Source organism: Anguilla rostrata, chromosome 1, assembly GCF_018555375.3.
Source record: "Anguilla rostrata isolate EN2019 chromosome 1, ASM1855537v3, whole genome shotgun sequence".
Classification (NCBI taxonomy): Eukaryota; Metazoa; Chordata; class Actinopteri; order Anguilliformes; family Anguillidae; genus Anguilla; species Anguilla rostrata.
Window position 1 is genome coordinate 6,610,801 of NC_057933.1, and position 140,213 is coordinate 6,751,013.

The following is a 140,213-nucleotide window of genomic DNA, read 5'->3' on the forward strand; positions in this document are numbered from 1 at the left end:
TTTTTTTTAACTCTGTTTTAATGATTTCCAAAAGAAAATAATAAAATAAACATAAAACAAAATAACAGCGAAAACTCCGATCTCTCGGCCTGGTCATTGTCACAAACCCCGTATTGATGAATATTGGTCCTCTATATCTATTCTCTCTTTTTTTCTCTCTCTCTCTCTCTCTCCTGTGGTTGATTCTAAACAAACAATACTTTTGAAAGATATTCATTTGCCTTCGGGGCAATTTCATAATCCCATTTCCTTCTATTCTAGCACCTAATCTTTCTCTCTAATGTGAGTCATCTGCTTTTATTGCTACAAGTCCCCGTGGTCTCCCTGCCCCACTCTCTGCAGGGCTCAATTATAATGTCCCTTGCAATTGATTTTCCCCTCTGGTAGTTAGTTACTTTGGTTTCTGTTGCGCACTCTCGTTTATTTCTTCATAAATTTTAAAAGATTAATTTTTATCTGTGCCTACACAGCCTAAAACATGCAGAAATGGCATCCATGTCCGTGACTTTACTGCAGTAAATGTCATTTGTTTGGTTTATTGAAGGTCAGTATGATGTAAAAAAAATTCCCAGTCTGTCATCACTTCTGCTTTGTCTGTCTGATTGTTTCACCATTATTTATTTATTTTGCTGTCATTTTGCTGCTGGAAAATATCCAAATGCCAATCCTCACATTCAGAATGGCATAAGATATGAGTTCCATCTGTGGGACTGACCAATCAGGTCGCTCGATGCAGGGGTCAGCACCTCTTTCCACCATGATGGATTTATAACGGACGCTACCATGTGACGGGCATGGATGTTTCCTATGTTTTTGAATTTACAGTTTTGATAGTAAATAATTGTGAACATCCAAAATGTTTTATCCAGGACACTGGTATGGACATGTATAGACACGCTTCCAACAGCTGCTCAGAAGCCGATTGAAATGTATTTGTGTCGCACGTATAATGTGCAAATACACGGTGACAAAACCCAATGGGCTCTTTTTTTTTTCCAGAATCAGTGGTGCTTGGCGCATGGGTGTGGTCTTCATGGGCACACTGGTTGTAGCTCCTGAATTTTGTCATTTTTCCGGCCAGAGGCGAGGAGCGCACAGCCCAGACGTGCTCGGCACACGTGGAAAATGGGCTGGATTGCGTCTGGTTTCCTTTAAATGCAAATGCACTCGATGTTCGCTCAAGTCAAGTCTGCTCGCCATACATCTAACATTAATGATGTCAGACATAATGTCATGTGCATGGTGGATTAACGACTCTCTACAATTACAAACAAACCATAACCCTTAGCATATAAAATGTAAATGGGAACTATAACTGTCTCTTCATTTTGTTCTATCGGCAATGAACAAGTCTCCCTTGCAAGGTAGGCACCTTTAATCATTTTAATTAGAAGCAAGCCATTTTTATGACAAGCTTCACATAAAAGTCAATTTGTCTGGCTGACTAATTATGCTTCATGCCTACCACCAAAATATTCTATTTATCACTTTTTACATCATTCTGTGAGTTATTGTTTTCTTGTTTCTTTCTCTAAAATAAGATTTTTTTTAAGATTTGTTTTTTTTTAGAAAACGTATGTTGATGTTTCAGTGCATTTTAATTCGCTTTGAAGTTCAAGTGTGAATTTCACAACTGTGATCAGAAGAGCAGGGTTTTTCCACAACAGGATGTTAACTGTGACCTATTTTTCTCCTTCTGAGAGCCCATACTATGGAGGATACCCATGTTTCCCTGTTTTTGTTTTTCCTAGAGCCCCTTGTCCACAGTAAATGTGATCATCTGTTATCAGTGCAAGGGCTCGTGCAGATGACGTTCCCTTGTTGGCTATAATAGCAAAACAAGCCAGATTTTTTATATCATTATCAATGTTCTTTGAAGGGTCACAGAGGGAGAAGGATGTGCATTCCCAACCTTCAGTGCATTCTCTGGGCAGGTTTTGGTATGTTTGTTTTTCTTGGATATGTGGGTTTCAGTGGCACTGACGTGAGGACAGAGGTTGAGTTTCCTTCCTCTGCTGTTTCCCATAACGCCTAGTTTTGCGATTTATAATGCATGCGAGAAGTCAGATGTAAACTTCTGTTTCACCTGTCTTCTGTCTCTTAACTTCTTAACTGACATCTGAATGTGGAGCTTGAGCCTTCGAGAAGGATCAGTTACCACCGTGCGACACAGCGGGATCAATGCAGAAGATCTTGTCGCATTACAGCGCAACCTGCCAGGCAATTTAACAAAACGTTCCCACTCCACCAAAGTGCATTCAGAACTGCTGGATTTTTTTTTCAGGCTGAAATTGTGCAACAAAAAAAAAATTGAAACAAATAAGAAGTGAGCACGCAGGAAAACGTATAGATGGGGGGTGGGGGGGGGGGGCGGGAAGCATCGCGTATAATCCTCTGCTGCATTTACCGGATTGGACTGGGCTCACTATTTGGCAGACCAGCAGGGCAAGGGCTTTCCTGCCTTCGGTTCTGTGGCATATTCAGCCAGGGAAAAAGCCCCTGCAGAAAAGGGACCTCCTGGAGTGGCACATCAAAATGGAATAAGGTCACTGGAATGTATGTTATGAAAATGACTTCTTCGAACACATTTACACTCGCCGTTTGTTCCCCGTTCCCTATTATCCTGAGGACAGAGATCCCATTCAGTCGTTCTCCATTAAAATTCACCAAGAGCCAAGCAGGGCATCGGCTGCAACATTTTCATCATTCATTCGGCTAAATTCTCAGCAAATAACGGATTTACATCTGATAAATAAAAGAAATAATGGATTGTATATTAAAGGATGACGTCAGTAATTTTCTTTTCTTTTTTTCAGCATTTTCAACATATCCTATGAAAATACCAAACACCGAAAATGTCCCAACTCTCATAGTTTTTGACATTTTCCTATGCCATTTACCATTCAACCAGAAAAGCCATTCATTTCAGTGGGGCACATAAGTCATTACATACAGCTCAGAAAGACATATTTTCATTTTCAGAAAATGCAACCTATTATCACGAAAAACATGGCCAGTGTTGTTTTTACCAGATTTACTTCAAAACAAAGCAAATTGTAAATTTCAATGGGGACTACTTTCGGTATTTCAGCGCCAAGCCAAACTATTTCCACATATCAAAAAAAGCAATAGCTGTCACTTTATAAAGTTGTTTCTTTAAAAGGTACAAAGGCAAGGCCCTTCAAAATGGTGAATTATCCTGACCAAAGCAACAGCATGTCACTTTAACATTTTAATACTTCTTTTTGGACAGCAATGGGGTTATATGACTTCCAGTATATCAGCATTGGCTAGATTGACAAATAATTGTTGGTAGAATAAATTCATTGAGAGTTGGATGGAAACATCATTGATTTTGGTCTTTGCATAGAATATGTTGATAATACCAAAGAAATGAAAATTACCGGTGCTAGTCTTTAACTGAGCTGATGACAGCAGTCATAATTACACAGGGTCAGTAGCAGGGGTCAGCAAAAGTATCCGTATGGGGATACCAGCGTACGTTGGTAAACTTCTGATGTCTATGGTTATTTTTTCCCAAACAGAAAAACTGTCAAAACTGTCAACTCAAAAAAATAAATGTTAGTGTCTGTCACTAGAGTCCCGCCTATTTTTTTAAAAGCACCGTCGGTCATGGAGGAATGATGGTCCTGACCCCTGGGCAGTTGGAAATGTTTATTTTTAAAGAATGCCAGGCCCTCCACAGTGCTGGCATGTGCAGATTTACAGTGCTCCGGCGGGGAAAGATGTGATCGTGTACACAGGCATAAGAACAACAGCCCGCAGAGAGATTTAAACCGTCTATGGTGTCTGCTTTGTGTTTACTTAAAAGAAATAAACACCGTTGTTTTATTTGAACTGTAACGCATTTTCAATCACAGGATTTAATCCAAAACAACCTTCTGTTGCCATGTAAAGCACACCGAAATCATACCAAAATCATAACCAAATAGCACACCGGAAATTAGTGGGACCGCTGTCAGGTACATACCTGACATAACACAAGCCAGGCAAAGGATCTTTACAACATAGGCCATGTCTGTTAAATCACAATCCAAACCGCTACCGAGCCTGCATTTTAAAATGGCCGACCCGAAGCGTCCCATCTGCATACAGAATGGAGTAATTGAAGTGTAAGAGCATCACTCATGCCCACCTCAGGAACATCAGTCTCACACAGGCGGGAAAAGCAAGCCTACAGATAAAGCCATGGATTTAGTGAAGGTCGTAAGAAAAAAAATTACCTTTGAGTAATTGTTGTTTTTTTTTTATTAGTCAATACATTTTTTTTTCCGGTAACAAAAATATTTATGTTCCAACACTCCTAAAGAATAGATCGGAGGACGTACAGTCGTGGTGTCAGAGTGTGGGCTCGCAGTAAAGCCAGCGAGAAAGTTACACTTTCTTTTGAAATCCATTATAGTTCTTAAATTATTTCTGTCAGGCGGCTCTTGTGCCAAAACACGAGTAATTAAAAACGTGTCAGTAAATTACGTTGAAGGGCAAAAGAGTGAATGATTCACTATTTGCCGTTTAAATTACAGGGTTTTATTTGGGTAATGAAATTACAGAGTCACGGAGTATAATGAATGTATCTAAATCAAAGCAGTGCAGTGACATCTGCATCCAGGCATCCTCTACATTATGACCGTAGGTGCAAGGATTATCCACATAGCCAGCAGTGTCCTACATACCTATAGCAGTTTGTCATGTCGGGGGGGTGGGGGGGGGGAATACTGCTTCAGCTTTACTTATGTACCCCCAATTCATGTAGTTTTCATTTCCTCTGGGAAAACCACTGTAAAAATACCCTGACAAAATCTGATTGGGGAGCGCTATGTCATACACAGGTCGACTGATTGATTGATTGATCGACTGGTTGGTTGGAAAACCAATTAGAGTGCTTGGATTGCCCTTATGAAATAGGCCTTTTTCCCCAAAGTTCTTCACTGAAAAATAGGTGCTACAAGATAGTGTAAGCACTGGATTGACAATTGACAGTCCTCAAAACAAATACATTATGCCATTGGGTCATAGTCAGGACTTTGTATTCTTATTGAATGTAATGTAAGGTTATACAATGCTTTGAGTACTTGGCCATTTATGCAATCGCAAACACAATCCATTAGATTAATCAGGCGCAGTACAAGAATTAATTCATTATTTCCTTTTCATTTCGAATACTTCTGGATGATGCAAGCAATTTCAGAGACTGGCCATAATCCAGCTTTGTATGCTAACAGGTAACCATGGAAACTCATAGCCTCGTTGGCAATACGTTCTGTGCTGCCGACTATGTTTCTGAGGGGAACAGAAGTCAACAGAAATCAATAAAAATCTGCAGTATTCAGCACAGACTGAACCGAAGACATCAGTGAGCGTGCCAGCATTAGGCTAAACCTCCGCGGTTCAATGCATAATGAATCCCTAAGACTGGTCCCACGACTATCCGTGTTACACATTTGGTATTCAAGTCGACCAAATTCAAAATGCCTTTGGAAGCAGCGTTCACTGAATGAACAAGAACATTTCGGCACAGTCCTGAACATCGTTACAAGCAAGTTATTACCGAGAGGGTATGTAATTTGCAAAAAACCAATCTTTACAAAAACCAATCTTTAGAGGCGACCTACCCACTGGCTCCAGCATGAACTTCGATTGAACAACACACAGTGACCTTTAAGCTTTGAAGAAGGTAAAGTAGTTTTTACCATGTGAAGATTGAAATGTTGATAATACATTCATATGTCCTAAGATATTCAATTGTCTTTACCTACTTGTACTTGTCTTCAAATATCTCTTCTTGAGGGTACATTTGACTGTGGTATTTTTTTTTCTGTTATGTGCCTGGTACTTCAACTGTCACATCTGGCTGTGCAACAGTCACAATGGTAATGTTTTTTTTTTTCTAAAATGGAAGCCAATGGACTGGAAAGGCAATTCAAAACATGACCTCACGCTCACACCAGCTACTGATGTGGAAAGAAATTAGCCCACTTCTTGACACCACGTGATCTTAAAGGTAATGCTGAACATATTTTTTTTTAATTATCCAAAAGTATACTTAAGTTTCCCCTTTTCTGGAAGTGTCAAGTGTAAATCGGGAGTCACTGTACTGTGACCCACATGCCTATATGCAAGGAGGCCCTGCACCTGAATAACTGAATACTTGTACATATAAATGGTAAATGGACTGCATTTATATAGCGCTTTTATCCAAAGCGCTTTACAATTGATGCCTCTCATTCACCCAATCACGCACCAACGGTGAAAGGCTGCCATGCAAGGTACCAATCAGCTCGTTGGGAGCAATTAGGGGTTAGGTGTCTTGCTCAGGGACACTTCAACACGCCCATGGGCAGGGGATCGAACCGGCAACCCTACGACTGCCAGACAACCGCTCTTACCTCCTGAGCTATGCCACGTCCATTCAGCTGAAGAGTTTGATCCATTCTTCACATGAAGCCAGTATGGCAATTTTTTCAAAACTAAGGTCTACCGGAACTACAGGAGCCCAAGTGGCTCAAATGTGAGGGGTGTCTCCCGCTCACTGACCAGAGCCGATAACCCGCGTATGTGTCCATCACGCAGTGAGAAGGACCGAATCCAGGGATGCTTTAATGTGGCCCTCGGGGCCAGTAGCACCGCTGGGATTTCTCTTCTGCCCGAGAGTTACACCGTAATAAATTACAATAAATAAATGTAAATTTTATGGTAAAATACTGACAACTGGGTAGCCGGAACTCTACTGTATGAATAACAGTAACAATATGTTAAGCAAACGGCAGCAGGCTATATATCTAACAGATGTTAAGTGTATTACAGTGTTTTACTGTGATTAATGGAGTTATTTACATTTTATCTGTTTACTATTTCATACCTTCGCTATTTTACAGGCTTTCAACTTAAAATTAACAGACATTTTTTACATTGTAATCGATCAATTAGTGCCACTGATTAGCCAGAGATGTAACTCACCTGGGAAATATTTCGCAAAGCAGGATTTCTTAGTTAGCTTAATGAGTAAAACCCAGAATGGCTCTCTTTAATTCAGTCCATGTTCCAGATTTAGGAGGGTTCAGTCCTGTTTTGTGAAACATGGCCCCGGTGTCCCGGGTTTAAGTCAGTCCTGATTTATCGGGGAAGAATGAAAACCAGCAGTACTGCTGGTCTCGAGGGCCCGCTTTGAGTATCCTTGGGCCAACGTATCCATAACCTGCGAAGTCCTGGCTGACTAAACTTTTCTTATATTTGACAGACGCTCTTATCCAGAGTGACTTACACCAATCACATTTTTTACTTGCGATCCATTTATACAGCCGTATATAACCCTCAGAAGCAATTCAGGCTAAGTGTCCCGCTTAAGGGTACAATGGCAGCACCCCAACCGGAAATCAAACTGACAACCTTTTGAGTTACAGGCTCGATTCCCTGAGCATTATAATATTCTGCCACCCTCCACCCGCCCCACCCCCTACACCACCCCCCCCTAAGCATTATAATATTCTGCCACCCCTCCACCCCCCTCCACCCCCCTTCACCCCCTCCCCAAGAAAAAAAGAGAAAAAAATCCACTCCATCCAACCTTCACCATCAATCCAAGAGAGCGCAGGCTCTTATCCTAGCGCCGTTCACGCTAGCACAAATAATGAGCTGAGGGAAGACGCTTCTTGTGTTTTAACGCGCAGTCTTGGGGCGCACCCCACTGACAAGCTGGGGTTACTGGTGTGCGCTGAGGCCCTGTCCTAGCAGACTGAAACCCTCACACCCCTGGGCCACAAACCATGGGCACTGCACAAAAACTATCTGTCTTAATGTGCGTTTTAGTCTAGTAATAAGAATTAAAATCTTTTATTTTTTTCTCTCAGATAGAAAATAGTAGCTTGTTTTACTGCCTGCTTGACAACTGAAAATAATTTAGAAGTGAGAATTTTAAGCTTAAATATAAGTTGAGTTGAGATTGCTTTTTTTATTTGTATTTTTGCAGTGGGGCCCATCCATGCAGTGGAACATCACCTTAACAGACACCAAATGGTGGGGCCCATTGATGCAGTAGAACAGTGCCTTAACAGACACCAGACCGGGGGGGGGGGGGGCGCATTGATGCAGTAGTATATGCAGTGGAAAAGTGCCTTAAAAAGGATGAGCCACCCAGCAGCCCCCGTTCTGGAGTCTTTAATGAAAGCGCCACTAATGCGATCTCATCCTACAAAGTGAAACTTTCGCAGAGTACTGTACGTTTAGCCGCGCGCGCGTTAGCATTCTGAACACATAACGCCGTTACACGTGTTATGGGTAGTCCCCAGCCCCGGTGAAATGTAATATAAAAGCAATTCTCGTAGTGAAGTTCGGAGCCAGTGATAAACTATACTACCCATAAGGGACCTCTGCGTTTGAAGGATTTTTTTATTCGCACACACCCTCCGCTCTCCTGCGCAACAGGCTGCAGGTTTTTAATTACACTTCTCCGCTCGGGGCTCCCGCCTCCATTTCGACGATCGATCTGGCTCCCGCACCTTTTTCCCGCCGCCGCCGCCTCCACGTCGTACCGCGAAGCGCACCGCCGCCGCGGCGAACATGAAATATTCATCGCGGCCGCGCGCGACTCCTCCAGCCCGGCCCGGTCCTTCTGCGTCCGTGAAAGAGCAAGGCGGAGGTGGATGTGGGGCCGGGCGGAGGTGGATGTGGTGCTGGGGGAGGGGGGGGGGGACGAGGGGGGCGAGAGAAGCGGTAAAACAAGGCAATAAAGAGACAGAGTGCGACTGCAATTTTGGTGCCTAATTTGCTCTTTAATCCCGCTGCCCGACAACGGATAGCCCCCTACCGCCCCCCTCCCCCACCCCACCCCCAAATCCACTCCTCTCCACCCCACCCTGGGTTAGATTCTTAACACAAAGGGTAAGAGTGTTGGCCACTTCCACTGGAATAACAGCGAATGACTGGACCGAAATGGAACAGGCAATGTGAAAGAGGCCAGCGCAGTAAACCGTACCGTAGAGAAGGAAGCCTTAATTTCTCCTAGGTAACCGTCCTGTGAGAGAGAGAGCCATCGGCCGCGGTGATATAGTAGCTGCTGTAGCGTCAGCCTGGGCTGTATTAATAGCGCCGGCTGCAGGGGAATCGCTAATAGGTCACTTGCACCATTCATATTGCCCCATATTAACCTTCATCCTATGACAGAGCCTTAAAGCCTTATGGATGGTTTATGCGTCGTTCACGCCCGTGGTGCCCTGAGTAGCAGGATCTATAAATAGCCTCAGAAACGCGTTCCGCGGTCGTTATCCGCGAAGATCTGTCTTAATGCGGAGCGAGAATCCGGGGTTCGGATGCCGCGCCGCCAGCCTCCTCCTCCTCCTCCTCCTCCTCCTCCTCCAGTGTTTGGCTTTGCAGGCTGGCGTCAGTGACGAAGGTTCGAGACCCGGCTCCCCGGCTCTGACGAGAACTCAAGAAGCGCTGATGTAATGGAGGGTGTGTGGGCGGGGGTGGGTGTCGGGGGGGTGGTGGGGGTTGGGGCGGGGGGGAGAGGCTGTAATTTACGGAGAGAAGAGGTCACCGCGGCTCAGCAGCGCCTCTCGAAATTGGATGCTGATGATTTGAGGTCCGTTTTTCTTTTTTTTCTTTTTTTATGTATCAGGCAGACAAACTGTTTCCTCCTCTTCTTTCTTCTTCTGTGTTTTTTTTTCTTCTTTTCTTCAGTTTTACTGTGCAAAGCGAAATACGGACAGACACAACCAAAACGACTCTGAGGCAAACTGAAGGTGGCAGCATCGTCGCAGTCTGTCTGTCACGATCTGAGACCCTCACCCCCCTCTCTCTCTCCCCACCTCTCTCTTCCTTCCATTCCTCTTTTCACACTTGTCCTCACTCCATCAGCCGCGGCTGAATGCTAATGTCCTCTCTCCTTTTTCTTCATCCCGTGTCCTACAGGTGGCCTTGACATCCCCTTCCCCGCCCCTGTCTCCTCCCCTGGCCTGTCTGGAAAGCTGACGCATTGCTCCGCGCCGTACCGCTGAAACACGCGATCTGCGATTCATCAGCACCGAGAAGGCTGAGGCGCTCTCCCGCTTCCTGTTTATTTTTGTACGCGCCGTCCTGGGAGAATTCTCCCGCCTTTCTGACTGATAAAAGGGAAGAGGTAGTCAAGAGACAGTGGCAAAGTTAATTAATCAACAACGTCAACCTACGCCACATTATACGTGTGAATGTGCTGTATATGCACTTTATGACCAAAAGTATCCGGACACCCCCTTGGTCTGGGGCTTTTCATGGTGTGGCCTGGGCCCCTGAGTTGCATTTCCATCCCTGGTCTTTGCATTTTAACTTTCTTTTGAATCAGCTCATCTGGTATGTGACCATGACATACAATATGACCAAAAGTATCTGGACACCCTTTGTTTTTTTGGCTGGTTTGGGCTAGGCCCCTTAGTTCCAGTGAAGAGAAATCTTAATGCTATGGCATATAATCACATTCTAGATGATTCTGTGCTTCCCATATAGTTTGGGGAAGGCTCTTGTCTGTTTCAGCATGACAGTGCCCCTGGGCACACATCGACGTCCGTAAACAAATGGTTTTGTCAAGAACAATGAGGAGGCACTTGACTGGCTTGCACCAATCGAACACCTTTGGGATCGATTTGAAAGCTGCCGACGAGCCAGGCCTCATCTCCCAACCAGCGCCTGACCTCACTAACGGTCGTCTGGCTCAATGGAAGCAAATCCCTGCAGCAATGCTCCAACATCTGGCATAAAGCCTTCCCAGAAGAGTGGAGGTTGTTATAGCAGCAAAGGGTGGACCAACTTCATATTATGCCCAATATTTTTTGAACGAGATGTTGAATGTTAGGTGTCCACATACTTTTGGCCATGTAGTGTATACACATATACGTACAGCGCACAAACAAATCAGCTTCTTGCAGCAGGCAGATGGGAAGATTTGCTGAGAACAAACAGAAATAAATGAAAGATCTGAGCAGGAAGCCAGCAGGGACGAGGAGTGGCTCGTCCCACAGCACTCGCAGTGACGTGGGGGATTGGTGCAGAGAGATCACCCTGAAGGAGCCTCGGCCAATCGGATTTTCGGCCTGACGGCACGGACGTGGCAGCTCACCTGGAGAGCCGCTCGGTGTGTGGTCCCTTTCAGATTCATGCGAAAGCGGAGTTTATACCCGCCTGGGTGCACCTCCACCGCTCTGTGATGCGTCAAGAGTAACTGCCACCCTCCCACCGCGGGATCATTTAACGGGGTACGGACTGCATATATTTGGCCCCGTTTATCCAGTCCCAAACAACAGAGAGAGAGAGAGGGAGAGAGGGGGGCAGAGAGAGAGAGAGAGAGAGTGAGACAGGGGCAGAGAGAGAGAGAGAGAGAGAGAGTGAGAGGCAGAGAGAGAAAGAGAGAGAGTGAGAGAGGGGCAGAGAGAGAAAGAGAGAGAGAGAGAGGGGCAGAGAGACAGAGTGAGAGGCGGAGAGAGAGAGGGAGAGGGATGGAGGGCGAGAGAGAGGGGGAGAGAGGGGCAGAAAGAGAGTGAGAGAGGGGCAGAGAGAGAGCGAGAGAGGGGCAGAGAGAGAGACAGAGCAAGAGAGGGGCAGAGAGAGAGAGTGAGAAAGGGGCAGAGAGAGAGAGAGAGAGAGAGAGATGAGAGGGTGAGATGCGGAAGCATGTGACAGCATTATTCAGAGTTCACTCCCGACAGAACGAACAAACCGGCTCTCTCCCCGGGCCTCAAACTGTTGCCGAACTGCTCACCTCTCACCCTTGCCCCCGCAGAGAGGACCGCTCCCAGGGGAAGCCCCAGGGGTAAATGACAAGAAGCACTCAGTTCCTGTGAAATACTGTATATATATAATATATGTGAAATATGCTTTACATCGCCGATGTTCTGAAGTGGGATGCTGCAAATGGAATTTATTGATATCAATGTCATTTAAATAAAATGCCATTTTACTGGCAGAAACCAATTTTGTACAGATGGTATCAAAGTAATTTTTTTTTTTTTTAAACACGTTAAGTCAACGCGTCGCAATGCGGGTGTGTGGAAATCAGATCAGGATTAAAACGAGATTTGAGGTTTTAATCAAGAAACCAGCAATTTCACATATCTTTCAACCTATGAGCACATGGTTGAGCTGGCTAGTCTCAGGACGAATAAAAAATTCATTGATATATTCTGTAACCAAATTAAAAGAAGGCCTGTCGTGAGACTTTCCATTTTACATTGCAGATTTATATCGAATCGCCCGCATATTGATGCTTCTAACATTGGCGGATTAATAGATGAAGTGCAATGATAAAATGTTTATCAATATGAACTTTGGAGCTCGCCATAGCCGTACCAAATACTCTATACTGTCCTCCCCATTGAAATCAATGATGCTTTTGCCATAAGTAAAGGCACTAAAATAGCAGAGACGACTTTAAACACCGTACAGACTGGCTATCCCCAAAACACAATCAAACGAACTTCGCCGGTTTAAGAGGATGTGCAATGCAATCAAACCATACAAGTTTTTTTCAATTCGACTAACCCAACCGTATGCCAGCAACGATTCACCTTATTCTTATAAGAAGTGGAAAACCAGCAAACAGGAATAGACGTGAGCTTTAAGGAGCGTCATTAGCATGGGGGCAGGGGTCACGACCTCTCTTAAAAGGACCATGCACATATAATCAATTTCAGAATGATGCCCTGCGATAGATTGGTGGCCTGTCCAGGGTGTATTCTTGCCTCACGCCCAATGCATGCTGGGATAGGCTCCAGCACTCCCCCCTGCCCAGGTTAAGCGGGTATAGATAATGGATGGACGCTCTCATAAAACAGTAAGACAAATGTCATTGAAGTTATGGACCTGTGACGGATTGGGGGCCTCCACAGTGACAGCTGCTGGTGGGGCAGAGGAACAGCATCCCTGAGTTGAGCCAGACCCTGAAAGCACACATTGAATTCTGCTAGGAATGTCAGATTGGTTTATGCAACAATAAATCAATACACATGCTATAATATAAGCCTCGTGTTGCATATCATATCGTGGTCATGTACCAATATGCCTAGGAGGTAAAATGCGAGTCTAATCATGATGAAATTAATTAGAAGGCGACCAACAGATATCTGGAAACTGCCCGCAGAGTAGAATTTCACACAGGCCCAACTGTAGCGGCTGCTTCCCCACTGTGACTCAATGCCTCATGCCATTGTAGTTCAGGCTTTAATTTGTACTCACAAGACATGGGGGAGGTCGGGGCAAATCGCAGAAATGCGATAACGTCATCTTTGCATAACATTTCGCAGTCCGCATGTTAACTCAAAGATAGCAATTTCACAGTTGTTTTCTTTTTTCTTTTTTTTTCTTTTTTTTTTTTTTACCAGACAGCGGTTTCCGCTGTACATTTACAGAGTAAAGGGTTCCAAAAGCCTCATCAGTGTCCCCACAGAAGAACCCTACATACTTCAAGGGTTCTTTGCCAGGCAAAATGGTTCAGTCTGAGAGCTTTTTTTTCCACACTTCTCAGACCAACCATAGAAGGTTCCATAAAGAACTAAAAAGGGTTCCCCTATAGAGACGAACCAAAGAACGAACACTTTTTTTCTAAAAACAAACCCCAATCGAGGACATCCAGCCCAGTCAAGGCGTCTCTCGTCATGGAGACTATTTGCAGGTTCTGTCGGGTGCTGTTCCATAAACACAAGGGTTCAGTTCCAGATGCACTCATTTTACCTCCACAGTTTGCACAACTGATCAATAAGGGCAGGGCCCCCTGAAGATAAACCTCAAATCCTCCGCATCTCCATCACACAGGCACTGTACGAAGTCCTTGGCAATATTTCAAACACAATGTAAAAATATTATATATACTTTTAAAAACCTCTTAAACGTGCACGTACGTATCCCACACACACACACACACACTGAAATAAGAAATAAGGTTCAGCCACGGGGGAAGGTATATTAGAAAGATGCTTATTTTTGTGGTCATCATCCTTTAAAATGTAAGTCTGCCCTTTTCTATCCCAGCCAAGCTTGCAAACACTCTGTACGCTAAACATTATGAAGTGCATTAACAAGCCACTTAATGAGGCCTAATGCAGAAAACTGATGGCTGCAGACTATAAAATTATTGCTTTCAAAGGCCGCAACCTATGACTGCAGGAACAAGCGCGAGGGAAAGAAACGGCTATTAAATACACATAAAGCAAGTTTATTTGCTGCATTTGTGAATGGCTAAATGTGGCTGGATGTGCCACGTGTGATTAGCCTGAATTTAAAATTTCAAAGATTTTCAAAAGCGTAAACTATGACTTGAAGAGTAAATTTATTCGTGTGTTCACATAGCAGTTCAAGCCTAATGAGATATAACTCCTTTTTCTATTCTGAAAGCCTGTGATTATTTTCTCTCTTTTTTTTCGTAGAATGTAGATCAGCGCTCATTAGGGTGGTTTTGTTCCTGCTTGTCAAACTCGGTTTCATGTTCAGTAGAGTAGTTGAAGTTGTCAATCAGGTTTACACTTCACGCACTTGCTACGTATCTTTCTTCAGGTTTATGCTTTCGCTGTGAGGAGGGAGAATTACTGGGGCTTCCATCCCTGGCCTTTGCATTTTAACTTTCTTATGATCAGGTCATCTGGTACATGCACTGTATGACCGAAAGTATCTGGACACCCCCTTGGTCTGGGGCTGTTTTTTTTTTGGCTGATTTGGGCCAGGCCCCTTAGTTCCAGTGAAGGCAAATTTTAATGCAACAGCACGCAATCTATTTCTAGACAATTCTGAGCTTCTCAAACAGTTTGGGGAAGGCCCTTTCCTGTTTCAGCATGCCAATGTCCCTGGGTACACAGCGAGATCCACAAAAAAAAATGTTTTTTTCAAGAATGGTGTAGAAGAACTTGACTGGCCTGCACAGAGCCCTGACCTCAACCTCATCCAGCACCTTTGGGATCAATTGTAAAGCCAACTGCAAGCCAGGCCTAATTGCCCAATCCATGCCCAACCTCACTAATGCTCTTCAGGCTGAATGAAAGCAAATCTCACGTAGTGTTCCAGAAAATTTAAATTTTAAAGTCAAAATAGAAACTCTATAAAAAATTTGAATAATTTCCTAGTTTCCATATTACAAAAAAAAAAGACTTGAATATTTATTTGCGTATGACTTCTTCTTGCCTAATCACTCTTTTTGCCGTAGTGCATCTTCAGGAAAATATTTTATTATGGAAATTATGGACTGAGTGGCCATCAAATTTTGTACATCTAGCTCCACCAAGTGCTTCCCCTGATCTTCACATAAAATCAAATAGATTGGTCTTTCCTCCTTTTCGGTTATTGTATGTGGAGTTTAAAAACTCTTGAACGTAACTCTTGACAGTAGTTGTTGTGACATGGAAATGACATTGTCATTACCATAGCATAGTACCTGTAGCAAAGTGCCATGTCCATTCATTACTGTGACATAGCTCTGTTATGACACAATCTGCTATTTGCGTTGACACAACTGACACAACAACCTGCATTGTGTTACTGTGTTTCTGGACTTACTGCGTTCATGGCTATGAATAACTGTTACATAATGAGTATTGTACCTTATCGGACCTGTGTTTTATAGTTCTTCCAGTGACCTTCGATATGCACTTATTGTACGTCGCTTTGGATAAAAGCGTCTGCCAAACAGATGTAAAGCAATGCATTGAAGGAACGCTATGGTGTGTCATAACACTGATTCACCGTGCACCGTGACTTGCCAAATAGTGATCCTTCATGCAAAAACATCTTGTTATATTTGAATTTATATTCTTTTATATGTAGAATGGGTTGAGTTCAGTGTGACAGGTAGATTATGCACCAGAGGTAATTTCCTGTGAAACATAAAAGGTGAAAATCTGAAGCAAGGACCTTGGAGAAGAACTTACCATTACCTGTCCTACCCAGACAAAGCACTCAGAAAATAAATGCACATGTAGCCCTGGCAAACAATCAGGCTACATTACTAATGTGTTCAACTAGGCTGGAGTTTCAGCAAGTAAAGACAATATACAGCCCAAAGCAATGAACTTTCCACACAAGATATATGGATATATTTAAGTATATTTCTCAAAGATACAATGGTATTTCCCAACCTAGAAACTGAACCTGCAGCCCATTTCCATAACATTACACCACACTGAAACCCTACTCTCCCATATACCCTCCATCCATCCAGTGTCTATACCCGCTTATTCCTGGTCAGGGTCACGGCAGGTGCTAGAGCCCATCCCAGCATGCATTGGGCAAGAGGTAGGAATGCACTTTGGACATATACTGTATATAGTAGAGGACAAGTGTTCAAGCGTTCACAACCTGTTTACAAGACCCACTGTCCCGGTGATGGTCATAAGGCACGTGTGTCTGGGTTGTCCCAGGTGTCTTTCCAAACGTTCCTCGTTTATTTCCGTGACGCAGGGCGTAGTGCACAGGCGTGTCCCTTCCGTGTTCTCGGCCCACACGCGGACGCGGTCTCGCTCCTTTTCGGGGTTCTCGTCTTGTAAATTCGTCCCAGCGGTTTTAACGAACAAACAAACAAGAATTTTAAAAAAAAGGCTTCGTTGTCCCGCGTGACTTCCGTGCCCCGCGATCACTGCTGTGAATCCCGCAGACCGGTGCTTTTATTTACTGCGGCAGTGTGCCGAAGCCCCAGAGTATTACTCAGGCACACAGCCTGCCACCATTAATATGCTTTCGCTTCTTTGCTTACGTGACATTTTTTTGCCCTTCTCTCTCTTTCATCATTATTTTTCTTTTTCGCGCTGGCTGCGGTCGCCGTGATCCCCGTTGTCGCTCGCTGTCACGGGCCGTCACCAGCCCGGCTCCTAGCTGAGATCCAGGAATATTCAACATAATGCTATTGACCCAGGTAGGGTTGGTAGATTTTAGAATTTGTAAAAAAAAAAAAGATCAGACACTTGGAGATTTTTACAGTTTAGTGGTAGGAATAAACAAGCAGTGTTGGGCTGAATGGCCTGTTCTCGTCTTACGTTATGTTATGTTATGTTATGCTATGTTATGTTATGTTATGTTATGTTATGTTATGTTATGCTATGTTATGTTATGTTATGTTATGTTATGTTATGTTATGTTATGCTATGTTATGTTATGTTATGTTATGTTATGTTATGTTATGCTATGATATGTTATGTTATGTTCGTGAAGCTGGGGTGGGGGTCTATCAGAACCAATCACTGCCTTTGGGGCGGGGGCGGGGGGGTGGGGGTAGTATCTTTCAGAACACATAGAACATCTGGGGGGGGGGGGGGGGTGAGGAGAATCCATTCTGGACCACAAACTGAACCTATACAAATAATGTGTTAAAAAAAAAGTCCAAAACCGGGAACCTGGCAACCCGTGCGTGCAGCGATTGCTCATGTTCCCTCGGCGTTCGGACGCAGTGTATAATTGCGCTCGGGCGAGCTCTTCAGAGCCCGGCGCACGCAGACCCGAGGCAGAGTAATGACCTGAGACAGACGCAGCAGGGTCACCGTGCGCCACAGAGACGGTCTCTATCGACGGTGCGTCCGTCCGTCCTTCCTCCGCCCCGCTTCTCTATGCAATCAACAAAGAAACGGAATAAATTCATTACGGTTGGCGAGGTCACCGCAACCTAATTCAGAGCAGGTTTCTCAGTCAATGCAGGACCCAAGGCTCCTCTCCGCAGGAGATGGTTCAGCGGCGCGCGTTTGCAGAGACCCAGAGCATTACGCAAAGCGGCACTAAACCACCTCCCCCGCTGGCAGCGTCGGAGAGATACTCCGAGGATTTACACAACGGCGCTCTGCGCTGCTGAACGGGGCAGAGCGGCCAGCAAGGTGGTCTGAAGGATCTTTCTCCCGGTGTCTAAACAATTCAAGATTATCTCCGGCCAAGATATTCACTCTCGCGGGGGCTGTGGAAAAGCCCATCCGCGGCGCCAGGCTGAGGGGGTTGGGCAGGGCGGAGGGGCCCTGGACCAGCCAGGCCTGTCAGGAAATCGATAGAGATTTGAGGAGCGGAGAATGAATGGAGGGCAGAGCCGCTCGAAGATGGCCGGTGTCACTCTCTCTGCGTGTCCGGCACCGACCTGCTCTTCAGTCTCCTCGAGTACGCACCTCGTCCCACGTGCTACGGGATTAGTTTTCACAAAGTCAGGAGCAAAGTCAGCGGGAAAAGGTCAGCTGACAAAACACTCCCCGGGAAGAGCCAGCCTGCTTCATGAGGGGGGGAGATCGTTTTAGGTAAGTATTCACACCAACTGCCACACAGTAATTCCACTTGGATTTTTTTTGGAAAAAAACAGTAATAGTACAGCAGTCAGACAAATTAATGATTCAAAAATGCTCTCTCAACAGATGTTTGACTATAATTGCACTGCTCTCAAGCAAAAGTGTCTATCAGCTATGCATTAAAGTGTTTAATGTGTGCCAAGAACTGCTGGTGACAAATTGTCCAAAATATTTTAGAGAGCACTGATTCAAAAATCACATTAAGTTCTGGAGATGACAGAGTCAGTACACCCATAAATATTGAGAATATGACACAAGCTGCTCATTTATGTAATGTAGCCTAATGAAGGCTCGACTGTTTATAAAAATGGGTTTCCCCAATTTTCCCAAATGCTCATAAGGGTTTATAAAATAGACATCAGCATTCATCGCCTGACCCAGAAACCCTGTCCTGAACAGGGGTGAGCATGAAGGGGACATCTGTTTCCGGATTGCACGCCAACTTCTGCTTAATTATTAAAACAGTCAATTCGTTTACATGACCCGACATTTCAGCTGGATTTCTTGATGAGTTCACAGATTTCAGCGGGTCCGGTGTCTGTTCCTGTGCCAGATGCCAGAACGTGAAATGGTTTTTCTGCGATCTAATCTTTGAGTGAACCCGCAATGGCATAATTGGCAGACAATTGGCAGAGACATAAACTTGCATACCAACTGGCCCTATAGGAATGGAATTACACCCCCCGCCTCCACCCTGCAACCCCCCTACCCCCCGTTTTATCCTCATTACATTACAATCACTGAGCAGACCCTCTTATCCACATCGACTTACAAAAGCGGAGAACATCAGTGCTAGTCCCAGGAACACAAAAACGCAATGTCAGCAAGAAGGCGGAGGTTCCAGTTATAATCAATAAGTGTAAAACCTCGCAAAACAACAATTAGTATCAAAAGCAAAAGTAAATACCACCACACGGTTAACCAGTCTTCACACAGTTTTACCGATAATATTATTATTCCAAATGAATAACATAACATTATAAATTCCAGAAAAAGAACGAAAGAAAGAAAGAATAATTACAGAAGGTCAAGGGAGTCTTTCTACACTCTGGAGAAACGGGTCTGCAGTCTGTGTCAGAAGATGGGCAGGGTTTCATGGTGGGTGGGGGGAGTTGGGGTGGCGGAGGGGGTGGGGGCAGGTGCAGTGAGAGGTTAGTGAAACAGAGAGATCTGACTTGCGTGCAGGGTCAACAATCACTTTTGAAGATCTAACGGAGCCCTCGCTGAAATGCTTAATAGGCGAGCGCCAAGGTTTTCGAGATGGATGTGAATGGACGTGGGCGGCCAGCGGAGGGAGGTGAGCAGGGGAAGGACACGACGGAACCTTGGGGGTCAGAGGTGTGATGGTGGAGCCAGGGTGACCAATCAGGAGGGAGTTATACAGTTCTCAAACAGCACTTGACCAACGTCTGCTGTTTTAAAGGGGTTACCATGGCAATGGAGGCCTGCTGCAAAAAAAAAAAACATGAAGTAAAAAAAAAATGAAAATAAAAATCAGTGAACATCCACCCCAGTCAGTGATTAAAACAATCCCCTCATCATGTTTACAGATAACGTCTTTGCTAAATGACCGAACTACACTACATTAATACACAAAAGGCGAAGCACTGACAGAAAAATGCATTTTGCTCATCTTTCTGAAAGGGCTGTAATCACTTAGCCTGAGTCATTTAGTTACTGGCGACTTTGGTGATTGAGGGTTGGCCATTAATGGAAGTGAGAACTCCTAAATGAGGTAAAGTGGAGAAAATGGGAATGAAAGAGAATCATATATAAACGCTGCCTCCCTAATGGGAAGACAATGTCCATATAAGGCAAAAATGGGGATTTACGCTTCAAATTACATCGCTCAACTCACAGCTGTATTTTGGCAACTGGTACATTTGCCATGTAATGCAGTGTAGAGAATACTGGAACAGCAGATGTGTGTGTGTGTGTGTGTGTGTCTGTGTGGTGTGTGTGTCTGTGAGTTGTGTTTGTGTATGTAGGTGTGTTGTTTGTGTGTGTCTGTGTGTTGTTAGTGTGTGTCTGTGTGTATATGTGTGTGTGTGTGTGTGTATGTAGGTGTGTTGTTTGTGTGTGTCTGTGTGTTGTTAGTGTGTGTCTGTATGTATATGTGTGTGTGTGTGTATGTGTGTCTGTGTGTGTGTATGTATGCGCTGTGTGTATTTGTGCAATATCGTGTTGTTGTTGTTGGCGTTGTGTATCTGACATTATCCTATAGATTTTCCGTTTTTTTTTGCGCGGGAGATAATCTTACCCAGCATTTTTTCCTAGAAAATCCTTTCTTTTTGCCTGACAGCCTGAATAATCTCACCCCCTGCAGTGTGAATCAATAACAATGCTACCACTGATAGCCCGGAAATATGCTCATGACTCAGAACACGGCAACAGATTTCATCCACGAGCCGGGACAATGTTATGTCATGAACTCAGACGCTGTAACGGGAGGGAGCTTAAACGACCGTATTCTTATTAAAATTGCATTAACGCAGCGCACCCTGTTTTAACAGTCAGGATTTGCAAGCTGCGGAAATGTATAATTAGAGGAAATTATTTTAAGCTAATAAAAAAAAAAAAGAGGAAAAAAAACCAAATTGCGTCGCGCAACTCCACCGGTCCAATTGATTTGTAGGCACGGCGCTCGTCGAGCAGCGCATCCGTTCCTCAAATGGCATTCGTCATGAATTATTTCAAAAACATGCCTCTTAATAGATCCGGAGAACAATGTCGAGCTCCATTTTCTTTCTGCTTTTTCCACTTCCCCCCGTCTTTTGCAAGGCTCGTTTGAATGTTAATCTCCAGGCTAATTGAAAATGAACTCTAACGTTGCATCTATTAGCCCCCATTTATTTATTTTGCTGAATTATCATCTGGTACTTGAGACAATGCTGTAATGATACAAATTCTAGGTGTATTTTAACAAGTCTGGAAAAGATAAATATTCAGACCTTCGCACCTAATCCCAGTAAAGCTCCCAATAAAGAAAAGTGGTGTTCTTTCCATATTTTTAGAAATGTTTAATATCTTTAATATCAGGTCACCTTTCCCCTCTGTATCTCGAGCTGAAAAATCAATCCAACCATCCATGAGAGTGCCGTGATTCAAGCACGCCCAGGGTTTCCAGACATTACAGGCCTCTTGACCGCTACTAACGATACAACAGGAAAAAAACACCATGGTACCAGAAATATAAATCCGCCCCTACTTTTTTTTTTTTACAAGGCACTCCAAACGAAAAAAAAAAAGGGTGCGGAAATCATGAGTACTAAGCGTGTGAGAAGGTGGGTAATTCCAAGACCTCGCGCTTCCTCCTTCAGAGATTTCGCATCACTTCATCGACTTCAACGGCTGTTGACCCCACGCCTCTCTCACACGAAAGTGCGCCACGCAGGAAAACGATGCTGACAATTCACGGTGAAGTGGCCCAACGTGCTGGCGGTTTCTGCAGCAGTGCCTCCATGCTGAGAACCACGCAGGGCTGGCCCCTTGTAGACAACGAACGAGACGAAAGTGTGGGTGTGTCCCCCTCAGCCAACCTGGTGAACCCACAGCTTGAACGTAAAGAGGTTTGGGGGGGGGGGGGGGGAGGGGGAGGGGGGACAAGCAAACGTAAAGCTGAAAAACCAAAAAAAAAAAAGAGGATGACTTATGAGGCAGTGCGGTTAATAGAAGGATAAGAGTTACATAATTTGAATGAAGGGCCAGAGGAGAGGGGGCGGAGACAGCGGAGATGAAACGGTCTGTTTATTAAAGGGAACAGGCATTAATCACTTGGAGCCGGGTGCCCAGAGGCCAATAGAGAGAGAAGGAAGCTAAGCGCAGAGGTGCTTGAGCTCTGATTACGGGGGGGGGCGGTGGGGGCGGCGGAGGGGGTGGAGGGGGTTCTGGGGGGGACGGGAGCATTTTATTAACAGGAAATGAGTTGCACGCCGGAAACTTATCAGCCAATTTAGAGAAACAACGCACACTGAGTGACTCGTTCTTTCCCCTCAGAGGCAAGATCAGGCCGGCTAACAAAGGATCGGATCTGGCACTGCGGATGCGTTGAGGCAGGAAATGGGGGCCGGGGTGGGGGGGCGGGCAGGATGGGGGGGCGGGGTGTCAATCACGCTTCCGGTGTACAGACCTGAAAGTAAGGTGGGTTCGGTTTCAGTCATTCATTTAGCTGTTTTTCTTTTGTTTGTTTTTTTTTTTTTTCCACCAGCTTGGGATTTGGCAATTATAACCACAAAATTGTGAATCACAGTATCTCATGCTGGAAATTGCACTTGCACTTCAGAAAACAGGAAGGCGAAGTTGGCAGGGCCTTAACGCACCCGCACAGAGGTCCGTTTTTTTTTTTTAAAAACCTTTGACGGTGGTCCAACAGCGTTTCAGCAAAATGCAACGTGATTTATCAGCGCCGTGTTATAAACACTTTGAGATGTCACTGGAGAAAACAGGTGTACGGCCAGCGGAACATATCTCTGCCCAAGATCAAAAGAGACAATCTACCCAGCTTCCTGGAACTCAAAGTCAGCAGTTTGTAACAATCGCAAAACACCTTAGATCGCATTAATCGATACGAGGGAAACTGTTGTAGGGGAGAGACCGTTAGCCAGGACAAGAGAACAAATGCAAGATGTCCACCAACAGGACATTCAGGGTGGGAGGGATGGTTCTGTGTACTTAGGTGAACTGAGACATTGCTGCCCCTTCGGCAAGCATTCAGAACGAGCCTCTCCCCCACATTAAATTTGTGCGCTCATAAGGGTTTTATTTTATTTTCCGCCTTTGTTTTAAATTCCAAACACGTCACGCGGTGTTCGGTGAAAGAGGGTGCTTGGCTGGCTGCAGACGGAGGATCTCCAGAGGGCAGCCGAAGTTAAAAATCATAAAATGGATGACTGAAAGCTGGGGCGCGCTGTGCGGGCAGCACAAAATGAAATGTTTCCCTGGGGGCATGTTGGGATATGAAGTCCAGAGCAAGCGATTTTGTTTTTGTATGTTTTAAAAAAAAAAAAAAACTCTTTTCCCATCAGGTCTTCTTCCCTCAGATGAAGATTTCTGACCATTGAGTTCATGTCCATGTGGAAAAGGATCCTCAGATTCACCAGTAGATGTGGCCAGCATATCCTGCTCAAACACCACCTCTCATTGAACTGATGGGTCCCACAATCTGAGATCAAATCCCAACAGTGGCGGAACCATCTGTGGCCGGTAGTTCCATAGGGCGCCCAGGGCCTGGTGAGGTCGGATAGGGGTCCCCATTTCAGCGTTATCTGGTGACCCCCTACTGGTCGATGGGGCCCCCATGGCCTGCATGTCAAAGCTGCAAATGAAAGATCTTCCTATGACTCCACTCTATGTAAACCTAGCTGTAGTCTGCAGTGTGATGAGTAGTTGACGACACCACGTGATTCAGTGGAGAACCATGGATGTCTACACTCTCCCAAATGTGCAGTGGGGTTTGCACAAGAACGTGGCTGCAGTTACATTTTTTTTTTTTTTGTCGTTGTTAAAATATTCATGTCATCTTGCTCGGATTGGTTTTGAAAATACTGGCAAGACAAGATATGCCGTTTCATTTTAGCATTGGAGCTGACCCAGAGCCACTCCAAACATCTCTTCGACACTTCCCCTGAGGGGGGAACACAGACTGAGCTAAACATAAACAGTGATTCTGAATCAATGAGTCATTGTAACGTTCTCCGATATTCACCCCAATCCCGGCAATTACCACCGGTGGGCAGAACCGTCCCGAGACTCCCGCGGGGAGAGACTTTAATCAAAAGCAGTTAATCCCGTCAGAGGCGTTCAGGATGAGCACATTACAATTCATTAGGACTCCGCCAAAGAGAGGCGCCGCCTGTTCCCCGTTTCGCCCCCCTTTCCGTCGGCGTTCTCCCGCCGACGATTCGCGGAGCAGAGGTGCCGAGGCGCCGCCGCGCATCCGGCGACAGGGGCTAACGAGGAAAAATGTTTTCGGAGTATCGATCAAATTACCTGCGCGAAGACGCCGCGGTCATATCGCGGTGTTTTGGCATTATTCACGGAGCCAGGGGTGGGACGCGTGCTTTATTGCCGGCATCCATCATGCGCCCGGCCCCCTCCCTCTGAAGGTTGATTGGAGATGTGCACTTCGAGACGCGTTTCAAAGCAGAGCCGCATTCTCGGGTTTGAAGGAAGATTTGTTTTTTTGTTTTTTTTAAAGTTCAGGTCCATGTGCGGTTCTATATTTAAGTAACGCTCCGTTTTGAAAGGGGACTCGTCGAGACTCCTGCACACATATTCGCGTTGGTGGAGCTCTGTGATTCATTTGAACCGATCTCAATGCAAAATTCAGCGTGAAGATGAAAAATCAGTGTTAAGCTTAAGCTTGGTTGGAGCACTGTGTGTAGTTTGGTTCTATGTTTGGTTGGAGGTCTTATTTTTAGTTCCAGACAGCTCTATGTTGGGCGGCATGGTGGTGCAGTGGGTAGCACTGTCGCCTCACAGCAAGAAGGTTGTGGGTTCAAATCTCGGCTCGGGGCCTTTCTGTGTGGGGTTTGGTATGTTCTCCCCGTGTCCGCGTGGGTTTCCTCCGGGTACTCCGGTTTCCTCCCGCACTCCAAAGACATGCAGGTAGGCCGATTGGAGACCCTAAATTGCCCATAGGTGTGAGTTCAGGGTGGATTACTGCCTCTCGCCCAATGCAATGTCTCTCGCCCCCACGACCCTGCTCAAGATAAGCGGGTATAGATAATGGATGGATGGACAGCTCTGTGTTAGGTTTGATGGAGCTATGTGCTTAGATTGAGTTCTGTGCTGAATCTGAGCAGCGTATACTTATCGCAGCCACATCTGTCTCATCGTTACAGCCACATCTGCTAATTTCAAAGTGACAAGACCGCAAAAAAAAAAAACTCCCTCAGAGACTCAAGCTACATTATCAGCTCAAAATCTCTTACCCTTCCTTTAAGTTTTTTATTCATAATCAGAAGACAGATATAACTAAATCTGAGCGTAATTAAATGAACATGTTGCGAATACAGTTTCAGACAAATTAACTGTACAACACTTTGAATAAGCCCATGTTTAACAGAATTACTTTTCTTCAAATACACAAACAGGAAAAAGGAGAGCAATTGTAGCTGCCAGCTGCCTCTCTATGAAGAAAAGAAGCAGGTGGATGTCAGAACATATTTCAGAAGAAGCATGTGCTAATGTACAGTACTTCTCAAATGACAGTTGTGACTGGTCTTTCAAAACTGCAATTTAAGCTGTAGAGCAGATAGCTTACAAATATTTGAGTATTTGACTAATATCATAAAGGAATATATAAAGAAAACCGTTCAAGAATACATTCTACACTGAGAAGTACAGGCTTTCAGAAGTCCTTATTTATAATTAATAATGAATCATGCACTGAGAGACATTTCTTTAAAGGACTGTGGAAACAAATTTTACACAAGAAAGAGAGAATAGATAAGTTTTTCATTTCTTAAGCTAGGAGGAAAGAAGGAAAAAAAGAAAAAAGGAAAAAAAAAATCTTCACAATTGCAGGCTACATCTGAACGCTCGAACCCATTATTAAATCAAAGGTGCTGACATACAAAGTGGGTACATGGTAGACTTCCATGTCTGAAGTGCTCTTCAACAGAATGTGACGATATGGAAATGGGCATTGCCGGGGCACTTATTTCACTACGGCAAATCATATTCCACTCAGGGAGAAAATCTACACACTGATCAGCAAGAGTACACAGTCATGGAGCTCAATGAAGCATGCATGTGCGCACACACACACACACACACACAAACACACGTTAAGACAGAGCTGAATGAAGCACACACACACACACACAAACACACGTTAAGACAGAGCTGAATGAAGCACACACACACACACACAAACACACGTTAAGACAGAGCTGAATGAAGCACACACACACACACACAAACACAAATTAAGACAGAGCTGAATGAAGCACACACACACACACGTTAAGACAGAGCTGAATGAAGCACACACACACACACACACACACACACACACACACACCCTGACTGTAGAGTGCCGTGTGGGGACCTGTTGGAGTGGGAACTGGATTCACGACTGCAGGGGAATGGGGGGGGGGGGCGACTTATCGCACACACATTTGCTCCAAGCCAGTTTAATATGATAAGCGGTGCCAAGTGGCCGTGGGTGATGTCATGCACAAAGTAATATGGTGTGTGGGAGGACAGAATGGTTACATTTATGTGCAGTTAAGGAACCATCAATACGGCAAATGGTATGTTCTAAAACACATCACATATAGGTTGCATTGGAATGTATATTGCGAATTATGAATGTGTTCGTGCCATCTTTCCCTCCGCGCCTAAATGCAATACCCCATAACGAGATGAAGAGCTCATATTGTGTTGCATTGTAATGTATTGCACTGTCTCATAATGGTTATTGTTTAATATTCAAGTGCACCCGTACCGGTTGTTAACATATTCAGTGAGCAGTGAGGAGAAACTTATGCGTCTATACAGCACAAGGGGTTCAATGATGCTATAGTATAGCAAGGAGGAGGAAACGGAGCTGGACATTGAAGGAGCACAGTTTGTGGATGATAAATAGCCTCTGTTGGCAGTGTTTGTGTACACAGTTAAATGTTCAGTGTTAAATAAACTCTTACAGAGTTTATATGAGTCCACTATGGCCAGTGTTGACTCATATAAACTGTTTTAAGAGTTCTTAGTACTAACACTGGACATCTTACTGTGTATGTTGGAGGCCAAAGTGGACCACCTGTTCATCAGCATCCCCACTGAGGGATTTGGGGGAACAGGCTGAGACTTTGGCCATCGATGGGGCCGATGGTGAGTTCCTTTTGTTTTAGTGGCACTGAGAACACGGTCCGTGCGTCACTCAGAGAAATGAGTAACCCTGTTTTGGTAGGCGGAGAGTGAGTCAGGGACATTAAAGTGAGCTAAAATGGTGGTGTCATCAGAGTCCGTGAAAGTAGATGCTGACGCTAGGTGGGGTTTCGCTGTCAGTTGCGTATACTGTGTATAGGAGGGGGGTGGGGGCACGTCCCTGTGGAGCACCTGTATTTGTGACGCTCGGTGGTGACAGGGCGACCATAACCCTGACAGACCGAGATCTGTCACTGAGGCAGCTGTGGATCCAGTGCGTGAGAAGACGCTGCACACCAAGGTCTCTGACATTAGTGATCACGACACGCTGTTGCATTGTGTTAAAAGCGGAGCTGAAGTCTATGAAGAGTATGCTGGCATAGTTTCCTGCTGAGTCCTCAAGTGCTCAAGGAGCTTTGTGGAGTAGACAGTCCACAGCATCCTCTGTTCCCCCTGCTGGCCATGTACGGGAACTGCAGGGGGGTCCAGTTTTGGGTCCCACTGCTGGCCAGATTCTACACTGCACAACCCTCTCCAGACTATTCATGGCTGTGAATGGGGAGGGGGGGGAGGGGAGGGGGGGCAGTTGGGCACAGGCACAATGGTGGAGGTTTTCCAGAGTACAGGGACAGTGGAGGAGCAGATGGATTTTTTTGAAAGTTGGGTAGAAAGCCAGGGAGAGCTCAGCTGCGCAGATCTTTAGTGCTCGCTGCGAGATGCCATCTGGGCCAGGGTGGCATCCACTGGACAGCAGAGGAACATCGTCACGGCTCCCCCTCAGAACAGATGGATTTGCATGACGCATCGCGGCGGCCATTTTACCCCGACTTCTCACTGAACACAATACTGTGGCAGTTTGCCTTTGGCCAGCTTCTGCTGGAATGCGCCTGAGCCAGGCATTCTGGGATATGGGGCCCCATAAAAAGATCTCATATTGGGACCCACCCCATCCCTGCACAATTCTTTGAGGGCCTCTGGAATCATCGTAACACCACCCCCCCCCAACCCCCCAACACCACCCCCCCACACACACACACACACACGCACAGTGAAAATGCATGCATGACTCATTAATATATACTGTTTCGCTTTCATCCGCCATCCAATAGGTGCATAAATGACTGGTGCATTTATGCTGGGCTCTCATCCTGAATCTGACATGTAAATGGTCATTTATGCTCAGTGTACATACCAGAAGTCATACACAAATTTCTGGAAAAATCTCTTGGAAAGTGCATTCAGCTTCATACTACAAAAACCTGTCCATGGAGGCAATTAATCCAAATGCCACTATGTGGCAGGGCTTGAGCATTCAACGCAGAAGCTAATGCTAATAAAGACTAAATTAGTTACTTAACTGATAGTATGCATGCATGTGCATAAAAGCAAAGCTTGTGGTATTCCTTTTTTTCTAGTATACCCATTTCAATTGCTTCCTAAAATATGGTTGTTGATTGACCTGGACATTGTTATCAAGCTTTCATTCCATCTAAACATATCACCACAGAAGCCAGGAGGTACTGTCAACCGCTGAATGTGTCTGGCCGCACAGCCATTGATAAACACGCGCTCTGTTTTCCATTGGTTTCTTGCTTTTATATTTTAGCGGCTGCAGCGTTTTAGTTAAATCATTCCAGGCTTTTATTTCTCCACAAATACACATTGCTCAATCACACCAACACTTTTGTGGCTCTGAGGATTGACTCAGTGTGCGCAGGGTGTTATTAATGTGCAAGAGACCAAGGCCAGCTTTTCAAAATTTGTTTGTGAGTCTGGTTGGATTGTGTGGTTGGATTCAGTATTTTAACATTGTTACATCCTTCCTCAAAATAGATGGTAGGTTGGACGATTAAACATACACAAGACTGTTGTAGAAATTTTGGAAGCACGTTTACCATATTTTGGCAATGGTCTCAACCCCCTAATTGTAAACTAGGAATGTGATTCACTGGTGAAGATTCTGGCCTTTATTCTACAATGTTTCAGTTTTGATTCTCAGGTGAGCTGCTGCCGTTGCAGGTTATGTAAGCTGGAATGGAAAATGGCATCTGCTCAGAAAATTTAATGTGTAAATTTTAATTTTAGCATTGGGCAGGATGCCAAGCAGGTGACATTGGATACTGGGAAAGGGCCAAGAGTTTTTATTGAAAGTGGATAAACCAAAAACGTTAGGACCTTGCCCTGCACATTTGCATAACTACAGATCCATAAAGCACATTGTACGCGCTTTGCCCTACACTGACAAGTCATCTACTGATCCATTCTCTAACAACATTGTATTGGAGAGAGAATAAACGCGCCACAGAGGTTGGAGCACGACCGCCGGTGTTACGCGCGATTAGACACCGCTGCGTCGTCCCAATCTGGACTGAGAAATGTGCAATTATTTTTTAAGCAACGCCCGCAATTACATTGTGTCAGTCAGCCTTACGAGATAGTAGTTACTCACAAGTGATTTTGGTCGAACTAATGAGCGGAGAGAGGGGCTTCACAGTTCTGTTAAGGCGGCTTTGATGAATGACTCCTGTCTCGTGGCTCACGCTGTCATTAGCCTGGCAACAGATAGCAGCGAAGTCTTAAGAAAATGGAAAATTGATCTCCCTCAATTTTCTGCTGCGCCAAAAAAAAGTTTGTTACTGATGATTCAAAAGGTCTAGTTTTTTTTTTTTTTTAAAGAATATCTTATCTGTTTGAATATGCCATTTCTCTAAACAGGCCATGCAAACGAAACACGCTTAGATTTCTGCAGATTGTTGTCCACTCCTTATCTCAATTCTGAAATGAAGGTTGAAGGTTGTAAATTTTACGTGTGGTGAACGTTTTTTTTTTTGCGAAATGAGTAGGCGATGACCTGTGAAAACTCTTAATGACATAAAATAATAAACATGAGATTTAAAAAAATAAAAATAAAAAACATTTTCTCCCTTTATCGGTGTAGGTGGCACTTGGATAGTTTTAACTGTGCCTCTAGTGGTGTTTGCTGACCACGTGAAATTCACTTTTGCAAGTCGATTTGACTAAAAGCGTCTGGCAAATAGCTAAATTGTAAATTTTAGTTGTAAATTGTAAATCCTACTTTATGGCTTGTGTTAGGATTAAAGAGAATGCTGCGTTTGCCATAGGCAGCTTACGACAGCTGTCCGAAAGCGGATGTAATAGGTGCGTCTCAGGACGAGGGCCCTTCAGGTCTAGAAGAATGTTTCGGCTACTTTACTTTTGAAAGGATGCGCATGGGTGATCTCATCACATCATCAAATCATGTAAATCATAGCATAGCATCGTACCTTTGGGTGTGCATTGCGCACAAAGTCTGGAATAGACTGGAGGCACAGCATTTTAAATCAGAGCCAAAGTAGGGAGGGTACTAAATTGGACAACGGTGACACCTATAGCTCTGATTTGAAACAGTTTTCTTTGAGACTCACAAATGAGCAGCTGGATTCCTCTCTACTGCCCTCTGTGGATGTGTTTCTGTAATATAAAGTCGGCAACGTCACAGGAAAAACATAATACCTAAGCGGTGCGGCCAAGAAAATTGATCACGTTAAAATAGAAAAGAAAATGTACAATGGAAGCTCTATTTCTCCAGACTCTTTGTTCATATAATTAGTTGCCTTCAGTGAAAATACATTCCACTCTCTGGCTTCTTTTCAGGCTACGACACATTCTTTGCAAGAATTTGCCATAGAAGAAATTCATAGTTATCAAAATTCGGTTTAATTGCTGTGATTCATGACCATACCTTTTTTGTTTGGTATATTTGCTGTTGATGCAGTTATTTTATCAGATGCACCGTGGTCAATGTATTTGGAAGTCAATGTGTTCATAAAATTAATGATAGCAATAATAACGCTTGCTTAAACAAGTTCAGTTATTCAGGCTGCACTTATTCCTGTCAGGGGCCATGTCATTAATAATGTCAGTGCGTAAAAAAAAAGAAGAAGAAAAAAGAACCGCTGCATATAACAGCTCTCAGGTAAGAGCTAGCAGGGAAATTAATCTTCCAAGATTAAGGCTATTAGTTTTCCCACACTGAGCATCACAGGGTTTGTTTGTAATTAAAAGAGAGGCACATCCTCCGTCATTAATAATTCCCAAGTCCTGAACGTAAAAACCTGGGGAGGGAACAGGAAGACTTGGAGAGGTATTAAATCACGGGGCAATGAGGCATCCCCAGCAAACTTTTCCTGAGAGAGAGACTGCACATAAGGCTGGTACACCATGACTGAATCCCTTTCATACCACTTAGGGGGTACACTAAGGGTGCTCTGTAAATCATATACCTACTCTATAAATCACGATAGAGTACTACGCAGCCATTCAGAAATACTCTCTAAATTCAAGTCTCTGTATAATATGTGCATAATAATGTTTTATGATGAGATCAAGCCATTTAGCCCATACAGGCACACCCTAATGCCGGGAGTATATCCTGCACTATACAAGCATCACCGCAAACATCTCATGACTCCTGACATCACCTGCAAGTGCTTCTGTGCCCTAATTAAACTGTAATGTCCATGACTGGACAGTTTTTCTAAATGTTGCCTAATTCTGGAAACAATTTAGGTGCTCTTGATTTTTCTCCAAATGGTTTGCCAGGCAATTTTGTGTCAATGGCAAGTTTAACTACTGTGTTGCTAACGACTGTCAAGGTCATTTATGTCCCAACATTGTTTCCTGGGGGAGCCCTAATCTCAGAGATTCTGGTTCAAACATGTTTTTCACATTCCACCATGAAGCCAATTTGGAACACCCTTTGAAAGAACTCCTTTAATCTGCACTGGCTTCAGTCTACGATGAGCCACTTGTTTGGTAGCTTGTTAAAATGGTTTTTTTTTGGTATTTTAAAAATGCAAATATGCAAGTCTGGTTTTAGTCTGACATTTTCAGAACAACCTCAGGCTGTCTGAAAGATTTATCAAACACTGGCTACCAGTATCGCCAATATGGTGATTTTTAGGAATAATTCCATTAAATAATACTTTAAAACCACAGAAATTTCTTATTTAAACCCCTTTAAGAATTTGTCCTTATATTTAGGACTTTGACAGGGTGAAATAGCATGAAATGGATATATGTGTCCTATCCCACCTATTGGGCATATACAAAAATTAATGGCTCACAAAAAAGTAACAATTCATTCTCTATACAATGCATATATTTAAAATACAAATTGCAGGAAAGTATCAAATATTACTAGTCTAGGCCATATATTGTACTTAAGAAAACAATTTTCCCTTAAATTAGCTAATTTCCAAATTATTAACCTGAGATTCAATATTTAATTAATGAAATGTTGCCCTAGGATGTTGCCCTTAATGATATACAGATGCACAACGAGACAACAATTTTGGGATACAATACTCACTGTTGAGGTAATATATGGTGTCATGAGCCAGTAAAAACAGCGTAAATTGCAAATAATTCCTTTACAAGGCAATTCAGCGGGTGCGCTAAATTGCTCAACGCCGTGTATGCCAGCATGGACAGCGCGGAGTCATTGCTATTTTTTGCCTGCAGTCTTTTCCAAAATGAACATGCAAAATTCATGGTTCAATTTCATGTATCCACTAGAGGGAACTAATGGTCCATACCAAAGTCTTCATAGGATTCAACAGTTATTGATGCGTAACCAAGACCTTTGGGTAAACAATTTATATTTCCTGTTTTTCTCTGTGGCCGAACAGGAATACCTTTAGGCAATAGAAACTCTCCTCTGCTGTTCACAGACCAATACATTTCCAGCATTTCACTGTATGTACATGCATATGCACGTGACAAATAAAGCCTTTGAACCTTGAAATAAATAAACAGAAGCAAGCATAAACATTTTGTAGCGTCCATCAGTTTGTACTATTGGTGTAATAATAATAATAATAATTATTATTATTATTATTATTATTATCGTCATCATCATCATCATCATCATTATTATTATTATTAGTAGTAGTAATGGTAATAGTTATTGTAGTAGTAGTAATAGTTGTTGTCGTAGTAGTAGTAGTAGTTTTCAACCTTTAGTAAAAAATCTAGTTTTCAAGAGAGCCCCGGTCTGAAAAAGTAACAACAAAATGTAAGACACAAAAGTAGCAAGTTAAAACAAACACACAGCGGCATAATAATACAGAGAAAATGCCAACACTAACTAAATTATTCAAGCCTACAGAACATAATATTCTACAACGCAAAACTGTTTTGCTCTTTTGTCACAGTATTATGAACAAGGGATTTTAATCTGCCCTGGGATATTAGTGCCTCCTGCCAATGCGTTTTTAAGCTATCCTCATTTTCCCATTGAGTTTTTGCTATAGAGTGAGACTGTACAAAGGTCTGTTGATGATAAAAGTTTGTTAGAATACAATATTAATTGGTGAATATGGATGAATGTTTTTCCCGTCTCATCATCTGCATTTTTCTTTGGGATCGTTCAGTTTTTGCATGAATTATCTACTTTGTCTATTTGCATGCAATAATTGTTTTTTGCAATGCCAGTTTTTTTATTTTTTTTTAGATTAGATTTCACATTAGCTCAATGGGAGCTGGCAACTGTAATTGGCAACCCGATGTCATATGCTTTGATGGTGTGTTGTGTTCTGTGAAGCTGCACAAAGCCTTTGAAGTTTGTTTGTCAAAGTTGGCATAGCCTTAGGCCTACCTACTAGCTGCATGCCTACGCCATGGGTGTGGGGATGGCTGGACGAGTACAGCGCTGATATGGGACACGTTCTGCCTGAATAAAAAATGAATGCATTTGCGTTATGTTTCGGTGCATTATGTACGAATCAATACAAAGAGCTTTAGTTTCACATAAAGCGAGTACCGACAAATAGGTATAGTCACCATGGATACCGTGCATCCAGCAGTATTCCGAGGTGTTTAACGATCCTCAAAAAATGTGCGGGCCATCTCCTGTTCTCTGTCGAAAGTAAGATTAGCACATTGGCGTCTCAAAAAATCTGGTCCTAGGTATGATGCCCCACTGATTTTAACGCCCCAGAATCAATTAATGCCAGTATTAGAATGGTATCATATTACCGAGGGAGTAGCCTGTATTTATGCGGACAATTGGCCTCATTGAACAACCCTCAATCCCGTATGGGTATGAATATGACGGAAGTAAAGAGGAGCAGCAGGCGCTATTATTGTGAGTAGTATATGGTAGTAACAGATTTGTTTGATCTAGTGATGAGATTTTTTTCACAAAAAATATACTCAAATGCATATTTAATAAACAAAAAATGTTACGCTTGCAGGATTGTATGGGCATATGCCTTCTTTTGGTTCAATGCTATAACAATCACTTAAAGAAAGCATAAATTATAACTTTTATTGTGAAATTTCCGGCTGTGGTTCTTACCGGAAGTCACATTCTTATTGTGGTCTATTATTGTTGCCTGGGCTAGCTTCACACTCCAGTGTTGAGTCTCGTTCCACTGGCATTATATTTACAGTCGGATCTCATTTTCAAGTGAAAACAACTCATGTTATCAACCCAGCTTCCTTTCTTCTGCAAGGTAACTGTTGTTACACTTTCAACTATTTCGCTTGTGGTATTCAGGCTAAATTGCTACTTTAGCTTGAAAACTTATTGCTACTATAGCTGCTAACGGTGGCTCCCCGGTTCGCTGTTAACGCTTAGGGCTAAACATTTGAAACATTAGCTAGCTAAACATACAGAAACCTTGCAATGTGCATATGGTTTCATGTGCAAATAGTTAACTTGGCTAGTGGTAGCTAACTGCTAACGTGAGTATGACTAGCTTGTTAGCCTATGTAAATAGAGAGAGCTGTCCATTTCTGTCTACATTCTTGAGTCGTGCGCACAGAAGCAATTGAATCCCAGTATTTAAAAGCGCTCTCTAGTTGGGCATACGAGTAATATACTGTGTAACGGGTTATGATGGTTGATGTTTCGATGGGCTAACTATTAACTGAACTTCGTAGTAACAGTAACTGTGTCTTAACTAGCGACTTAGCTGCTGCTCATGTTGTTACAAATACTATTTGAAATAGTGGCACAGTCATTTTCAATTCATTGAAAACGACTGTGCCACTGAGTAAATTTACTATCCAGCTGGTTGTCGGACTATCCGACAAACTAATATAGCGCTGTTCAATTTGATAGCGATCCATCGAGACTGTTCTTTATGTTATTAATTTGGCTACTGTCATTTTTGTCTTCTGCTTTTAATCAAATGAAGAAAACGTATTATTTTATGTATGCATCATTCTAGGCCGTTGGAAACCCTTCGCTGCACAGAACAGTTGTCTAGGACCATTTAAAATGCACTAAAACAATACAAAAAAAAAACTTCTTTTAAGGGGTAGATCTAATCTGTGGACATCAAGAACTGTCCAACAGTTAGCCTTTTTAAAATTCATGGGTTGGATTAGCGAAATCTGTAAAAAGGCTATTTGTATCTTCAATTTCAACAACCGTGGAAACAAATTTTTTATTTGGAACAATAAACACCAAGGGCATTCTGCAATTTGAGTGGAATTAAAAAAATATATCCTCTGTTGCTGTCAGTGTTTTATTTTTAAAATTTTTAATAGCAGCATGTTTATGAATTTCTGAGTCTAGAGCATAAGTATAGGACCCACCCTGTAAGGGTGCAAGAAACTGATCTTTGAGTAGCAAAATATGACCATTCACTTGTGTGGTCAGGGGTTTGAGTCTCGGCCTGTGGTGCACTGTATTGTGATCCTCAAATTCGAACCCCCTCTGCTTTCCCTCCCTAAAGTAACTCAACTTTGCACTGACTATTTAAGAGGAAGAAAAAGTCCATCACAAGTAATGGTTGACATAGCAAAATTTTAATTGGCCATCTCTGGCCATTGGCTGCGAACCTCACTTTATACAATTTCATATGCAAGTCAGCAACGCGACCGTTTAATTTCTTTTGTTAAAGTGGTTACCTGTGAATTACAAAAGCAGTTTCAGGAGTGGGGTTGGGGAGAGAATAATATCAACAGCTGCATAAAACTACTTATTCCAACCGGTTGTCGTTAATAACATTCATAAAGTTTCCTAAAAGCAACACAGCCGATTTCAGGCTGAACTCAAGAATATCCCGTTAAACTCCAATATTGTCAGTCTGCACTTCTGACAATGGCTCTGAACCCGGTTTGACAAATGCAGTGAACTTAAGGGACACTTTTGCATGGCCATTTCAGCACGCAAATGGGAGGATTTTACACTTTGCATGTGGAACAAAATGCATTTAAATTCCACCCCTGGCGACGGTTGACATGGTGGCTGCCGTGGATGTTTGAAGGCTTAACGGAACACTACCGTCGGGAGAAACACGCGATGCACGAACACTTATCTGAACCTCCATTTTGTGTCAAGACGCATGAAACTTAAATTTTTAAATGATCGTTTATTTGCTTAGGAGACCAAGAGTTCACATTGCATTTCCTCATCCTTTTGAAAGAATTATTAGGAAGGAAAAGGCTGTTCCACAAAAAAAAACGTGGCACACAGAGGAGGAATGAGGAAGCGGGGTGAGGGAATTGGGGGGGGGGGGGGGGGCAAAACAAGGAGGCTGCTTACAGAGTTTGACTGATCCCAGGTCTTCTGGGTAGGCTGAACCCACACAAACACTGCACTGTACAGATTTACACTGTGTGAAGAGAATTCACCACCAGATCCTGCGAAGGGGGGGGCAACATCGTCAAACCCCCCGTCCGTATTAAAGAGCAGGGCCACACAGCGACCCGTGGGGGGGGGTCGAAGAGGGCAGGCGGTCCATTTCCCTCCCTCTCCCACCTTTACAGTTCAGACACCATTTCCCAGTGTCATCGCTCTGCCTAGGTTTGAGTTCAGCATCGCCGCCCTGGTGGCGGACCCAGTTAGCAGCACCTTTTGGGCAGTGCTTGCCCTGTCATGATGCTGCAAACTTTTTTACTTTTTTTTTTTACATTTCTGTATAAAATTGTTCTGTTAAAATAAAATCAAAAACTTGGAAATAAAACGAAAACATATATATAAATCTTTTCCTTTTTTTTGGGTCCATTGTTTTGATTCATTTGTCTTGCTCACTCTTCTTCGCTCTCATTCTCAGGTTCCAGATCCGAATCCCCGTTTACTTTAGTCTCCTCGTTCATCTCTTCATCCTCCTCCTCCTCCACCTTCTCTTTGTTTTCTCTGCTCAGTGTCTCATCTTCCATGCCTTCCTCCTCCCAGTTCTGTTTTTTAAAAAAAAGAGAAAAAGCATAGCCGTTTACTGCTAAGTCTTGCATTTTTTCCACCCAAACTTTAAACTAGCAGTATTTTGCAGGATATTTTTGGCTGTTAGTTTTAGTTAGTGCTGTTACTTGGTGTTCAGAATAATAAACCATAGGAGGAAGCTGTGCTCAGCTTTGCTTGGACATATGAGAGTACAATGTATGTTTTTTGGAATGTTTTTTCAAAATTCAATTTCTTTAGATTAGCAGTAGTGCTACATAAGCATTAGAATGTTCACTTAAGAACATTCCAATCCCATACGTGTGAGCTTACAGCTGAAGGGCCTGGTTTTACGTGACTATATTAACTTTAAGATCAAGTATCCTGGCTGATTCTACAGGAGGGCATTTATGCAGGATATAATAAGGGGAAGAAGAAGAAAAAAAGTTTTGAAGTGCTTGTATTGCATGTGCAATTTGTGCCCAAATGTATAGGTCAGAGCCAGTGTTCCCAGGGTCTATATTGCGTAGGAGGAACAAGAGCAATTTGCCATTTTCTAGGAGTGCACAAATTAGCATCAGCTCAGGAGCTGTGGGCTAAGAGCCTGTGAAATTAGGATAAATGGGTCTGACTGTGCTACTGGCTAATTAACACCGCACTTTAACAGCCAAGAGCATAATTGAGGTTTTGGAATATAAACACCTGTGGTGGCGTGTGAATTGTGTAGCTTATGCCAGTGCGATATCCTTGGGCCATCAAACGCTGAACTGCAGGGCTTTTTGCTAGCCATACTACGCCTAAAACCATAGCCCGTAACCCAGCTGCAGTTCCTGGTAATACCGCATTCTCTTTTGCAACAACCATGACATCAAAGTTTGTTATATTATATCTGGGGATATCATATATGGCCACCTACTGTTAGCTGTGACCCTGATGACTTGCTATCAAAGGCGCTGCATTGTAAACCTGTGTGCCTGTACTCATTTGGTCACTTTGCATTAAGAGCGACTGACATGGCTGGATGTAAATGTCTGTCTGCAAGTTCAGCAAATCAGCCAAACAGAGCAATGAGGGGGACAGTCTATTCAGCTCGCTCCAAGTGAGAATATATTGATGCATCGTGGGAAGACACCTCCAAAACAGTGATACCCTCAATATTTTAACAGCTATTCCGATTCTAGCCTCATCATGTGATGTAAAAATTAACATTTGTAACCAGAGAAATTAATTAGATTCTGCATCGGTATTTATCGGCTACCCTCAAGATACACAACGTAATTTCCCTGCAGAACCGTAGTTCTTGAAATTCAAATGATCAGGTAGGAACGAAGCACTTCCTCGGAAATCATTGGGTTGGAAAAAGGCGTTTGGTGCAATGCTTCTGAGCGTTCTCAGCTCGATGCCACCGTGCTCAGCAACCACTCCAGGTAATCAATGCAAAGACTTGCAAATTGAGAGTTCTAGTTCATTAGCGTGCATAGATTTTAACCTTTCAGATGGCATTAAAAAAAAGAAAATCGCTGCTTATTAGAAAATGCTACAACAACTGATGACATCCTCCGTTAAAACACAAACCCTCGTAGCCGAATTACGCAGAAAAGCACTCTGCAAGCTGCGTCATTTTGGAAGCATTTACGGGAGATTCTGCGTCGGCAATCAGTGGCCTGACAACTGTCCCGGGTCAGAACGAGCTTATTACAGAACGAGTTTGCACGTCGGCCTCCCTGCGAGAAGGCGGGACTGAAATGCCTCCAACCGGCCCTGAAATTAGCATGCTGTGCGCTAACAGTGGGCATCTAGCAAGCCGTTCTGTGAAAAAGCGCTAACAACCTGTAGCAGCAGCGCCCAGTGGAAGGCAATCTGTGCCTCGGTGGTTTGGTAGTCAGTGATTGAACAGATGTGTGAGATATGCAAGTTTGTTTTTCTTTACGATCGGGGCCATTAAATGTCTAACCCGTCTGACCTGTATTTCAATATTTGTCTTGAAACCGTCACTGCAGACAGTCAATAACAGCACACAGGGTACACAAAGGAAGGTTTGCCAGTTATACAATTAGACCGATTAAAGAGAGCTTGACCAGGATTGCAAGAGGCCGAATTTTCTGATGTCTTGCCGTTTCAGGGGAAAAGTCAGCATAAACACGAAAGCTCTGACTACACAGAGCCTGCCTTCAGCAAGGCAGAGCCGCGGCCACCAGGTATGCAGACTAGCAGCACCTGCTGCTCACGATAACGCCACAAAGGCGGCAGCGGGCTGCAATTTGAAATCGCAAAAACACCAGAAGCGAAAAGCCTGAATTTGACAGGAATGCGTGGGCACCCTCCGTCAAAACACAAAGAGAGACGACGGTTTGGACGGGCGGTTCTTTTTTGGGCTTGACAGGGACTCTTGTCAGCGCCGATTCACCCATTCAGGAGAACAGACAACCGAAAAATTTGTGCCAGAGAAACTGTGGGGAGGCAATTCCAGCTGCTTTTCAACTCCTACATGCTGCATATTTCAGATGTGCACAAAAAAAAAAACAATTTTAAGCATCTCCAAAAAAAAAAAAAAAAAACAACTTGTTATATGCGAGTCTACAAATGCCAACAATAAGGATCAACAACAGATAAATGGAGTTACAGCACACAGCCAGTTATTCCAGAGAGGCCACTGGAAGTCTGAATGCATGTGAAGTGGATCTGAACAATGTCGCTGTCTGTCAGATAGCGTGAGTCACATGGTCAAGACCTGCAAAAGTACTCTGCAGATGTTCTTGCCAACTTGGTTCATTTGACTTTCTATGTCTAGATCACATGACCAGACAGTTTTAGAAAAAAGGCGAAAGCATTGTTTCGCCTTTGTAAAACACCGCCCTTGTAAAACATTGTTTCTCCTGAATATTTTTTCCATTGAGTTCAACAGAAAAATTAATCAGGAGAAACAATGCTTGTAGTATCTACTGCATATCTGGCAGCAGCACGGTGGTTTGAGGCTCATTTGATACATTGGACCCTTGATGACTTAAAGCCATTTAGCCAACAAATGTGTTCCATACTGTATCAGCATAATTTACAGCTGAATCTAGTCCCAACCCCCAATTCCCATAGATATCCATTCAAATACAAAGAGTTTTTGTATCGCTTGCAGGACAACCTGAAAATAAGATATCCACTCTGATGTTGATAGGTCACAGACATCAGGAAGTCATGGCATGCAAATTATATGCAACCAAATACAAAACATGACTCTTATTTGACATTATGTTAATTTGTCTACTGTTCACTGCAGCAAAAGTAAACAAGCAAATGGTGGCACAGGAGGTCTCAGGAGTGCATTTGTTTAATTCTTGCTAATTTTCTGATCAATGATTTGTTGTTATGACCATTAGAAGCTTAGTTTCTTGCCATTTTGGGCTTGGCCAATTTTTTTTGCCCAGGAGTTGTACTGGAAAACAGAACAATGGGCCAGGCATTTGGGTGTGCCAGTGAACTTCGCTCAGCATATACACACACCACAGCCTCGAGTCTGACTGGTTGCAGTAACCCCATGTGACTGCAGAATAACTGGGAACTCGATGTGGAGGGGGGAGGGGGGTATGGCTGGTGTGTATTAAGTTTTAGCTGGCTAACATTTGCCAGCCATCCTACAAAACAGATTGATATGCCATTACTTTAAGGTCAATATGTTCTAATTAACTTACCTAACCATTTAGGCTGACATTTAAGTTTTCAGTTTGCTTGTCGAAGGCGCAGTAGTACTGTTGCACCTTTTAGAAGGCCATTTTTGTTTTGATTAAGTTACTCCAATTTTAAACTGAGACATATGTCTACTGAACTTGAGGAGACACAGTAAAGGTTCCAATGGACTGGACTTCTTATTTTGATTGAAATATGTCCATTGACTAAAGGGTAGCATGAATACCCAAGTCCCTGCAACTCAAATTTGCTGAATTTCACTTAATTGTATAATTTTAGATTGTTAATTGTTAAGCCTGCGGTGACAAACATAATACTACAGTACGACAAAATAACGGACAAACGAAGGAAGTCAGAGACCGATGCGTAGATTTCATCAGGGTGTGGGGGACAACAACGCAAGGCACTTGACTACGGTTGCCATGAGACCCACACACAGGCAGCACAGGCCTACTGCAACCCAAACTGGACGTTTTAAAAAATTTAACCAGAACAGAAGCAGTGAAACAAGGCCTCGGCTACAGAGTGCCAGTGGAGAGGTGCTCACTGCGAGGTGGAGCTCGTGTCCACAGGGAAGAAGATTACAAGCAACAGGCTGACCGCACTACAAAACTCCAGAGCACTCAATCTCCAGTGGGGGGGGGGTTTTAAAAAGCCTTCGATGTTTGGCTGCATCACAGCTGAAATGCGCAGCTGCGCGCGTCAGCGTCACCAGGCCTTCATCGGGGCACAGGAAACGCGAGCGGCTCGCAGCGAAAGGCTTTTCCAACCGAAAGAGGAGCCCCCCCCCCTCCTCTGGAATTTACTCCTGACCTTAAGGCTGACTGGGAATCAGGACGTGGAAGAGCAGATTAATCGCGCGGTGCAATGTCCGTTTGAATCCGGAATGTTCTGGAAACAGGCCCATTAATCTGACGCGGATGGCGAAATGGCGTTTTCTCGGGCGTCACTCGATGTGGAGGGAGCGTTTCCTCCAACGCGCATCACGTCTGCCGTTACCACAGAAGTCCGTGAAACCGCAGAACTAACGGGAAATTATTTTACGCACCCCATCCCCCACCCCCATTAACTGAACTAACAATGTGTGCCATTAACAAGATTTTGATTCTCTCTACTTTTTACTTTTTATTGTTATTACACCAAAAAAGCGTTCAGTTTCGCCTTTTAAAAAAAAAAAGTGCAGTTTATAAATATCAGCCTGCTCACTGCACAAATTTAATTAGATTTTCGTTCTGCTCCAGAACAGATACGATATGATCCCACGGGCAGACATCTGAACACAGTATTTAGTAGCCAATCAAACAAGCTTACACGAGGGTGTGTGTAGCACCACCTGCTGGTCAGCCCACTGCACTGCCACACGTGGTGCCCAAACGATTTTCATGAGTAAAAAAGTGCTGCAGTGTGTTGATCACCATCAAGCTAGAGACACTCCTGTATCTCAGTGTTGAGAGTACTTAACTACAGTTTAAAACAAGTATCCAAAAAAAACTTGTGGCCCTGTTTATGATGAATTTTGGGTGGTGTCTGTGTGAAGTTAGTATAGTATACCTGGTGAGCCTGTTGTAAAGATGTGATTACGAACTTTAACGTGAGCTGTGCATTAACGGGAATTTCGCTCTTCCACAGTGACTTACGTCAGAGTCCTCCCCAGGAATCGCCTCATCTCCTGAACCCTCCTCTTCATCAGAAGACTCTGCAGCAGGGAGGGAAAAAAAACACAAACGCCATCATTCCCAAGCCCAGCGACGTTCCCTGTGGAAAAACGGGATCTGCCACACAAAAAAAACAAAACAAAACACAAATGCAGAACAGAGAGAGCGTGTGAGAGACAGAGAGAGAGCGCGTGAGAGAGGAGAGATTATCCTCCTCCACAAGGCCCTCATTCAGGTGCACTCATTTGCATGTGAATGCCACAGGGAGAGGTGCACATTTGCATTTGAATCCCCTCCGCGAACCATTTGCATTTGAGAGAATGTACTTGAGCACATCGTCTCAGCGGCTGCTGGCAGAACGCTGAGCGGAGGCTTCTGGAACACAATCGCGCACAGTTCTGCTCCCTGCTCTTCCCTCACGGCGAGACCGGCGATCGGCGACGGAGGATCCGCGGCTGCCGCAGACGCGCGGGGACACGGCGAGGAGGAGGAGAGCGGGCGGGACGGACCGCGTACATGATCCTCTGCACGTGAGCGGGACACGGTGGGCGGGACGCTGCCCCCTACAGGCGCCATGTCCAAGCGCAGGGCCTCGGTGGTCTTTGACCACTTCTACATCCCCGACAACGGCGAGGAGGTGTGCAAAGCCCGCTGCAAGTACTGCCCGCTGGAGATGAGCTTCAACAGGAAGGCCACGTCCAACCTGCTCAACCACATGAAGGTAGGCCCCTTACTACCTCCACATCCACATGAAGGTAGGCCACTTGCAACCTCCACATTAAGGTAGGCCACTTGAAACTTCCTCAACCACATGAAGGTAGGCCTCTTACTACCTCCACATCCACATGAAGGTAGGCCACTTACTACCACCTCAACCACATGAAGGTAGGCCACGTCCAACTTTCTCAATCACAAGGTAGGGCATGTCCAACGGCAGCACAAGTACATTCAAACAGCTCACTGCTATAAAAAGGCTACAAATCCCAAGTTTGTAGTCATCTTGGTACGCTCAGTTTGTTTCATTTTAGGAAGCAGGCACCTGAAGTTTTTCCCCCCCCAAGACAGAACAAACTGCTAATGCAAGATTAATAGGTCAGAACAAATAGAGTACACCAAATGTAAATGCCTTTAAACGTAAAACCTTTTGCATATAGCTGCTTGCCAAAATGTCACAACGGTGACTCTGTGCCTAACCGTCTGCCAATTTTTGGAACTTATTCATTTATTTCTGGAGGTGCAGAATTGAAAACCTGCGCTTTTATTTTGTTTTTTTTTTCCCTCCCCAGAGGAAGCACGCCTCCATCCCCCTGGACCCGATCTCCAGCCTGACCAAGCAGTGGTCCCCCCTGCCCACCCTCAGCGTCCCCCAGCCCAAGAAGTGGCACAGCACGGACGCCAGCCAGACGCAGGCCGACCGGGCGCTGGTCAACCTGGTGGCGGGCGAGCAGCTGCCCGTGTCCATCGTGGAGAGCCCGCTGTTCCTGGCGTTCATGCGCGAGACGCAGCCCGCCTACAACGTGCCCAGCCGCGCCCACTTCGCCAACACGCTGGTGTGCCAGCAGTACCGCCTGCTCCACGGCCGGCTGGAGGCGCTGGTGAGGGCCGCCCAGAGCGTGTGCCTGACCGTGGACACCTGGGCGGGCGAGCGGGGCGGGGCCTACACGGCGGTGACGGGCCACCTGATCGTGGACTTCGCCGTGCGCTCGGTGCTGTTCTCCTGCAGGCGCGTGCGCGGGCGGCAGACGGGCGAGGACATCCTCAACTACTGCGAGAGCGTGCTGGCCGTCTACAACATGCCCGGCAAGATCGCCATCGTCGTCAGCGACAACGCGCCGCGCGCCGCCGCCGCCCTGCCGGGGTTCCAGCCCCGCGAGGCCGCCATCGCCGACGCCGCTGCCGATGAGCCCGGGCCGGACGCTGGGGTGGGGGTGGGCGGGGTCAAGCAGGAGGCCCCCTGCGCCGCGGCGGAGGAGGGGGAGGGGGAGGAGGGCGGGGCCGCGGCCAGCTCCTGCGCGCCCCGCTACGTGTCCCAGCACGAGCCGTCCTTCGCCCACGCGCTCCAGCTGGTGGTGCGGGACGGGCTCCGGGCCACCCCGCAGCCCACCGCGGACGTGCTGGCGCGGGTGTCCGCCATGGCGGCCCGCGCCCGCGACGCCGCGCCCGCGTCCGCCGCCGACCCGCTGGAGGAGCCGCCCAAGAGCGGCGGGCGCTGGAACGCCCAGCTCAAGCTCGCCAAGAGCGTGCTGGCCGACCAGGAGGACAAGCCGGGCCCCCCCGGGGGCCTGGCCCCCGCCGACAGGGCCGTCCTGGAGGACTTCCTCAACATCCTGCGGCCCTTCGAGGAGATCACGGACCGCGTGCAGGGCGAGCGGGTGGTGCCCGCCAGCCTGGTCATCCCCTCCATCCGGGGCATCCGCAAGCACCTCGGCTCCCCGTCCGAGCACAACCACAAGCTGGTGGTGTCGCTGACCATCGCCGCCGACCGCTGGCTAATGTGCTACGAGGAGAAGACGTGCTACCTGCGCGCCACCATGCTGGACCCGCGGCTCAAGCTGCGCTGGTGCGTGGGCGAGCGGGCGTCCCTTCTGAAGGACGACCTGCTGACCCTCGCCGCCGCCGCCACTGCCACTGTCACCGCCGTGGGCCCCCAGGGGCCGGACGCCGCCCCCCCCCGCCCCGGAGCCCCAGCCCCCGCCCAAAAAGAAGTGCCTGTTCCCCTTCTTCGAGGACGAGCCCCAGGACTACGCGCCCAGCCCACACGCCGAGGAGGTGGACGCCTACCTGCAGGAGCCCTGCATCCCGTACCACCAGGACCCGCTGGTGTTCTGGAGGGGCAACCAGCAGCGCTTCCCCCGGCTCGCCCCCCTGGCCCTGCACTACCTGTGCATCCCCGCCGCCCCGGTCCCGGCCCTGCACCCCGACAGCTCCCGGCTGTCCGACGTCGACTTCCAGAACCTCATGTTCATCAAGCTCAACAGCGGCCTGCTGTGACAGACCTCCGCGGCGTCCCGTTCAAAAAGAAAAAAAACCCTAACTACAAACCGATACGATCCCCAGCGCTCCTGTGAGACTCAATATAGCTCGATAAAAGGTTTTACTGTAAACAAGTCCACAAGGTGGCTGTCTGCAGACTACGCCGTATTCAGACACAAAAAAGGAGAGGAGGAAAAAAAAAACAGAAAAAAAAAAACAAGGGGCCTTTCAAGCGAACTCTGCTCGCTTGGTTGCCTGGTAACATCAGCCTCAATTACGTGCGTTGAATCAGGAAGCTTGGATTTGCATACTGAATTTGCATTTCCAAAGTCTGACGCATTTATTTGCATCGAGGCCTTTACACAGGTGCATAAAATTAGGAAAATTTGCCGCGCGGACATTTGAGCGGGCGACCCTGTTCATGGCAGAAACAAGATGGCAGGGCAGGAGAACTGCCGACTGTCGATGCTGCGTTAGAGCTTAGCGTCCCCTTAGCTGCGGCAGGGCTGCTTCGTACACAGAATACAAACACGGCAAAGCCACAGCAATTTGATAGCTCTCATCTCATTCCAGCAAATAATCCAAATTGATCCAAGTACCCAGCAGAACGGGCCAGGAACTGTGCTTGCATTTGAATGCTACAGCACTAATACCGGGTATCTACGCCCTATGGATCACGCCCTATGGACAGTGGATCACACAAAGGAGGTCAGATGTTAGTAGGGGAAGAGCGTGTGACTTCTCCTGTCGTACGCAGAGAGAGGCGGTTCGCACAGTCGTGCGTGGGTAGTGAGTGGCTGCCCTTACCCTCCTCGTAGACAAGCTTGGCAGTGTGGTCCACGTCCGTGACTTTGTGGGCACTGTCACCTGCTGCCACCTGGTGGAGACGAAGGGAAGTGCACGTTCAGGCAGAGCAAAAGCCAAGGAAAATGGCTGAACTGACTTTTGCTTAACTGCGTTTCATTTCGCAATGTTGGGTTTGATCGGAACAGCAGACAGTGGATCACACACAGTTTACACGTAGACTAAATTATAAGTACACACAAACAATTCTGTAACTAATTAACCTGCTAATTACGTTTACTAGAAACCACATTTTTAGGGAGGTAACAAAATAACATGCATACACATTTCTGAGCTGCACAGTTTACATGAATTATGTCTGAGACCACTCACCTGTGTCATCAGCAGGTACAGCTTGCCGTGCAGTCTGGTTAGCTTGTGCAGCATCTTGACTCTCCCCTCGATCATGTGATACAGCACCCCCAGCTGGGACACCAGGTCTGGCAGCTGAAACAGGAAATGGAGTTGATCGTACGCATCGTCGGGAAGAGCAGGAGCACAGCTACTGCACGCGTGCAGACGGGCAGATGGACAGGCCGAGCGTTGGGCTGAATAAACTGCTGGGCAGCTGGAACTGGGCGTGGCCTGGCTCGTTACGGTCCACAGTGTCCAACGAGTCCCATTAACGGGAAGGATATCGGCTAAGCAGGATCTGTGACACAAATCTGGAAATTGGCAGTTACACAAGACGGAAGGGCCTCTGTGCTAGAGCACTGGTCTGAAGCAGCTCTGTAAACACATTAAAAAAAATAAAAGTAGATCTTTTTAAGTTTGCCAGACTGGCGGGAGTTTTATTTGTGTGCACTAATGAGGGCTCGGTTTGTACTGCCCGTGTTTATCTGTCTCTGTGCTACAGCTGTAAATTTGTGTGGTGAGGTGCGCACCAGGGGTGTTCAATCTAACCCGAAAAGGGCCGGTGCTGGTGCAGGATTTTGTTTTAGTCCAGCACAAATACCCCCGACTCTACTCATCAAGGTCTTGATTGAAGACCACGATTAGTTAATTACTTGAATCGCGAATAGTTAATTACTTGTATCTGAAGTCACAGTGCTGGGCTAAAACAAAAGCCTCCACTCACATAGGCCCTTTTTGGATAAGACTGGACACCCCTGGTGCACAAGATCCCATTTGAAACGGCCACCTGAGGTTCAGTCTCTCAGGGGGGGTCAAACTCCAGTCCTGGGGGGCCGCAGCGTCTGCTGGTCTTCATTGCGTTTCAGCAGGAGATGAATTTAAGTCACCGATTGGCTAAAGAGTCCACACACCTTGTTCTCAAGGCCTTAATTGGCAGCCGATTGAAAGGAAACCACAAGTACCAGCAGACACGGCGGCCCTCCGGGACCGGAGTGTGACACGCCTGGTCTCTGTCTGTACGGTCAGGGCAGGACAGAACGCACCGGGACCGGAGTGTGACACGCCTGGTCTCTGTCTGTACGGTGGGCAGGACAGAACGCACCGGGACCGGAGTGTGACACGCCTGGTCTCTGTCTGTACGGTCAGGGCAGGACAGAACACACCGGAAACGGAGTTTGACACGCCTGGTCTCTGTCTGTACGGTCAGGGCAGGACAGAACACACCGGAAACGGAGTTTGACACGCCTGGTCTCTGTCTGTACGGTGGGCAGGACAGAACACACCGGAAACGGAGTTTGACACGCCTGGTCTCTGTCTGTACGGTGGGCAGGACAGAACGCACCGGGACCGGAGTTTGACACGCCTGGTCTCTGTCTGTACGGTCAGGGCAGGACAGAACGCACCGGAAACGGACCTCTCTAAAGCAGCAGGCAGCAGCCAGTTAAGACGCTCAGGGGCGCTGAGGAGGAGACGCAGCAGATATCTGAGCGCGCTCTGCGTTTCTGTCTGAGGAGCGCCGAGCCTCCCATAAACGCCCCTGCCACGGCTCGTTAAGCGCCTGCAGGTTACTGGTTTAGAGCAGCGGCGCCGCCCTGCGTAAGGCACAGCCGGAGGTCCGAGTCGCGCGCGTTTATGACGGGGGGGAGACCACCGCCGCAGGGCACAGACCTCAGAGTCATACACATGCCTCGGCTTTAAGAGAAAGAGGCCACTCCGGGGAGAGAACGCACACGCGCACCAGTTACGCGTTGTAGCAAACGTGCACTCTGAAGTGGGTTCTCTCTCTCTCTCACACACACACACACACACACACACACACAACAACAGCCAGCAGACCTGAGAACAACACACAAGGCACAACACAATGCTCCACACAGACATGAACATGCACACACACACACACCAGGCAGACGCAGAACACACACCACAACACACGCACACAGACAGACACGCACACAGACAGACAGACACACACATTGTACTCACAGTAGACAGGTAGGAGGTGTGTTGCAGAAGGACCGCTTTGAGCCAGCGAACCAGCAGTATTGCCCTGAGGAGGGGAAGAGAGGGAGAGAGTTAGAGAGTTAGAGAGGGAGAGAGGGAGAAATGAAGAGGAAGAGAGGAAGAAAGGGAGAGGGGGATTCAAAGCAACGTTACAGCACACAACCCATCCGGCTCGCTGCTACTCACGTGTACGGATGACCCTGGATTCTCCTGGTCAGCTGAAAGACACCACAGGAGTCACACGGTCACTTTCAATTACTGCACAGTGTTTATACATGACTTCTCTTACAAAGCGTTTAAAGTACCCGTGGTTTCCAATGAAAAGAATGAAAACACTGAGTAAATAAAACGGCAATCAAGACACAAAAAGAGTACTGTGCAAACATTTTTAAAACAGTGAAAACAACTGCAAACACCCAGAGCCCAATACAATACACCAAATGTCCTCTAGTGGAACACTCAACCAGACAATTATCCGCCATTTTGCCAAGGTTTGCTTACCTCCTCCACCAATGGCAAGACTGCAGGGAGTGGTAGCCGGGCAACAGTCTTCTTAATCAAAACCTCTTTCCGGGTTTGGAAAACTTTCTGTAGTGCACAGAGGAGGGAAAAAAACAGATTGTGTCACTTCAGAAATCTGAAAAAATGTCAGAAAATAGCTTCAAAGAAAACTTTCTGCAGCATTTGCATTTAAACAAAAGAATTAAAAAAGTTATCTGCATTATACATGAGAACCAACGAATGTCTTGATCGTAATGATGGGTGCACAGACTTTGATTAGCCAGTTCACTATTCATCATCACTGCTTTCTAAAAGCCTCGTGCCTAACCAAGTGTATGGACAATTAGATCAGTTGGCCACACAAATGACCAGGCAGCTGCATTTTGTTTGAAATTCAAACCTTCCATTCCTCTACCTGGCCTCATTAAATCAGGGGTAGGACCTGTACCCGTACCCCTCCATCTCGGTCCTCACGCACTGCGCGTACAGTACGCACGCGCTCAGCGACAGACAGCTTCCTTATCGTTTCCGACGGAAGGGCACAGAAAATAAAGATGCCTGAAGCGAAGATTCATCACGATACAGACTCGGCTGGCCGTGCTCCAGGAGCTGGGGCATTGTGGGACAGGTGGGCACCGATACGAAGCAGTCATTTTTCACTTTTAAATACGGGGAACAGCTTGCCAGGTCACTTAACAGAAACGGCGTGTCAGCGTTTGAACGTGTCAGATGCGCTCTACAAAAATAAAAATGAGGCAAGGAGGACTGAACGGCACGCAGTCGACTTTGATTTCATTTTCTAGGAGAGTCGAAATATTTTTACGCTTAGCCGCTCTTCCCTAAAATTGAAGGTTAATTGCCAGCGAAAATGGAACACATTTTCACGGAATGAGTACATGAAGAGATTCGGAAGTGAGCAATTAATCAGCAATTACATTAAATGATTCATTTGCCTTGTTCCAGAGCAACACAGCTTACATTTAATCAATTAATTAATTGATTTATTTATTTTTTTCACAGTCTACCCATTTCCACAGCTGGTTAAGTAACTTTCTCACGGGTGCAATGGCTATGCCCCATCTGGGACTGGAACCGGCAGCCTCTAAACCGTTGTGTGCAGGCGGCTGGGGACACACTCACATTAAGGATCTGCCCGTCCTTGCTCTCCAGGCCCTGCACCAGGAGCACCGCATAGCTGTCAGTCTGTAGGGAGGGGCCTCCCTTCTGCCCCTTCTTACCTCTGGGGGCAATAGACAGGTCCATCTCCCCCAGCCTCTCCTCGATGGACATCTGGGGCAAGAGAAGGGGCGGTTAGCCGGAGGGAACAGAGGCGGGAAAATTCACAATCGAGCCCAGTAAGCCCCCCCCTCCCCAAACCCCCAGAGCCTAAAGCAGAGGACGAAAACCCACAGCGGCAGCTAGGCTCCACACTGCTCACATTGATGTGTGAAAACTGGGAAAATTATTTATGAGTGCATCTTGGGATGCATCAGTGTGCTACAAGATTTTTCAACTTAGGAGCACATGTGCTTCTTGGAAAAAATATTAACATAGAGCCTAGGGTCTACACATCCTACAGTTCACAATTCCGTATTTGGCAGACTCTCTCATCCAGAGTAGTAGAGCATGAGGGTGACATTCAACACTGGCAGGGTCAGTGATTAACCTCAGAGTGCCATGAAAACAGTAAGAGCACTGACAGTAAGGAGCAGCAGACTACAGACCCATACACACAAACACACACACACACAGTGCACATCTATATCAATACAGAGCAAGCAGCAGGAGCCCATCGCAGTATCGTAGCACATCGCGGTATCGTAGCACATCGCAGCATCGTAGCACATCGCAGCATCGTAGCACATCGCAGTATCGTAGCAACACGGCGCTTCTGAAAGCGGCTGCCGACGGCGGTGCACTCGTGCCTCTTTGGTGTCGGCGTCCGGTTTCCGCTTCTGCGACTCCGCGGGGCCCGGTCGGAGGGGCGCGCGGTGTCCCGGGAGACCGGGGGCGAGCACCTTCACGCCGGCGTTCACCACGGGGGTCTTCACCTGTGACGAGGAGCAGCGGTTTAGGGCCAACCTCAACTCATTCAGCAATTCATACCCTAACGTGCTAACATTTGCTCTCAGGTTATGTGAAAATGAGGCTGTGGCGCCCCCTGCTGGAGAGGTGGATTTGATCCGACCTGGCAGAGGCCCTACAGATCGCCGCTCTTTCACTGTTGCTGCAGTCGTTTGTTACCTTGGAAACGGCGGTGTCCATGGACAAGGCGAGCGTGGCCTGGATGTCCCGGACCAGGCAGACGTGTCGTTCTGCCGTGTTCACCGACTGAAGGCAGAGGGAGAGACATGAGTGAGCAGAAAACAAGGAGCTTCACTCAGTCTCATCTCTACTCCTCTCATATGCACAAGCTAGCGATTAATTTCAATAAAAACGAAATTAAAACGCAAGAACGTAGCGTTTGGACACAACGTTTAAGAAATTTACAGAACAAATTGCATACAAGCCCACAGAAGAACAATAGAGTGGCTGCCATTTTTATAATTTTACTGCTCCTTCAGTTTAATGGGCACAAGCTCTGGCTATAAGTAATGAAAAGTGTCATGCCAATAAAGCAAACTGAAATGTAAAAATTAAGAGCGTGCTAACAATTCTAAAACTCAAGCAGCAGAAGAAACCAATATAAACCAGCACAAGACCACCCCCCACCCACAGAGCGAGCCCCCGTCCCATTAGAGACTCACCGCTCTCTCCAGGACAGGCTGCAGGTGGTTACCGTAGGCCAAGATCAGCCCCTGCTTTTCTGCCCCGAGGGCAACAGCCAGCAGGGGTACGGGCACCGGGGTGTCCCCCTCGCCCCCCTTACCCCCCACCCCGGACACCTGCACCGAGCAGGAGGGGGAGAGGGGCTTCTTGCAGGGCCTGGGGTACAGAGAGGCACGATTAACCAAAAGGGGCACAACACAAAATGGAGGTGAGCAAACAAAACTAGCTTCTCTGCAGGGGCCTGTTTGACAAAGCAGGATAACAGAGTTAGCGAGGTCACTTCACTGAGTATAACCCAGGACCCGCCCAAATCTGGAACATGGACCTGAGCGAAAAGAGCCACTCTGGGTTGAACTCAGTGCAGTTACCCAGCTAACCCAGTAATCCTGCTTTGTTAAACACACCCCCCAGGCACCAGGGCACCTCCCAGCTACACAAACACCACACAAAGCGCAGACCCAACCCAGCGAGGACTCACCCGTTCAGAAAGTGCTCAAAGAGGTGCAGCTGCCCGTCCTTGCACACGACCGCCAGCCTCACCGCCTGAGGAAACCACAGAAGAAGAGTCGGATCAGAGAAGCACAGCCGAACGGCAGAGACCGGAGATGGAGGCTACATGCACCTCCGAGCAGGAGCAGCTTCCGTATGCTTTCAATCACTGGCTCTGATCCAATCACAGTGCCCAGCTTTCAACAACAGCACACTACGATTGGCTCAAAACAGTGAGTCGCTGATGAGTGAACACGTTAGCTCCACCCACAAAGCCTCACAGCCAAATGAAGACACATCTGGACGTACAAACACGTACAGATCTTCACAACCCACAACAAACAGAAAAGAAGGACTAGTGCAACAGACACACAGATGTACTCTCTCCCCCTCTCTCTCTCATACACTCTCTCTCACACATCAAGCTCACACACGGTACAGGAATAGAGCAGAGGGGAAGGTGTGGTGCTGTTAGGTGTGGTTCCTCACCTCCTCCTTGCTGTCAGAGGAGATGAGGTCGATGTGCCGCGGTTCGTCTGTCAGAGTGAAGGACACCACCGAGTTCTTATCCTTCCCGTCCGACCGTACCTGCCTGTGAGGGACAGACAGACAGATGGACGGCCAGGCGTCAGCACATACACAGCACCAATGCCAAAGCAGGCTTCTAGCAGCTTCTCTAGCGCTAACGTGAAAGAAGCCTCTCTCTTCACTTCATAAAGGGAGGAAGATACCTGCAGATTATTTGGGGTGATGAAGGGGGGGGGGGGAAGCCCTGCACTCTGGAGCATACTCACCACACGCTGAGGAGCCTGTCGTGGGCCGCCCCGGACAGGAAGTACAGACCGTCGCTGTCGGGTGGGCGTGTGGTGGCGAAACACAGGGTTGTCACTGCCGTGGAGTGACCTGTGAACCTCTGCGCGACAGAGGAAGAGAGGGAAGTTACAGAACTGGGTTACTTTTAATAGGCAGAGCAAGAACACACATTTAGCAGAGACCACCATGGGAGATGAAGTCCAAAGCTTTTTTTCCCCAACTCTGAACTCCACAGGATGTATCAACAACACAGCTTGTTGCGCTTGTGCCATTGTCACACAAAACAGCCAAGGTACAAAAAAAGGGCAAATTTAATTATCCCTAAAAACAAATATCTAGCAAAGAAAAGTTGATTTTACAGTACAAGGCTGACATTTATTCTAAATAATTGGAACAGCTTTTTAAGACCATTGGTGGAAGGCCACAGAGGAGAAGCACCACTTTCATAATCAGAATATAAGCAAGTAAAAGCTGTAATGAGGAAAGTTCAGTCCAAAAAAAAAAGTTAATATTTGGCCTCGAAATACCCTCAGACCCCGAGCATTAGACATTTTTAATTAACCTAAAGTACACATGACATGGCAGACATGAATATTAATCAGGCGTTCTCCACGGTCCACTATTATTCACATACCCGGTACACCTCCTTGGTCTCAAGGTCCCACATCTTGATGGTTTGCCCAGCGGACAGAAGCAGGCGGCCGTCCGGACTCACACAGAGGCTGGTCACTGGCCCGCGGTCTGCTTTCCACTTACTGAGAACACACGCACACACACACACACACACACAGTCAGTAACACACACAAACCACCTCTTCCCCTGCTAGTCGGTTTGTACTAAATCTAACTCTTGGCAATCTACTCCAGGGAATTTATTAGAACAGGGTATCAACACAAACCTTCCCCAGCATGACCACAGACCAACCACAAACTGAAAAAACTGACATGAACTGACTCAGGGGGACATATTCATAAACATCCTGAAGTGCAGGAAAAGAATGTAGTGGACTATGGCTCTACCGGGTTAAGCCCTAAGCACGCTCAACATGTACATTTTAAAGCGCATGAAGCAAGGCCAAGTGCGGTCAGGCTACATAAAGTGAATATTACTTGATGAAATCAGAAGGGAACTAGTGCAGTCAAGAAGCCGCTGGTAGACAGCCAGGATAGTAGATATTGCCCAAGGACAGCACAGAGCTGACACCACACACACACACATATATATACACACATGCTTGCACTCACATCTGCTCACACCCACACCCACACCCACACCCACACCCACACCCACACCCACCCCACACCCACACCCACACCCACACCCACACACACACACACACACACACACACACACACACACACACACACACACACACACACAGACACACACCACACACACACACACACACACACACACACACACACACACAGCCTGCTGGGGGAGTCAGTCTATTCGCACTCAGAGCAGAAGCCCCACAGCGGTCCTCACCAGCGTGTTTTCCCAGTCTGCAGGTCCCACTCCACAATGTGCGTGTCTTCAGAACCACTGTACAACAGCGCCTCCATGGGGTGCCACCTCACACTGTGCACCTCCCCGCTGTGTCCCCCGTCCTGCAAGAGAACAGCCCCGTCAACCTGCGACACTTCAAAATAAACTCCTCTCTGATGACGGCCACTGTCCAAAAATAGGTAAGCAGCAGCAACGCAGCTAACACAAAACGAACATTCACACGACGTTGCTGCCATGTAGTGGCTATGCTGCAACACTGACAAACATTCCAGAAACATGTTAGAACATTGTCTGGTAGCTGGGAAGCCCAGTGTTCAAATTCAAACTGACCAGTGTAGCACTGTCATCATGCAGTGCAGTTACTGCAAGTACTCTACAAAACAAATCAGACCTGACTCACAGAAACAGATACACCTTCTGACACTGGCCACACACTATGATATTACCTTACAGGCACTTAGCAGACGCTCTTATCCAGAGCGACTTACACAATGGTATAACTTCCAGAGGTCAAAAGTCAAATCAACCCAACCCATAGTATCACCATCCATGATATTTTAAGTGAGCCCCCCGAAAAAAAAATAATAGCATGGTGATATTATTAGTTGGGTTGATTTGACCTTTGACCTCTTGTAGTTATATCATTGTGTAAGTTGCCCCCAAAATCAGCAGCAGAGCCGGGGCGTTCCTCACCAGGGTGCTGTGCAGCGCCCCCTTCACCGCGCTGTAGATGATGACGGTGCCCGCCGCCGTGCCCAGGGCCAGCAGGTCGGGCTTCTCCGCCACCTGCGCCGCCTCCGATTTCCTCCTCTTCCTCTGAGGCCCCTCCTGAAACAGAGCGAGGGAGGAAGAAGCGGCGTGGGGTTAAAGGGGAGCACCTGTCCATCCACTCGCTCCCAACGCCAGCGTGAGCAAATATCCCGGACCTGTTCAGCTCAGGTTCAGAACAGTGTGAGGTTATCTGTCCAAGGCTTTTAAAAATGGGCTAAACCATGCATGAGTTTTTGAGAGTCGAAATTCAATAATAGGTAAGTGGTTTTACCAGAAAGAAATGCAATGATGACCGCTGTAAGAACAACCGTTGACTGTAACTCCAAAATCACAGAAAATAGTATTTATGGTGGCATTCATTTCCAAAATATACTGAACTATGGTAAATTGTTACATTAACTTTTTATTCATTTTTTTTTTTAAATGGTGGACATCATAAATAGACCTACAATCTTGGTGAAAAATTACCCTCCTCTCAAACTCTGAGAAAAGGTGAAAAGATCCTGACAGGAGACCAATACTTAAGACCAGGCCTGAACTTCTGTGAATTTTTCAGATGTTAGAGAATTGCATGTGGAGTTGGTAATATCACAGCCCGTTGCTGACTTGGGTTTTTTATGTTCTATGTGAAACTATTTGAAAGATTACCAAGTCAGACGCGGAAAATTTTAATTATAATTATAAAATTCCATGCAGCACATTGATTTATCGGCATTCAATCACGCAGGATAAAAGGTGAGACTGATAAACACGGAGCGTAGTCCGCAATTGTGATATTTTTCAGGACGATCCCCGTTTAGAACCCAGCCCGCACCGATATCTTCTGGCCTTGACCTTGCAGCTCCGCTTAACTGAGCTAAAATTGATATCTCCACATTCCAAAAAGCAAAAAGCTACACAATCTCAGTTTTCCGGGATATGCAAAGATTTGTCGAGCAGAGTGATCAGGTTTTTGATGACGGGCGGTAGGGACGTAGAGTTCATCCACGTACACACAAGATGTAGCGAGGAAATTAAAGTCACGTCAGAGTTCAGGTAATTTTCCCCCCAGCTTCCACCTGTTGGCACGGTTCAAAAAAAAAAAAACAAGTGGGCTGGGATCAGACAGCAACGGGGCAATATTGGGCTACCTGTAAAAAGCGGACTTGTTCTTACACACAAAAAAACACAAGCATGGTGATCATGGTCACGTAGCTAACTGCAGATAGCTGTAAAGGTAATTATTAAATAAGGAAGACTAGCTTCGGCAGCCATTGAGCTCACATAATAGGATAAGAACTGGTAAGATAGCAAAGTTGTTTGCTTGAAACACTGGCTAGATAAATATACAAGCCGACAGAATTACAAAATTGGCGTATAACTACTAAAAAGAGAGACGTGGCTAGCTAACGGCTCACACGTTGCTAGCGCTAGCAGTTGGTACGCAGAAAGTTTCAAGTTGGCGACCTAGCCGGACTAGGAGCATGTCCCTATGATCACACATTTTCACTTTTTACTTGCACCACCTTCAACACACTGATCGCAGACGTTCACTTAAGAGGGAAAACTATTAATAAAAATAATACAACAAATATCACACTGTACTGGCGAAAAAAATTCAGGGCATTCGCCCACAGTACGGCCATGTGCGGCACGCAACATGTGCGTCTGCTGGCGTAGACAGCATCGTTGCAAACCGGAGTTAGCTTGCTGAATAACTCGCGAACAAATTACGCAGATTCGAAAAATATGTAAACGCGCTTCATATTCTTACATTTAAAACAATTAACTAAGAAATAGAGGCCCACAAACACTGCATATAAGTAATTGAATTTAACTAACTTGGTTAGCATCATTTTAGCGACACAGATTGACTAGGCCCTCCCTGTTGAACCAACATAGAAAATGCGTCCCCCACATACCTTGGCCGTCCGGCATGGTCCCCAAGCTATACAGGTACAAGTGGCACTCAGATGGGCTGAAGGTACATATTCCTGGTGCAGTGTTTTACTGTCTGTGTCCCAGATGCGCAACCTGCCATCCTGTGCGCACAGAGCCAGGTACTGGCGTGATTTCGGCGAGAAAGCGCAGGGTAGTACCAGCGAAGAGCTGCCACCGTCCGCCGCCATTTCTGTAGCTCTGCGTCTGCGTGTTCGGATTCTGGAAATCCTTAGGCCAGGAAACACGTGTTGTCGGTCACGGAGCATGCGCGTTTCCACTTCAGCGTTCATTTCATTTCATTGGATACTGTCACACAGGGGGCCGGGGTGAAGTCATAAATGACTTGTCTACGGGACACCGACTGCGATTTGTGGGCGTGTTTTCATAGAAATACAACGAAATTAATAGTAGTATGGGCGGAGTCAACCTATGCAAAACACATTGAAGCATGTCTGTATGCCACTGAATCATACGATCTGTGTGTATGCAGGATTGAGACCCTCTTATTGATAATGAAAGAAGAACAAATGTAGGCTACTCAGCATACGAAAACATCAAATTGAGTCGAACGTCACTGAATGTTCAATGCGGTATATGTGTTACAATTGCACCTTTTTAATTGTATATTTTTGTTATGTCTTGGGTCAAATGATTGAACTTGAAACAACAAAGATTTACATGTATCAGTTCAAGAGGAATTTATATATACACATTCGGGCAGTGACTAATACATGTGAGTAAAAGATAAAGGCTGATTAAATGTATCCTATGGAGAATAAAATAATAAGCTGATAGAAAACATATAACAAGTATTTTCAAACCGGTCACCGAAAGATGCTTGGGGGACCTGGAAACGACTGACTAACTAACTCGCAGTGAAACTTCTCCACCTGCTGGTAGCAGTATGCCTTTTCTAGTGTATGTGTTGTCGCATGCATCATGACGTATTCCGTTCCACATGTGTCTGTCGTGTATGGCATGGCGAAACACTGTTGGATGAACTTGTAATGGTGTGAAACGTAGTGAAGGACTAGCACCGTCACTATTTCTATTTATCCTACGACAAAGACGACTGACTGCAGCTGGACCAGGTTTACAGTTCTGGAATTGACAGTGTAGGGTCTGAGTAGTTTTCGCCGGCTAGCTATACTAAGTAACTACCAGAAGCTGTTTTACTCTTTTTGAATACCAGCAAATATCCGTTAACAGGATGTTAACCTATCCAGCGGTTCGTCGTGTATGAAGTTTCTTGTGCGTTTTCATGTTGACTTAATTTTGCTAGCTGGATTGCACGCATTGTTTGTATTATGAAACTAGTGTTGGAACAAAAGAGTGACCTTGTAGCAAGATGTTGAGAGAGGTAGGTAGCTACTTCTCAAGAGAGACACGTACCTTACCAACCAAATACAACGTAACCAACCAAAGTAATCATATTTAAACTAGCTGGCCAAAATACTGTACACGTGTGTCTTCGCATGATAATATTCTAGAAAACCCGGCTGCATCGCCTGTTGCCATAAGTGCTTGCCTGCTGACGAGGGCGGGATTATGGGACGGACCTGCTGGCGGTTGTTACAGGTCTGGATAAACACCAGAGGACAGCACTGCTACAGCAAACAGCCTCTCGGCAGAGGAATCCTCCCTCAGACGCTGTGTTTAAGGAACATTGGGAGTGGGGGTCAGGATGACAGCGATGGTAGAAATGGCAGCTACAGCCCAGAGTCCCCGCAACCCAGCCTAGAGCAGCTGCGCACAAGACGGCAGCCGTTTGGGAGGCTGGGTGGGAGAGGGCGCCCTCTATCGCCACTGGAGAGAATCAGCCGTCTGCTACCCCAGGATACCCTCAGCCAGGAGGTGTGGGAGCTGAGAGAGGGGAAAGAGGAGGATGAAGTGGAGGGGACACAGGGGGGTACGCGCCAGGGTGAGGGGGCTGCTGGTGCCTCAGAAGGAGAAACCCCACAGGTTCTGGGGGACAGAATTACAGACGCACAGCAGCAGGAAAAACGACTGGGTGAAAGGCAGGAGGAGGAGAGGCATGCTGCTGAGGAAGAGGTAGAGGTCTCAGGGATTGGTCAGGAGGAAAAGCCTGACCCAGCTGGAGGGGATCCCGCTCCTGCTCTGCCAGGGGAGCGCCCCCTCATTTTCGGGGAGATCGCCCTGGCCGAGTATCGCAAGAAGGGCCGGTTGGAGTTCCAGAAAATGTTTCCGCTCCAGGAAGGGGGGCTCCTGAATAGCACCTGGGGGCTGGTCCCCCACAGCACCATGGTGGGGCGTCCCGCAGGCTCCACCTACCTCAGCTCCACCGGGTCGCCCTTCCTCGTCCGACGGCCCAACCTGGAGGAGTACGTGCTGTTTATGAAGAGAGGGCCCACCATCGCCTATCCCAAGGTAGGCTCTGGCCCTCCACACCTCAACCACCCACCTAAACCCAGTCACACCCAGCTCGCTGTCTCCAACCTTTAGAGCCCGCCCCTTCACAACAGCATCATTGCTGATCTCCTCAGCCTCCACCTTCACCTACAATACACAGTCTAGCCAGTTATTTCCTTACTAGCTTTCTAGTAGTGCTACAGTAGTAAGGGATGGGAGAGTGAACCCCACAATGGCTGGAGCTGCAGGTCGCTTCCCCCAATGAAATGCAGTGATTGGATCAAGCACATGCCGCTCTGCCAAATTTAGCCTGGTTCTTCCATCACTTGCACTAGGTTTCATGAACCTATGATAGGTGGAGCTACAATCAGCCATCGATTTGTTGGAGCCAATGAAAAGATTCTGCTGGTCACAGAAAACCGCAGTGATTGGTGCAAATCAGTGAGTGACTGATGACATACGTTGCTCAGCCCATTATGGGTTTAGTCTGTGCTTGGCTTGTGTTTGTGAAGGATGGCTGCCCGTCGCTGTCTCTTTCTGCAGGACGCCAGTGCGATGCTGATGATGATGGACGTCACCGAGGGGGACTGCGTGTTGGAGTCAGGCTCTGGTTCCGGGGCCATGTCTCTGTTCCTGTCCCGCGCGGGTCTGTGTGCCTTCTTCTGTCCCCTCTTACCCAGCACCCCCTGCTGTGACACAGCCTGGAGGCTGAGATGCAGTCACACTGTTCTTCTGACTTCACTATTAATATACACTTCTCTGCTTGGGCTGTCTATTTTACCTGCAAGTTTAATACCTCAGGCTGTCATCTGCCCAACCACTATGATTTTTTTTTGCTACACCGGCTTACCCATTACCTCCCTGTTACCATTTAGCCATCATTAACCCTTTGAAGAGTAGGTTTTTTGGAATGTTCAGAGTATAACTGTGTTACTGAAGCATGTTCAGAGTATAACTGTGTTAACTGCAGTATGTTAATGTTAAGTGCGTTTGTGCGTTGCTGCAGTTGGCGCACGTGGCAGCGTGTTGAGTGTGGAGGTGAGGGAGGACCATCACCGGAGGGCGGTGGCCAACTACCACCGCTGGCGTACGGCGTGGCGGTTGCGTCGCGGGGAGGAGTGGCCTGACAACGTCCGGTTCCACAACACCGACCTCCGAGCGGCGACGCATCTCCTCGCCGGCCAAGGGTTCCACTCAGTGAGGCCACGCCTCCTTTTCCTGGCCCTGTGTGTGTGTGTGTGTGTGTATGTCAATGTGTGAAGCGCTGTTCACGCACTGTGGTTACCGTGGTTACCCGATACACATGTGAAATAGTTGAACTCTTTAAGATGCAGGTAGAATAATATCAAATCATATGAAATAACTACTTAATTTTGAATATTGGTAATAATATACATTTTAAAAAATAAAATTGTAAGCAATGTGCAGGAATCCTACTGGTGTCTGAAGAGTTAAGTATTAAAGATAAGTACTTGAACTTGCCCTGGTGGATGTGTGTGTGTTACAGATTGCTCTGGACATGCTGAACCCGCACCTGGTCCTGCCTGTGGTGTTTCCACACCTGCACAACGGGGCCGTGTGTGCCGTCTACCTGGCCAAGTGAGTACCTCCCCGACCTGAGGGAGGGACAGGCTCTCATTATCAGAGTCTGATACAGGGGCGTCCAGTCTTATCCAAAAGGGGCTGGTGTGGGTGCAGGCTTTTGTTTTAGCCCAGCACTAAGACACCTGATTCCAGTTATCAATGTCTTGATTGAGGACCACGATTAGTTAATTAGTTGAATCAGGTGTTGTAGTGCTGGGCTACAACAAAAACCTGCACCCACACTGGCATTTTTGGATATGATTGGACACCCCTGGTCTAATACCTGTGTGCACATTCACGACAGGATCGCCCGTTTAGTTGGTAATGGCTGAGTTTCTGTCCTGCGTGGAACAGCGTGACGCAGGTGATCGATCTGCTGGAGGGCATCCGATTCGCCGGCCTGCCTCTGATGTGTGAGCGCGTGCTGGAGGTGCAGCTCAGGGATTGGCTGCTGGCCCCGGCCGTCCAGAGAAGGGACGGGAAGCACGTCACCCGAATCGCGCCCTCACAGGGAAACCAGGAGGAAGAGGAGGCTCGGCCGGACGAAGAGCGAGGTGCCGGTACGCTCATTAGGAGGAAATTGGAGGATAAACTGGGAAATAAGAAAGAAGAAACACAAGAGCACGCGGCACTTATGATTTTCGGTTATTCATTTTATTTGCTCACAAAGGGGATTCCTTTTGCAACCCACAAGAACCTTCCTCGCGTTATGACACATTAAGACTTGTATGGCCGTTAGAAGTCGGCATGCATCAGTATGAACGTGAGATGGGCGTGGCAGTGGGGCGGAGCTAAGCCCAAAGAGCAGAGCTCTTGCCACAGGTGTCAGGTCACAGGTCCCTGCATGTTCAGCTCATGCAGAAGGGCATTTCCCCATAGCTGTTTCATGCAGGTGTCTGAGTGAGCTACACTGCGATGACGGGACGCATTTCTGCGCAGACGCATTCGATTCCGTTACATCACTACCTCTCTTCTACTTTCAGAGGAGTCCAGAACCAATGAGATCAGGCCGTTTGGGGCTCTCCCGTACATCGCCCGCCCCCACCCCGAACAGGGCAGCCACACAGGTGAGGGGGTGCAATTCTGTGGAATCTCAGAGCTTGCACCGTTACCAGGGTTACCTGCACGTGCTGCTGCAGGGCTGCCCAACCCTCTTCCTGGAGATCTACTGTCCTGCAACCCTAACAAAGCACACCTCTTTCAACAGCTAGAGGTCTTGTTCAGCTTCTAATTAGTAAAATCAGATGTGCCAAATTAGTGTTGAAATGAAAACCTACAGGACGCTAGACTTCCAGGAAAAGGGTAGGGCAGCCCGGTGTTTTTGTAACTATACAATGCACTACATCAGTGCTTCTCCACCATGGTCATTGGGGATGTCAGAAATAGCTATGAATGTCATGAAAAGGAAATTTTCCATATTCACACCCCAGGAGGTCAGGCCAACTTGTGCTTTCATTTACTGTGCTGTAAGTGCTATATCAAATTATTCTAATTAACTGTCATTTTTAATTGATAGTTACCGTTACTGACAGTAGAAATCAGTTGGGTCCTATTTACTGAGCGTAGAAACCTGAAACCATCTGTGTGAAATGAATGGAGTTTGCAGACAGCAAATGGCAACAAGCCAAACCTGCACTGTGTTAAAATCAGTCGAACCACACAATTATAAACACATTTTCAGCAGCCTTAATTGATCAAGAGAGAAAAGCCAGCATACTCGGTGGGCCCCTAGCACCAGGGTTGAGAAACACTGTACTAACATTATACTATATACACAGTACATGCAACTGATGAAGTAAGTCAAGCAAGCACACTGACTGTGTCCCTCAAACGAGGAACAAGATTAATCTGCTCAAAATTCCACTGGAAATATCAACACTTAAACGTGCAAGTGTTTCAGTAACAGCCGAATGTGTTTTCTCTCTGTTTCAGCCTTCTTGGTGAAACTGCGGAAGGTCTTGCCCCCATAACTTCTGCTTCAATAGCCTCGCACCGCACGCCTCCAGGGGGTAACAGAAGACCTTCATCTGAAGATACCGCTTTGTACTTTTCTTAATAAATGCCCATTTAATCAGTGCCACCTTTGTGTTTCCTTTTGCTTGCATTCACATTCCCTCAGGATAAAAATCACAACTAGTAGGACTGTCCTTTCCGTGCTAAACGAATGTAAATAGCGCTCACTCTCTCTCTCTCTCTCTCTCTGCAGTCAATTTGTATTTTAACACGATTCATGATGTTAATAATTTCTCTGTAAGACCTGCTGCCAGGGCTGTGGTACTTTAAACTGGATGTAATTGAGAGGGCAAACACTGGGAACTTCAGCTATGGTTAAGCCTACCTGTGGAGATGGGAGTTTCCTCCAGCATGACTCTGTAGAAATATGTCTGAAATGATGGCAAGCACATTAAGAGCTACCAGTCTTTTATTAATTATTAATTTAACACTTTTTCCTCACATATTACATATCATACCGTGAAAGACAAAACAGCCCCCCCCCCCTCCTCGCCAGCCATCGTCTTAGCACTAGGTTTTAACACACAACAGTTTCGCTTCACAAACAAATCTCATAGTTCTTCCAGTTACCGTTCGTGAGATAGTTCTCCGATTGACACTGCTCATCTGAACTGGCTCAGGGGTACAAGAACACAACATAAGTAAAAATTGCTTGATGCAAACAGCGTTCAAAGTGCAATGCAGCCCAAAACTGCATGTGCACTTCAGGCAACAAATAGTCATTTTAACACACATCTTTCAAACTTGTGTGCCTAAAAATAAATGTACACTTCCCCCCCAGACATAAAAGACTTGTTTTTGCTGTTACACACACATCTCTTTCATTCACACAGTAAATCTGCTGTACATTCAAGTCCAAACCCAAACGGATAACTTAGTGTACTGTAAAGGGGACATTTTGCTGAGATGGTTCAATGCTCAATATTTTCTCTCACTTTTTTCTGCACTTATAAAAGAGTGCATGGCAGTCAGTGGTTTGACTGGGATGACACAGGACTGGGTGATTGGATAAAGGGGGACTGAAGGACAATGTTTGGGCCAGATCCTACTCCTCATTGATCCAGTCCATGGAGGGATCCTCATTACCTAAGCACACACAGGACAGACAGAAACAAAATGGCAGGTAGTCTATTATTCATTTCAGAGGAGCAAAATTCAATTCCAGGAAGACCAGTGTGCAGGTATTTGTTCAGACCAATTACACAGACTCAATTAGCTAATTATCTCTATACATCAATGGCAGTTCATTTGTGCAATAGATTACAGTAATACATTTCATATTGGTACAAAGACACAGGAAGAATCAGCTGTCAATTAATAATGATAAATTATCAGATCACACAAATGATTGAGCCAATTAATGAACTTAGAGCCATCCCCCAGTTTAGATTTCTCCCAGAAGTGTAGACCACAGCCAGCACTGGCGAAGGTCAAGATTGTATTCTAGACAGCATGGCCTTAAGCCTGCGCATTACACAGTGAACTAACCCCTTAAAGAGTAGGTTTTTTGGAATGTTTTTTTTCCAAAATCGGTGTTCTAGAACTTCTTTTCTTCCAGTTACCAGTAGCCATTGTTATATCTGCATTAGAATGTTCAGTTAAAAACATTCTAATCACGTTTGTGATCTCACACCTTAAAGGGCCAAAGTTGGGACAGACATACACACACACACACAGTCCTGGCTCACCTGCAGGGGAACAGTGCCTCCTGGTGGCCGCTCCTGTGTTGTCGCCGGACGGCTGGGCCCTGGTCCGTCGGGACAGCTTCCTGGGAGCCGGGCCCCTAGGTGGGGTGGTCTCCAGAGACAGGGAGCCAGGGAAGGGCATCGGGGAGGAGCTGCCGGAGGAGGAGGAGGAGGAGCTGAGGAGGCCAGGGTCCAGGCAGGAGCTCTGCTTAGCGCACAGCACGCAGTGGGAGGAGCTGGAGGAGGAGGAGGAAGAGGAGGAGAGGCCGGGGTCCAGGCGGGAGCTCTGCTTGGCGCACAGCAGGCAGTGGGTGGGGGTGGCGGAGGGCCCGCGGGGCAGGCGCACCTCGTCCCGGTCCCCGTACTGCCGCTGCGCCCCGCTGTGGTGCTCCGCCCGCTCCCGCTGCCACAGGAAGTGAGAGGGGACGATGGCCATCACCTGCACACGCACAGATACACACAGACACAGACACATAGACATACACATCACACACAGGTATTACTTCGGGTAACCACAATACACAATGTACAGTCTGTCACATTACTGCTGGACAGCTGACGTGAGAGATCTAGGGGTGCAGCTGACCTGCAGGGACAGGGAGAGAGAGAGATTGAGAGAGAGAGGGTGGCGACAGAGGAGTGGTGGAGGGAGGGAGGCCGAGGGAGGGCAGGTCGGCCGTACGCGCTGCGCACGCGTGGATGCCCAGCGGATCGCTGCCACAGGAAGGAGAGGGAGATGGCATACCTGCACAGAAGATACGAACACACGCACGCAGACGACGCAGACGCAGACGGACGGAGAATACACAGACATAAAGCAGACGACACACACGCAGACACATATACACAAGAACAGACAAAACAGAACACACAGCAGAGCACAATCACACACAGGTATTACTTGGGGACCAAAAACAGTAAGTTGACGAGGGACAGGAGGAGAGAGAGGGGAGCTGACGAGGGACAGGAGGAGAGAGAGAGAGAGAGAGCGAGAGAGGGAGGGAGGGAGGGAGTGAAGGAGAGAGGATGAGAGAGAGAGCGAGAGAGGGAGGGAGGGAACCCCAACGCACCTCCTCACAACAGCGGCGGCTCACGGCCGCGCGGTACTCGATGCGTCCCCACAGCCTGTCGCGCTCCTTCAGGAACCCTGGGAAGTGCTTCCTCCAGCTCTTACCCAGCGCCCAGGGGAAGATCTCGTACTTGGTCTCCTCCTCGTCCTCCTCCATGGTGTTCGCCAGATACCTGAGCAGGTTTATCCCCGAGGGGGCCGTTAGCATCGTTAGCACTGCAGCACGCGGGCTTAGCTTACGCTGTGACAGTGTTGAGATCCATCAAATCTTACAAAGATAGCCTGATGACTGAAATTCATCCTCCTTGGACAATGCAATGGCAAAGTATTGCTCACCCCGTAGGAATCAACGCTGGAACCATCAAGATTAGATTTTGGACTCTGGGGCATGTTCACTGAATCAGGCAAATACCGCATTAGCTGGATGCAGCACCTAATGTGTTTCTACTCCCAGGCCTAGTCCTCATTGAAACAGAATGTCAAAAACAGAGACATGCTAAAAATGGTCTGGAAGCTCAATGTGCTTCCAAGTTCTATCAGTATAGGAACCCTTAATGTTCATCCCAGTGAAATAGAATTAATAGCAGCTCACGTGTCAGCAGATGACTTACAAAGCGATGAAGAAGTTCATTCGGGTGTGCTCTGCGATGCTGAAGCGGGCTCGCTTGAAGTACACGAAGCTCATGGCCAGCAGGTACTGCAGGAGTCAGAGAGAGGAAGCACACATTAGGACAGCTCACTTTAACACACTGAGCCCCCTGTGAAGGCAAATCACCCTGAAATAAGGGGAAGCCGAGGTATATTTGCCCCATCAGTGCCACGGCTGGAGTTACACCTCAGAAATAAATTACGGTCCCGCGGCCTTAATCAAAACTAAAACTGCACGGCTGAGATTTAGAGAGAAATGATCGACGAGCAGTATTTATTTTTATTTATTTAACCTTCATTTACCCAGCGTAGGTTCGCTGAGCACGGATGCTCTTTTGCTGCAACGCCCTGCTTCACGCTCATACACATTCATTCACATCTGGGAGCTGCCCAGTACAACCACAATCCGCCATTGTTGGCCACTGAGCAGCTCCACTGGAGGGAGAGAACATTTTTTTTTGCTAATTAAATCAGGGGATGATTAGGTGGCAAGTTTTTGGGAGAGCCAGATCTGGGATTTTAGCCAGGACACCGGGGAACCCCTACTCTCTGCGATTTCACAGGCTGATATTCACTGCAAATCGCAGCTTGATTCCGTGCACCGTAGAGGGTGTGTGAATGAAGTCACGGTGCTTTATTTATAACGAAAAGCAACTTGCGTTACACACTGCCTTTACCTTGTCTGTGATCTTACAACAGCAGTCCATCCACAGGAAATCCTGTATCAAATCATCATCTGGAAACAAAGTAAGCAGCAACCGTTTAAGCAACTTAGTTTCTGAACAATAATATAAAACACTACTTCACACTAATGATCAGTACATCCCAATCATAACATGAAATCTCCATCTTTATTATTTCTTTTTCAAATCATCTTGCTATATTATTGGAGGGGTACAAGCCATAAATTATGCCCTTTTTAATGTAAATAGGGTCCAAATAACTATCAACTATGTGCTGTCAGAGCATTAAAGTCTGAGCAGGTCCAGCTGAGGGCCAGTCCTTTAATTAGATAAAGATTCACAATTTCTCATGTTTGACAGAATTATAAAAAATGTATGCACGTCCAAAGGTTTTCGTAGAGCTGGAGGTTATCTATCATGAGTATGAAAAGTGATGGCCCCCATGGTTGAGTGGAAAAAAAAAAACATTTATAAATTGATCTCATTTACAATGCCAATAGTCCAATAAAAAAAATTAGGAGTAAATGTTCCATTTCACAAATTAATTGTACTCCCTCTGTGAAATAAATTAATTTCAATTTACCAAAGAGCTTGAAGAAAGCAGCCATTTCTTGTCGCTGAATGACAAGCTTTGGGCCCCAGGTTGTTCTGTCACGGAGAGCCTCCTCTTGGCCCCTGATATTGTGGGTCTTCCCCGGTGGGGCCCGGCCCTCCTGCTGGTTAGGCCTCTTCAGCCAGAGGGTTCTCCGGAGCTGCAGGGTGCGGGTTGTGGGTTTGATTCGCACTGTGACGGACGGGGGCGTCTGGCACCAGCTGTATGTGTGCTTCATCATGCTGTTTTGCCCTTGAAAATGTTACACACAAACAACCACCGTTACGCTATAGCATAGTCGGTCTTAATAAGACTGCCGTAGTTACCTACAATACAGCAATATTAGATTTCATACGTTAGCTTTCTAGCTACGTAGGGCAGATTCCTACTTGGACTGGCTACTACTAAACTTCTTTTTAACTAGCTTACAACTTCAAACTTGTATTAAACATACAACCACTTAAGTTTTAAGCAATGGCAATGGACCCTTTTTAAATTTCTGTCAGATTTGTTGTCAATTAGCCTACTTTTCACCCATCCTAGCATTCCCAAGTCCCGGAAAATTCGACCAAGCTCTCAAAATGGGCAACCTCGTTAGCCAGTAAGCTAAATTAGTCAACGATAACTTGACCTGACGTTTATCACCAAATTAAGGTTCCGCTATACACTGAAATAGCTAATGTTAGTCATCCAGTCAAACTCACAGACAAGTAAAACTCAGCATTAAATATGACCTTGCAATAGATATTTTTTAAGCTATAAATTGAATCTGTGATATATAAAAGCCTTACCCGAGCTTGTTAAATGCAAACGATGACCAGTCAGCACGTTAAATTGCGAGCTAACAAGCTGGTTACCTGGGCTAGTCAGCTTTGAGCTAGCTAGTTCCTAATGACAAATTAAACTAGCTTGATATAACTCGCCAAGTAAAACAAATCAGTACTAAAGCAGAGAAGTAAGAACAATGCTATTAAGGAGCACCTTAACTGGAAATGTCTGAATAAAAATGAAGACACTTTTATACCGGCAAGCTGATGATATAATTTTACTAAACCGACAAGAGATAACCCATCGTTATCAAGCTCGCCTCATCAGTGTGACGACACCCTCAGCACCTTCAGGACAGCGCGGGCACTGGAAGGCCTTCTCCAATCAGGGACGCGCAACAGCACTGCCATTGTAAGACATGCCCCGAGAGGGGTGGATAATGTGATCTCCAGGTCTGTACAGGGTATATAAATTAATATTGGGATGTGCTGTATATAATATGTATACTAATATGTCATATTTATACGAACTCCATTCACCTTTAGTAGAACAGAATAACATAAACATGTAGAAGGTTAAGGTAGATAGCCTATTTTAGTAGATGGTATCCAGATGGGTTTTGAGTGTATTCTATACCAAGTTCATGACCCACCGCATTAATTTCAGTCTATGTTAGTTGAACACGTGATCTTTGTTCCGCCTAGCGTGGATATCGAGGAAAGAAATGAATAATATTATAGATAATAATTTTTTTTTAATCAAGTGTATCATATACACAAAGCACTACAAAACCCAGGAACCCAATGGACACTATCATAACCTACAATCGAAAAAGAAACGTGAAATCAAAAACATGAATCTTAATGTAATAATAATTAAAATAATTTGCCATATCATGCTTTTTAATGAGACTTTCTGCTTTTAGTCCTGAACACATTTCATTTATGTTATGAAATGTAAAATAAACGCTTGAAAACATATTTCCCATGTTGATTTTACATATATTATTCATATATAATTGCTACAGTATGTAATTATGACTCATTTGGAAATAACCCCTCGTTTAGCTCAGTACCCCATCATGACGCAAATCCTCATAATATCTGGAATAAACCCGTTCAAAAATGGACTGTACATTATTCCGAGCGTCTTGAAACAAAATTCAAACCAGTTTTTCAATGGCAAACACGACAGCTGCTCGGTTGTGAAATATGAAGAACGACGGGGGTATTGGGATGGCAGGTATGCCATCCCGCCAAGTTACGCCTTGGCGGGGGCATGCCACATACCTATATAATATATGCTCGAACAGGTCTGATACCTCCGTCTGTTGCTTGCAGCGCCCCCTCGTGCTTATCCGCGGTATACTTCTGTGGAATCGCATTAAACTCGGAAATGCTGCTTCCTGCGTAGCAAATGTCAAAGTCATCGATCATGAAGATGCGCTTATCAGTTAAAAAGTGCCACAGGTATTTTAATGAGTTCTAGATGGGTGTATTTCACCGTCATTCTATCACATGCCCATATTTTGGGCCATATTCTAATTTATTCATGCAACATTACCGTGGCCTGTAAATTTTCCGTATTTTGTGTAATGTGAAAAAAAATGGATAGGTACTTTATAAAGTTAGGTTTCGTTAACTCGTAGCAGAGAAACAACCCAATGAAACATCCTAACAATATTGTTTGAAAATGAGTACAGTTCGAACATAATATCGCAAAAAATATATTTGTTTTCAAAATTTGTTTGATCAAATGGGTTTAATCTTATTTTCGGTTTAGAACCCGCTCCTTCTACTTCCATTCAGTTTTTGCATACAGTTGTTCTTGTTGATTCTGTACACACAGCGCAACTTGTTTTCCAGTTATAAATAAGTTACACTACAATCTCAGAAATAAATGTGGAGATACATTTTTGTTATTTTGTTGGCTTGTAAATGTCAGATAACGAGATCTGATAAGACACGACCAAAAGTAAATGCTTTCAGATAATATTTTGTAGCTACTTATACAACTCAAATTATTCAGTACATCATAACATTACACGAAGCAAGAACAAAGCAAAGTTCAGAGCAGTTTCAGTAGGCTACGAAACACCATTGTTTCAGATGCAGGAACCTTTCTACGCGTTCCAGTGTGTTGAGGGAGGCGAATAGGGAGGAACGCGGAAGCGGTGCGGCGATTTGTCTGCGTGGCTCGTGTGTACAGAACTATAAGAACAGTTCTATAGTCGTGTGGCAGGACAGCAAGGGAAAGAGGCTGAAGAATTTTTTCATTTTTGTGCGAGCCACAGCGAACAGCATCGCAGGGGAAAAAGCATGGCTTTGAACCTTACCATTAACACCAGCAACCCGCCCTTGGGTAGGTCTGCACATCCACTCACGTTAGCATGCATGTTATACGTGTGTGCAACCGAATGGGTGCCTGGCTAGTAGGGAGCCTGCTAGTTGCTGTGTCTTGTGTGGTGTGGTTTCCTATGACTGTATTCTCGAGTTGATGGACTGGTTAAATTCGTTTTTTTGTCCTTTAGGCCAGATCCGTGTGTTAACGTGGCAATACATGTGCCGCATGAATTGGTATTGGTTAAGTAGTTGGTTATCTACAAGCGATAGATTCGGTCATAAAGGCTCGCTAGCCATATTTATTTTTGCCAACTGACGTTAGTAAGCATGGAAATTAAACAATTCGGCATTTTACATAGCTAAGTAACGTTGTAGAGACCGTAGTTTTGCTGTCACCCACTGGCCTTTTTTAGTTGACCATCCGCATAGATAACGTACATTAGACAAAGGGCTTTTTATTAGGTCATATTAGCTGTCTATTGAAAAGTAAGTCTTAAGTGTTTTTGAGTGTGTTTTGGAACCTTAAAACTGCGCCAACTAGTGTTGTAGACTGGAGTTGCTGGCTGATGCAAGCGAGTGGCAAATTAAAAGCATTTCTGGCCATTAGAGCCAAGTAGCGGTAGACTTTCAAGTTTGACAACCGCTGCTTTCGCCAGGTTGCGTTGATTTAAATAATGGACATGTTGCTTTCAGTTTCATATTTAGCTATCATACAACTATCCTCACGAGCGATGCCAGCCTTTAATTCGTGCATGGGTGTAGCATAACTAGCGTTAATTGGCTTACTACATCTATTATTATTATTATTATTATTATTATTATTATATTTTGAGTTGGCTAACTGAACTGTGCAAAGGATTAACTTTACTGCCCACGGTGTTTGTCTCTATTTCGGTATTAAACTACTCACTGACACGACTGCATTCTGGGTAGTGATTTAATTTGCTGATTTGGACGTCCTCGTTCCAACCCTGTAACAGATGACAAATGAGTTGAGCGATGTAAATCGGAAAATGATATCTGTGTGCGGGAAAGACAGTGATGGGCGGGGAAAAGCAATGGCGTAAAACTATGCTTGACAGTACATTCGTCTTTTCTTTTTGTTCTTTGACAGACACCTTTAACATTTTGGGATTTATTGTACCTCTGGGTTTGCTAAACCTCGTTTAATATTTATTTTTAAAATGGAAAGAAATAGTCCCCCACGTCCTAGTAGGTTGCAGTCCTTATGTACAGTACTTACATTTTTATTTGTATTTACCTCACACATTATGAATTGACAATATTGAATGATAATCACATTCAGTAATTTAATGCTTTTCAACCATTTTTGTAAAACAAATAAAATAATCACCTCTTGGAAAGGTTACCTATCTACAGCAGTTTTAACAACGTTTTATTGTTGTTTAAATGTAAACTTCTTTTATACATTTTTATTTTAATACTAAATTATAATAGGATGGCATAGGGTCAGTAATATAATTCACAGTGGCAGTGTCAGTGATGTGCACAACAAAACATGCAATTCTACTGTTCTTTATTTTTTTTGTCTTGTGTTGCTTGCCCTTGCCCTTCTGCCATTGTAATCATTGTGTATTTTGTGGGCAATTACTTCGGAAACAGTATTGTCAAAAAATTCAGTTGGGATTTGTCAAAGTTTTAACTGGATTCGTTTAGTTACTTTACTGTTGTGTCACTGTCAGTTATTTTTTTAAATACATTTTTTAACTGTGTGGTTGTCTTCACGTGTTGGCCCTTTTTTGTAAATAAGGGGGCCTGTTGAATAGAGATTATTTTACTGCTCAGCACTGGGGTTACACCTGTCTTGGATCTGTAGAACAAAAATAGCGCAGTAAGTGAATGCACATGTCTGAAATGGTTGCAGGCTTGTTTCAGTATAGCCCAGCTTTCTAGGCCTGTGTCAGGCCTGCTTCTGTTAGCTAATCTGCACTTTATACATGTCCGGTTACCGCAGTATTCTTCAGTGGGATAAACACTGGGGCCAGCCCTTGCATTCACGTTCCTTATTCTCCTATACCTGTCAAGATCCAGTTAATCCGGACAAACCCTGAATTTCAATGAGCTTTTATGGCTTACCAGTTTGGCTGGCTGCCTTTGATTGTGCAGCCGTTATGCATACATTCTTTCAGTTAAGCTACGGCGGAACTGTCACTTCATGTTATCAGGCATAGTAGTGCGTATTATAGCTGGCAAACCGAAGCAATGTGCTCTGGTACGTGTACTGACTGTAGGGCCTCTTTTTGCCTGTAGGGGCGCTGTTGGCCGCCGAGGCTGTAAAGAGCAGTGTGGCCGTGTCGGTGGAGGAAGGAAAAGACACCAAACTGCACATCTCTGAGTGAGTATAGGCCGGGCGTGTCAAACTCCAGTCCTGGAGGGCTGCAGTGTCTGCAGGTGTTTGTGGTATTTTTTTTTTTAATCGGTTGCCAATTAAATTCTTGAGAACAAGGTGTGTGCACTCTTTAGCCAATCAATGACTGAAATGAATCACTTGTACTGAAACGCAACAAAGATGGCAAATACTGTGGCCCTCCAGGACTGGAGTTTGTCCCCCCGGTATAGATCTTGAAAATGTGCATCCCCGACTCCCTGTATGCAATGCACAGATATTGTTAGCATGTTACGATTACCATGATGGACTGTGATTATACTGTGGCAGTCAAACATCTTAAATAGTGGCTTAGAACAGCTGTACATGAGGAGTAAGTGAGTCTGGCATTGGTTATGTATTGAGAGACAAGGATACTGAATTAGCACAAACACACACATGTAAATTTACATTTGTATTTAAATGTGTGTAAATGTAAATTTCAAAAGATCAACAGCCTCTTTATTAGTGCTAAACAGGGATGTGTTGCAATCCATTACCTCTCATAATCTGTGTGTATTGACCTCTCTCAGCTCGGTGCAGTTCAGCGATGTGAACGCCATCTCTCGCTACCTGGCACGTGTGGCTCCCAGTCTGGGCCTGTACGGCTCCAACCTGATGGAGCAGACTGAGGTGAGAGCGCCCCCGTGCTGTCCGGGGGACCTGGTCGCTGGAGAAAGTGTAGCTGGGTGGGAGTGTATAACCTTTTCCAAAATAGGGCGTGCGTGCGTCATGGACCTGGCTCACTCACTCACATTTAGCAGACTGAAGATTGTCCACAAGGGGGAGCTGTTGGCACTAATGGTGCTCGGCATCACACTGACACCATGTGTTCTTGTTCTTGTTAGGTGGACCACTGGCTGGAGTTCAGCGCTCGGCGCATCTGTGGTCAGTCCAGCCTGACTTCGGCCCTGGAGGATCTGGACAAGGCCCTGTCCCTGCGCACCTTCCTGGTGGGCCACAGCTTGACCCTGGCTGACCTTTGCGTGTGGGCAGTGCTTAAAGGTGCGAGTTGCAGATTGGGGTTGGGTAGAATGCACACACACACCTACAGTAATGGCAGGGAGGGTCCAGACATTTTTGGGAAGAGTTTGGTGTAGAATCCACAGTAAAACTCTCTCTTTCTGTCTTGCTTTCTCTCTCTTCTCCCTTTCTTCATCTCCACTTTGTCTCCATCGTTTCCTTGTTGGGTCTCGTCTTGTCTTGCTCGCAGGAAGTGCAGGATGGCAAACGATCTTGGCCAAGCCCGGACCCTTCTCCCACGTCCGCCGCTGGTACTCCTTCCTGTCCACCCAGAACCCCTTCACCGCTGTCGGCAACAAGTGGGCCAGCAGCAAGGTCGCCGCCGGCAACGGCACGGTGAGTGCGTCTGATTGGACCAGAGCCAGACCGTTAGCGCGTGTCTCTTGGGATCTAAGATGGGCTCGTGATGTTGAGGAATGCAGATGGACTCGGCCCTCGCTGCTGCAAAAGCCCGCCTCCAAACCTTTTCAAGTGTCCTCGTTATGTAATGTTTCTCACTTCCTGTCCTGTTCGCATGTCTCCACTAGCAGGCTGAAGTGAAGGAGAAGAAGCAGGATGTGGGCAAGTTTGTGGAGCTTCCAGGGGCTGAGATGGGGAAGGTGGTGGTCCGCTTCCCCCCTGAGGCCAGTGGGTAAGTTCTGCATCGTCTGACCGCCCATGTTTTGACTGGGGTGGAAAAAAGAACTTTATGCATATATTTATACTTTCAGTTGCTCAGATAAGTCCTATTTTCATTTTAATGTTTAGTTAAATTACTATGTTAGCCTGAATTGTTTCTGGTTTTTTTTTTAATCATACGCTGATTCATTGCAGGGGGATCTGTTCTGGAAAAGTGTGCGACTATAATCTTTCCCGTTTCCACAAGTTGCCTCTGCACACAAACAAGACAAATGGTCCCTTCATATGGAGTTGGTTTTGGGTGGTGGGTCTCTGATAGCTGTGGTCTTCACTCAGCTTCTCTCTCACTCTTTCTCTCGTTGTCTCTCCCCCTCTCCCTCCGTCCCTCCCCCTCTCCAGGTACCTGCACATTGGCCATGCCAAGGCTGCCCTGCTGAATCAGCACTACCAGCTCAACTTCAAGGGCAAGCTCATCATGCGCTTCGATGACACCAACCCCGAGAAGGAGAAGGAGGACTTCGAGAAGGTATCGGCTGCGCAGTCCTGTCCAGCTGCTGACCTGTCCCAATGCCTTATGAAAGACGATTAGCCGTACACTTCCTGCGGTTAACACCTGATCGTTTCATACACACATTCATAGGACATGGCTAAAAAAAACTCAGTAGCGGTACTTGATTATCTAGTCTAGCGCTGCCCAGCCCTGTACTAGGAGATCTGTTGTCCTGTAGGTCTTCCCTCCAACCCTAACAAAGTGCACCTCATTCAACGGCTAGAGATCTCATTGTGCTGCTAATTAGTAGAGTCAGATGTGCTAAATTAGGGTTGAAATGAACAGCAGAACAGGATGGTAGATCTCCAGAAACAGGGTTGGGCAACCCTGTTCTAGATGACAGTTGGGGGGGGGAGGGGTCATAAAGACATAGGGCCTGGCCTTTAGCCTGTGCAAAACTAATAACACAACCAATGATTGGTGCAAAACAAATACCATGACCAGTCATTGGTCATGTTACTGGTTTTGCTTGTCCTAAAGTTTCTGCATGTGCTAAATGTCTTGATAAATCAGGCCTATGAGCGCTTAAGTCTGTGTGTGTTTTTAATTTCAGGTAATCCTGGAGGACGTGGCCATGCTGCAGATTAAGCCGGACAGCTTCACCTACACCAGCGACCACTTTCCCCTGATCCTCCGCTTGGGCGAGCAGCTTCTGCAGGAGGGCAAGGCCTACATCGATGACACGCCCCCTGACCTCATGAAGCAGGAGAGGGAGCAGAGGGCTGAGTCTCGCCACCGCAACAACTGTGAGTGTAAACACCTGTGCACTCACAGAATGCTAACACAGCAACAACTGTGAGTGTAAATACCTGTGCACTCACGGTGCTAACACGCACAACTGGAGTTTACACTGTGCACTCACGAATCTACCGCACTGTGGTGAACTGTGCACTCACAGAATGCTAACACAGCAACAACTGTGAGTGTAAACACCTGTGCACTCACGGAATGCTAACACGGCAACAACTGTGAGTTTAAACACCTGTGCACTCACGGAATGCTAACACAGCAACAACTGTGAGTGTAAATGCCTGTGCACTCACAGAATGCTAACACAGCAACAACTGTGAGTGTAAACGCCTGTGCTTTACAGAATGGTAACACAGCAACAACTATGAGTGTACTGTAGATGTCTGTGCTCTCGCAGAATGGTAACATAGCAACAACCGTGAGCATTAACACCTGTGCACTCGCAGAATGCTAACACAGCAACAACTGTGGCTGTAAACACCTGCACTCACAGACGCACTGATACAGCGATGACTGATGGTATATGCCATGACCTCACTCACAGACCAACAAACACTGCGACTGATGCGAGTACACTTCCCCAGACCCACACATACTAAATACTAGCACAGTAAGCACTCTGAGGGTATATGCCTATGACTGACAAAGCATGAACGGACACAGTAAACCAGGTAAAACTGCTACACACAGATGTATGAACACATAACTGTGAGCACAGATGATCTCTCTCGCACACACACACACACTCTCACTCACACACATACACTCACATGGGCGCACACACATGGAAACTATGGCAACCATGGCAAATGCGCATGATCAGTGTACCGGCAGCACGTGCACTATAATCCGGACCCATGCTGGCACGGCGGTGGCACCGCGGGTTTTACAGAGGGGTTGACGGGTAGCTCGTGTGTCCCTGCAGCCGTGGAGAGGAACATGCAGATGTGGGAGGAGATGAAGGCGGGGACCACGTACGGCCAGACCTGCTGCATGAGGGCCAAGATCGACATGGCGTCCAACAACGGCTGCCTGCGCGACCCCACGCTGTTCCGCTGCAAGAACACGCCCCACCCGCGCACAGGCTCCACCTACAAGTGAGTGCGTGCGTGCGTGCGCGCGCGTGGCCAGCGTAGAGCTCTCAGCTTACGCGTACCATTAACCCAGCGTGGTACTGTCAGAACAAGGCCCCGGCCACCCGCATACACCGAGGGACAGAGTGTTGACATATGAGTGGACTCACAAGACCGTGCCGTCGTGAAGTGGACTGTGTCCCGCCTCGAATTGGTCTCTGCTTACGAACCCATTTCACGTTCGCACATTTCACATTCTAGAATAAATGCATAACGTGGTGTAATTGTAGAATTGCAGAGCGCTGCAGTTCTGTGACTGTGACTGTGACCGATCATTAGCCTCGCGCTGCTATTCCGCGTTTCCAGAATAATAATTCTAGAATGTAGTGTCATTCTAGAATTACTCAGCACTGCAGTTTCGTGACCCGGACCGGTCGTTGGTGTTGAAGTACTGAAGCTCGGCAGAACTTCTCCCCAGGGTGTGTGGGTTACCTCAGCGTTCTAAGCCCCTGGCTCTCTTGTCTCCCCCCCCCGCCCCACAGGGTGTACCCCACCTACGACTTTGCCTGCCCCATCGTGGACAGCCTGGAGGGCGTGACCCACGCCCTGCGCACGACGGAGTACCACGACCGCGACGAGCAGTTCTACTGGGTCATCGACGCCCTGCGCCTGCGCAAGCCCTACATCTGGGAGTACGCCCGCCTCAACCTCAACAACACGCTGCTCTCCAAGAGGAAGCTCACCTGGTTCGTGGACCAGGGCCTGGTGGACGGCTGGTGAGGCTCTCCCATTGGCTGCTTTTGGGTGATGAAGGCGATAGGCCGAAATGTTTGAATCTTTTTTTTTTTTTCTTGAATAAAAAATGTTGAGTGCAGGTCTTTCCTGAATGGCCTTTTGAGGGAGGACCATGTGCTATGGTGTCTTAGTAACTCTCTCTCTCTCTTTCTTTCCCTTTCCCTCTTTCTCTCACTCTTCCTCGCCTCAGGGATGACCCTCGTTTCCCCACGGTTCGAGGTGTTCTGCGTAGAGGAATGACGGTGGAGGGGCTCAAACAGTTCATTGCTGCTCAGGTAAGTGTTTGACTGACCCAGACTCTCAGTATTTGTACTGCTGCGTGGTTTCATGAAACCGTCAAAGGGGGAAGACTTTGAAATCTCTTAGAATGAGATACCTCATCAGGCATCGGATGGTTAGGGGCCCCAAGATTTTGATTGATGGAAAAGTCTGAGCAAGTGATCAACTGACCCACCATATTTCCACACCATTTGCAAAATCCCAGCCCAAGTCACCAACACCTCTTTCTCTCTCCCTCTCCCCCGTTTCTAACATCCTCTTATCTCTGTCCTCAGGGTGGATCCAGGTCTGTTGTCAACATGGAGTGGGACAAGATCTGGGCATTCAATAAGAAGGTACAGTCCCACCCCTACCCCCCCAAACCCCCACCCTAAAAACCCCTCTCCTGTCTCACTGATGCTGCCATGTCCACCAGGCCCGTAGACCTGCATGAGCCAGTGAAGCACCCCCCCCCCCCCCCACTCCAGCTGACCTGGGATCAGCTCAGCATCCCCTGGCCTCTGATTCCACAGTGGAATTTCATCTGGTTTACTGATGAGAGAAAATCCATTTGGGATATATGTGTGCGTTACATGCGTTGCCTGTGGAATTATTTAATGGGCACATGGGAGTATATGAACAAGTCCTGTAATATAGCCACCTCAATTTTTAGACTTTGTATTTTGTCACCCTGTCTGCATTTTTGTTGTACCTTTAGAAGCGAGCGAGCTTCGAGTTTAGTCTTCCACCAAATAGAAGCACTAGCACAGAATATGGGCGGCGTGCAATCCGCAGCTGTTGTGTTGTGTTGTTAAGAGCGTCTGAGTAAATGTCGGAGATAATTAAGACACTGATAGCGGTGATTACGGCACAAAGGAACGCTGGTCGCTGGTAATTGAGTATGACATTCCTGCTTAAGAGCTGTGCTGTGAAACATCGCACAAGATGGGGGATGTTGCTACAGGCGTTGAGCTAGAAAAACGGGATCAACTGTGACTTTTTAAATTTGGTTTTAATAATAGAGTAATTTCCACAGCTGGCATCTTACACGGAGATGTGGAATGGAACAAGAGCATTAAATTACATCCCCCCCCCCCCCAACCACCACCACCACCACCACCACACACACACACACACACACACACACACACACACACCTCGAAAAGTCTTTCATAATTGCCCTTGTGTAAACCCGGGATTTTACTACATGCATTATACAGTTCACTGCTCCTTAATTGAAAATACAAATGGAGAAAGTTTTTGTGTCTAGCGCACAGTGCGATTGTAATCGCTAATTCTGTTAGGAAGTAAGAGCCTTAATACTGTTGTTCAATCCGCTAATGTTGGGTAATATTTAAACAATGATCATTAATACGCTATTTACAATATGTATGTTTTACGTCGATAGGGATAACTACTCAGAGTGGGAAAATACATATTGCACACACTTCTGATGACAAAATGTCAATGCTGTGTGGATGCATTGTCTCAGTGTGTGTGTGTGTGTGTGCGTGCCTGTGCATGCATGCATTGGTGTGAGCATTTGGAGGGGGCTGTTCATGAAATCCAGCAGTGGGTTGAAAGAGGAGGCGGACTGAAGCAGTGAACCTGACTGTGTCCTCTGTGGGGTCGGTCTCAGTTAGCCTGTGCTGGTACCACACTGCTGAATAAGGCTTTCATCCGAACGCGCTTATGACATCACAGTGACCAGCTTTTTTGGTCATGGCTGCATGGCTTCTCCCCATTCGCGTCCATTCTGTGCGTTTCCTGCCCGTCCTTCTGCCTGCCTCTCCCTGAGCTCGCTCTTCCACAGCTGCTGTTCCTCTCCTCTGCCGCTGTTCCTCTCCTCTGCCGCTGTTCCTCTCCTCTGCCGCTGTTCCTCTCCTCAGCTGCTGTTCCTCTCCTCAGCTGCTGTTCCTCTCCTCAGCTGCTGTTCCTCTCCTCAGCCGCTGTTCCTCTCCTCAGCCGCTGTTCCTCTCCTCAGCCGCTGTTCCTCTCCTCAGCCGCTGTTCCTCCCCTCAGCCGCTGTTCCTCTCCTCAGCTGCTGTTCCCCTCCTCTGACGCTGTTCCCCTTCTCTGAGCAGCTTGTTCCTCTCGAGCCGGTTTCTCTCCCTGCCGCTGTCCTGCCAGGCTCCTCCTCGACGCTGATCCCTCGTTACGCAGCTTTCCATTGGCGGATTTCTTCACGCTGCTGTGACTGCCAGCTTGTCATTTCGAGAACCTTTGTTCTTCTTCTCTCATTGGTCCTTTTCCCTTCTTCATTGTTCCTCCCATTTTCTTCCCACCTTCATTCTCGCTATCATTTCGGCCAGTAAGCTGCCCCGCGCTAAGCATTAATTGAAATGTGCCTGCTTGGCTTCGGCCATTATGACATCATCAGAAGGCGCCGCTTTAGTGCAGGGCAGGGTTGTGAGGCAAGTGAGGGCGGAGAACAGAACTGTGGGGCAGAGACTGCGGTGCTGTGATGGGGGGGGCAGGGGGCGGAGGGGGGGCTATGTGATGTACTCATCCCGTCTGAACTGTCTTGACCTCTCGGTCTCAATCTCCTGTGTCTTAACATTGAACTGCATCTCACTCTTCTGTTTTCAAGCTGCCAATTAGCTGTAAAAAGGTACTCCTCTTCCTCCTCCTACTCATCCTCCTTTCTGTCTGTATTTCTCCTTCCATCATCTTCCCGTACCCAGAACCTGCAGGGATTGTTAAAAAAAAGGATATTAATAAGCCTCACAATTCCACCCTGGCCGTGCTAACGTGCTAATGCTAAAGCCTGCAGTCCTGCTAATGCAGTTGGTGTGGTTGTGCTGGATGTGTCTCTATGGCCTGCTCCTCCCTTAATGGTAGCTTTTTTAAAGGTGGTGATGATTTGGAGGATTTGCCTTTTTTTTCTTTCTTTCTTTCTTCTTTTTTTCTTCTTACAGCCTTTAAGGTGTGAGATCACAAACGTGACTAGAATGTTCTTAACTGAACATTCTAATGCTGATGTAACAACCTCTGCTGAAATGGAGTTCTAGAACACTGACTTAATATTTTGCAAAAACATTCCAAGATACCTACTCTTCCAAAGGTTAAGAATTGGTGAATTAACTTGACAAGCACTGAAAATCCTTTTAGTTGTACTTAACGAGCTACACAGTATAATTGATGACTGAATTAAAAGGACAAATAGTTCACTTCCTGGGTGGGTTTAGTGTGTGGTTTCTGTTGTCCCAGATGGCTTTTATGTGCAATAAAGAATATTTTAGGTGCAGAAGATGCTGACCAGCCAGCCTTTACAATGGCTGGTACTGGGTCAATTTGAAGTTTGTGGTCTAAGGAACAAAAAATGCACTTAAAGTAACTCCAACTCAGTAACTTTCATTTTACAGTGTTTTTGCACAATTAAAAATCTTAAATTTCAGATTTATGTTATTACTTTTCAAATTGCGTGTGCCATAGGAAATGGTTACAACTGGGGGGAAAAAAAATGAATTGCAATCTCCGGAGTCATAAAACCTGTTTATAAGGGGGAGGGGGCTTCAAGGGGGGGTACCTTTGAGGACCCCCCCAGGTCACAATAACTGATTTAAAAAAATAAGTAAGGTATCACTAAAACAGAAATTATATCAAAAATCCCCAGAAACGGAACTATCTCTGGAAGTGGCAGTTTTAAAAGGACGTGTTCGGTGGGGTTGTTGTGTTCTGGACAGTCACCGCTCGTGTGCCTTCTCTGCTCAGCCCTGTTCATTTGGCATACTCTGCGCACTCTTTCGTCTGCTCTATCTCCCTTTCTCTCATCATTCCCTTGCTTCTCCTCCGCTCCCTGCTTGTTGGGTTTATTGGCAGCTTTTTGTGAGCAGGGTTTCAGTTTCACTCTCCCTCGGTCTCTCCCTCTCCCCCTCCGTCTTTCTCTGTCTCTCTCTCGCACTCTCTCTCCCCCCTCACCCCCCCTCTCCTGCTATCTCTTTTATCTCTCCCTCCCTCCCTCTCTCTCTCTCCCTCTCCCTGACACTCAGAGCCAGCTCTTCACACTCATGTCTGCATACTGTACGTTAAGCTCAATTAAACACCAGCTCCCCTCACTTTAAGGTTTATATCAGCCTGGCGTGCAGAGCACTCCTCTGTTAAAGCAGTGAACTGCAGCCCTGCTCAAAATGGCCCCCTCTCTCTGTGTGCATCGTCTTAACCATCTCACATTCGTTCACGTATAAGGAGATCGGCTGTGGCTGCGCGTGCCACTCACTGCCTTTCTCCATCTCTCTCCTCTGCTCTTCATCCCTTCATCCCTCTATCCCTCCATCCCCCTGTCTCTCCAGGTGATTGACCCTGTGGCCCCACGGTTCACAGCCCTCCTAGGGTCCTACGTGGTCCCTGTGTCCATCCCTATGGCGTCGGAGGAGATGAAGGAGGTGGCCAAACATCCCAAGGTATTCTTTCATATTTAATGTGCTTTTTTTTTCTTTACCTTCAGCTTTATTTTGGTGGTTTGCTGCTCAGCTTGTGTATCAAAGGGGAAATGCGTTCCAAATATTTAAAATTATATGTATGCTACCTGGCTATTGGAGAGATGTGCGGCTGTGAGTCTATGTACAGTGTTGAGATGCGGTTCAGGTGCAAAGCTGTGGAGTTGATTGCGGAAGGGAGCCTCGGTTAAACGCGGACCGTGCGATGAGCTGTGGCGGTTTGGTGTGCGCAGAACGCTGAGGTGGGGGTGAAGGAGGTGTGGTACGGACCCAGGGTGCTCATCGACGGGGCGGACGCCGAGACCTTCGCCGAGGGAGAGACCGTCACCTTCATCAACTGGGGCAACATCATCATCACCAAAATCCACAGGTACCGTTACCCTCACAGACTGATGTACTCGTACTGCACCAGACCAGCATACTCAAACCCAGCTCTTCAGAGTATTTCTGAGCCTCCTCCCATCCTTGCCTCCCTACCACTGCTATATTTTAGCCAGGTTAATGTGCCGTTTTTATCATTTTCAGGACTTCGTTGTGGATATAATTTGTGTTCAGTTTTGTGTCTTGGTTAGCATAGTTGGTGTGTTAGTGATGACGACATATACACACACACACACACACACACGCACACAGTGGTCTGAGATTTCTGATGTTCCCCTGCATTGTAAATCACTGAAGAGCGTCCACTAACTGAATGTAATGCTGAGTAACGTAGACCTGCTGAGTCGGTTTTAGGACAAGAAGGCCAGCCGCTCCTTCCTGGCGTAACTCCTCCTTTTCCTGCCGAACAGAGACGGCAGTGGGGCGATTTCCTCTCTGGAGGGCCGTCTGAACCTGGAGAACACCGACTACAAGAAGACCACCAAGATCACCTGGCTGGCGGACACGCCCCGCGCCCCGACCACGCCCACCGTCTGCGTCACCTACCACCACCTCATCACCAAACCCGTGCTGGGCAAGGAGGACGACTTCAAGGACCACATCAACAGGAACAGCAAGGTGCGAACGGGAGGTGGAGGAGGAGAAGGAGAGGGTTGGTGAGGGAGGTGAAGATGGAGAAGGGGTCGGTTGGTGAGGGAGGTAGAGATGGATTTTATATATTTTTTTTAAACTCGTTCTTCTTTTTCAGGTGGAGGAGAAAATGCTGGGAGATCCTTGCCTGAGGGATTTGAAGAAGGGTGACATCATTCAGCTCCAGAGGCGGGGCTTCTACATCTGTGACCAGCCCTACGAGCCAATCAGGTATCTTCTCCAGCTGGTGTCTCTCCTGTGATTGGCCCTCACCATTCTAATGTGCGATTCCTCTTCCACACGCAGATGTCTGCTCTGAGACTCATGTCACTCACTCCTCCTCTCTGTGTGCTCAGTCCCCACAGCTGTAAGGAGAGCCCCTGTGTGCTGCTCTACATCCCAGACGGGCACACTAAAGACATGCCCACCGCCGGCTCCAAGGACAAGAGCAAGAGCCAGGCTTCCAGCAAGCCTGTGAGTGTGACTGACCGACTGACTGACTAACTCACTCACTCACTGACTGACTGAAGTAGTGTCTGACTGACTGACTGGCTGGCTGGCTGATGTTAGTATTGTAGAGACTGAAATGCTAACTGTACGGTAGTAGTTGAGATGCTGTGTGGTAGTGACCGATTCACTGACTGAGACCAACTAAATGCCCATTTAAGAAAGAAAACTGATTGTGAATTTAGCACACAATGAAAGCCAAACCAAACCCTCATTTCTTTCACCTCTCAGGTGAAAGCAGAGAAGGCCTCCCCAGCGACGGCCAAGCCCGTCTCCGCCCCCGCCCCCGCCCCCAGCGGCAGCGGCGACGCGGCGTCTGTGTTCTCGTCCGTGGCGGCTCAGGGGGAGACCGTCCGGCAGCTGAAGGTTGCCAAGGCGCCCAAGGAGGAGGTAGACCAAGCTGTGAAGCAGCTGCTGGCCCTGAAGGCACAGTTCAAGGAGCTGACCGGACAGGACTACAAACCGGGCATGGCCCCGCCCACCGCGGCCCCGGAAACCAAGGCAGCCGCCGCCCCCGAGCCCACAAGCCCCGCCTCCTGCCCGTTTGCTCGGGTGGCCCAGCAGGGAGACGTGGTGAGGAAGCTGAAAGAGGAGAAAGCCCCGAAGGTGAGGGCGGTCTGTGTGTGTGTGTGTGTGTGCGCGTGTGTGTGTGTCTGTGTGTGTGGGGAGGGAGGGAACCAGGCGTTGGTAAATGAGTGCTGTCACTGACAAGTGTAGAAAGTTTGTGTTTTGAGGCCTACAGCGTCTGCCTTTGTCTCTCCCCTGCAGGACCAGATAGACGCAGCAGTGAAGCAGCTGCTGGCTCTTAAAGCCGAGTTCAAGCAGCTCACCGGGCAAGAGTACAAGCCAGGGATGGCTCCGCCAAGCCCCGCCCCCGCCCAGCCCAGCCCCGCCCCTGTCAGCACTAGCCCCGCCCCCACAAAGATGACCACCACCACCACCTCCTCCTCCTCTGGCATTTACGAGCGCGTGGTACAGCAAGGAGAGCTGGTGAGGAAGCTCAAAACTGAGAAGGCCCCCAAGGTGAGTCTGGGAGCAGACTGTGTCAGTACGGGTCAGAAATCTCACGCTTCTGCTCCATGTTTAATAGAGCAGTGAGTTCTGTGATGAGACACTGAAGTAAAAAAAAGAAATTAATGAATTAAAGCAAAATATACACCTGTGGTGCAGTTGATGGGAACCAAATGATTTTTAGACTCAAGGGAATGAGCATGATTACATGATTAAATTATTTAAATATTAAAATATTTCCTCTTCTTTCTTCTTTGTCTCTGCTTCTCTAATTTTGTCCTCATTGTGTCCTTCAGGATCAAGTGGATGCTGCTGTTAAGCAGCTGTTGGCTCTCAAGGCAGAGTACAAACAGGAAACTGGGCAGGACTACAAACCGGGCGCCGCCCCTCCGGCAAGCCCCGCCCCCGCACAGGTTAAGCCCAGCCCTGCCCAATCTAGCTCCACCCCAGAGGTGAAGGACTTGTTTGCTCAGGTTGCCCAGCAGGGGGAGCTGGTGAGGAAGCTGAAATCAGAGAAAGCCTCCAAGGTGAGGGGGGAATTTGTATTTTCATTCTGTGTGTGTGTGCACGTATGTGGGAGGATTCTTGCCAGCCTGGAAACTAAAATAGACACTTGTAACAGCCAGTGATCAATTCAGAAAATTAATTTAAGTAAAATTAGTTAATTGGAAAAAACCCTCACTGAAAATGATGTGAACTTTTTAAATTCGTAAATTGAATTTCAGTTGATTTCCCAGATTATCTGAGCTGAAGTGGCGTTGAGCGCCAGTGCTTGTGTGTGTGTGTGTGTGTGTGTGTGTGTAAGAGTAAGAGTAAACCCGGATGGGCTCTGTTTCCCTCAGGACCAGGTGGACGCCGCAGTCAAGGCCCTGCTGGATCTGAAGACGCGGTATAAGACCCTGACGGGGGAGGAGTACCGGCCCGTGGGGGCCGCGGGGCCCACGGGGGCCGGCGGGGCCGAGGACAAGAGCCGAAAAGAGCGGGAGAACAAGTCTGAGAAACAGGGCGGGGCCGGGGGCGGCGGGGGCCGGAAGCAGGGCGGGGCGGACAAGCCCCCTCAGGGACAGGAGTCCGGCTCGGGAGGGGCCGGAGAGGGCCAGGGTCCCAAAAAACAGACACGGTGAGAAGTGGCGGAGGGACGGAGGGAGGAGAAACGAGAGGAGTGCGCTGTTTGTATTTCTCTCTCTCTCTCTCTCTCTGTTTGTGGTGAAGTAGGGACATGCCAACCCTCATTCTTCCCTTTATTTTCCTGCCCGCGGGGTCTGAAATGTGCTGTTTTATCACAGCGCTCTCTTAATCTTCCTAATCTTAGTTTGTTGATGTGAGGGATCAGCGGGAATTAATTTCTGATGTCCTGTAATGACTGGCATGTTTGCCTGCTGACTCACATTCAGTGATTGAGAAAATAATTTGAAAACAGAATGTTGGTTCTGAAATCTCTCTCTCTCTCTCTCTCTCTCTCTCTTTCTCTCTCTGCAGATTGGGACTGGAGGCTAAGAAGGAGGAGAACTTGGCTGAGTGGTACTCTCAGGTATGCAAAATGTGGTGTAGACCTATTTGCAAAAATTAATGTTTAAAATGAATGTTATTTAAACCTGTGTTGGTGATGGTTTAGGTAAGGGGGGAGGGGATTTTTCCACAGCCAGCATATGGGACTGTAGTCTGAATCACTCACCATTTCCCTGCCCCCCCCCCCCCCAGGTGATCACCAAGTCGGAGATGATCGAGTACTACGACGTGAGCGGGTGCTACGTGCTGCGTCCCTGGTCCTTCGCCATCTGGGAGACCATCAAGGAGTTCTTCGACCGGGAGATCAAGAAGCTGGGCGTGGAGAACTGCTACTTCCCCATGTTCGTGTCCCAGGCCGCGCTGGAGAAGGAGAAGACCCACATCGCAGACTTCGCCCCGGAGGTGAGGGGGACGGGGGCGGGGCCGGAGGACGGGGTCCGCTCCAGCAAACCTCCATGGTCCTAGAGTCAGACCTTCTCAGTGTGCGGGTCCAGGTCATGTGGGGGAATTCAGACGCAAGCTAGCCTGCGCTAGCCTAGCCTAGCATAGGAGCTCACTGCAGTGAGACTGGCCCTGAAATATGATTTGGTCGTGAAAACTTGCGCAGATTACCCAGATGTTTATTTCAAATTAAAAGCTCAATAATGTAATTAAGTAAGGTCACTGATAAGAAAACACCCTTAATGAGGAAACTAACAGAATAAATAAACATGAGCATTGTTGACTATATTAGGCCAAAAATGATGATAATTTACACTTGCGTAGGACACTAGAAGTTAGCATGTGTTTAGCAAGCTCATTTATTCAGCCCTGTTTGTTCGGTCTTCAGCTGTGACCTCCACGTACACACAGCACGGGGTGCATAGGATCCTCGCCTGTTTCAGATGACAGCCCCGGTGTGATTTCTGGTGTCTACAGGAGCCGTACAGCAGGGTTGTCACACTTGTTTTCGCTTGTGCCTCTCTCTCCAGGTGGCCTGGGTCACCCGATCGGGGAAGACTGAGCTGGCCGAACCCATCGCTGTCCGACCTACCAGCGAGACAGGTTGGCAGCACACCGCTCCGCAAAACCCTTCGCTTGTTTCTAGAGTAGGACATGCGGTGGCATGTTCTTAAAGGTGTAGCACGCCAAGTAACCCTTTGAAGAGTAGGTTTTTTGGAATGTTTTTTTTTAAATTCTAGGTCAGTGTTCTAGAACTCTGTTGCAGTTTTCAGTTACCAGTAGTGATTGTTACATGAGCATTAGAATGTTCAGTTGAGAACATTCTAATCACGTATTTGTGATGTCACACCTGAAAGGGTTAAAGCAGCCTAATGAAAGCACTGGGAGAGCAGCCCTTCAGATCTGCAGAGGGGAGTCGGTGAATCCATTTATCCTCCAGTAATCGGAGTCCGTATTCATAACCACTGTGAGGTTATGAACAGATTAGTTGCTAGGGAACCCCAGATATTGTGCCAGTGAGTAATGTTTTGAATTGTGAGGCGTGCCGTCCTGACATTGAAGAACTTGACCCGGTGTCTAACGAACGAGATGAAAGCAGAGATACGGCTACAGACGAATACCCGCAAAGGCTATTGAGCAATGAACATGGACCCACCGGCAGGGGCCAGTTGTGATGTGCTGAGGGGTGGAAGTGTCTCTGTAGGACTGCCTGCTGGCACTCTGTGGTACATACAGCCTGTTAGATGATCCCTCTCTCTCTCTCTCTCTGTCTCTCTGCAGCCATGTACCCAGCCTACGCCAAGTGGGTTCAGTCACACAGAGATCTGCCCATCAAACTCAACCAGTGGTGCAACGTTGTGGTCAGTTTCAGCTCATTGTTTCATATAATAACTGCAGTCATCTGGTGAATCTGAAATCATGTTTAACTCTGTTCTTCCTCCGTTTTACCCATCATGCTCTCTGCCCCTGACTTAGAGGTGGGAGTTCAAGCACCCACAGCCGTTCCTGAGGACTCGAGAGTTCCTGTGGCAGGAGGGCCACACAGCCTTCGCCACCAAGGAGGAGGCCGCCGAGGAGGTGAGCTCCTCGACGCACGCGTTCGTTCAGGAACCTTCTCATCACACGCGTTCATTCTGGAACTTTTTTACCGTACACCTTTGTTCTGGAACTTTCTCTTTTGCACGCCTTTGTTCTGGAACCTTCTCATCGCACACATTTGTTCTGGAACCTTCTCTTTGCACACGTTTGTTCTGGAACCTTCTCCAGCTGCAGGGCATGGAGGCGCAGGTTATTTCTGCCAAGCAATCACCTTCCTCTTCCCAGACTTGCTTTGCCTGAAGTGTGACGTTGTTTAGACTCAGCCATCAGGGGACATGACCGTATGTCCGCCGTTGCTCTGGGTGTCCCCAGGTGCTGCAGATCCTGGACCTGTACGCGCGGGTCTACGAGGAGCTGATGGCCATCCCCGTGGTGAAGGGGCGGAAGACGGAGAAGGAGAAGTTTGCGGGAGGGGACTACACCACCACTGTGGAGGCCTTCATCTCAGCCAGCGGAAGAGCCATTCAGGTAAGAGCACTCCTGGAGAGCTTCCGGTCCCACCAAACTCAGTCAGGCATTCCAGAGAGCTAAAGAGGTGCGCGAGCAGGGCAAAGAGACGGGTAATTACTCACAAGAGAAAACTCAGTCGAAAAGATGCCCTGCAGACAAAGCAGCAAAATTTTTTATCTTGCAAGCAATTACTCTGTTCATGTTAGCCCTTCAAGATGTCAAATGACGACAAATATGTGATTGGAATGTTCTTAACTGAACATTCTAACGCTGATGATCTAAACCACCGCTGGTGACTGGAACTGGGGTTCTAGAACGCTGACTTTGACTTAGAATAGTTGAAATCGGCGTGGCGGCTGACGCAACGCCAGAATGTGCACATGCAAAAGTTCATTCAAAACACGACCTGCGTCAGGGTCCCGGAGCAGAGCGTAGCTTGCAGCAAGCGTGCGGGTGTGTGTGGATGCACTATAGCTGCACTGCACTCACAGAAACAGTTGGCCCTTCCCCAGCCGGCCTGTCAATCTTAATTAGACATCGACGTGAACATTCCAAGGTAGAGTAGGCCTCGAGTGGCAGCTTACCGTAATTAACTCCCGTGACACACAATAACGGGCACGTTTCGCGTCGCCATTGTTTCGCTACGCAATGTCGTCTGCAGCGTTATTCTCTCTCCGGCGCGGGGAGTACAGTAGTGACGGCGTGACAGACACGGGGCTGAACCGCAGAGCGCAGTGCTACGTGCTTAGGCCTCGCCAGTGGAAATGTGCATTTAATGCTCTGCGTGTCAGTTTACCTTCGGAGCAGCTTAGAGGAGGCTGACGTTGGCCCCTGTCACAGCCCGTTCCGTTAGTCTGCCCTCCTGCTCGTTTATGGGATTTCTGTTGAGAGGTTCTGTACTGCATTTACAGTCCTCTCACAGCGACTCGGTCAGGACCACGCCCTCTTACACACACACACACACACACCCTGTAACTGAGTGCGCTCCACTGAGGACAGTAATTCCTGTTTGTTTGACTGATCCACCCATTGTGGTAATGTGGTAGCATTCCCGGTCTTTGTTGTAAGAGGCGTTACACGCGCATGTTGTTGCACCGAGAGGAATGTTGCTACGGAAGAGCCGGGCGGTACCGTAAACGGGCATCGGAATCCACAGCGGACGCCAGAGAGCGAACGTGGCACAAACCGTTTTTTGGCGTACGTGCCGCTCCGACCGGTCCTCCGGTGCAACGTGCCGACATTTAAACGAAACCGAAACGGACCTATCAGGACAACCGAAGCTTGAGTCACGCCATACCCACAGTGTCCTCTAACGTGATCCGTATTATCTGTATTATCTGCATGCGTGAAATGATTATTTTTCCTCATTCTTTGTAATCGAGCTGCTGAAGATGAGCCCAAACGGGGACTGGGTTGACTGTCGATATCCGTAATGGGGGGTGGGGGTTAGGGGGGATTTAAAGGTCTGTGAAAACTTGCATGAATGGTAAATGGACTGCATTTATATAGCGCTTTTATCCAAAGCGCTTTTGATGCCTCTCATTCGCCAGAGCAGTTAGGGGTTAGGTGTCTTGCTCAAGGACACTTCGACACGCCCAGGGCGGGGTTTGAACCGGCAACCCTCCGACTGCCAGACAACCGCTCTTACCTCCTGAGCTATGTCATAAAAGTAGGGATTTTCGTTTTAGCAGATAAAACCGTTGCGCCATTAGGGCGTTGGCAAATACTGAAAAATATACCGCCGGTCCACGTTCACAAGGATCACTGCAGTGCGACTAAACCTCAGAATACTCCAGAACCGCTGGCACAAAGTCAAATTAAAGGCAGACTAATGGGATGAGTGCCGTTCTGTTTTTTTGTGTGCCAAATAACAGCTCACGGGCCCGGTCCTGGGCAGAAATGCCAAAATACAATCCCTGTCCCGTGCCCAGCGGTCAGTGTGGGTGGGAGGTGATCGTGCAAACAATTGAGTTATGCATTTCTTTTTTTAACTTGCATATTTAATGTTGTGGTGATGACAAGTGGTTGTTATGGAAACTGAAAGGGTGAACCACTCCTCCATCTTGAGAGAAAGTTCTTTCCTGCTAAACCGGTGAGATGGGTATTTTATCTGAGGTGTACGTGTGTGTGTGTGTGTGTGTGTGTGTGCGCGTGTGCGCGCATGTGTGTGTTTTTTGGGAATCGGGCCCGTTTTGGTTTCCAGAGGCCTTCATGCCTAACCCCCCCCCCCCTCCCCTTTTGGTCTCTCAGGGCGCCACCTCCCACCACCTGGGGCAGAACTTCTCCCGCATGTTCGAGATCATGTTCGAGGACCCCAAGAAGCCCGGCGAGAAGCAGCTGGCCTTCCAGAACTCCTGGGGCCTCACCACCCGCACCATCGGCGTCCTCACCATGGTGCACGGAGACAACCAGGGCCTGGTGCTGCCGCCCAGGGTGGCCTGCCTGCAGGTGGGGGGCTTGCATGGGCTGGGGGGGGGGCGGTTACTGTGGGGAGGTGGAGGGCTTAGTGTGGGGGGAAATGGAGGGGTTAGTGTAAAACCTCAAATTAATTAAGAAATGAAAATGAACAAATCACATTCAAAAAAGCCGTAAAAAAAAAACAAAACATTAAAATGCATGTCACTTAATTAAAAGCCCAAAAGAACATTTAGGCATACTGTTGACGAGTGATTTCGACGTCAGTCTGTACGTTGGTGGTTTTTCCTGGGGACGGCTGCTTTGGAGGTGGTGGTGGGTGGGGGGGGGGGGGTGTTCGAGCCGTCCCCTCACGCTGCCCCGCCCCTCTCTCGTGCGGCCCAGGTGGTGGTCATCCCCTGTGGGATCACCGCCTCCCTGTCCGAGGCTGACAGGGACGCCCTGCTGGCCCAGTGCTCCAAGTACATCTCTGCGCTCCAGAAGATCGGGCTGAGGGTCAAGGCCGACCTGAGGGACAACTACTCCCCCGGCTGGAAGTTCAACCACTGGGAGCTGAAGGTACTGAGAGAAACGTGTGTGAGTGTGTGAGTGTGTGAGTGTGCGTGTGTGAGTGTGTGAGTGTGTGTGTGTGTGTGTGTGAGTGTGTGAGTGTGTGAGTGTGTGAGTGCGTGAGTGCGTGAGTGCGTGAGTGCGTGAGTGCGTGAGTGCGTGAGTGCGTGAGTGCGTGAGTGCGTGAGTGCGTGAGTGCGTGAGGGGTGCGTGTGGCTGTGTGTGCGTGTGTGTGCGTGTGTGAGTGCGTGAGTGTGTATGTGAGTGCGTGGGTGTGTGTGTGCGTGAGTGTGTGCGTGAGTGTGTGTAAATCCAGTAAATCAAACCCCAGCGGGGATTCCAGAGGGAGGACACATTTTAAAATGTCTATGCAAAATTGGATTCATTGTACAAACTGTTTTGTTCTGGTTTTTCATTCCTCTCTCTTTGTGATTTCACTGTGTGCTGAACATAGACAGTCTATCACATAATGAGGGGGGTGGGGGTGGTGGTGTGGGAGCAGAAGTATACACTGTGTACTTGTACTTGTGTACTTGTGTAGCTGGCATGTTGCCAGGCTGCCAGTCTCTTTAGGAAACTAACATTAACATTTAAGAGAGAGAGAGATAATCCGGTCGGTCTCTTAAGTGAGGGTTCACTGTAATTTAACGGTACACAATACAGACACACGTTTGGCATCGTGAGATGAGATGTGACACAACGACATTCTGTCTCGTGCCTGGAATCCCATTTGTACAGCTGCGTGTTTGCAGAAGCAGTTCAGACTGAGTACCGGGATCCGCAGTGGAGTCCCGGCTGCCCGTCGCGGTGCCCGTGGCTTTTCCCAGGTTCCGAGGCCTGTTCTCTCACCGATGTAAACTACACTTCCCAGGGGGTGCCGGTGCGCCTGGAGGTGGGGCCCAAAGACCTGAAGCAGGGCCAGTGTGTGGCGGTGAGGAGAGACACGGGCGTGAAGACCACCCTGCCCGAGGCCGACGCCCCCGGCAGGCTGGCGCTGCTGCTGGAGGAAATCCAGGCCAACCTCTTCCAGAGGTAGGGCCCTCTTTCTGTCTCTCCTCCTCTCTCTGTTTCTCACTTTCTCTCCTCCTCCCTCGGTTTCTCACTCCGTCTCTTGGTTTCTCTGTCTCTTTCGGTTTCTCTCTCTCTCGATCTCTCTCTCTTTCAGTCTCTGTTTCTGTCTCCCCAGTAGGCGGGCACGCACACACACACACACACACACACACACGCGCACACACACTCACACGCTCTCTCTCTTACACACACACACACACACAGTCTCACAGCAGCTGTGGTCATTGAGCGCTCTGGGTCACGTTTGTGGTGACTGCCCTGTCGTGACGTGCATTGACCAGACCACCCCTCCGCTCCTGTGTCTGTGCGTTGCAGGGCGTCAGATGATCTGAAGAAGCACTTGGTGGCGGCTGACAGCATAGAGGAGTTCCAGAAGCAGCTGGACCAGGGCAGGGTGAGTCAGCGAGGAACAGGGACCGGCCGGGAGGGGAGCAGTAAAAGTACGGAGATCAGAGGAGGGAATGTGTTCCCACATAGACACTGGAAAAGCAAGGTCAAAACGTTGCCCATTAGTGCCCAAATCCCAAATCCTCCCCTCTACCAGTTTTAGGGCCTGACTTGCTAAGACCTTTAGCATGCACAAAACCTTTTAGCCCATGTAGAACTAGTAACACAACCAGTGAGTGGTGCAAACCAAATACCATGAATCATTTGATATGTTACTGGTTTTGCTCATGGTAATCATTTTAGTTTCTTAGCTGGAGACATTATTTCAGTGGAGACTCCCTCATCTGATACTCTTGTAGTCCTATTGCTGTGACGCTTGAAGGATTGTGGACCTTCTCTTGTGGGGGTTGCCAACTCTAGTCCCGGTCATGCTTGACTGTATAATGTGGAGACACAGCAATGGCCTAATTGCCTACCTTTGATCTGCTGCAGATTGTCCAGATCCCCTTCTGTGGCGTCATCGAATGCGAGGACTGGATTAAGAAGATCACTGCCAAGTAAGCCCCTCCCCCTCTGTGCCCAACGTGGATTTGTTGGGTCAGCGATGTCAGACTCAACGCTGTTTGTGTCGTGCTTGTGCTACACTTTTGCTGTTAATGAATGGGAAACTGTCAAGTGGTCAGAATTGCTTGGTTAAGAAGTGGTGTGTGCCTGTGTCCACTAGTGTCTGCCTGCCTGCCTGCCTGCCTGCCTGCCTGCCTGCCTGCGCACCATCCTAATTCTTCCCCCACCCCCTTCCTTGCTCCCTCTCTAGGGATCAGGACCTGGAGCCGGGCGCCCCCTCCATGGGGGCGAAGAGCCTGTGCATCCCCTTCGAACCCCTGAAGACCCTGGCGGCTGGCCAGATGTGTGTGTGCGGGAAGCAGCCCGCGCAGTTCTACACCATGTTTGGGCGCAGCTACTAAATCGTCCCGCTACGCGCCCTCCTCTCAGTGTGCACTTAAGTTCTCCACCCTCCTGTCCGACCCCAGGAGAGGCGCGGACGTTCCTGTTACATCCGTTGTGACCTGTTTCCTCCCGTATTTAAAAACTCCGTGTAATTCTGTCCTTGGTCTGTGAGTGTCCCCCCCCACCCCCCACCCTGTCACACTCAGGACTGTACAGCTGGAGCTTTGGAAAAGCACCTAAAGCCAAGGGGGAGGGAGCCATCAGAAAAAATAAGCTTGGGGGATACGGGGTTAGTTCTGATGCCTGCAATTCAGTAGCTGCAAGGCCCTCCGTTTCCATGTTATAGGTGTATTGTCACAAGAATGACACCAAACTGACATTCGGTAAACTGCTCCCTACTCTGTAATTAAGCTGCAATTTTAAGAAACATTTTTAGGGTTGTGAAAGTCACCTGTAATAAAGAATGGATTCTCAATACTTTAAGTTGTCCACTGAAATACAAAACCTGCTTTTTGTGCTGTAACGGATGTATCCGTGGTTATCGACCCTAGGGATTTGCATTAAAACCCGCTTTTCTTGCCTCTCTGTACTTTCAGTAGAAAACGGTACATTCTGGTGTTGCATTAGCATGTGGTGCAGACAGCTTTCCAATTGGTTTGACTTGTTACCGCGAGTACTGTCTGTTGGCACCGCCGAAGGGACAACTAAAACAAGTCGCGCGAACACAAATCCCGCACGAGGGCGAGCGCACGCGAACGAGGATAAAGCAGGGGAGCCTACAGATCTGTGTATCCAACGGCCGTCCCGTTTCCAAATCAACATAATGTACTGCGAAAAGTAATTCAAGAAAGCAGGGACGGGTTAATTTGAGTCAGCAGCTGCTTTATGAATGAATGTGCCAGGTCTTTACATAGCGTACTTACTGTTACGTAGTCCATCCCCTGACACTCGTGCGAAAATATGTAAAACTGCAAATAACACCAACATTTTCTTGGTATATTATTTGTATTAATGCCATTCACCCCCTTGAGCAAATGTGTTTATTTATGGTATCTTCAGCTGTGTATGTTTTTTTTAAATGAACACACGATATTGTCCCGCTAAGTTTTCATTTTTTTATAACATTCATAAATTACTAGTCAATACCAAACAAATACTTAAATCTCAGAGTAATCTTAAAACACGACACACTTCCCTCGTTTCCCTCCTAACTTGCTGTGCCCGTAACACATTCATTCTAAACAAGTTCCATTTAAACTGCAGTTATCACTTGTTTTTAACCGTATATCAACAACATGCTTTCTTCATACAATTACTGTTTACATTTGTAATGCTGTCTTAGATTTCCTCAACATATTGTTGATTTAAACGTGCATGTGGTAAACACTTTTTTTGCGCTGTGCGAGGTGGGCACACTGAGCGACTTCAGTGACGTCGGAATGGGAAGCTGGTGCAGGCTCTCCAGAAACTTCTCCGAGGGTAGGAGACGAAGCACTTTTTGCATAGTGATAAGTAACAGTGGGGCTGGGGTCCTTCCAACGAGGTAGCGAAGTGTGTCCTCTCCAACGACCTGTGTCCAGTACTCACGGTCTTCTTCGAGGGAGCCCTTCATTTTAAATCTTAACTCGGGAATGAACATAAGCAAGCTATCTAAGCATCGCCTCTTCTTTCCCATGTTGACTTTGGTTTCCCGAAGCTGCGACAGAATCACGTCCAGGGGTGTCATTCCATTTTGGTCCTCGGCTTGCGGTGGCACGCCGTTACCCAGTAACAGAATAATAGCGTCTAAGTGTAGAAGTTCGCACGCCAGGTGCAGAGGAGTCTTGCCGTCTTCTAAGTTGAACCTTCCTCCTAAATTCGCTCGGAGACTGGGCACCTGATGCGTCATCTGCAGCATGAATTTCAGAATTTCCCTCCTGTTGTAACGGACAGCCATGATGAAGTGTGGAACCGAATCCTCGATGTGGCAAAAGTATTGACTTGGTACTGCCAGTGCGCTCTCCGAGTAGTGACTCAGCAGGTATTGTGCGTAGGCTTGGTGGTCGTGCACGATGGCGTAAATCATGGCTTCCGAGGGAGTAAAAGTTCTCCGTCTCTGTGTGTCCCAGTAAAACGTCTCCATTGTCCTCATGTCCTCTAGTTCCCATACAGGCTGGAGATCCCGTATGGCTTGGTAGTAAACATAGGGAAGACATCTGTGCTGCTTGGATTTGATGTCCATTGAGTGGCTTGTCAACTTGCTCGTAGGCTACAACTCGTTAGCATTTATAATGCAAACAGCGGGAGATCTTGATCCATGTTGCTTACTCACTGAGTGGATGAAGAAACCTCGGTTTTATACATAACCGAACAATAGCCAGTTGATCGCTTTAGGTTTCGTTTCCTTTGCTGTGACTTTTTTTTCCTAAGAAAATGACGTCCGCATTAAGTTGCCTGCTGTTTGGAATGTGTCCACCTGTATCAAGCGTCGCGTGCATTCTCTGATCCCTGCACACTGAACAGTGACGACAGGCGTATCGGCTGTAAGTCAGGACATTTACATGGTAACAAGTCCGTATTTCATTGTTGCTATTGCGTCATGGTCGAATTACTAAGTTTTTAAAATCAGTCACAGAACGATATTTTTGTCCAGCCGTGACAACGATGTTAGCAAATGCACGCCATATTGTTTTCTTACTTTATATGCAACGTAAATGTAACTTTTCTGTCGCTCTGAATCTCGTACCTGTGCTGCCTTAGGTATAAACACTGAAAGGAAGAGAGTAGAGAGAGCATAAAACCAATAATTTTAAATAATTTATTAAACTCGTTTAATAATGAACTGAAGCAGGACGCGGCAGGAGTGACCATATCTTAATTCTGCAAGTAGCTACAATGTATTCGGATATATAGGTATGCTACACATTAAATTACGACAACAAAAAAGCATGATTAGGGTTTCTAGGGAATGGTCCGAAAAAGAGAATATATCCAGTGAGCGGCAGTTCTCTGGGCGAAAATGCCTTGTTGATGGCAGAGGTCAGAGGAGAATGGCCAGACTGGTTCTAGCTGATAGGAAGGCAACAGTAACTCAAATAACCACTCGTTACAACCGAGGTACGCAGAAGAGCATCTCTGCACCACGTCAAACCTTGAAGCAGATGGGCTACAGCAGCAGAAGACCACACCGGGTGCCACTACTGTCACCTAATGAAATAGACGTTGAGCGTATATCCCATTCAGGCATCTTTTTAATGAATGCTCTGGTTTCTTTATTGCTTCTGATTGAATGACCTAGGCCTATAACTTGTATATACAGTATCTGCAACTGAAGATAGTGATTATTATGACGTTACAATCTAACTAAGGAGTAAATATAAGCGTCATAAGAGCTGTTCTGTTCCTCAATTGACAACTGAAACAGGCGATTGCCTAGTGTCACCGTATTAATAGAGTCACTGAACACTGTCAGAACTATTAGTAACATTCTCAGTTTCTGTGGGAACAGCTAGGTACTATTTGGTGATGTATTGCCATCTAGTGGTAATGTATGTAAACTACATATTGGTTCATGTTTAGCAAACAAGGGCTATGCTACAAAGACTGTGTAAAAATAACGCCAGACGCGTTTCAGTCCAGCTAATGAAAGAAGCTTCACAGACAACCTAAGCCAAAGTGCAAAAAGGATAATTTCACAGTTCACGTTTGGGTCCCCAACATATTGGTGCAGTAAAAACCAAACAGACAGAGAGTACAAAAATAGAGATCCTAAAGGATGGAATTTACTCAAATACATTTTATTACATTTTTGTAATTATGCAGGCATAGTTCCTTTAATGAGTACAAGAATTGTATTTATTTTTTTAATTTTTTTTTTTCAAATTTGTGGGCCCCTGGACAATGAAAATATCAAAATATCAAATTCCCGGCTTTCCATTTGACCCCCATGATTGAATTGATAGGCAATCTGATTTTATGCCTTCCCTGTAAATAACATGAACTAATCAATGATAATTCATCAAATTTATTATTGCACATACTACCAAACACTACTGCATTTGCTCACTGGTGCACTAACAGGGTCATTCTGAAAAAAAAAAAAAAACCACAAAAACTTCAGTTTCACAACCTTAAATAGTAAAAACATTGTTGTGGTCTCACTGAAATCACAAAGACTTGTTGTACCATAGTTTGAAGAGCTGTCAAAAAACTAAACCTAAGGTAACTGGTTGGAACAAAAACCAGGACCAGAGCTGAACACCAGCTTCAACCAGTCAATCAATGCTTGTAATGCTACTGTAAGACAAAAAGTACAAGAAAACCCACTCTGTAAATTTGAAAGATTTAGCTAAATTTTATTTGTTTAGTGATACTTAGATTATTAATTAAAATTCGAATTAATGCAAAGAATTAAGTCAAGTTCAAAAATACCCATTGTGTAGAGGAAATCATTGTGATTACAATAAGACCGAGAAATTGTTTTTGCCATTTACGTTTGCAAAAAAGTGTCCATTTTCAACCGGAATGACCCAGTACAGACAGGTGGAAACATATTGTTTTTTGTACAAGAAATATGAAACGTTTATATGCCGAGTACATTGGTATATCTACTTAGCATGTATTTCATTTGACATTTCACTTCATCAGCCATGATTATGAAATTGGCTGCAAAACCACATTCCATGGTTTGCGTGACATATGGCAACACACCTAAAATGATATTCATCTTTAAACTGACTGTTCCTAGAATATTCTATGTGCGCGGACACACGCGTGCGCGGTTAGTGACTGCTTCATGTTCTTCAGGGGTACATATGCAATCTTGCATGAAATGTTTCTACAAGTTTGCAATTAAGACAGTTCATGTAATAGTTTCGCAGCATCTGGCATCTGGACTGCCCTCGATCTGTGTATGCCACATAACTACATATTTGTAGTTCTTTGGTGCACCCATACATAGAGCGTAGGGTGCACGCCCCGTTTGGATCAAGGCCCGATTTCCTGTCCAGTTCAGTACAGCCCACTCTGACGTTTTCTGCTCTGGCTCAGCCTCAGTCTGCCTGTTCGTCTCTCCAGCTCGACCAGCGCCTGCACCACGCTTAGGAAAATGACCGACAAGGGGCTCACTGACGAAGCTGTACTAGCGGCTTGCAAAGATGGAAATGCGATCACTAAGGTTGGACAACTTTTCTGGGTGTGCCCTTTAAACTAGCTAGCCAAGTACTTTATGACTATATTTCATGAAATACGCAAGCTAGCTGACTACCCATTCAGAAAGATATGTTAGACCATGCATGTGCTGCATTAGTAGTAAGAAAGCTGTATATTAGCGATGTTCAATACAATCACGATACACGCCTATTGCAAAAGCGTTGGTTAGCTAGAATGCTAGCTAGCTTCTCTGGCTGACTACAGGTTTGGCAGGTATTTTGGCCCCGAAAAATCCGATTTGACTAGCTAACAAGAGTGAAATTTAAAGTCATCGTTACTGTTGGATTTATTATTTATAGACTACAATGTTAGTAATGCACGATAGGTCCCAAGGATATTGGCTAACTAACTGACTGAGGCCAGCATTAGACGTAACGTTTGGCAGTCCCTGCAGTTAAGAATTCTCTGGACGTAGCTAACGTTAGCGTTGACATTTCGGAGCTTCAGTTCACCAGACTCACTTGTGAACAGCGTTCTCAAACTTGAAATGATTTCGGACACGAAAACATCAGCTGTAGTTACAAATTAAACTTAAGCTGGAATTCGTTACAGTTTATCTGACAAAAAATAAAATTATATACTTTCATTCAGATAGATTACCTAACAAACTAACGATAGGCTATAATTTGTTGTCGATGTAGTAGCCCAGTATACTGTTCGTGTCTTTTTAGGCGTCAATGAACCACGAACTTAGGAATTGATGACATATAAAGTTACCTTACTAGCCTTTCTCTTAATTTAGCGGAAGGTGATGCGGGGCAGGAGAAGCCCTTTCACGAGTTGTGACTTGCCCGGAACGTGGTGGATCAAACGATAAACCCCGAGAAAAATGTCTTCCAACTTAGCTATAGATGCGCGGAATACAGACGAGGGCCGTGTCCGAATCAGCGCGCTGTTGAATACTCTGAGCCCTGGTCTTTTTCTGTTTTGTTTTTTTAGAACCTTTAGCTAGCACGTTAAAAATCTAACCGTTTCTGACTAACAGTGATTTATATTTTCCACCTGGGGCCGCATGTACTTTGACATTCCAATTTGCGGAGCTATCCCTACGGCTTTGTGGGTTATATGGTACAACTACAGATCAAGTCAAGTCATTTGTTGACAAACAGGAAGTGATGTAGCAATTTACCCCTGGACAAGCTTTTTAGACTATCATAAGTATGAATCAATTAACTACATCAGTGGCAGGAATCCAAACTGCATAGTTGACAGGCTTGTACAGTTATACAAATAATCAATTTCCGTGAAGACTGGAAACTACGCAGTTTAGTCCTCTATTAGGTAAACAAGACCTGAAAAACGATATGAATATAATCTGGAATTCTAAACATGCATATTTTGCTGATAATATCTGTGTTGTGCAATCATTTATTGCAGCAGCAGCGATCGTGTAGTCTATGATCTCTGATGTGTCAGTTTTGATTTCTTGCTTATGTGTATATATAAATCAAACTTAGATATTTTTGTTTGAAAAGCTGTGGTTTTATAAGGCTATCCATTATGCATGTGTACCTGAGCCAGGCTAACAGTCACAGGAGGAGGTATTTTGCTCTCGTGCCAAGTTCACCTGTTGTGGCCCAGAAGTACAGCTGCCAGACCTAATGTTATTCATTATAGTGCAGTGGAAAATATACAGCTGGCATTGCCTTTCCAAGACAGCTGTCCATGCTGGAAGTGGAAACCATTGTTTTGAATCGGTGTAGAAACCACAATCTTTTGTTGCAGCTCGGGCTAACCCATTCAGGACCCCTTCTCTTAAAACCAGGGGGGTATTTCACAAAGCAGGATTACTGAGTTAGCTGGATAATTTCACGGAGTATAACCAGGAACAGCTGTTTTTACTTCAGTCCATGTTCCAGAATTGGGAGTGTTCCAGATATTACTTGGTGCAGTTATCCTGCCTTCAACTCGGGTAACTCTGCTTTTTGATACATCCCTCCTGGAGGGCCACAGTGTTTGCAGGTGTTTGTGGTTTCCTTTCAATCAGCCACCAATTAAGGCCTTGAAAACAAGGTGCGTGGACTCTTAACCCAATCACTGCCTTAAATTAATCACCAGTGCTGAAAAAGCACAGAAAACCACCAGTCGCAGCGGCCCTCCCCGGGCCTGTATCACAAACCAGGATTACTGGGTTAGCTGGATACCTGCACCAAGTAAAACCCGGAACCCTCCCAGATCTGGAACATGGACTGAGGCACAAGGAGCTGTTGCCAGAATCCAGTCCTGGGGCCTGCATCAGAAAGCTGTGTTACTGAGTTGGCTGAATAACTGTACTGAGTAAAACCCGGAACAGCTCTTTTTACTTCAGTCCGTGTTCCAGATTTGGGAGGGTTCCGGGTTTTACTCAGCGCAGTCATTTAGCTAACTGGGTAATACTGCTTTGTGATACCGTCCCCAGGAATGGATTCTGGCTTGGACTGTCACTCTGTTTCATTTATGCTTGGCTCCTTCAGGCCTCATACACACAGTTAAAAAAAAAAAGAGTTTAAAAACTTTTTTTTTTTATTGTTTGTTATAGCGACAGAGTAAGGCTCACCTTTCCCTGAAGCGAAACCATGAGTAGTAGTCAAAGCATGTCTCAATTTGATCAATGGATGCCTGGATCACTTTATGGCTGACTATAGATTACCAATGAATGGTCACCAATTTCTGTATTAGTTCATGTAGCGAATTCCATTACTCCAAACGAGCTTCTGTTTTTCTCCGGACAGCATGTGTGGAAAGAATTGGATTAGGGACAGCAACTTATTTATTTATTTATTTTTAAATAAAAAAGAAAAAGTTTGTTCCTGAGAAAAACCGACACACCCCTTTGCCAGAGCAAAACTGGAGAATGTTTCATGTGCCGTCTGTGAGGTTTTAAGTAAAGCTGCTGTTGTGTGACGTGTTCTCATTGCCGTCTGCTCGTTGAAGGACTTCATGATGCAGCAGACCATGCTGAGGGTGAAGGATCCTGTGAAATCCCTGGACTTCTACACCCGTGTGCTGGGCATGACGTGAGTGTCGCTGCCACTTGCAATCAGTCACCCTTTGTGCGTGGAGACAGCCGACACCCACTTCATTTGAATATGCCCGAGGGAGTACGGACTTTACCTGGCTTGTGACTCACTCATCCACACCTGCAGAGCTTGCTTGGCCTCAAAGCCTGACTCTCTAAAGCCTTAAAGCCAAGGTGGCAGTTGATAAAATGACGTCACTATCTTCCCTTAATGCAGCAGTAATGGACAGACACACTGCCCCTCACTTTGGGTTCTTCTGTATGGCCCAATCCCCATTCATACTGGACCGAGTTCTAGTGAAGTATCAGTGGTCATATACCGAGCAGGTTGATGTGAATGGCGTATAAGACATGAATATCACATCACAATTTCTCCCACTGATATGGTCATGCTGTTATATAAAATATTTGAATGTATTCTAATGTAGTGGGGGAAAAAATCAAGTAGTCGCCTAGTGCAATGGGAATTATTTTCCACATAATTATAATAATAATAACAATATTGTAAACCAGTTCAAAAATATTAAATTGAGGCAATAGACCAAAAACTGCAATAATAAGTAACCTATAATAGCACAGAGCATTGGCCAGTGGCAGTTTCTCAGCATTTGGTTAGAGCTGGTAAAATGAATACTCACCAGGAGTGTGATATAATTCGTGAAACTTTACTGCCAATGGCAGGTCAGCGGACAGTGTCTGACTTCCAGAGCGACTGTTGAAAGTGGCTTTGGGTTCTAAAAATGTGGCCGTCGTGTCCGTTTTCCAGGCTACTGCAGAAGTTTGACTTCCCCTCCATGCGCTTCTCCCTCTACTTCCTGGGCTACGAGGACAAGAAGGAGATCCCTGGAGAAGTGAAAGAGAGGACAGCGTGGACCTTTTCTCGGCGAGCCACCATAGAGCTTACACAGTGAGTTCCCTGCACGTCGCTGCATTTTAAATTAACCACTACGCATGTGTGAGCCACCGTAGAGTTCACACACTGCATTTTAAAAACCACTACGCATGTCTGAGCCAGCACAGAGCTCACACAGTGAGTTTGTTGTACATTACTGCAGTTGACTGTACTACACAGTTTGTAACTGGCGAGAGACCAAATGTGAGACAAATCCGAGCGGTCGTAGAATACATGAAACGTTTATCATCTCCGCGAACTCCTCTGCAGTAACTGGGGATCTGAGTCAGACGACAGCCAGTCCTACCACAACGGGAACTCGGACCCTCGTGGCTTCGGTGAGTCCAACCGCACCGGCGCCGATCCAGCACGGACTGTTCCTTCTTCCAAATCTGTTTACTCGCACACATCGATCGTGAATTCTTAACTGTATTTTTTTGAATATGGACCAGACCGTGCTTCCTTTAATTATGAAATGCCAGTGGACACCCATGATGCAGTTTGCTGCCTGAATAGTCTGTATAGTTTTAAAAATTAAAACCAGGATTCCTGTGACCACTTCAGATACCCCTGGCCTTATCAGATTTGCCATTGGATGACCTTTTCATTCATTTTCTTTACCCATTTTTGTCGTGTGGATTTGGCCAGTGTTTTTCTTAACTGTTTCAATGATCTTCCAGCCCTTATGATTTCCTTCTCCTTATTCCAGTGCAGATGTATTACTTAAATAAATATTCTCCACTACATTTACTTCACGGTCCTGTGTTTGAGGGAGGCGCACTTTGCTCAGGCAGTTAGAGGGCAGAGATTATTTGAAGTGGCTTGGTATTTACTCAGCTCTCTGTCTTTGTGGTGTGCGTCTCAGGGCATATTGGTATCGCGGTGCCTGATGTGTACGCTGCCTGCAAACTGTTTGAAGAGCAAGGAGTCACTTTTGTCAAGAAGCCAGATGACGGTAAGTGCTTGCTTATCGTGATCCGCCTCTTTCCCTCCGTTTGAAATTTAAATGTGACATTTCAGAGTGCCAGAACTCCCGGTAATAAAATCTTCTCCCCCACGTTGCCTGCCCTGTGGGTTCGTGCGGAAGTTTCATCACGCCTGAGGCTTTGTCGCATTGTGAAATGTCTGCTGTTTGCCCAGGTGTCTGACGAAACTCCCTCTGTGTTACAGGCAAAATGAAGGGACTGGCCTTCATACAGGACCCGGACGGATACTGGATCGAGATTCTGAGCCCTAACAACATGGTCTCCATCACCGCCTAGAGAGACAGGGCAGATGTTTCCGGGGTGGCAGAGTGTAGATTTAAGCAGAGAAAGACCAGGTGTGCAAGCATTATGAAAACAACCCCCAGTTCTTTACAGGAATTCACAAGAGCTGACGGTGGTGATGGAGACCTGGGTTGCCCCAGTCCTGGACATTTGCAAAGCGTTAGAAACGGACAATCAAAACGGCAAGCTGTTAAGCTGTATTATGTTTGATGCTGGTGTTTAGCTGGTTTTTTTCTCAGTGCTGGTCTGTGCTGACTGCCAGAGCAGAGGCTGTTCCCTCTTATTTGAATCCTCTCTGATCCCACCCTAACTGTGGTTCCCATGTGCAGTAAAGTCAGGCGCCTCTGGTACGTCTTGTTTGTTCCTGTCCTCTTTTCCGTCCGGATACGAAGTGGTCACTGACCCAAGCTTCTGTTTTATCGCACCTGTTCTAAAGCAAGAAAACGTGCTTTTGTATTTCACAGTGTCAGTTAAAAACCATAGAAATAAGGTTTGGTCGATCCAAGATAAGAGGCAGTGTAAATATAACTACATATTCACACTGAAGCTCTGCTGGAGGACAACTGAAGGCCTTAACCCTTTGAAGATTAGGTTTTCTTTAGCTTTTTCAAAATTTTAAGTCAGTGTTCTAGAACTCCATTGCTGTCAATTACCAGTAGTGATTGTTGCATCAGCATTAGAACATTAGAATGCATGTTCTAATGTAGTACTGAGATGCAGCATTGACTGACTGAACAGCTGAATGTTTGAGACAATTACACAGAATGTGAGTAACGGGAAGATCACTGTACCAACTGTGCTGAGCTGGAGGCTAACCTCATTGTCTCATGGTCATGTTGAAATCCTCTGCCAACACTCACCTGTCAACACATGTGCAGCACACTTCCTCAGATGGGTAAATGGAAGTCAGCCACGTCTGTACTTCCCTATATTCCAGAGGCTACTGTATATGATTTGTTTGACTGTATCTCCATCCACAACTGTCACAAATGCACTGTGTAGGACTGTTTAATTTGTGGCGGGGGGAAAGGTAGAACCCATTACACACTTGCGAACTAAGCTGAGGAAAATGAGCAAATGAAAGTTTGGAACTGTTGGGACGCAGGGACACACTCATTGAGTGGCTTGTAAGTAATGAGTAGTGCGCTGAAATCAATTTGGTACTGTATGATCACCTGGTTTAATATTTCAGCAAGCAAATTATGGGTGGCGGTGGCCTAGTTTTCACTGATAGAGCACAGACCGCATTTAAGATGAACTCACTATTTTAGATAAGTAGAGCCATGCATTATCTGCACTGTCTCTGAGAGCTGTGTTTCAGCCTAACCCTAACCCTAGCAGCATTGAAGAAACACAAGTACTAGTCTGTCAAGCAAATTACTATGATGTATGACAATTTACAGTAGGGGTCTGCAACCCTGGTCCTGGACAGCCACAGACAACACTGCAAGTTTTTGTTTTCACATTAAACTTCACAGTCAATTCAGATCCGACAAACCAGCTGAGATGAGTTATCCAGGCCAACAGTGTAGTATAAAGGCTAGGGAACCGGCCTGGTAACTGGTTTTGGGCTTCAACTCCCAGCTGGGCTGTTGTGGTTGTACCCTTGACAATGGCTGAATTAACCTGAATTGCTTCAGTAAATTATCCAACAATATAAATGGATTGTATGCTTTTATAAAAATGTTATTGTGTTGTGGGTTAGAGCATCAGTTAAATGTCAAAATGTAAGATGATTGTGCTGTTAGATGCTTTAATTGATCAACTATGTGCTGTGCAACAACAGCAAACGGCTGTTCAGGACCCGGGACACAGATGCCGTGATGGTTATGGTCATCCTTCCTATACATCCTTCCATTGGGATATGTATCCTTCATTGGGATTTGAATTAATATAGTTGCTTGGGCCTTCACTTCCTCGCCGCACGAGGCGCTCGTTACATCAGTGCACTATTTTTGCCGCAGACGTCCGATGCGCAGAAATAACATCCGGGTTGCGCCCTACGAGCAGAATATTTGTTTTGTCGAACAACGGTTTGCTGAATATTCATTTATATTACCGTTAATCATCGAACTACGACAAAAACGCAAACATTTTTATCTGCTAGCCGACTGCAGCGCATAAAGGGTTTACTTCGTCGCTGACGAAGGAGAAGAAGACAAGTCCAGCCGCTGGTATGTCGCAGAGGCAGCCTTACCTCGCAACTCGGTATCACCTATGCAGTATGACCTGTGGGAAAAGTCCATGTTCCGCACTTATTAACGCAATTTAGCTGATGCATTACATTATGTAACCTACGTTAGTGAGCTAACTGGCTAATTTACCAACCATTTGAACGAGTAGAGTTGCATGCTCAAGTGGTACTTAACTAGCGTAGTATAGTAAGCATATATGAGCTAGTCTAATGCTGATGCACCAAATCTATGACATATACAATTACCAACAATTCAATGTGATGTTAAGCAGTCATGGGTTTTAGCAAACCATCAGTTCCTGCTCCTGACATGTCTAAGTTAACGTTAGTGTATTATAGCGGGAGTAGTTGTGTAATGTCGCTGTCCTGTAACGTTGCTCGCCACCGTATTCCGGTGTGCAGCTCGCTGCCCTGCCCACTGTCGGGCCTCTGTGCTGTCCCGGGCACAGTACACTCCGCTGCGGGTAACGCCAGCAGCGAGCAGAGCACTGTTCTTCCGTGCCGCCTTTGGTTTTTATTAATTTATACACCGCTTTTCAAAATAAAGCTTTAACAATATTTACAGTGTGCGTTTAATCAAGTAATATGAATGTATAGAGCGATGGAGAATACGCAATTAATGTGGTACGGTGAGGTTGTATACAAGTTTGTGTTCAGCGAATTACCAATTTTCCTCGTCTTTTTCTGTTGTAGTATTTGCACGTTGGTGCAACTGTATTGCCACTTAGCTGGAAGGTGTACTGTTTCGTGTGTTTTCCGGGTAGGTTGTACAGTCCTCCATTTTGGCCTGTAGTGGGTGTCCTTCAGCCAGTGTCTGTATCGGACATATTTGATATGGTTTATTGTCATTGTTTAAAAATGGCTATACAAAGGCAAATATTGCTAGATGCCAGTAATTTTTTTTCATCAAAATAACTACGGCTATAATAATAAAACAAAAATTCTTTGCTTATGATAAATATATTCTTATTTAAATAGGAAAGAATTCAAACTCGTACCGATATTGGCATTACAGTTATATTCTGGAAAACACTTGGCTTTTCCTCCTTTTTCACCCCTGGGGAAAAAAAGCGTTCAGACTGATTTAGAAGAATGGAATACATCGGTACTGTTACATCTCTGTAAAATGTTGTTAATTTTAGTTTAATTTGGTTAATTTTAGTTGTTGGTGTTGTTTATATAGCTTAGTTTCATGGTCAACCGGGCAGTTGATAAGTAGTCAGTCTTCGCATATGTGTTTGTCACACTAGATTGTGCCAAATGCCAGTTGAGAAAAAAAAGAAAACAGGAAAATGGAAATGAGGGGAATAAAAAATGTAATTTCTATTTCTGAATAAATGTTCATTCCTCTTCTGAAAGTTCGAGTTCCAAAACTTTTATACACAGGAATGCTTAAAGAAGTTAAACTTGTGCCCAGGCATTGGGATGTAACGTTTTTTTTTTATTTTTATTTTTTTACCAAAGTTCAATTTCAATGCTAAATTATTTTCCACCGCAAAAAACAATTATGATAAGAAAAAAGATAAGATAGGAACGACTTTTCTCCCACAACAACATGAATCCTAGGCACACTAGACAAATTATGGGCGGACCAGTTTAAAAAGCTCCCTTTTTTATTGTAATGTCATAACCAAAAATGAATACACAAAATCCAGAGCAAAAACATAAGACAACATCTCTTGCCTTGTGGCAATTAACCTTTGTCAGGCCGTTCGAAATTGCCCTCTGACAGCAAATAGAGTTTGGAATTGAACTGAAAAAGTGTAGCACAAATGAGTCCTTTCATAACCCTTCTACAGGCGGTAAGATTATCCGGAATATTGATTTCCCAGTTTTTTTGTTGTTGACACGCGGTCATTGTGACCTCAGGTTGTGTGTGTGTGCTGTGCTTGGCTCGGGAGTTAAATTAGGAATCTGTGCCAGCGCCTGTTTCACGCGCGTACTGTGACCTTTGTGCAAATCAGCGTTGGCGGCTCTGCGTGAACACGCTTCGCTCTCGGCGTCCCCCCCTGGCAGATGTGACGGCGCTCCCCTGGATGCGGTCATGAGTAACAGCCATCCCTTGCGGCCGCTGGCCTCCGTGTCGGAGATCGACCACGTGCACCTCCTGTCTGAGCAGCTGGGGGCGCTGGTGCCCGGGGAGGCCTACAGCGACGTCACCTTCATCGTGGAGGAGAAGCGCTTCCCCGCGCACCGGGTCATCCTGGCCGCCCGCTGCCACTACTTCCGGTAACTTCCGCGACGGTTTTAAATGTAAAACGCCGCCATTTTGCATAAAACGGAAGGTTGTAGAGTAGGGGTGTGGGGGTGTGGGGGGGGCGGGGGGGTGTAGCAGAGCAGATCCTGGATCGACTGTTTAGTCCAGGGGGCTGGCATCAGACATTTGCTTTTGCCTCATTTGGCGGGTGTTCCTTATCTGGAACAACTTACGAAAGCACTTGAAACATCTCCAAACAGAGCCCTCTCACGTATTGCTGTGCATCAGATGAGGTAGCTCCGACAGCTACTGTAGGGTAGCCCAAGTGGGTCTTGGGTGTTATCTGACTGGGCAGCACTGTGACCTAGCTCATGCTTCAGTGATTACAGTCAGCACAGTCAGATGCCCTTGCGTGAATCTTAACTTCTCTTCCCACTTCTTTACTTGATCCAGGAAGCTAGCTAGCATTTCCAGCTCTTTTCAGTGCAAGCCGTGCCTTAGCTGCCTTAGTATATCACCTGAATGTCAAGGCAGACACAATCAATTCTGTTTGGGTCGCAAATATTGATGCAGCACACGGCGCATATTGCATTCCATTCATTCTCCAGCTCTGTGAATTTGAAGTTGAGAAATCAGGTTCCTATTTGCTCTGTTTGACAAACAGCATTGATCAGTCCGTGTTCAAATATAGCTGGGCTTGGCTGTTTGGGGACAGGATTCAGACTTCTCCCAGAATGCACCCCTCCACATTTGGCTTCCTAACGCCTGCTGTGGCTAACCCAGACCCCAAAAAAAGTGTGAACCAATTAAACTGGATGACATAGCAAGGCAGGAAATGACATCACGTGAAACAAATATCTAAGAAGGGAATAAGAAAAATAAGACTTTGTATTTTTTGCACGTTTCTGTTGTGCAACAAGAAATCACAAATGGAAAAAACTATGTAAGACCAAATTAAGCTGCAAAACATTGGACATCAGACAGGCACCAGTATTCTGGAAAAACAGTTTATATCACAGTGAAGTATTAATCTGGATTTAAGACGTGCTCCCGCTTTCCCCCCCTCGTAGAGCGCTGCTCTACGGCGGGATGAAGGAGTCCCAGCCGCAGGCGGAGGTGCACCTGGAGGAGACGCGGGCGGAGGCCTTCTCCATGCTGCTGCAGTACCTGTACACGGGCCGGGCCAGCCTGAGCTCCGCCCGCGAGGAGGTGCTGCTGGACTTCCTGGGCCTGGCGCACCGCTACGGCCTCCAGCCGCTGGAGGACTCCACCTCCGAGTTCCTGCGCACCGTGCTGCACACGCACAACGTGTGCCTGGTGTTCGACGTGGCCAGCCTGTACTGTCTGAGCGCGCTCAGCGCCGCCTGCTGCGCCTACATGGACCGCCACGCCCCCGAGGTGCTGGCGTCTGACGGCTTCCTGACGCTGTCCAAGGTGAGAGAGGGGCGGGAGCAGGAGGGAGAGAGTAGAGAATGCTACTGAGAAGCATTAAGCCTTTCAGGTGTGACATATCACAAATATGGGATTAGAATGTTCTCAACTGAGCATTCTAATGCTGATGTAATAATCACTACTGGTGACTGAAAGAAATTTAGTTATAGAACACTGACTTAGAAAAAATATGTTCCAGTAAAACCTTCAAAGAGTTAAATCCGGGCCAGCAAGGACAATGGGCTGGATTTAAACAACGTTACCTCCATTAAAAATTTGATTTATTTTTGACTCGCACTAAAGGTTCTCCTTATTTGCCTTGGAATAGAATTTAAGTGTTGGGAGAGTTCAGCAGTGACAAAAACTATCTTGCCAAACGAAGGGAAAAAAAAGAGCATGTTTTAATTGCTTGTGAGAGTTAAGAAGAAATTGTAATTAAAACCAAGCCATTGCCATCCCTCTGCCCCTTCAGTGACACTGTGTGAAGCGCACGGCATGTGTTGGTGTGTCCGCGTTAAGGACGAATGCAGTTGCAGGGTGTATTTTAAACGCGTTTGGGGACCCCCCCCGTTCTGCCCCGCCCCAGACGGCCCTGCTGACGGTGGTGCGGAGGGACTCGTTCGCCGCCAGCGAGAAGGACATCTTCCAGGCCCTGTGCCGCTGGTGCCGGCACAACGGCGAGGCCGGCGCGCAGGAAGTGATGTCGGCGGTGCGGCTGCCGCTCATGAGCCTGACGGAGATGCTGAACGTCGTCCGGCCGTCCGGCCTGATCAGCCCCGACGACCTGCTGGACGCCATCAAGACGCGGTCGGAGAGCCGCGACATGGAGCTCAACTACCGCGGGATGCTGAGTGAGTACTGCTTCTACGCCGTGTTCCGGCAGCGGTGCGGCGTCAGGCCCGAGGAGGCGCGCACGGTGCGATTCGGAAGGACGTTTGAGCCCCTGAGGCCTGACGGTAAACAGGCGAACAGGCCAGCAGTCTTGAGGCTTTTTGGCTCAAACTCATTCCAGATTTTTTTGGTTGGCCCAGACTAGCCTGACTGGAAATGCAGCTCCCATGCTCCTAACGTGGGGCTAAGCATATCCAGTTCCCTTCCCGGGTTTTGGAATAGCCAGTTGTGTTCATGCGCAAATCCCACAGCCGATTGGACAGGGTGTAGACAATCACGGTTCTGCTCTGAAACACGTGGTTTTGCCAGCGTGCAGGTGGATTGTAGAGCTGTCAGTCACGGCGCCGTGCTGTGCTGCTGGAATGTTAGACACTTCGAGCGCCGCTGCACATGTTAGAAGTGTCTACAGAACATCGTGGTAAGCAGTGGTAAAATGTGTGTGGCAAACACGCCTGCCACAGGCCACCGAAGTGGCTTTTCTTTGGGGCCCTCCAGCACAGAGACACAGGGAGAAGATGTTCAAACAGTCCACATTTATTCCACGAGGGTTTGGCAAGATGTTACAGCCAAGTGAGCAGATCTCAAACACTGTCATGACAGAGAAGCTCCTGATGTGGGTGGGGATGGCAGATTTAACCTGTGCGCAGTGATTACCTCACTACGCACAGGTGCAGCCACTCCTGTTCCTGGGTCCAATTAGCCTGGCCAATTATCTAATTATTAACCAATTATCCAATTGGCCAGGTCTAATTAGCTTGACCCAGGGCAGGTGTGGCTGCTTAAACCAGCCATCCCCACACCACATACCCCCAACGCCAAACTGAGGCCAGGGAGAATCCCTGGCCGAAGCCTACTCCCCCCACCCCCCACCCCCACACTCCCAACAAAGCCAAGACAACAAACAAAAAACACTCCAAACACGCTAAAAAATTTAAAAAAGTCAGGGTGGGTGGCCCCGGAACAGTCCAGTACATGCGGTGACCCTCCTTCGTACGACAAGGCAGCCCTTCTTCCTCCTCCCTCCTGGAGCACGGGAAGTCCTGGGCTGCTCTGCTGGCTGGTGGGGGCGTCACCGGCTTGGGCTGTTCCAGGGGCTGTGGTGGGGTGGCTGGGCTGGTGGGCTGGTGGACTGGCCTTGTGGTGCTGGGGCCCAGGAACCCTCGTGGCTGTGGTGGCCGCCAGTCGGCTCTGCTGGCAGGCGGCTGCAGGCTTATCCCCTCATGGGCTCCGGGCAAACCAACCAGGCCAAAACAAAGAACGAAAAACAACCCAACGGACGAGAAAGGAAGCAAAACGGCGCGGCCACCGCTCGTGCGCCGCCCGTGGCTGACCCGCCTTCCCGGCCAAGTCCAGCTCACGGCGCGACCACCTCTCGTGCACCGCCCGTCGCTGACCTGCCTCCTCGGCCAGGTGCAGCTCCTCAGCGTCCCAGCTGAGGATTGCCTCCTTCCCCTCCCTGGTCATCTTCCGCTCCCCATTCTTGGCCCGGAGGATCCGCCCGAAGCCCTGTCGGGAACACCTCAGCCGCCCCTCGTCCAGTGTGCTTCCTGGCTGGCCCTCCTGTGCCTCTTTGCTGTGCCGGAGGAGCCCCACGTTGGGCGCCACTGTCGCAAACACGCCTGCCACAGGCCACCGAAGTGGCTTTTCTTTGGGGCCCTCCAGCACAGAGACACAGGGAGAAGATGTTCAAACAGTCCACATTTATTCCACGAGGGTTTGGCAAGATGTTACAGCCAAGTGAGCAGATCTCAAACACTGTCATGACAGAGAAGCTCCTGATGTGGGTGGGGATGGCAGATTTAACCTGTGCGCAGTGATTACCTCACTACGCACAGGTGCAGCCACTCCTGTTCCTGGGTCCAATTAGCCTGGCCAATTATCTAATTATTAACCAATTATCCAATTGGCCAGGTCTAATTAGCTTGACCCAGGGCAGGTGTGGCTGCTTAAACCAGCCATCCCCACACCACAATGTGCTTTGTGGGTTTCGGGTGAACCTGTTTTTCACTGGCCCCACGCCCCAGATATTTCTGCAGTTCTTTCAAAAACTGCCTCACCCACAGCAGGACAGACAGGCAGGCTTCATACTTGTTCACTTCAAACATTTTGTTCATGCTCAGTGAAGGAAATCGGGAAATCCCGCTATATTTTCTAGTCATGTGCCCACTTCACGTCAACATTAGCAGCGGTCAGGATCTAATGCTACACTGCATCACCACGGTGATGGCTAGCACATTAGCACCCGTCTTGGCTCTGTGACAGTGCGTGCTTGTGTGCAGTTTCTCTGACCCCTGACCCCTGACCTCTGACCCCTGACCCCAGTCCCGGAGGAGAACATCGCCACCATGAAGCACGGCGCCCAGGTGGTGAAGGGCGAGCTGAAGTCGGCGCTGCTGGACGGGGACACGCAGAACTACGACCTGGACCACGGCTTCTCCCGGCACCCCATCGAGGAGGACGGCCGCGCCGGGATCCAGGTCAAACTGGGCCAGCCCTCCATCATCAACCACGTCCGCCTCCTGCTGTGGGACAGGGACAGCCGGTACGGGACGGGGGGAGCCCCAGAACTCAGCACCCGTCCGTAGCCTGACCCGAGACAACCCTGGCTGCGGTCGAGCAGTATACATGCGGGGATTTACCTGCCTTGTGTATCTTAAACATTCAGAAAGACTAAAGAAAGATACTTTCATCTTTACACTGTCACAAGGTGGTTTTATTTGTCAGGTTCCCGCTTTGCTGGTGTGCTTTTCCAAACAGGCTTTGCTCACCAGAGCAAGGCACCCCGGGCTGTCGAGGCTTATTCTTTAAAATGTATATATACACAAACCTGATGTGAGCTCAGTCTGTCAGAAGTGCTCGCTGTCTCTCTTCTCTAATACTCTGCATGAAAGTGGGCAGTTCCAGCTGAATTGTAATGGAGTGCCACAGTATTGATGTTCTCTCTATCTCCCTCCTTCTCCCCCCCACTTCTGCTCATCTTCTCCCTCCCTGTCCCTTTCTCTGTCTCTTTCTCTCTCTCTCCCTCTCCCACTCCCTCCCTCTCTCTTTCTCTCTCTCTCTCTGTAGTTCGTACTCGTATTATATCGAGGTGTCCATGGATGAGCTGGACTGGGTGCGTGTGGTGGATCATTCCAAGTACCTGTGCCGGTCCTGGCAGAACCTGTACTTCCCGCCGCGAGTGTGCAGGTGAGAGCCGCCCGCGGGTTTGGCGGCTGCGCTGCTCGCTCACGAGCCCGTCGGCGGGTAGGGGAGGCGTGGCGGAGATGGCGGGTTTCAGGTGTTCTGTGCGTTTCAGGTGTGGGTGTTCTGTGTGCGTTTCAGGTGCGGGTGTTCTGTGCGTTTCAGGTGCGGGTGTTCTGTGCGTTTCAGGTACGAATGTTCTGTGTGCGTTTCAGGTGCGGGTGTTCTGTGCGTTTCAGGTGCGGGTGTTCTGTGTGCGTTTCAGGTGCGGGTGTTCTGTGCGTTTCAGGTGCGGATGTTCTGTATGCGTTTCAGGTGCGGGTGTTCTGTGCGTTTCAGGTGCGGATGTTCTGTGCGTTTCAGGTGCGGATGTTCTGTGCGTTTCAGGTGCGGGTGTTCTGTGCGTTTCAGGTGCGGATGTTCTGTGCGTTTCAGGTGCGGATGTTCTGTGTGCGTTTCAGGTGCGGATGTTCTGTGTGCGTTTCAGGTGCGGATGTTCTGTGTGCGTTTCAGGTGCGGATGTTCTGTGTGCGTTTCAGGTGCGGGTGTTCTGTATGCGTTTCAGGTGCGGGTGTTCTGTGCGTTTCAGGTGCGGATGTTCTGTGCGTTTCAGGTGCGGATGTTCTGTGCGTTTCAGGTGCGGGTGTTCTGTGCGTTTCAGGTGCGGATGTTCTGTGCGTTTCAGGTGCGGGTGTTCTGTGTGCGTTTCAGGTGCAGGTGTTCTGTGTGGGTTTCAGGTGCGGATGTTCTGTGTGTGTTTCAGGTGCGGATGTTCTGTGTGCGTTTCAGGTGCGGGTGTTCTGTGTGCGTTTCAGGTGCGGATGTTCTGTGTGTGTTTCAGGTGCGGGTGTTCTGTGCGTTTCAGGTGCGGGTGTTCTGTGCGTTTCAGGTGCGGGTGTTCTGTGTGCGTTTCAGGTGCGGGTGTTCTGTGCGTTTCAGGCGCGGGTGTTTTTTGTGTTTCAGGTACGTGCGCATCGTGGGGACTCACAACACCGTCAACAAAGTCTTCCACCTGGTGGCCTTTGAGTGCATGTTCACCAACAGCACCTTCACCCTGGAGAAAGGGCTGCTGGGTAAGAAATGGACCCGGCACCATGGGCCGTCTTTTACTCTTCCCTGGATTTGTGGTTTATGTTCAAGAAAAAATATTTTTTTACCTATTTCCTCTAACTAATCCAAGGAACTCATTTGACAATACTGATTCCTAAATATGATGTTCAGCACGTGTTTTACTCATTTTCTTGTATTTAACCATTATAAAAACCAGTTTTTACATCTTGCAGAGAGAAACAGGAAGACATGTTTTTCCGGAGTGCACATTTGAACCCTATTTCATTTATAATGCAGCAGCCTGTGTGCAGAGAGGTGTGTTTGTCACAGATGCGTTTGCTCAGTGCTCATTCGCTGCGTGGCTGTGTGTGTGTGCGCCTCTCTGATTGGCAGTGCCCGCGGAGAACGTGGCCACCATCGCCACCTGCGCCAGCGTGATCGAGGGCGTGAGCCGCAGCCGCAACGCGCTGCTCAACGGCGACACGCGCAACTACGACTGGGACTCGGGCTACACCTGCCACCAGCTGGGCTCGGGGGCCATCGTCATCCAGCTGGCACAGCCCTACATGCTGGGCTCCCTCAGGTGGGCCGCCGGGGGCGCGGGCGGTGTCGTCTGGGCTGTGGGGAGGGGGCGGTGTCAGTCTGGGGGGGGTTTGCCTGAGGGGGGGGGGCGCGTGTTCATCTCAGGGTGGTGGGTGGGTGTGTCCATCTGGACGGTGGCCATGTTTCGTCTAGGGGCTGTGCAATTTCCGTCTGGGGGGTGGGCCTGTCTGTCTAGGAGGGGTGGGCCTGTCCATCTGGGGATGGGCGTGTCTGCCTGGGGTGGGTGTGTTCGTCTGGGGCAAGCGGTGTGGAATACCTACCAGAACCTAGAAGTCCTGATGTGCTTGTATACCCATGGTGATCTGTGGTGATTTTTTTGAGTTTGACGTATAAGCAAACAACACCTTTTCACTAATGATGGTCTCTTAGGAGTGTAGGTAGGCATGGAAATAACCATAAAGCATAATGCACCATAAAGCATTTTCAGCTTGTTCAGGTTGCGCTACAATCTGGGTCGGTGCTCTGAATGCACATTAGTGCCACCTGCTGGTGATTGAGTGTTACTTCCATCTCTGGGTGGCAGTGACCACAGAGAGGTCACATGATCAGGGTTGGTTGTCTGACTGTATTTAGCTGAAGTGTCAGGCTATCACAGTTAAGCTTGCACCTGTGTACTGTTTGATACTTTTGATACGGTCTTAGATACTATCTAGTCTGTAGGTAATCCGAGCACTAGGTACAATTTAGTCTGGAAAATGGCGAGCATTGTTGGGCTGAACGGCCTATTCTCGTTATTATGTTATGCTATTTGTCTCTGAGGAGGAATAAATTATTACTTGAAGGGCTGTGCAATCAATGCTGCTTTTATAATGAGCCAAAGAAGTTCTTGGGTCTCTGTGGTGTGTGTGGTGCTCCTTAATCATTTCACTTGTGCTGACAAAAAAGACATGAGAAATACGTTTGGACATTATCTACCCAGAAGTTACTGACCATGTTCTCTGGTGTGTGTGTGTGTGTGTGCGTGCGCATGCACGACTGCGTGTGTGTGTGTGTGCGCGCGCATGTGTGTGTGTGTGAGCAGGCTACTCCTGTGGGACTGTGATGACCGTAGTTACAGTTACTACGTGGAACTCTCGACCAATCAGCAGCAGTGGACGAAAGTGATAGACCGGTCTAAAGCGGCCTGCAGGTGAGCTTATATGTCCGTCCTTCCTCTTCGTCTCTCCCTTCTCTCTCTTCTCTCCCTTCTCTCTCTTCTCTCTCTTCTCTCTCTTCTCTCTCTTCTCTCTCTTCTCTCTCTTCTCTCCCTTCTCTCTCTTCTCTCTCTTCTAACATCATTTTTGACTGTCGCTTATTCTAGCATAATGCAGGTGTGGCTTTTCCATTTCATTTTTCACACAGTAGTGTCAGTGAGCATAGTTTCAGCTATTAGGTCTGCTGTCACTTCTGTCTTTCTATCTCCCCCACTTTTCTTTCTCATTGTTTCTTATTCACCCCCCTTCTGTCTTTCTCTTGGTCTTTCTCTCTCTGAGTCTCACCCCCATCTCTCTCTCCCTCTCTCTCCGTCTCTCGCTCATCCCTCTCTCTCTCTCTGTTTCTGACTCTCTCTCTCTCTCCCCCCCTCCCTCTGTCCCTCCCCCTCTCTCTCCCTCCCTCGCTGCAGGTCCTGGCAGACCCTGACGTTCGACAGGCAGCCAGCGGCCTTCATCCGCATCGTAGGAACTCACAACACCGCCAACGAGGTGGGGGCCGGTCTGTTTGTAGTCTAAACCTGTGTGTGATTTATATTAGTCGCTCTGGATAAGAGCATCCAATAACTGCCTAAATGTAATGATCGAGTACCCTATCTCTGCCGTTCTCCACTTCTCCCTCTTACTCACTCACTCTATTTCTCTTTCTCTATCTCCCTATCTTTCTCTCTCCTCTCACTCTCTCTCTCTCTCTCTCACTAGGTCTTCCACTGCGTCCACTTCGAATGTCCGGCCCAGCTGGATGTGGAGGTGAAGGAGGGCAGCCCGGGCCAAGGGCCGGCTGAGACAAACTCCATCTCCCAGCAGCCTCAGCAGCCCCGCCCCCCACGGCCCTCCCGCTCCCAGAGCCTGCTCCCCTCCCAGCCCTCATCCAGCCAAAACCAGGCCTCCTCCTCGTCCTCCTCCTCCCCCTCACGCTCCCACCCATGAAGGACCCCCCCCCGCCCAGACAGGTCCCCTCCCCTGCGTCCGGGGGGCTCAATAACCCCACACCCCCCATCACCACCATACCCTAAATATGTTTGCACAGGCTTCTCATTTCAGGGCACTCTACCCCTCCCCCCCATGCTGCTACGCAAGTCATAAAAAAAAAAAAACAGCACTCTTAAGAAGTTAACCTGTGACATCACACAAAGATAATGTGTAGTGAGACAAGATGTTTCACTGGCCTGACAGGGTCCTCTTCTAAAATCAGGGTTTTGGTTTTGGGGGGGGGAGGGGTGGGGGAATAAATAGAAAAGAAAGAAAAAAGAAGGGAAGAAGGCGATTAAGGACATGTCTTAAGCTGAGAGTCCATTAATGTTCAGTCAAAATGAAGTTCTGCACAGCGTTTGTGTGTTTCACCGGGCTCCCGGTACTGGGGGGGGGGGGGTCGGCCGCTGGGTGCTTTTGGCCCCGCCCCCCTCGCGTGTCATCTGGACTCTGATATAAGCTCTCCTGTAATTCATGCATCGATCCTGCAGCTCGATTGTGCAGTTTGAGGAACAAGAGCGCTTGAAGACTATTATTTTATTTTGTTTTATTTTATTTTTTTACCTAAAGAAGGCACTGTGCTCTTGATTGCACGGGTAAAAAGCATTTTGTAAAGATGGAAATTGGGGGGGGGGGGGGGGAATAAAAATCAGGATTTGAGATTATACACTGCACTTTAACTGATAATCGGGAGGTGTACCAAATTCGACACTGGAATGTATCCTGCTGTGTTTTTCTTGTAAAGAAACAATCCGTTTTGGGGCAGGAGCCCCTCGAGTCCATGTGCTTCATAGGAATGGGTTGAAGTTGTACCCCCCACCCCTATCCCTCCCCCCCACCCCCCACACACACACACTTTTCCACTCAGCTTAGTGTACGGCTGCTGATGTGGCCACACCCATATTATGACTGTGCTTTCAGAAGGCACTGCCGATTGGTTCGCTTAAAGCATGTGATTTCCGTGTTCTATGAAGGAAGGCCATTTAGGTGCTCCTCTTTTTGCACGAGGACAGGTTATCTTCCCTTTAATCTTAAACGGCAAATTCGCTCTTCTCTTTTCTCCCTCAGTCTGGCTCATCCCTTAATCCCTTCCCTTTTTTTTTTTACCGTTCTCACTCTTTCACTCTTCTCCCTGATGTCTTCATTCTCTTTCGTGTCTTCCTCTCCGTCTCATCCTTGCTTCCTTCCTGTCTCCTTAAATCCGCCTCGGATTTAAAACGTTAGAACTCCCTGACTTGGCAACGAAAGATGCCGCTGTCTTTGCTGAAACACTTTGTGAGATAAAAAAATGTGCAGTGTTGAAGACGATGGAACATGCAGGTTTAAAATAACAGTTATTCCCTCTCCTCTCTTAGTTTTTTGTTTTAAAACCTGGAAGTATATATATTCTTCTGGCACTGAATGCTCTTCAAAGTTTATTATTTGTGTAGTCGTAATTTAACATAAAGATGAATATATGGATAATGCCGTTATGCATATTGTCGTTGTTACTCCTAAGGAACTCTTATTGTAAACGCCGATTATATTATTATATAAGTCCCACGTCTCTGTTATTTCTTACCACTCAGAAATTGTGAATGTGGAATCACAGCCGTGTTTAGACACAGGTGCATGGTTTTGTACAGTGCTCCTCTGACTGTACCTCTGTATGCTGGGATATGCAGGATCGTAAACATGTGACAGGTTTACCTGACACTGCAGGTAGGTGCGTGGGGTGAGAGGGGTTCTGCATTGCTGCACAGAGCCTGTAGGTCTTTCTTACCCCAGCTGTGGACAGCCCCCACCACCCATTTCAGTGTGTTACCTGCTGTCTTAGCCGGCTTTGAAATCTTCAATAAAAACAAGAGTGAACGATGATTGTTTCGGTCAACCTTCTCTAAAAAAAATGTTTTAAAAAATACTCGCATGCGCGCGCACATACACACACTCACACACAGACTCTCTCTCTCTGCTTCAGTCTGGGCACTCCATGTCCAGTTGCTCAATTTGGTAGGGCAGCCTGATGTGGAAGGTTAAAAATGAGCTGTGTCATATTTTTTACTTTTTTACTATGGACTTTACAGCACTCCTAGGAAGGCACAAAGCTGTGCCAGTCTTTTTATAACCTTATCTATCCCCATAAGAACTTCATCTCAGAGTTACACGGGTAGTTCCTTGGTCTTCATGAGTCATGACCGTACAAGTGATCCGCTGTTTCAGTTGTGACACTCGGCAAAGTTGTGACGTATTCTGCAGTCGTGCCATTGAACACGGGTAAATTCAAAAATCGAAGGCGGCGTGTTTGTTTATGTACAGTTGGACACGGAAACAAGTATTTTTTTTTTCAGTTAACATGTTCTAAAGTACATGGCAGTTTATCCTCCGGGCAAACACGTGTTCCGTAAGTGTTTCTGTATGACCTGTGAGCGCGCGAGGCAGGAGCCTTTTCAAGAGAAACCTTTACCTCCTGCAGATTTCCGAGGCGCTGCTGGTTTTTCCCCGCATATCCTCACTCGCGGCTTTAATCTCCGCGAAAGCGGGAAGGTTCCGCAGACTTCAATTTACGGAGAGGGGAACCAACAAACCAGACGGGATTGCATTAGGCTCTTCTCTCGGAAGGGGAAATAATGAGCCGGCGTGTCGATCAGGCGCAAAGACCTTGTGAGTGACACCATAATGCCACTTTCATTAAAGACGGAAAATATAAAACAGCCGGCATCCCAGAGCTTCAATTACCGTCTCCGTCGCTGCGATGCGTTGACCCGGGGTGGGAAGTGGGAGATTGAAGCGCGACTCGGAAGAAGGTGGGAAAGATGATGAGATCGGCGGTGTGATGAAGACAAAATCAAGTGACAGACAGGCCTAGCTCTTGATTATTTTTACAGCTTGCATGTTAATATGAATAGGCCTACTTTCGGCGAATGCAGGATCCACAATATCCTGCGAAACATAGTCTGCAACTAGATTCGATATTCTGATTCACTGTTTAGGACGGTGGTAACCAACCCTGTTGCTGGAGATCGACCATCCTGTAGGTTTTCATTTCAACCATAATTTGGTACACTTGATTCTATTCATTAGCAGCTCAATGAGATCTCTAGCTATGCTGTTGAATCAGGTGTGCTTTATTAGGGTTGGAGTGAAAACCTATAGGACAGTAGATCTCTAACCACAGGGTTAGGTTACCACTGCATTGGTTGATTAGTAGAAGGCATATAGTCTTGCCTGCATAGAAAGAACGTCTTTTGAAGCACAGTTCACAGCCATGTGTTAATGTACTTATAAATTTGTATGCCTTCAAAATATGCTTTGTACATCTATTCCACACAGATTTAACCCAATTTCAGTTAAAAGTGGCCCCAAATGTTTCATAACCCAGCTCAGCGTTTAGAAATGAGCAGTTCAACAGACGACAACTCTCACGAAAACAAATCTAGCGCACGCAACACTAGCCTGTAACAGAGGTACAGCTGCCAGTTAGCACCTTATTCCGTCTTTGCTCATTACATAACTCACATCGATGTGCAGTCAATGTGCCGCCTGCGTGGGATGAAGAGATGACACCCTGCCTTCGTACCTGACGAGGCTCTGTGAAATTACATGGAGCCAGGTTAAGCCCCTATTCAGAGCTCAATGTCTTACGTAAATGGCAAAGGTATGGGAGCTCGATCTGGGTTAAAAGTATGTATATAAGAAAAGAGAGTGGGAGTGGATATGAGGTCAGGGCGACAGGGCTGTGGGTGTGAAGAATGGGGGGCGGGGAGGGGGGTCACGGGCACGCTGAAGAGCTGTGCCCCGCCGATGCCTTGTGTGGGCGTGCGGTAGTGCAGCGTATCGTTTCAAGTACTGGCCTTGTAACTGAGAGGTTGCAGGTTCAGTTCCCCTGCTGCTTGCTCAAGGGCATCTGCCCTTTGTTTCAATAAATATCCACTTGTACAAATGGACCGTTCAGAAGAAGGGCGTGCGGATGAAAGGCGTCTGCTGAATTCAAAGTAAGCGTTGCGCGGGGCTAATTTTCTGTACCGTAAGGAGCAGTGCATGATGGGTAGAGAGAGCGGGCGACGTTCAGTAGCAAACGGAGACCATTCAGCGCGATCTCAGACGGACGGAGGGGGCCACTTAATGGCGACATCAGAGGCTCGGTGATCTGCCACCTTCAGTCACCTTTTCCAGCCCCACCCCCCCACTCCCGCCCGCTCCTTATCTGCTGAAGAGTGGCAGAGCACTAAGACTCTCCTGCCCCAGTTCGGCTGGAAAAGGACAATGGGGAGGAAGGACTCTCCCCTGATGATGTCTCTAGGGCCCTTACATGTTACACACTGCTGGGGCGGGTGTGGACGGTTCCACCGGGGTCAGGTCCGGCGCGGTCGCCCCAGCGTCCTGCATGTTCTCCAGGGTCTTTAAATAGCCAGAGAGTATCTGGATCCCAGGGTTCATTTCCAGTGATTGCAGTGATTATTGATCCATCCACTGGAATGCCACTGGAGGTGAAATAACACTATGGTGGGCCTGCTTCTGATTACACATGGGCGAGAGAGGGAGGAAGTTGTGTGAAATTCTCTCTCTCTCCCTCTCTCTCTCTCTCTCTCCTCTGTTTTATTCTGTTTGGTTTGCTATATTATGACAAATAAGCTTTCTTTTAATCTGCTATCAATCAACAGAATTTTAGCGCAGATAGATTTTGTGTCCACAGCCAGGGACAGGTGTAAAGAATATATGCCTCGCTCGGGGACATCAATTTAGAGCCAATTCGGAGCAGATCGTTGATCTTTATATTGTGCGGATGTGTGGCGGGTGGCAATTAGGTTCATGCATATCCATACGCAACTCCATTAAGATTAGTGGATCCACGCGGCGTCTTCTTCGTGTCGAAACCCACCAGCAAGCAGTACCCTTGGCTATACGTAACTGACATTGATTCCACATTTTATCAGTGTTTTTGGTTTTGATTCTTATTAACTAAATTCATTACATTACATTACATTACAGGCATTTAGCAGACGCTCTTATCCAGAGCGACTTACACAACTTTTTACTTAGCACTTTACATTGTATCCATTTATACAGCTGGATATATACTGAAGCAATGCAGGTTACGTACCTTGCTCAAGGGTACAACGGCAGTGTCCTTACCCGGGATTCGAACCTACGACCTTTCGGTTACAAGCGCAGTTCCTTACACACTGTGCCACACTCCGTCCTACAAATAATATGGCAAAAAACATGCGCACAGCCTAATATTCCACAATATTACTAATTATCGGACAATGATGATATTTAAAAAAACAATGTATTCATATGTTAACTTAGTGAACGATTAAGTAAGAACACAATTAGTCTTCTTGGCATGGCAAGATGTGATGACGACTTTGTGAAAATGGTAGTATTTGGCACGAGTAGGAATATACTCTACAGTCAGTATCATGCCATATAATTGGTGTGTCAATTTACAGCATATAGTTGTTTGTTCATAACAGTTCAACCTCTGTTAGATTGTCTTTTTTGCCAGGCTTTTAACTCTAATTTATGTTTGTGGGTTGAATCACAGGTTTAATTTGGACTTTTATTTTTACAGCACAAATACTTTGTGCAACTGTGCCTATCTTGCATTTGGTTATGTTTTGTTTACAGGGTATAATTAGCCTATTTTTTGACACAAATGAGATTTTGATACTTCCGATGTTCTTCTTCTTTCCCTCTGAAACTCTAATATTTTTTTCTCTGCTCACCTGTTCTCCCAGGACCACTTATTCCTGGTAATGTATGAACCAGACTCGGAACAGTTACAGATAGTTGAAGAAACCTTGCCCGCCTCCTTCTAATTTTAAAGGCTGTAATTACTGCCATTTAGCGAAGATGTCAGCAGTCTCCTTTAACGCCGTTCCCTTCGTTTTCTCTCCCCTCATTTCACCCGTCTCCATCTCCATCCGCCCCCGGTGGTAACCAACCCTGTTCCTGGAGGCCTACCGTCCTGTCCTGTTTTCACTCCGACCCTAACAAAGCACAGTTCATTCGACAGCTACATAACTCATTGACATTATATTAGAGGCATTTTAACAGACCCTGTTATGCAGAGCGACTTACACATCGAGCCACTAATTAGTAGAATCAGATGTGCCAGAATTAGCACTGAAATGAAAACCTGCAGGATGGTAGATGTCCAGGAACGCGGTTGGTTACCGCTGATCTGGCCTGTAACTTGCAGCTTTCATCTGTCTCCCCGTTCCCATCATCCTCAGTCCAGGAGTCCGTTTTGAAACGACTGACCACAAGAGGGAGTAGCTGGCCAGGTAGTTGCGGAGACAGGGGGTGGCAGCGCATAAATTCTGTGCAACAAACATTAGTTGTGGTCGCCTCAGCTTCATTTCTCAGATAACTTTTTTTTTTTCTTTTTTTCCAGACCAGCCTGGAGCCGGTATGTTTTACAGCCCATATACATGGTTTATACTTCAAACCCAGGACACCGGTTTCTCTACCCCCACCGCCCCCACACCCCCCCCACCCCCCCGCCACCCCATCTGGTTTCACCCGAACATCAACCGAAGGCAGGCTACATTCAATTTGAAATGTGAGCTGTCCTGATTTTCGAAGCCAAAGGAAGTTATCAGGCCTCAGAGAAAGCCAATGCTGATGTCGGGTCGGGGAAATCGCACCTTGCCGATGCAGGCTGTCTGGCCATTGGACAGAGAGCACTGCTGTGAGCTGATTTTATACACATGGATGCTGGCGTCGTAATGGTGGTTTCCAGCCCTGTTCCTGTGGATCTGCCACCCTGTAGGATTTCCCTCAAACCCTAATAAAGCACACTTCTCATTCCACAACTAGAGACCTTGTCGAGCTGCTAATTAGTAGAACTGGGCGTGCCAAATGATGGTTGTAATGAAAACCTACAGAATGATCAAATCAAATCAGATCCAAATTTATTCATATAGCGCATTTCACAGACAATTGTTGCAATGCGTCTCGCGGACAACCCTGGCCTAAACCCCCACAGGAGCAAGCCTAAGGCAACAGTGGCAAAGAAAAGCTTCCTGTAACAGATGGGAAGAAACCTGGGAAGGAACCAGGCTCAAGGGGGGGGCAACCCGTCCTCCTCTTTTAACAAGACACAGACAGAAACAATTAAGTTGAGCAGACAAGGGGGAAGGGCCTGAGATCGATGCAACCTGACAGTGATCAGCAGAGAATATAGAAAATCCGTCAAAGGGTACATATGATGAGGGGAAACAGGGGTGGCACAATGGTGCAGTGGGTAGGAAGGGGGGTGGGGTGGCAGACCATAGAGAGTGCTGCGGAAGACCTGTGGAGGTTGCATGTCCTCCCTGTGTCAGCGTGGGCTTCCTCCCGCAGCACAAAGACATGCATTAGGCTAATTGGAAACTCTATAAATTGTCCTTAGGTATCAGTGCGCGAGTGAATGGTGTGTGTGCCCTGCGATGGATTACCGACCTGTCCAGGGTGTGTTCCTGCCTCCCACCCAATGCATGCTGGGATTGGCTGCTGCCCCCCCCCCCCCCATAATAATTGGATGCGGGGAAATAGAAAATAAGCTAACAGGGTAATGGAAAAGCTTACTATAGGATACTCTGCAAAATATAAATCATGGGATGGCAGTTAAAATACCCATAATTCAGCGCAACTTAAAAAAGAAATGAAATGTAGTTCTAAAAAGAAAAAAAAGGGTTATAATGAAATGCATATTAATTACGCCGGTGAATTGCTGTGATATAAAAGCATCTGAGAAACCATTTAAGAGGTGTGGAAGAGAAACTGGATTAACTGCAAAATGATGCACAAATTGGGTAGGTCAATATAGTCTACTTCCAAATAATTTGTATTGATGCCTCTTTCCGTCTAACCATCAAAACCTGTGCGTGCGTGAGTGTGTGTGTGTGACAACAGCGTATAAAACTGCATTTGATAGTATCAGTAGTCAAATCACTTTCTCCCCTTCTCCCTCCCGCCCTGACTCTCTCTCCTATCCTATCCTCCCTTCCTCTTGCTCTCTCACTTTTTCTCTCTCTCTCTCCCTTTTGCCAGAAGGAGGTTTTCCTCAGTATTCTCTTTGATCTCCCACCCCACCCCCTTTCCTACCCAGTTTACTGCCTCATAAAAACTAATTAAGCATCAACTCTGGGATCTATGGAGCCATCACCTACAGTTAAACCAAGACGGTTAGACCAAGCCTCCTCCCTTCATACGAGCGGTACAGTTTAAAAAAACATGTTTTTTGCCGGGTGGGGCGGCGGTGGGGTGTGTTTTGGGAAAACTAATTTTTGCTAATTGCGTGCTCCACGCAGCACCCTCTCTCTTTCCCTCTCTGTAGTTCCAAGCAGTTTAGAGGCACTTTGATCAGCAGATTGAGCGATGGCGGAAGAGCCCTGCAGGAGCGCTCCCCGTCCCAGTGCACCCTGGGATGCAGGAGGACTTTAACCCTGCCAGGCTTCTGCGTGCGGGTAGCATACACAGGTTGCCCCCACGGCGCACGATGAGAACCCCCCCAAAAAGCCGTCACGCGGCAGCGGGGGTGGAGCGGCGTCCTGTATGACATGAGCACGCGTCCTGGCTTATTTTCGGCGAGTCTGTTTCGGTCCAGCGTCCTGCTGCGCTCCCGGAATCTCACGCAACATCGCGCAGCCTGCCTGCAATTCTGCAGAAAAGCACTCCGTCCGACAAAGCACAGGCTGATATTCAGAAACCAGATATACTGTGGTCTGCTTTGGGGCGGTGGACAAATGCAGTTGTACTATTCCATTGGCAGGCATCCTGTGTGTGTGTGTGTGTGTTGGGGGTGAGGGGGTTAGAAGGTGCCTAATACCATGGGGACTGTTTAATTCTGTAAACATTTTCTGGTTACACAGCCACAAATGTGTTACCCCAGAAATGCTCCCTTCCCAGTGATTGTTGAACAGGCTGTGAGGGGATGGCATCAGGAATAATAGGAAAGCGGCTACTTTATAGACTAGCATGTACGCGCATGGATTTCTGACGCAATCCATTTTAATGATTATTTTCCCCCACGCATGCCTGCATCTTATATTAGTGTTTATGAACCGGCTTTCATAAAGGCAATTACATTTATTCAAATTTACAATATTTCTAACAGACTATATTACACAGCAGTGCACAGAAACAGATTTGTGCCGCATAAACAACACAAGATTCATTTATTCTGGAGCCTTTTTATGTTCGGTGCAGACGTCTGAGAGCCTGATACCTGCTCTTCTCTGCATTCCCTGCAACCCTACATCCTGCCAGCCAGCTGTTTGTAGAGATCTGAGCAGCAAGCAGCAAATGTGCAATTAAAGGAAATGTTTCGCTGTAAGCATATGCATATGGTACTATGCATCTGGTACGTGACCTCATACTTTGACATTTCCTGCTGTTCTGTTTTTCATGCTTCCTCCCTGTACCTCTCCGGTTTGGAAGGTCCGATGGAAACCCCCGCTGTCAATTTGGGAGAGAGCACACAAGAGCATGAGCTCTCCTCTGAAGCGTGAGATGTCAGCCACCGCTTCTCATCGCATCGCAGTATAGAAAGTCAGGCTCACACAGACATGAGCTGGAGGAGGACACTCTGCAAGCATCTCAGCAGACGAACATGGGGGGGGGGGCGAGCATTGACTACCAGGGGGCGCTGATGTGCGATCAGATGCTCCCATCCCTGGCTGATGCTTGAGCCGTTTGTGCATTTCCTTCCTTCAGTGGTTGGTGAGTGGTTGTCATCTAAACCGCAGGATAAATGTTATTTGATAAACAAAGAACTACATTGTATACATAAACAGGGATTGTCGCTGTTTCTTTCTCTGTTTTTAAGCAAACAAAGGCTATATACATCCCTTGAATGTCGATACCCCAGTACGGCAAACATCACCCATCTAGGGAACATTACCAAATGTCTCCTCATTTATGTGTACAACAGAGTATTCTGTAATTGGTGAATGTGTGTTTGCAAATGTAAGAATGAGTTTGCAAGAATGTAAGTTTGAACAGCTTACCTCATTCACTGAAACTCCACACAAAGTTTTCCAAAAGTGCCTGGCTGTTGGATGCTACCCAGGAGGGCATTAAGAGAAGTGTTCACCCCTTCGATTTCTCCCTATTAAATGAATCAGGTCTCCTTGGAGACCGTGTTTCCTTTTTTACAGTCCTCCTTAGGGCAGAAACAACAAAGTTACACAGCATAGATAAAGAGTGCAGGCTCTCCTCAAAGTAAAACTCATTGGTTGGAATTACAGAATTTTGTGCACACGATTGTTTTTAGTAGCTTACAGGTTAATCGTGTAAATCTTTCGGTGGACGTATATACAGTACGTTTGTGTGCGGGGTTAAATCTATATATTTTTTTATTCGCAAGTGTGTGTGCATTTGGTTTGTCTTCATATTTGAACCAGCGCCTCATTAATTCCTTAACTTCTTGTGTTTATTGCAGTGCATGTGTGCATAAGGAGGGGGGAGTGGTTCTGTCTTTGAAGTCGTGTGCTACAGTCTCCGGAGGCCTAGAAGCCTGGGGCTGGATTAATCCTGCAATGGGGGAGACACTGCGCTTTGATGGGAGATGGCCCATCTTTGCCAGCCTTCCCACCCACCCGCACTTCTTGTCGCCTGCAGCTTTGCGTTGCTCAGCCATCCCCGAACCAAGGTGGCCTTCTTTTTTTATGCAGCAACTTGTGATTGTGAGGCTCATCCAAATGTAAAAATGTGCCGTTTCAGTACTCGACGTTCAACGCGGTTAATTAATCATTAGAAATTATGCATTAAATAATCTCCTATGCATTTCACTACAGGGGATGCGTGTAAAATATACTGCGGTGCTTATTCAAGAAAAGAAAAGTCTGCAACTAATGCAATGTGCATGATGCAATATTCATTTCTTTTCCACCTTCAGAATGAACTGGAAATATCTGATGGGCTTGCTGGCAGATCCTTCCCACAGCATCCACCCCCCTCTCTCTTTCAGCTGACAGCCTTTACCCTCAAACTCCAGTATGATTCTTTTCTTCCTGTGCTTAGGTGGTGCTGTCAGAACTGCTATTGGTCATGTGAGTCATGAAGCCAAGTTCATTTTATGAATGAATGAATGAATGAATGAATGAATGAATGAATGAACAAACTATGGCAAAGGTACTTCCAAACGTAAAGCACCACCAGTAAATTTTAGCAGCCTGGAAATGATGTCAGGCTTGCAGTCTCACGTGAGGTGCAGCTCCCACGGGCCGTCAGTCAGTACCACTAATCAGAAAACACCGGTGACAGACGGGGGGTTACCCTAAGGACGCTCTCGGGAAGGAATAAACCATAAAATAGATTTATTCCAAGGAATAAAACACTAAAATAGGGCATCCAAAGACGGACAGGTAAATGCAGTTTTGACACTCATAAACACAATGAAATATAAAAATGCATGGTGCCAATACTTTTAGCATTCACCTGCCTGTCTTTGGATTCAACACTTACAAATTTTGCAATGTGTGATGTTAACCTAGTTGTTTACAAGTCGTCTGGAACCATAGAAACTCACCCATGTTGAGCAATACCCAATAGCCCATTTCTTGCATATTGAGTGTTCTGAAAATGTACTCACATATTCACGAATCAAGGAAAACAGTGACTTCATTGGTGCTCTCAAGTGACTTTGGAAGCATTTGTAGTAGACTAACCAAAAAAAAAACGAACCAACAGGAAAATCATCCTGCAAAATTAGGAAACTAATGCAATGTAATATAATGTAGTATGTGGTAACTTTTGCTGTGGCTTATCTATTTATAGAAACCCTCCCACAGACGGATCAATAATAAAGTGTAATCAATACAGAAGGCTCGAGCTCACAACTTGTGCCACAGAGTCTTAAAAATATTAGCTGTCTTGATATCTTAATCAATGCAAATTTTGAGCCAATATGGTGGGCCAAGAATTGACAGTTTCCTGTATTGTCCTTTCTTTACTGAGCGCTCATCCCCGAAAAGGCAGTAAAATGGAAGGTTCCACTCCACTTAGGTAAAAGACATTACAGTCCTTATCTTTACAAAAAAAGTTACTATTTTTACAGCGATTAAATGGTATAAGTTAAGCATTTCTGTTTTCATCGAAGTGTGGCATACTCACTTGGATATGTCCGGTTTTAAATCATCTTTATGGTTGTTCCTTGGGCCTGAATGACCACCCCCCTTTTGTGGGCATGGTACATTCTTCACTCCAGCTGATCGGCCTTGGCTCCGGGTGCGGACCCTCGGATTGTCCGCGGCCGTTTTCTCACAAAAATTGTGTTGTCTGTTTCATCTTTGTTGTGGCGGCCGCTCGTGTCGGCAAAGCACGCCAACCTGTCTATTTATTTGGACAAAGGAGTACCGAGGAAAGTGGATTTTCTCAGCCCGTAGCTGGTCGAGGAACCTCCTCATATTGAACAGGCCGCATCTCCATCCCCGGTCTCACCTATTTGGACCTACCGACTCTTTGGAACTATGGGGGACACAGGCAGTGAACGCAGCAAGCCGCCCAGCATACCTCCCCGCTGTCCCTGTGGATTCTGGGGGTGAGACTCGCTGAATCGTTTGTTTTGGATTTAGTCGAAGCTTTGCTAAGTGACGGAAAATCGACTGCATTCCTACACTGCTATAGAGTAGTAAAAATTAATAGTATTGTTATTTCGTAGGCCCAGGTGGGGGTGGGGGAGTTTTAGTTGACTGGGTGGCTAGCTAGCTAGCTAGGGCCAGGATTTAAATGGGGGCAGTACCATTAATGTTACATCCGTTAGCTACGACAAGTGACACATTGTTTGCTTAAAGCTAAATTATTTGGTATTTCAAATTATTTACCCACCTGACCCGGACGTATCTAACACATTACGTTACAGTTTAGCCAATAGTGATCGTCGTTGGCTAACATTTGGCTATGTCATGTCGGCTAGCTGGTTCTAATTGACAGCTAGCTAGCTAATCGTTTAGTGTATGCCAGGATAACCAGCTGCAATGCTGTTGGCATTCAGCAGTCTTACTAGCAAGATAGCATGTGTGTGTTATTTAGCTAGTTGCCAATATTTTGTAACGTTAGTTTAATCTTTTGTCACTCATAGATTAAGCATAGCTTGCTGTTTAACTATTTAAAATAAATCAACCCAGGTAGCTCGCTTAGCTTGTATTTTCAAGCATTTGGTAGCCAGATTACTGTTTCATTCGTGCTAATCTGTAATAGAATCAACGTGATAATATTTGTAGTTTTATCACAAAGCCCACATTTCCCTGGTTGCTACTAGCTAGCTAAGCAAGAGGCGACACAGCTAATTAGTTAGCATACTGTACACTATACTCATCAGTCCCTAGCCTGCACACAGCTTAATTACGGTTTGTTGACTAGCTAGCCAACGGATACTCCCATGGGACCCCTAATCCCTCTTTCAGATTCCTGCGGAACACTGAACACTGTAAAATAATGTCATTTTGCATAGTAGCATGTAAGTTTCTCCCTGTCAGATAAGGTCAGCGTCGTTAGCTTGCTAACAAGTTCTCATTGAATTTTTCATGTCAGGAGTTGCGCAATGGAGGTCAGTTGCAGAAACCGAACGACAGGAGGTAACACTGACATCCGTTTTAGATTATACGCGAAGAGCCCCTTGATAAACACAGCTGGCTTTATTTGAGGGAGCGACAGTTTAGTGTACCTAATACACTCCACGGGTCCGTCTCGACCTTCCAGCATTAAGTGGAGAAACTGTTTTTAGGTCATTAACATCCAGGTGTCCTCAAAACTACCGGTCAGCTGACCCTCCTCGCAGTCTGGTCTTCCTGTGGCCGCTTTAGAGGATAGCTCATGATTTCACTTGTTTCATCACTGGCCTTGCCGGGGTCAGAGAAATATGTATCAGATTGTAAATCACATGCCTGGGAGGTTTTTTAACGTATAATACGATTGCATATGACTTTACCTCCCCTGAAGTATTAAGATGTCCCTCAGTATTAAATTGTGCGATTTCTATTTTAAGCCTTGGACCATTAAGTGTCGTAGACATTCATAAACATGTATTTATCCTACAGAAGATAATGCAGAGGTTGTACGACCCCTACTGTATTAACAGCTGAAATGCCAAACCAGCCCATTGCTTGGCTAATGCTGGTAGAGAAGTCTGAAAGCTTTTTTCCCCCAGGCCTGTGCTTTGAACAGGAACAGTGAAGTTCAGCCCATTACTGCACGGTTTTGGGTAATGCAGCCAAATGGCAAACTCACTGAGGCTCCGCCATAGATTTTTTATGCTATTAATGGATGTGAGCATCTGTCTATCGAGGGTAAGGTATTGAGAGCAGAAGATTTTAGCAGAGAAACTGTCCTTATTTCCAGTGGTATTTAAAATGAATTCTTTCCCTGACATTTAAGAAGTTTTATCTTGCATTTTTGACCTTGTTTGACTCCTGGAATGGCTTTGAGGAATCAATGGCTTGTCTACCTGAATTTGGACTTTGGTTCAGTTGCACTGTAAGCAAATACTTGTCAATATTTCAATATTGCTGTTGGCTTTGTGGTTGAGAATGTAAATGTATACCTGATGTCTTCCACCACCTAAATGTTTATTAACAGATGGGAGTGTGACCACGTGTTTAATCTGTAGTTCTTGCAACTTTACATGACCGTGAGGCGAGTTTCTCTGCCACTCTGAAAGTTAGATTGACCTTGACTGTGTTACAGTAAATATTGGCGTGTAATTTGTGGTAGGCTCCCTGTATAAGGCTTGCATTACTGAACATGCTTTAACCCCATTTTCAAGGGTGCTGTTCTTACTGTGGTTACTGTTCCATGTAGTAGAATGGGTAAGTGTTAAGTTTTTTAAAAAGTTCATTACAGATCTGCATTCAGGAAATATCCACACAGTGTTATTAAGTTAAGATGTTATCTAAGTTAAGCTGGAGCTTTTAGCCTCACTAACTGATAAGGAACTGACTGTGGTTTTTTTTCTGAGTGTAGGAAGCAGGCTTTGGCGTTGCATTCTCTGTTTGTAACATGATCTCATACTAGTTCTAATTAGTGGAAGGGGACATTTTTGGCTTGGGAATGGAAAAACGCTGAGCCGGGTGACAGCGAGCCCTGTTTAACCCGCGGAAGGCTGAGGTAGGGACGGTGTGGAATCGGTTTATGCTCAGGACAGGCTGCCCTTCCCCTAAGTCCCCGTCCTGCTGATTCAGCAGCGGTGGCCTCTTCTGTGTGGGACACGGAGCCCTCATTGTCCCTAGTGAGAGAGGGTGAGGGGGAGAGAGAGAGAGTGAGAGTGAGAGTGAGTGTGTGAGTGAGAGAGAGAGAGAGATGCACACAGACTCTGACAAACACAGGGTGAGAGAGATGCTGATGTGTGTGGTCCTGGCAATATTTGAATTAATGTTTGAATTAGAATTTTAATATAGAGAATCAGAGACGGACAGGGAAAGAGAGAGAGAGTGTGAGAGTTGACCGTGCTAGTGATTTTAGGGCATACTTCTCTTTGTGCAGTGGCTTAATGACACGCTCGTGCGGACACACACACACACACACACACACACTTACCCACACACACACACACGCACACACACACACACAAACACACACACTCAGCGCACACACACACACACACACACACACTCACTCACACACACACACTCACTCACGCACACACACACACACTCATGCATGCACACACACACACACACACACTCATGCACGCACACACACACACACACACACACACACACACACACACACACACGCACACCCTCACCGGCACCCCGCCCTGATCAGTTGCTGATTTTTCCGATGCGCTACAGGCTGAGGTGGGCTCAGTGACTTGATTGGAGCTCTCGCCGGCCTCATAAGCCTTAATTGCCGGTGACATTTAACAGGAGATGTCAGATTAATCCGGTTCCAGCTTCGCTGTCCCAGGAGAGCCCCCGCTTTGATTGGTTTGGAGTGATGTGTGTGCGTGCGTTCGTGCGCGTACGTTTGCGTTTGTGTGCGCACGCTTGTGTGTGTGCGTGTGTGTGAGAGAGTGAGCGAGTGAGTGTGAGAGAGAGTGAGATAGGCAGAGAGAGAGAAACGGAGAGGGTAAGAGAGGCAAGGATGTCTCTCCGCTCTCCTCTTTTCCTCCTCTGTTCTTGTTCTCTCTCTGTTCCACGCGGAACGGACTGGAGAAAGAAAGGACGTGCTTTAAGTGGCTGTTTCATGCCTGTGCCCTGTGTGGGCTGCGCTCTGCCTCTTGGATGGTGTGAGGTACGCTCCTAACGCGCGGCTGTAGATACACGAAATGTGGAGGCCCAGAGCTGTCCTCCCATCTGTTTTATCATTCCAATGCGCTTTTCATAAGCACCCCTTCCTGCCGCGTCTGCCGTTGCCGGTCCGTTCCGCTGAGCGGGGTGTGTCTGGCACTGGTACGGGTGCTTTTGGGTGAAGCGTGGCGCAGGCTTGTGATTTAGGACATCGAAGCGAATTCGTTTTTAGGACCGCTATGAATTTTAATGGCTTCGCAGGTACGCGCTCCCCCCCCCCCCCCCCCCTTGACGCCACCGCGGAGTCCCGCTGGGTCCGCCGGGTGAATCTCATCCGCTTCGACTTCGGCGGCGAAAACGGTTGCTTTTGATAAAGAGGAGGCGGCGTCCCGCCCCCTTAGCATTCTGTTAGCGCGTCGGCCTTAGCCTGGGGTGTGTCGCGCTGCCGCACGCTGGAATTTCCCTAAAACGCACCCTACAAGTGTGCAATTTCTCAGCAATGATCAGCACCCTCATTCTAGGGTAAGCGGTTTTTGAAACGCACGGTCGGCTGTCTGAAAGTGTGTACCCTCCATTTCCTGTGCAGTGAAGAGCGTTGCTCATTTGCACAACGAGGGTCAGATGAACACAGGCTGGCGTGTCGAACGTCAGCCTGCAGGTGGGCTGGAAATGGTTTTATGGGTGGGGTGGGATTCTCTCCATCTCTCTCCCCCCCATCAGAGCTGATTGTTTCCATCAGCGTAGGGAAAACCGTTCTTATTCCAGGAATAACCAGAACGAGCGTGCCGCCGCAAACCTGGACATGCTCGATTACCCTGCTTCACAGCGCTATCTGTGGCTGTGGCCCTGCGCACACATTGGCAGTTAGGCATGTTTCGCACTGTGTGAACATTGGTTTCTGTGTGTTTTATTGCTCACAAGCGAGAGCAGTTTTAGTCTCGGTTTATGGTGAGATGTTTAAATGACAGCATTAGAACAGTAGGGCAGCCTGCTTTGTGAGGAGTTCCTACACCGTATGTTTCCTTTAGTGAGGTCCTAGAAAAGCTGTGTAATAAGAGAACAAGCTTTGAACCGTTTTGTTTTTGTGTTTGTGCGTTTGAAAAAGAAAAAAGATTGCTGAATGATTGCTGTAATTTGGAACGTGTGAATCATTAAAGGATGTTGGAATCCTGTGATTTTTTTACCCAAATAATTCCAATTACGCTGTTTGGGGTTGTCTCATTTGACTTGATCGAAAATGATTATTTTGTTGTTGTGTTGTTTTGTGAAGCATGTTGTGTAGCGTGCTACTCATCACCGATTTGTCGCATTTGAATAACTTGTCGTAACTTTCCCTCCTTTCTCCCGTCTTCGAGACACCCTCCCCCCCCCCCCCCCACCCCGCCGCGCCCCCGCGCTCTGCGTCGGCTGCCACTCAGCGTGGCGTCTCCGTGGTGACAGCGTCAGTCTGGGCTGTCAGTCATCCCAATCAGGGTCCCCCCCCCCCCCCCCCCCTTCGTTAGCGCAGCGGCCCCGCGAACAGCCCCGCGATCAGCCCCGCGGGCTCATTAATGCGCCGCTCATCAGCGCGCTCTTCAGCATGCATTATTCCCGCTCCGGTTAACCTCGCCATCCTTCCCCCCCCCCCCTGATTGCCAATCATTGTGATTACCAGCGGTTGTGACGGCGGATTGATTGTTGTTGTTATTTCTGCCGTCGCCCTCGGTGCTTATTTTAATATTTCTTTTTTTAAAATCTTTGGGCGTTTTTTTTGCCACGGTGGGGTTTCGGAGAGCGTGTTAGCCTAGTTGTTGGGCCGACTACGCTTGGCATTAATGGAGATTTGTGAGACCGGGTCAGTGTTGAGTGTTGAGTTTGCTCTGGGGTCTGGAGAGAGGGGGTGCCGTACAGAACTGCATTAACCCTTTGAAGAGCAGGTTTATTTGGAATGTTAGGTTAATTTTCAGAGTCAACATTGAGTGCTTGACTACTTAACTCCTTGAAGACTAGGTTTATTTGGAACGGTTTTTCAAAATTGTAAGTCTGTGTTCTAGAACTCCATTGCTCCCAGTTACCAGTAGTGATTGTTACACCATCACTGGAATGCTCAGTTAAGAACATTCCAGTAACATATTTGGGATCTCAAGCCTTAAAGGGTTAAAGGAAGAGTAGGAGCGACATGGCGTGGTCACGATTGTGGATCGAGACCAGCGCAGAAGTTATATTGTTTAGAGACTCATCTGAACACTGTCATCGCTCCACCTGCTGTAAGACTCTCGCTTGCCAATCAGGGCCTCACTCGCTGGATAACTGACATACAGACATACAGACATACAGACATACAGACGCACATGACGCACATGACGCGCGGACCTGGCTGGATTCATCCGAAGTGACGGCACAATAAATACGAAATGACACCGTTCCAAAGACGGAGGCCGGGCTCCCCTGTTTTATTCACAGAGCGGGATTCAGCCTGCTCCAGTACTGGAGTCCGGGTTGGCAGTGTGTCCCCAGAACCCATTCTCTGGGGAGATGGATCTCTGGCGAGCCGAGCATGTTTAATCGATGAGTACCTCCGACCCCCCCCCGTACAGTGTCAGGCGTTTCGGCTTTTTGATTTTCCCCGCTGGCCCGTCTGCGTGGTGCGGTTACGGGAGGCTGTTTTAGCGTTCGCTGAGGCCTAATTATCTTTTATTTGACATTTCCCAGATGAAGGTCACTGGTGTATGTCTGTGCAGGTGTTAATTAATTTTGGGCCGCGCCGTGTTTTCGGTCGGTGTCAGTTTGTGGTTCTCTTGGCGGAGCACCAGCTGTCGCACACTCCTGCTCTGTCATTCGGCTCGGAGCGGTGTGTGTGAATGAGGAGAAAAGTACCGGGTTTAATACAAACTCTAACGCCCTCCATCCATTACATTACATCACGTTACGTCACCCTGCATTACATCGCATTACGTCACCCTGCATTACATTGCATTACGTCACACTGCATTACATCGCATTTCATAACATTACGGGCATTTAGCGGACGCTCTTATCCAGACCGACTTGCACAAAGGTTTTTGTTGTTGTAATTAATATACTGTACAGCATCCATTTATGCAGCTGGATATATACTGAAGCAATGCAGGCTGAGTACCTTACTACAAGGGTACAATGACAGTGTCCTACCTGGGACATAGAACTGTTCGGTCATGAACCCAGTGCCATTATCATTATGGTCCTCTGTTGCTCGCTGTAGAGCTGTGCTCTGGTAGCGTGAGCTGGGAATAAAGTCTTTGTTTCTGTGGCGGCAGTTGAGAGCTCGTAAGCTGAAGCTGAGAGGTTTTGGAGCGCACTAATGCATCCAGGTCCATCAATGTGGCCCTTAGTTATTGTTCCAGGTAGCGCTCACCAGTGTTCAGGAGCAAACGCTCCCAGAATGGGAGCGATGCAAAGCCCTGGCATTGCCTGCTTTGGCGCTCGGTGTGAACGCCCGCGCACGTGCCCGCTCGTGCTACGCTGCTTTCTCCCCGCCATGTTCAGTGAGCGCCATCCTTAGAGGAAGTGACAGGGCTGGTGTAGCTTTAGCCGCCTTTAGCTGAGCTCACTGGTGAGTGGGCCAGCCCCAGCCGGGTCAGCATCGGTACTGCCTGCAAGGCCCAGGTGGGAACTGGATCAGAACCGGTGCTGAAGCAGCCAGCCTGGTTCCAAGCCTGAGTTGTGTGTTACACATTTGCAAAGGGCTGTAGAACTAATACAGCTCAAAGGTGCTTCAGCCGACAGCGTTGCACAAAGCCATGAGGACATGCACATAAGTAACAACGGCAACACTTTTGTATCATTATTATTATAAAAAAAAGAATCAAGAAAAGTCAAAAGTCATTAACATTTCAAAAATACCCATTGCCTGTGGTTACCAAGGAGCTCGCTGTGCATCTTGCTCTGTCTGCCAGCATTAACCCTTTTCTGTCTCTCCCTTCTAGGTCCAGCAAAACCATGAACCTCTGCTCCAAATGTTTTGCTGGTAAGTGTTCCTTTCTTCCTGTTTGCAGGCACTGCCTCCATGGTAATCTCAGGTGTATCTGCAGAATTACCTGTGTGTCATGTGTCTGGTTTATTATTTATAAACACAGGGTGTTTATTTCATCTTGCCCATAGCAGGAAAAATGGCAACACACACACACACTTGCATACAAACACACACACATGCACGTACACAGTACATAAAACGACACACACATACTAAGAAGCACCCACAAACACAGGCATGCACATACATATTCATACTAATGCATGCACATTTATGAACACCCACATACATACTTACACACACACTTAAAACCTATAAAATGTGAAATGTATATATCAGGAGACCGCGGTGGCCATGGTAACCAGTAAATGCAGGGGCTTGAGGGTGCAGCGCAGTGCAGTACAGTGCTTCCATGCCACGAAACACTGTACCGCCTTATAAATTATAGGCTAACGCAGACAGGGAGAGTGGGCTGTAACGGACAGGCTGATTAACAAGCAGACAGCCCGGACCACACAGTGCATGCTAGGCTGTCTGAAGCCTTCAAACGCATTTGAGTCCGGGGTTCTGTGCTCCGGCAAGGCTGGCTGTGATGATCTCGAACGCATTTGAATGGCTGGCTCGTTCTCAGTAAGGATTTGGGTCTTACCAGTTGAGAATTACGGAAAGGGTGAAGCCAGGGCCAGGAGGAGGATTAGTACACGGAGTGTGTTTTTAAGGTTGGAGAGGGGGGAGGGGGAGGGGGAGGGAGAGGGTGATGGGAAGGTAGAGGTAGCTTGTTGTTCAGGGGATGCTCACTCTCAGGGTTTAGGCTTGGTTG

General features: G+C 46.9%; 9 protein-coding genes and 2 long non-coding RNA genes across 21 annotated transcripts in view; 6 read left to right on the forward strand and 5 right to left on the reverse strand.

Annotated features, from left to right (window-relative positions):
- Positions 1-25,222: 25,222 nt before the first annotated feature.
- LOC135237909 (uncharacterized) lies at positions 25,223-34,242 on the reverse strand. Of its 3 annotated transcripts, none has more exons than XR_010324969.1 (3): positions 33,993-34,242; positions 33,808-33,882; positions 25,223-27,925 (listed from the first exon to the last, which is right to left on the reverse strand). It is a non-coding gene; the product is annotated as an uncharacterized LOC135237909 (long non-coding RNA). The 3 variants fall into 3 exon arrangements; XR_010324975.1 differs by lacking the exon at positions 25,223-27,925 and adding an exon at positions 29,845-33,204 and having other exon boundaries at positions 34,002-34,242; XR_010324970.1 differs by lacking the exon at positions 25,223-27,925 and adding an exon at positions 29,845-33,204.
- Positions 34,243-34,530: 288 nt separating this feature from the next.
- Positions 34,531-47,244, forward strand: LOC135238080 (uncharacterized). Its single transcript, XM_064305781.1, has 3 exons — positions 34,531-34,666; positions 42,631-43,377; positions 43,943-47,244. The coding sequence occupies exons 2-3, from the start codon at positions 43,231-43,233 to the stop codon at positions 45,722-45,724; spliced, it is 1,929 nt and encodes a 642-aa protein (XP_064161851.1). The 5' UTR covers positions 34,531-34,666; positions 42,631-43,230; the 3' UTR covers positions 45,725-47,244.
- wdr43 (WD repeat domain 43) lies at positions 35,951-57,871 on the reverse strand. The gene is made up of 18 exons (XM_064305659.1): positions 57,585-57,871; positions 55,606-55,740; positions 54,892-55,013; positions 54,037-54,157; positions 53,384-53,502; positions 53,079-53,181; positions 52,579-52,643; positions 52,079-52,256; positions 51,576-51,662; positions 51,257-51,382; positions 50,472-50,621; positions 49,332-49,418; positions 49,017-49,048; positions 48,813-48,876; positions 46,806-46,919; positions 46,437-46,506; positions 42,639-42,697; positions 35,951-37,343 (listed from the first exon to the last, which is right to left on the reverse strand). Exons 1-18 carry the CDS (start codon positions 57,867-57,869, stop codon positions 37,194-37,196), a joined length of 2,067 nt encoding a protein of 688 aa, XP_064161729.1. The 5' UTR covers positions 57,870-57,871; the 3' UTR covers positions 35,951-37,193.
- A 185-nt stretch (positions 57,872-58,056) lies between these two features.
- On the forward strand, positions 58,057-63,637 carry trmt61b (tRNA methyltransferase 61B). Of its 3 annotated transcripts, XM_064305972.1 has the most exons (8): positions 58,057-58,963; positions 59,094-59,991; positions 60,517-60,619; positions 60,980-61,170; positions 61,481-61,572; positions 61,912-62,117; positions 62,541-62,624; positions 63,490-63,637. In XM_064305972.1, exons 2-8 carry the CDS (start codon positions 59,152-59,154, stop codon positions 63,525-63,527), a joined length of 1,554 nt encoding a protein of 517 aa, XP_064162042.1. In that variant the 5' UTR covers positions 58,057-58,963; positions 59,094-59,151; the 3' UTR covers positions 63,528-63,637. The 3 variants fall into 3 exon arrangements, with proteins under 3 accessions (XP_064162042.1, XP_064161963.1, XP_064162109.1); XM_064305893.1 differs by having other exon boundaries at positions 58,057-59,991; XM_064306039.1 differs by having other exon boundaries at positions 58,057-59,991; positions 61,912-62,111.
- Positions 63,638-63,961: 324 nt separating this feature from the next.
- spdya (speedy/RINGO cell cycle regulator family member A) lies at positions 63,962-69,351 on the reverse strand. Of its 2 annotated transcripts, none has more exons than XM_064306227.1 (7): positions 69,039-69,351; positions 68,239-68,499; positions 67,650-67,708; positions 66,936-67,021; positions 66,326-66,497; positions 65,259-65,694; positions 63,962-64,656 (listed from the first exon to the last, which is right to left on the reverse strand). In XM_064306227.1, exons 2-7 carry the CDS (start codon positions 68,486-68,488, stop codon positions 64,616-64,618), a joined length of 1,044 nt encoding a protein of 347 aa, XP_064162297.1. In that variant the 5' UTR covers positions 68,489-68,499; positions 69,039-69,351; the 3' UTR covers positions 63,962-64,615. The 2 variants fall into 2 exon arrangements, with proteins under 2 accessions (XP_064162297.1, XP_064162211.1); XM_064306141.1 differs by lacking the exon at positions 69,039-69,351 and adding an exon at positions 68,775-68,873.
- Positions 69,352-71,134: 1,783 nt separating this feature from the next.
- Positions 71,135-95,624, forward strand: eprs1 (glutamyl-prolyl-tRNA synthetase 1). Of its 4 annotated transcripts, none has more exons than XM_064306353.1 (33): positions 71,135-71,376; positions 73,629-73,713; positions 74,277-74,376; positions 74,592-74,748; positions 74,957-75,102; positions 75,294-75,397; positions 75,784-75,910; positions 76,488-76,680; positions 77,610-77,781; positions 78,300-78,533; positions 78,743-78,827; positions 79,107-79,166; positions 83,103-83,213; positions 83,483-83,619; positions 84,041-84,248; positions 84,379-84,491; positions 84,617-84,740; positions 84,999-85,373; positions 85,536-85,790; positions 86,075-86,305; positions 86,621-86,898; positions 87,258-87,309; positions 87,480-87,689; positions 88,259-88,331; positions 89,010-89,089; positions 89,205-89,306; positions 89,640-89,795; positions 92,028-92,225; positions 92,577-92,750; positions 93,613-93,773; positions 94,128-94,206; positions 94,692-94,756; positions 95,014-95,624. In XM_064306353.1, exons 1-33 carry the CDS (start codon positions 71,334-71,336, stop codon positions 95,162-95,164), a joined length of 4,839 nt encoding a protein of 1,612 aa, XP_064162423.1. In that variant the 5' UTR covers positions 71,135-71,333; the 3' UTR covers positions 95,165-95,624. The 4 variants fall into 4 exon arrangements, with proteins under 4 accessions (XP_064162423.1, XP_064162593.1, XP_064162508.1 ...); XM_064306523.1 differs by having other exon boundaries at positions 84,617-84,734; XM_064306438.1 differs by having other exon boundaries at positions 75,297-75,397.
- Positions 95,490-97,882, reverse strand: LOC135238891 (ankyrin repeat domain-containing protein 9-like). Its single transcript, XM_064307082.1, has one exon. It carries the CDS (start codon positions 97,366-97,368, stop codon positions 96,496-96,498), a length of 873 nt encoding a protein of 290 aa, XP_064163152.1. The 5' UTR covers positions 97,369-97,882; the 3' UTR covers positions 95,490-96,495.
- A 2,227-nt stretch (positions 97,883-100,109) lies between these two features.
- glo1 (glyoxalase 1) lies at positions 100,110-105,845 on the forward strand. The gene is made up of 6 exons (XM_064307217.1): positions 100,110-100,302; positions 103,251-103,333; positions 104,102-104,242; positions 104,498-104,565; positions 105,093-105,182; positions 105,398-105,845. Exons 1-6 carry the CDS (start codon positions 100,234-100,236, stop codon positions 105,487-105,489), a joined length of 543 nt encoding a protein of 180 aa, XP_064163287.1. The 5' UTR covers positions 100,110-100,233; the 3' UTR covers positions 105,490-105,845.
- Positions 105,846-105,994: 149 nt separating this feature from the next.
- Positions 105,995-121,060, forward strand: btbd9 (BTB (POZ) domain containing 9). 2 transcript variants are annotated; one of them, XM_064306813.1, is made up of 11 exons: positions 105,995-107,669; positions 109,654-109,918; positions 110,957-111,320; positions 111,904-112,168; positions 114,531-114,750; positions 115,275-115,394; positions 116,352-116,461; positions 116,832-117,021; positions 118,063-118,170; positions 118,645-118,723; positions 118,934-121,060. In XM_064306813.1, the coding sequence occupies exons 2-11, from the start codon at positions 109,734-109,736 to the stop codon at positions 119,159-119,161; spliced, it is 1,869 nt and encodes a 622-aa protein (XP_064162883.1). In that variant the 5' UTR covers positions 105,995-107,669; positions 109,654-109,733; the 3' UTR covers positions 119,162-121,060. The 2 variants fall into 2 exon arrangements, with proteins under 2 accessions (XP_064162883.1, XP_064162814.1); XM_064306744.1 differs by having other exon boundaries at positions 109,706-109,918.
- Positions 121,061-127,736: 6,676 nt separating this feature from the next.
- LOC135239009 (uncharacterized) lies at positions 127,737-131,382 on the reverse strand. The gene is made up of 3 exons (XR_010325244.1): positions 131,288-131,382; positions 129,181-129,335; positions 127,737-128,908 (listed from the first exon to the last, which is right to left on the reverse strand). It is a non-coding gene; the product is annotated as an uncharacterized LOC135239009 (long non-coding RNA).
- The window catches only part of LOC135238782 (uncharacterized), a 15,019-nt gene continuing 5,875 nt past the window's right edge, over positions 131,070-140,213 (forward strand). Inside the window, exons 1-2 of one of the 2 annotated variants that reach the window (XM_064306867.1) lie at positions 131,070-131,179; positions 139,347-139,387. In XM_064306867.1, coding sequence (XP_064162937.1) covers positions 131,082-131,179; positions 139,347-139,387 — 139 coding nt within the window. In that variant the 5' untranslated portion in view covers positions 131,070-131,081. Of the gene's footprint in view, positions 131,180-131,365; positions 131,715-139,346; positions 139,388-140,213 lie in introns of those variants that run through there. The other variant, XM_064306952.1, reaches the window with a different exon arrangement.

Bases quoted from the DNA above. Each gene is read 5' to 3' on its own strand.
- LOC135238080 (XM_064305781.1), top strand. From the start codon at position 43,231: ATGTCCAAGCGCAGGGCCTCGGTGGTCTTTGACCACTTCTACATCCCC. The intron at 43,378-43,942 runs GTAGGCCCCTTA...TTCCCTCCCCAG, and splicing joins ACCTGCTCAACCACATGAAG to AGGAAGCACGCCTCCATCCC.
- wdr43 (XM_064305659.1), bottom strand. From the start codon at position 57,869: ATGCTCCGTGACCGACAACACGTGTTTCCTGGCCTAAGGATTTCCAGA. The intron at 51,383-51,575 runs GTAACAAACGAC...TCCTCGTCACAG, and splicing joins TGGACACCGCCGTTTCCAAG to GTGAAGACCCCCGTGGTGAA. The intron at 46,507-46,805 runs GTGAGTGGTCTC...CGTCTCCACCAG, and splicing joins TGTACCTGCTGATGACACAG to GTGGCAGCAGGTGACAGTGC.
- trmt61b (XM_064305893.1), top strand. From the start codon at position 59,152: ATGGGACGGACCTGCTGGCGGTTGTTACAGGTCTGGATAAACACCAGA. The intron at 60,620-60,979 runs GTCTGTGTGCCT...GCGTTGCTGCAG, and splicing joins TCTGTTCCTGTCCCGCGCGG to TTGGCGCACGTGGCAGCGTG. The intron at 61,171-61,480 runs GTGAGGCCACGC...TGTGTGTTACAG, and splicing joins CCGGCCAAGGGTTCCACTCA to ATTGCTCTGGACATGCTGAA.
- spdya (XM_064306141.1), bottom strand. The intron at 67,709-68,238 runs GTAAATTGAAAT...CTTTGTTTCCAG, and splicing joins TGCTTTCTTCAAGCTCTTTG to ATGATGATTTGATACAGGAT. The intron at 64,657-65,258 runs GTGAGCCAGGAC...GTGTGTGCTTAG, and splicing joins GAGGCACTGTTCCCCTGCAG to GTAATGAGGATCCCTCCATG.
- eprs1 (XM_064306353.1), top strand. From the start codon at position 71,334: ATGGCTTTGAACCTTACCATTAACACCAGCAACCCGCCCTTGG. The intron at 75,911-76,487 runs GTATCGGCTGCG...TTTTAATTTCAG, and splicing joins AGAAGGAGGACTTCGAGAAG to GTAATCCTGGAGGACGTGGC. The intron at 87,310-87,479 runs GTATGCAAAATG...CCCCCCCCCCAG, and splicing joins TGGCTGAGTGGTACTCTCAG to GTGATCACCAAGTCGGAGAT.
- LOC135238891 (XM_064307082.1), bottom strand. From the start codon at position 97,368: ATGGACATCAAATCCAAGCAGCACAGATGTCTTCCCTATGTTTACTAC.
- glo1 (XM_064307217.1), top strand. From the start codon at position 100,234: ATGACCGACAAGGGGCTCACTGACGAAGCTGTACTAGCGGCTTGCAAA. The intron at 100,303-103,250 runs GTTGGACAACTT...TGCTCGTTGAAG, and splicing joins ATGGAAATGCGATCACTAAG to GACTTCATGATGCAGCAGAC. The intron at 104,566-105,092 runs GTGAGTCCAACC...TGTGCGTCTCAG, and splicing joins CTCGGACCCTCGTGGCTTCG to GGCATATTGGTATCGCGGTG.
- btbd9 (XM_064306813.1), top strand. From the start codon at position 109,734: ATGAGTAACAGCCATCCCTTGCGGCCGCTGGCCTCCGTGTCGGAGATC. The intron at 111,321-111,903 runs GTGAGAGAGGGG...GCCCCGCCCCAG, and splicing joins GCTTCCTGACGCTGTCCAAG to ACGGCCCTGCTGACGGTGGT. The intron at 118,171-118,644 runs GTGAGCTTATAT...CCCTCGCTGCAG, and splicing joins CGGTCTAAAGCGGCCTGCAG to GTCCTGGCAGACCCTGACGT.